The 121896-nt window shown below is 46.1% G+C and overlaps 2 protein-coding genes and 1 long non-coding RNA gene across 16 annotated transcripts; 2 read left to right on the top strand and 1 right to left on the bottom strand.

Annotated features, from left to right (window-relative positions):
• Positions 1-1302: 1302 nt before the first annotated feature.
• LOC123598589 lies at positions 1303-101639 on the bottom strand. 11 transcript variants are annotated; one of them, XR_006712713.1, is made up of 5 exons: positions 100063-101639; positions 19780-19921; positions 8663-8710; positions 4913-5061; positions 1303-1829 (listed from the first exon to the last, which is right to left on the bottom strand). It is a non-coding gene; the product is annotated as an uncharacterized LOC123598589 (long non-coding RNA). The 11 variants fall into 11 exon arrangements; XR_006712719.1 differs by lacking the exon at positions 4913-5061 and having other exon boundaries at positions 100063-100839; positions 101508-101639; XR_006712712.1 differs by lacking the exon at positions 4913-5061.
• GJA5 (gap junction protein alpha 5) lies at positions 23412-40859 on the top strand. Its single transcript, XM_045478901.1, has 2 exons — positions 23412-23570; positions 37722-40859. Exon 2 carries the CDS (start codon positions 37754-37756, stop codon positions 38828-38830), a length of 1077 nt encoding a protein of 358 aa, XP_045334857.1. The 5' UTR covers positions 23412-23570; positions 37722-37753; the 3' UTR covers positions 38831-40859.
• Positions 101631-121026, top strand: ACP6 (acid phosphatase 6, lysophosphatidic). Of its 4 annotated transcripts, none has more exons than XM_045478897.1 (10): positions 101631-102315; positions 110149-110277; positions 110393-110523; positions 110859-110938; positions 113633-113720; positions 114565-114697; positions 115763-115863; positions 118273-118368; positions 120025-120190; positions 120828-121026. In XM_045478897.1, the coding sequence occupies exons 1-10, from the start codon at positions 102100-102102 to the stop codon at positions 120969-120971; spliced, it is 1284 nt and encodes a 427-aa protein (XP_045334853.1). In that variant the 5' UTR covers positions 101631-102099; the 3' UTR covers positions 120972-121026. The 4 variants fall into 4 exon arrangements, with proteins under 4 accessions (XP_045334853.1, XP_045334855.1, XP_045334856.1 ...); XM_045478898.1 differs by having other exon boundaries at positions 101646-102315; positions 120831-121026; XM_045478899.1 differs by lacking the exons at positions 120025-120190; positions 120828-121026 and adding an exon at positions 118805-119339 and having other exon boundaries at positions 101644-102315.
• The last annotated feature ends 870 nt before the right edge of the window (positions 121027-121896 follow it).

Genomic DNA, 121896 nt, shown 5'->3' with positions numbered 1-121896 from the left:
GAGCCTGGACCCAGATATTCCGACTGCATTTCTGCTTTGACACGTCAGTTATGCCCATAAATCACCGGTAGTCACACTTTTCTAAGTGCCGTATGACCATGTCCTCCAACGTATGTGCGTTTAATTACCCATAAATCATAAAATGCCTGACAGTGTTAATATATGAGCATGTTATACAGCCTACGAAAACATATTTTTAAAGGGCAGCAAATGAGGGGCGCCTGGGTGGCTCAGCCAGTTGAGTGTCTTGACTTCGGCTCAGGTCATGGTCTCACGGTTTGTGAGTTCGAGCCCCGCATCAGGCTCTGTGCTGACAGCTCGGAGCCTGGAGCCCGCTTTGGATTCAGTGCTTCCCGATCTCTCTGCCCATCCCCCACTCATATTCTGTCTCTCTGTCTCAAAACAAGTAAAAATTTGGGGCGCCTGGGTGGCGCAGTCGGTTAAGCGTCCGACTTCAGCCAGGTCACGATCTCGCGGTCCGTGAGTTCGAGCCCCGCGTCGGGCTCTGGGCTGATGGCTCAGAGCCTGGAGCCTGTTTCTGATTCTGTGTCTCCCTCTCTCTCTGACCCTCCCCCGTTCATGCTCTCTCTCTGTCCCAAAAATAAATAAACGTTGAAAAAAAAAATTAAAAAAAAAAAAAGTAAAAATTTAAAAAAGGGCAAAAAATGAAATAAATGATGTATTTTTTAAAGCCCAGGACCAACACTTGTGGGTAGGAGCTGGGTAATGGGGATTTATTTTTATTATTTGGACTACTTTTGCATAGGTTTAAGATCTTCTCATGAAATGTTAGAAAAAACAAACACGGAACAATGAACCGAGAAAGGGGGCCAACAAACAGTTACGGAAGCTCTGGGCAGGAGCCACAGATCCAGGCAGGGTAAACTGAGAAGAGGGGTCAGGATTGCCCTGCTCGCTCATCAGGCACGTGGGCGACAAAGGCAAGGGCTGGATGAATTCTGCTTCTGCCATGTCATCAATACCACTGTAGCATGTCTGTACTCCTGCCTCTGTGAGGGGCCACGGGGGGCTAGTGGGCAAGAGGCTGGATTCCAGAGCTGGACTTCTGGGCTCATGATCTTGGCTCTGCCACTTGCTAGTTTTATAATCCTGGGAAGTTTCCTAACTTCTATGTGCCTTGGTTTCCTCCTCTGTAAGGAGGGGATAATAACAGTGGCTCCTTCACTGGGTCTTTGTCTGGATCAGATGATATACACACATCATTTGCATAAATTAATATTTAAAGTAGGAAGGACAGTGTTGGAAACATAGTGCTACATGGACTGGCTGTTGTGATAATTGTAGAGCTGTTACACGTTGTTTTAATGTTATTATTCCCTCTGTCCTTTCTAGACGTAATGGGATCTGATTTCTCAGGGAGCCTGCTTCCCCTGTTTCCACCTCTGACTCAATCTCTGAAAATGTCTGGACCAAAAAGGTGCAAGTACTTCCTGGGCAAGTGTACTCTGGGAGAAGAGGAAAACAGCGGTGCCACATGTAACGGGAAACGAAAGCTGATGGAAAGAAGTGGGATGATGTTTCAGGAAAGGAAGTATAGCTTCAGCCGCGCTAGGTACGCTGTCCACTTCACGGGGTCCCAGCCTCGTCATCCCTAAAGCAAGCGATTTGCTGCAGCTGATACCAGAGATGCCTTTCTGAGTTGACATTTTTTGGCTGTGTTCTGCTTCCCTTTGAGCTACGATCACTCTTAGGATTTGGAATTTCAAACAGTCTCCTGGGTTTAGCGCCTGATCAGAAGATCTCCCGATCTCAGGTTTGGTCCATAAGCCATGGTACACCATGTGCCTTGGGACATAGGCCAGGTTAACCTGTAAAGTAACAAATCACAAATTATGCATTAAACTTTTAGAAGCACAGATGTGTCCTATTCTTTATGATACATGCAGGTTGATGGGTTGACGGTGTAGGAATTCATATTAGGATGCCAAATAAAAATACACACGTCATATAAGCTGATCTCTAGGCAGTTGTATATATAGCTAGCCATAGAAATTTCTACCTACTTATAGACACTGTATGATACATAGGGCTAGTTATATATATATATATATAGGTAGATAAATCTGAGATACGCATCAGATACTACCCTATTTCCTGGATCTTTATGTCAGGAATATATAGAACACTGCACTTAAGCAAAAACAGGTGTTCATAATTTTAAAAAACCCACAACTTTTGTGAAAAGTCACATATTTGTATATGTCTATACAAATATAAATATTGATATATAGATTACACAGATATAATCATTGAATATTAATAGTTATTATTTCCGGGTAGTGCATTTCAGGTGATTTTTTACTTTTTTCCTTATGGTTTACGTATTGTGAATTTTTTTTTTTTTACATTGAGCATGTATTATTTATATAATCAGAAGAAAAAAGCCCTTTTCATGGTGAAAAGAAGAGTGTCTAAAAGATACTAACTCAGATATTGGCATAAAGAGAAAATCATTAAAAGATTAAAAGGAAAAATTAACAAAATATCTGATGCAGTAACTAAACAAAGAAAGAATATCCCGAACTCTGAAGGTCAGAAACCTTTAATGCAATTGCGATGTTTTAGATACTTTTGTTTATAATTACGTTCTAGGGCTTCTTGGACATTTCCTAGGACCGATTACAACTAGAAAATCCTAGAAAATGTTTGGAGTTGGGACAGTTTAGCCTTTGAGGACAACTGAGTGCCTTAACACATTTCTTTGCATAGACTATAGCTTTTCTTTAGTTTGAAAAAACAATTCATTTGATCACATTTGTGTTGGGGGTTTTACTATATTATTACTGGGGTACCCTTACATTGGTCCCTCATCTTAGTCTCACACACACACACACACACACACACACACACACACTCAGTCCTTATTTGAAAGACAGCCCCCTCCAAGCTGCACTCCTGCCCTGCGCTGGCCCTGAGGCCAGCGGTTCCCACAGCTGGACTATCGGGGGAGCCGTGAGCTCTGAACAAGAGTGGAGGAAGCTGGGGCAGGCCCTGAGGCCCTGATGCCTCACAGACAGCATCCATCGGGGGCAGGTGAGAGACTGGGGCACACTTCCTCCACGGTGGGGTTTGTCTCCCTTGCTCTGGGTCAGGTTCTTCTTGGAACAGTCTCCCTGGACAAAAGGTCTCAGTTCCTACTGCGCTGGGAGTGGGGCAGGGGAAGACTAAAGGCGAGCATCTCAAGAGGGGTTCCCTCCAGGACTGTTTATGATCTGCTCATGGGTCCCTGTGGACTCAGGTGAGGCACCACCCCCGCCCCCCGCCCCCAGAAGCCAATCAGGCAATACCCCCGTGGGCTGGAGAAGAATCCCCCTTAACAAGGCTAGACCTATGCATTCCTCTTGCCTGAGCTTGGTCTCATTTTTAAAAGTTCTACTCAAAATACCCATTTAGTGCTTAATACAATACTACTAGTGAATACTTATTAAATAAGCACTTATAAAGCACCAGGGGCCAAACTAAATAAATGCTTTACATGTGTGAGCTAATTTTATCTTCCCAATAGCTCTATGAGGCAGGATCTATTATCACTCCCATTTTATAGATGAGAAAACTGAGTAGTAGGAAGTCACTTTCTGTAAGTCATACAATGAATTAAGTAGCTCAGTCAGATTCAAATCCAGGTCTGTCTTCCCCTTGAACCCATGCTCTTAACCTTTGTTATACAGCTACACACTGTGCTCAAAGCTGTGAATAAGGCCTTCATGGGGCTCACAGTCTAACAGGGAGAGTTAATTACGTGTGTGAAACATGAGTGAGAGAAGAGAATGCAAAGTTTATAGTACTCATACCAAAGAGAGCTACCCTAGGCTGGCCAGGTGGTTCACCTGTATTTGCAAAACCATATTCTAGAATATTTTATGAATATCATTATGAACATTGTATGTTCATCATTATGAACATAATATGTTATGAACACAAGCCTAGCTTATAAACAGAATCCAGCTTACTCAAAACCTTGTCTAAATCTTTGCTGTTAGGGAGCTCTAGGCACTTGGGTGAGTCAAGCTTAACAATTACTTGGGGTTGGTGGATAGGAACAAGGTGAGGCAGAAATGCACACAAATTCAAGGTGGAAATTAGAGACTCCTCTCTGGCAAATCATGTACTTCATCTTGCCTAACAACATTGGAATTTCATCTGGCAAAGAAATTGGGAGATATTTTTCTCCCAAAACATTTCTTTTGGCAAATATTTGAGGATTCGAAATTTGACCACTGATCTACTGGGTTTTAGTTTGAGAGGAAACAAGAAAGAGTCTTCTTGGAATAAGAGTACAAGAACAGCTGTTTGTTAGTTTCATCCCCAAAGCCTCTTTCCCTTCCAAGACTCAGTGGGCAAGTTTGTGGGCCAGACAGTAGAAAGGGCTTATCTTGAGTTTTGGCCTCCTGGAATAGAAATTTAATTTCAAAAAGGTACATTATTATTCATATTTCTGTCTCCATGAAAATCAAACATTATATTTTTATTCCAAGTAGTCTAGTATATGAAAGACCTTCCTCCCCCCGCAATATGTTCCTACAAAGATAGCAGAGGAGAGTGTCAAAATATATTCCAACTGATGAAGTGTCTTCATGGCAGGAAAATGGAATTGGAACTTTATAAAGTGTTTGTTAAGGGGAGGGCAAATGTCGAAGGTTTCAGCTGGAGCTTCTAATTGCCAAGTTAACAATTTTGGGAAGATCTCAACCAAGCTCTGTGGTGCCTGGTAAATATCCTGTGGCCATTTTGATTCAACACTCAATTAATTAATGTAGTGGCAGAAAGGAGCTTTAACTTGGAGTCCAAAAGTCTGGGTTCCAAATCCTTTTGTTAACTGCTTGACCTTGACTCAAATCTGAAAACTCTCTGTTCTTTATGTCTTCATCTGTTGAATAAACATCATACTTACCTGGCAAGGTCATTTAAAGGATCAATACAATGATCGCAAGGGTCCAAATAAATGACATCCCCTTCCTCTGTCCAAGTTAGGAAAAATGGGTGAGAACAGTCCAGTCCAGGCAGAAGGATGTCAACATATTGCCTTTAGTACTGATGAGCCTAAGAGCAAAGGCTTAGCTTAGGTTATATAACAACAGTGGGCCTTTCTTCCCCGTTACTGGACATGGCTATGGCCTTATCAAATGGTGAGCATGGAGGAGGGGCTAAATGATGGCAGGCAGGGAATGAAGAGAGGGGAAGGATCTGAGCCACCCATGCCCACAGAGCTGTACCATGACTTCTGTGGGTCACAGGCCCTTTTGCCTTCAGGGGTCCCTGCTTCCATAAAAGATACTAAAAATTACAAATGCATTGGCATAAAGATGAACATAGTAGCATGACATTACTTTAGCATTACATTTTAAAACATTTTCTTGGACCTAACCTGAAAAAGTTTTTTTTTTCTTCTGAATTTAAAAGAAATTAAAACATTTTTTTGTGGATCCCTACAAGTATTTGGACCCTAGCCACTGTACTGAATGGTCAAGTTGGCCTTGGACGGCTGGCCCTTGTTCTCAAATTTCCTAACTAGAATAGCCCCTCCTCCCTTCTTGGGGAGTACTGAGGAGGCCAAAGTGGACACGCTAGGTGTTGCTACAGACGGAGACATGAACTCAGGGGGCAGGATGCTCCCCAGACCCCATGAAAGTAAAGTGGTAAAAAAAATGTGTGTGTAGCCTAGACTGTGAATAACACCAAAATGGGTAAGACATTTTCTCTGTCTTCAAGAATTGATTATAGCACAAGGCAGAGGGAAATAAGAGCAAAATTGGAGAACAAGTCACATGCTGAGGGAATTTCTAGAAACAATTCCTTGTGGTAGTGATAGTGGAACTTGGCCTTGAAGGATAAAGATTTTTGTTAGACAAGGCAGGATGGGATGGAGTGGAGAGGTCATTCTGGACTGTGAGACCGGAAAAGATATGGATTCACTTGAATGCAAGGATGTTCTGGAAATTAAGTTCAAAAGGCAGCCACTAGTGGCACCTTGATGTCTCAGTCGGTTGGGCGTCTGACTTGGGCTCAGGTCATGATCTCACGGTTCGTGGGTTCGAGTTCTGCATTGGACTCTGTGCTGATAGCTCAGAGCCTAGAGCCCGCTTTGGATTCTGTCTCCCTCTCTCTCTGCCCCTGCTCTGCTCATTCTCTCTCTCTCTCTCTCTCTCAAAAATAAAAAATAAACATTAAAATTTTTTTTTTTTTAATTTTTTTTTTCAACGTTTTATTTATTTTTGGGACAGAGAGAGAGAGACAGAGCATGAACGGGGGAGGGGCAGAGAGAGAGGGAGACACAGAATCGGAAACAGGCTCCAGGCTCTGAGCATCAGCCCAGAGCCTGACGCGGGGCTCGAACTCACGGACCGCGAGATCGTGACCTGGCTGAAGTCGGACGCTTAACCGACTGCGCCACCCAGGCGCCCCTAAAAATTTTTTTTAAAAAGTAGCCACTTTCCTTATTCTTTGGCTCCACTGAACTCCCTGTTTAATGTTTTTGTACCAGTGGGTGTTTTTATACCAGTGGGTGGGAGGGAGGGATGTTATTATTTACTTGGTACCTACCATGCACCAGGAGATTTACATGCATTGCCTCATTTACTCTTCACTATAGTGATTTGAGGTGGATATCATTGCCCCTGTTTTTTCAGACAAGGAACTTGAGACCCTGAAAGCATAAATGGCTTACTCATGGCCCCAGAACCTAGTGGGCATCAACAGATTGGCCCTTGATTGCCAGTCCAGGGCTCTGTTCTCTGGCTCCTGGGAGACTTCAAAGGGGTTTTCTGAGAGTTATACAGAGAGTTCCTACAATTATAGTTTAGGAGGAATGTTGTTCCAGGGCCTCACTTCTGGTGTTCCATTATCCCAACTCTCAGACCAGACTGTGCTCCCTCTCGTGAGCATCTACCTGGTGAGGGCCCCTCCATGCATGCCTTCATCTATTCACCAGCACTGCCTTCCCTGGCCTCCCATGCTGGGTCCAGATCTCTGCTGTTATAGACTTGGTGCTTGTGATTCCCCAAATGGGGCTGGTTCCAGGGGCCCCTGTGTGCCGGTCCCAAGACCGTGGTGGGCTTGCAGGAGCTAACAAATAGTGGCTAAGTAGCTAATATTTAGTAAGCACTTGCTCTGCTCCAGGTACGGTCTTAACACATCCTCACATGTTGTTTTATCCTCGCAACCTTCTCCGACATAGGCATTATTAAACTTCTGCAGATCAGAACACCGGGGCTCAGGGGGATCCTGGAACTTTGCCAAAGGCCCACAAGTGACGGTGCCAGCGGCAGGATTTAACCCCAGCAGCCTGACTCTAAATTTTCCCCCCCAAACCACTATGGAATCTGGCCTCCTGGAATACTTAGAGCTTCACATCACGTTTTTACTACTTGTGAAAAATTGGCCTCTGCTTTTCTCCAGTTGATCTCAGTTTCTCAAAGTTCTTCCATATTTGGCATCTTTTCTTTGTTGTCTTCCATGTTGCCCTCCCTAGGCGTAGCTCTTATTCTTTCAGAATTTTGTCATTTGGCTGGGTCTTGTTCAGAAATTATTAATGCTCTTATATCTGTATTTCATCCAGTCCTTTCATTGTAGATATCTAACAGCTTAGTTGTTGTACATCTGATATTTAGTTATCTTTTCGCTCCTTGCTTGCTTTTGTCTTCCCCTGGCAATGGCCAGAGGGTAAGCATGGAGACTTGAATGTGGAATTCCTGGCAGGAAGTCACCTTTTCCCTCTAACAGGACCCAGCCATGAGGGAACATCTGTGGGTTTTATCTCTTCACATCCATTCTCCTCTTTCATCAACACAAAAATTCTGCTTTGAGGGACTTACTCTTTCCCTGTTGACATTAGAGGACACATAACATGGTGGCACCACATTGCCTCGGCTTAAATCCCAGCTCTACCACTAGACCATCTGTGCTAACTTGGACTGATAACTCAAACTCTCTGTGGCTCAGTTTCTTAATTACAATAGTACCCGCCTCACAGGGTTATTGTGAGAAGAAAACATGTGTAAATATGGTGCTTAGAACAGTGCCTGGTAGAAAATAAGCCACCATAAATACTAGTGATTTTTAAAAAATCATTAATCTTTCCCAAGGCTAGGCCGAGGGAATGTTCTTTCCTGGAATTTGAATCCTGAGCAGAATGGCAAAAAGACAGAAATCCATTAGAGCTGATTCATTTGGGTAGTGCCCTGAAGAAATGGTTAATCAGTTCCTATTCCCTAGATCCTAGCCATCCTTCTTCTGGTCTTCAAGTTCTGGATCTTCAGAAGTGTTTTTTATTCTGCATTTCACTCCCCACATTCTTCCAACAAATGTCCCCTCCTCCTCCTCATTTTCCTCTTCCTCTCCATCTTTCTTCTCTTGCTCCTTCCATTTTCCTACCCCCCACCAAGAACCGTTCTCCCTCCTCCCCAAGCCCAAAGTAGTAAGCATTGGTTTCTGATACTTTATGCCAAAAAATCTTTACTGAGCCAGCATCCCATGAAAATGGCCCCTTAGTCTTGGCTTAAATATTTCCATAAAACAGCTCTCTCTGTCTCTTTTTTTAAATTGGTGAACTCTGAAAGTACTTTGTCATACTAGGCAGAAAGCTTATATAGGATTCTAGAACTACAGTGTTTGGATTTGGAGCCTGGCTCAGTCATTTACTCACTGTGAAGCTTGGGCAAGCTGTTTAGCCTCTATGCCTTGGTTTCCTCACCTGTAAAATAGAAGGCAATAATAGTAACCATTTCATGCTATCGTTGTGAAGATTCAATGTCATAACACTTGTGAAGCATTTAGATTTCCAGGAAGAGTAAGTTCCTGTGAGTCATCCTCCTCTTCCTCCTCATTCCTACCATGGATCCCAGCTCCACCCTTCTGAGCTGCCCAGAATAAGCCAGATCTTCCTCTTAGTGCCAATCTTTCAAATACCAGGATGCTCCATTTGTGTCCCTCCTTCCTCTGGGCTCAGTATGCCTGGCTTCCTTCTGTCCTACCTGCAGACTTCTTCCCAGTCAGGCCAAGCTGCTCTTTGTGGTCTAAACTGCTCAAACTGGAAAGATCCAAACCTGTCTTCAACTTGTCTGCCTCATTATTTTATCAAAAGTGAAACACAAGTTAACATCTTATAAGGTTTTGGGTTGAAATCTACCTGCTTCCCCTCAACACTGGGGAGGGTCTATGACAACAGCTTCTGGACTCCAGAGTCTTTGAGCACCACCCGACCACCTGGGCCTGAGGGTTGAGACTGGGGTCAGGAGGAGAATGGCACATGAAGGCATATGGAAATAATAGCAGTGGGAAAAACTTCCTGCCTCCCCTGCCGGTCCCCACCCAGGCTTATGCAGAAGCTGACCAGACATACTTTCTGCACTTTGCCTGCTCTGCCTTAGAGTCATAGGCAAGTCCCTGGGCTAAGCTGTTCCTGGTTGTTGACATGCCACTGACAAGCCTGAAGAGTTTCTACTCATAGGAAGAGCTTTCCCCACAGTGTGGAGAGCAAGAATCTGATTAATCATATCGGTTGCATGGCACTTCGCAGTTTGGAACACATCAATTCACTACAACATTGGGATGGATTTGTCATAGGAAGAACAGTCTTTTTTTCACAAAAGGAATACCTGTTTACAAGGAGGATGTTCAGGTCTGAAGAGGTTAACGGCCTTGCCCGTTCACACAGCCACAAGGGACAGAGCTTGCATTGGAGTTGCGCTTAGAGTTCTTTGTGACATGCCTTGTTCTGAAGGCTTTGGGGCCGCTGTTGGATGTTCCCATGAGTGTGTCGCTCTGCCCCGGAGGCTACAGGACCTCTAGTAGCCTCTTTCTCAATGGTCAGCAGAGGCACCAAAGAGCAGGTGGCCTGGGACCTATAAGTAGGTCTATCCTAGTCTACTTCGAGGAAGGGGAAACTTTTGGAAATAGAGACACAGTGACTTGAAAGACACATGATGTTTGGTAAGGCCGCAGGGGTACCCTGGAGAGAATGAGAATCCACTGGTGAACTGGAAGTTGTTGGGGGAGTCAAGTTCCAATGTCTATTCATCCCATCACTTATAAAGTCCAAGGGAGCCTTCTGACTAAGGGGCTTAATGTTAGGGCTCTTTCTAGAGAGTCTAAGGAAAATAAGTTATTTGGTGGCATCCATTGTGGATTTTCTTGGATTTGGGGATTGCATGGTGAGAGAGGAGCCCAGGATTCCGTGGTGGAAAGCTACTGGGGTGTCCTGCCCAGCTCTGCCTTTGAGAAGCTATGTGTCCTTCCAGCCCTGGACTGGCAGTAGGACTTAAGTTCCCAGCCCTGAGCTCCACCTGTAATTGCAGGGGGTGGGGAAGCTAAAAGCAGGGAACAGGTGGCCAAAGCAGAAGTGATTTTATATTGGGAGTGATCCAGGATAGGGCAACTGAGAAATCACCCTGTGAACCCCTGAAGATTGGAGGACAGTCCTGATTTATCCCTTTCCTTGGCTCTCCTCAGGACAAACTAATGTGGTTTGCAAAGCCCTTAAAAATCTGGCCCCAAACTCTGGCTTCTTTGCAAGCCAAGCTTCCCCATACATTTTGGTCCAGCTAGGTAGAATTATTTACTGGTCTTTGAAAATGCCATCTCACTTTCTCACCTCATGCCTTTGCTCATGCTGTCTCATGCTGCCTGAGATGTACTTCACCCCATTTCTCTTTCTGGAGAACTTCTACTCCCTCTTCAAGATGTGCCACAATGTCATGTCTTCTGTGGAGCCCCCTGGCACGGTCATGACTTGCCCCATTCTCGGTTCCTACAGCATTCTGACCTCAGCTCTGCTGTGGCACTTATCACATCATCATGTGATTGATTTTGTGTTTGCGTGCACAACGGACACTGAAACCAGACTGCCTGGATTCAAATCCGAGCTGTACCACCAACCTTAGACAAGGTCACCTTGGACACGGTCTCTGTTCTTGCCTTCCTTCTATGTAGAATGGGGGCACTAGCACTCACCCCACAGAGTTTTTATGAGGATGAAATGAGCAGCCATGTATTAAAGACTCAGATCATGGTCTGGCACTGTAAGTGTTAGTGGTGTTGCTGTTGTTACTGTTACCTGTTTGAAGTCACCTGTCATGGTTCCCTCCTATTCATGTCTACCTGAACTTCGACCATCACAAAGAGGTCACTTGAACATCCACAGTCCATAAGCCATACCTGGAATGTGACTTTCTCTCTCTCCACCCTTGTGTGTAGGGTGAATAGATGCCGACAGGCAAGCTTCCTGATTTCCACTCAATGTTCCTCCCAGATCAGAGCTCCATCTTGATCCTTTTTATAGTCTTTGCCACCAACTTCCAGCATGTATTGTCCAATTCCCTCAGTCCAGATACCAGGATATCCTCCTACACATGGTGATCTAAACCAGGCAGACTTTTTCTTCCAACTAGATCTCTATGCCCATGGAATGCCTGGTTGGTAACACCCCTCATTTGGTTCTCAGAGGGGTCTGGGCACCCCTGACACCTTATGACACTCTAGGCTTCGTTTTTTTTTAATATAGAGGCCATGTTTGAGTCACCTGTACATCTATTTCCCAACACAGTACCAAACTCAGTGGGTTTTTAAAACGAATAAATAAATGGAGAAGTAAGAGTAAGTCATCCTTGACTTTCCCACAGTACAGTGTGAGTGTGATTGGATGCACCTGGGCTTTCTGCTATTGACAGATGAAACTGTCCTGATTGAAACATACCTCCAAGTGTTTGCTCATTTCCATTTTCCTTATCTGGAGTACCCTTGAGTTTTCAGTACAGTGCCACCATCTGGAATAAAAAGTGTCTGGGACATATTTTGTGCTCCCCAGAGAGCAGCTTCAAGAGTAGATATAGTTAGCCACCCAAGACAAACTTCAGTTTCTTCCAAGCTTTGGCTTGGTATGGAGAAAACCAATTGCTTAGAATGACAGACACTGAACTGGAAGGAAGAGTCAGTGTAATCTAGCCCAATCTCTTCTTTTTACCAACATGGAAGCTGAGGGCCAAAGAACAAGAGGGACTTCTCAAGGTCACTCAGCTCTATATGTCAGTTAGGATCTGAGCTCACATCTCCTGAGTCCCCAATCAGCACCTTTGTCCCCAGGCTCTCACTATCCCATCAGCCTCTGTGTCTTGCACATGTCCTCGCCTCCATGGGCATAGCTGCTACTCAATTTCAGACCCTTATAAGCTTACTGAAAGCTGGACAGGACTGGAGGCAAGAAGCACAGGAGATAGTTGTTCTGGGGGCAGTAGGCTCCATGGGTGGTGGGGGTGGGGGTAGGGCTGGGGGTTGGAGAGGGTTTTTACAAACTTTGGTTTTGTTGTCCAGGATTTAAACTTCTACCATGTTTACCCATAGAAATCTTCTCTCAAGATTTTTGCAGGGTTTTCTCAGGGTCTGTCAAGGTCATTCTTATCTCCACTTATTCACCACTCACCCAGCACACTTCCTTTTGTGTGTTATGTGTGGTGGGGAAGGGGTTGGTTGGATGGGAGAACCTAGTATTTTTTGTTTTGTTTTAAATTGCTTTGTTCAGAAATTCTGCTTTTTCCCACGATCTGCTTGCAAGACTTTGAAATGAGGACTCAGAATCACACGGAGTAACTCAGAGTAACTCACTTGGGGCAGAGAGGGGGATGTGTCAGCAGCACCAAATTACATTGTCTTAGAAATTTAAAAGGGTGCTACTTACCTTCAACAAGTAATATTTTAGTAACAGATATTGAAATGCCCAATACTAGGGAGTGAAATGAACTTTGGTAAATCCAAAGAGTAGGAAACTATGTAACCCAAGGACTTAGCAAGTGGCGTAGGAGATATATCAGTCTGGGGGGTACCACACAGCACGCAGATGTTAATCCTTGCAAATTCTAGTGCGGTGGTAATATTCTTGCAGAGAAAAGGCACCAGCAGATTGTATGGCCTCTGGGTGTCATTTCCCGTCACTATACTCCTGGTAATCATTAAAAAGGTGAAGAAGATGTATATCTATTGACATAGAAGATGTCCCTGGCATATTGTTAAGTGAATTAGAAAACAATGCTCATAATGCAATTCCAATTTTGTAAAATTTATAATGATAAAAATGTGGTGGGTAAAAAATAGATATCAATATTGTCACAGTGATGATAGGTGATTTTAAGTCCTGTTTATACTTTTTCTGCACTACCAAAAATTTCACCATAATATACTTTTACTTTCGATACTTGGAAAACACCATAAGTGTTGGAAAAAATAAAGCTTTCTATTTGTGGCTGGGCCCAGAGATTAATTTATGAAGGGGATTTTGCTGAAGAGGTCAGTCATTGCATTAAGAAACTTGGGATATCAATAAATGTTATTTCCCTTCGCTATGAAGAGAAGGAGGCAGGAAGAGGCCATCCTCAATGTAGGTGTGGGGCAGAGACTCTTCAATCGGAAACTCCAAGGGGATGTATTCCTGGAGTCCCTAGTCAGAACTTGGCATCATTATTTCCCATCCTGAGACCATCTTAACTAGGTTGTTAGAGTCTCCAGTACTCTCCACGCTGTAGTTAAGCAGCATTATGCCTTAAATAAACTTTTAGGGGCTAGCCTGGGAAGCCAACTACCCTTTACCATGTTATTTCTATGGGGAAAAATACTCCCAATGCCACATCACCAGGTTACATTGGACCTTTGGGACACAGCCATTTTTGTGACCCTTTCCTCCTTATTCCCTAAGTATTTCAAAAATCCCTATTAGTTTGTGAAAGATTGCAAAGTTATGGACAAATTCTTTGGTTTACACTCCATTTGGTAGCCTGGCACCCAGTTTCCAAGACCGAAGAGTTCTTGGAGATTGGCATGACTAACTCATTTTTTAATGAGTATTACTTCTCATTGATCAAGTTGGCTGGAGTTGCCCAGGGTTCCCTAGTAATGCTAGTGATTTATGTCTTCCTCAGCACTCCTTTGCTTACTGTGGTGGTTAATTTTATGTGTCAACTTGATGACTTGTGTTGGGTGCTGGCCTTGGGTAGCTGTGTGAGTTTGCAAGTTATAAAAGAAAGGAACGGACAACCTGATCTCAGAGGGCCTTTCCATATCTGACAGGTGAAGTCTGAACTGAGAAACTCACGTCATGTCTGTGGGACAGATTTCAACCTGTTTGGTAAGAGACTTCTAGGCCAGGGAAGGAGTAGGCCATGCTTGCCTCTGTTAGGTTTGTCAGCCATTTCAATTACTTTGGAGGTTGGTGAAAAATGACCTTTCTTGGCGGTAGAGCAGTAGTCTAGAGTGGTAATCTCTAAGCTTTTCTGGGTCGAGAGTGCTCTGAGAATCAGATCAAGACAATGATCCCTCTTCCCTAAAGCTTTGTGTATGAATGCAAGGGCTTCTAGGCCCCATGAACTTCACCAAAAACCTTCTAGGGGTCCATGAATGTAATAGAAGCTCCTTTGGCTAAAGTCCAAATCAGCAAGTTCATGATTTGGCCAGAGATGTTTAAAAAGAGCTCAAGAGCGAGTTTTGCATCTCCTCTCAAACACCTTCCGGATCTAGAGCCATCCTAAGCTCTTGGAGACAAGTTGTTCCAGGACCTAAAGAGGTCAAGCAATCATGTTTTTCTCTAGTTCTTAGTAAGTTACGCTCCAGGGACTTTCAGCTAAGAGGCCTAACAGAGGTCAGAGGATCTATTATCAGTTAATTGGCCTGTTCAGCCCTAAGGGAAGTCCCCAGGTTTCCTTAATTCTTTGAAAGATCTGGATTCTGCTTCTGACCTGGGACAAGCTGCCTCTCCACTGGGGGCCTCAGTATCCTCATCTGGCACAGTCACTCTTTAAGTTCCTGTCAAGCTCCGGTGGTGGTCTGTCATCTGTGAGTCCTTGATTAGCTGTGTGGTGGAGACAAGCATCTAAGAAGTCATGATTCTGGATCCTAACTTGCGTCTGCTCCTGTCACTGAGGGGATTCTTGTCCAGAGAAACTTCTAGAGCACCCTGCCTGAGAAGCATCTAGCTTCCCAGAGGCCTTCAGGGAAAAGGTGAGGAACAGAGTTGGTTTTTGTTTGTTTTCTGGTCTGGGAAGAAACCTATTAAGAGTCATCTTGAAAGGAAGATGTCCACTGGGCACCAGGAGAGGCAAGCTAGCATCAGGGATTTAGCTGTGCTCTGAAGAAATAGAAATCTCTTCTCCGCTCTCAGAAGTTCTCCCATTTCCATGACTCACCTCCTCTCATTCCAGAAAGTCATGCACAGGAATTAATTTATGGGTCCTGTCCAGAGGTCTTTAAGTAAACAGTGCCACCAGACCTTTCTGCTACCCAGACAAGCTGGATTTCAGGCCCCAGGGAGGAAGCTAATGACTTGTAGTTACTTGGCTATTGTTTTCCGAAAACAATCTGACTTCCTTTCTGATAGCCTCAGAATTCCTTCTTTACAAATTAAGATGCTGGAGCCAGGGAAGGGCTGAGCTCACCAGCTTGGTAGCACAATGCTCCAGGGCAAGATCTCCTTTCTGCAACCAGTTACAGAGGCTCCTTGTGGACTGGTGGACAGGCAGCTCAGGGCATGCAAGCCCCAGCTGGGCCTCTGGGCCACTGCTTCTCTCTTGAGATCTTACCTCCATTCCATAGCATGTAATAATAACGAAGTTGTATTGTGCTCAAAGAATAAACTTGTGAAGATGATATCACCATTTTATAGATGAGGACGTTGAGGCTCAGTGGTTTGCCCAAGATCTCACAACAAGTAAGGGACAGGGTTGAGAGTCCATCTCTAGTCTTCTGACTCCAAGTTTCAGCCTCTTTGAAAGAGGACATGTCAATGCAAAGAGAAGCAGTCTGTCTGGAGCTGATAGATTTTGGTCCATCATCTGAGAACTGAGTCTTCATGTTAGATAAGAACCAACATCTGAAATTCACTGGATGTGGGGCTTAAGTGCTAGATCCCTGTCTCTTCTCCTCTTCCCCTCCACATACTCCAAAGCTAGGGTTGGCTTGGGTCTGGTGTTGGGGAGGGGGGGCAGTTTTGATCCTTCCTCCTGCCTAAGAGGTTTGATGAACACTTAACAGAATGGCCAGTCCCTTTTTGCCGTAAAAGAAGATTCCCCACTGGCTTTCTCTGGCCGTCTGGACCCCGTTACAGAGTCGTGTTAAGTCTTTTTTGTTAGGGTGCTTGTGGGAGCTTTTGTTTTTGAAGGGAAGTAGACTCTTACTTTGTGCTATTGTTGATAACCACTCTGCCCTCTACCCCCCCCCCACCACTTTGAAGGAAAAGCTGATACAGTAGTGCCCCCTTATCCGTGGGGATTTGTACCAAGACCCCCAGGGGTGGATGGCTGAAACCACGGACTGTACTAAATCCTATATGTACTATCTTTTTTTCCCACACATACACGCCTATGGTAAAGTTTAATGTATAAATTAGGCAAGTAGCTAACTAAGACCGAGATAGAATAGTTAAAACAATAGACAGTGACAAAAACTATGTGAATGTGATCTCTCTCCCTCCCTCTCAATAACTTATTGTACTGTGTTCACACTCCTTGTGATGATGTGGGATGATAAAATGCCTGCCTGGTGAGAGGAAATGAGGTGAATGACACAGGCCTTGTGACACAGTGTTGGGCTACTATTGGCCTTCTGATGATATGTCTGAAGGAGGATCATATGCTTCCAGACCCACAGTTGACCATGGGTAACTGAAACTGTGAAAAGTTAAACTGCGAATCAGGGGGACCTGCTGTAATCCCCTTGTACCATTTTGTACCTACGCCCACTTGTGCACTCATTACATTGTAGTCTACTTGCTGGTGCCCAGGGCTCTCTCCCCAGCCATGGAAAGTATGGGGGGAAACTTACGTCTCTGTTACTTCTGTATGCCCTGTCCCTGCACAGAGTGTGTCCTCAGTATACCTTCATTGAATTCATGATTAGCAGATAAATGACTCTACAGGGTAGGTGCTATTCCTCAAACTCTGAAGGAGGATGGTGGGGGGAAGTGCAGTATCACCTGGAAAAGCAATTGAAATGTGCTCTCAGGTACAAAAGGAAGGTTGTATTTGAATGGCACCTTTGGATGTGTGCAGTGTCCCACCTACGTGGCCCCATCTGGTGGCCTTGCTCAAAGGAACCAATGGAAATGGACAAAATAGTTATAGCTGTAATATTGATAACACCATGTTTCCATTGTTAATCTTTTATCTTTCATTTCTTTCAAAGTAGTCTCCCCTCTATAATTTAATTTTAATCTTGAGAAGAGATGCATGATTCATTATATGCTGTATGTATGTATGCGTGTATGTATATATCTATGTCTATTATCTATCTACATGGATGTGTAGGTATATATGTCTGTATTATATATATGAGAGAGGATATTTATTTAGCAGTCACTACATGCCAAACATATATATCTCATTCAATCTTCATAACCAATCTATAACTTTCATAGTTATTATGTTATTCTGATTTTAACTCATGACCCTGAGATAAGACCTGAGCCGAGATCAAGAGTCGGACGCTTAACTGATGACTGAGCCACCCAGTCGTCCCTTATGTTATTCTCATTTTAAATGTTTACTTAATTTTATTGATTCATTTTGAGAGAGAGGGGGAGAGAGAGAGAGAGAGAAAGAAAACAAGTTGGGGAGGGGCAGAAAGAGAGGGAGAGAGAGAATCCTAAGCAGGCTCCACACTCGGTGCAGAGCCCAGCATGGGGCTCAATCTCATGACTGTGGGATCATGACCTGAGCTGAAATCAAGAGTTGGATGCTCAACTCAGGCGCGCCATGTTATTTTCATTTCAAAAGTGAGCCAGATGAGGCTGCCAGGGAGAAAAAAATTTCCTCTACTCTTTATGTTCAGTTATTGGAGGCTTGGAATTAAACTGACAGAAGATAGATAACAGGGGAAAAAGAGGTTTATTCATATGCATAGGGAAACTAACAAAAGTAGCTAGCTCACTAAAAGGTTAAAGGTTGAGGGGTGCCTGGGTGGCTCAGTCAGTTGAGTGTTTGACTTTGGCTCCGGTCGTGCTCTCGCGGTTTGCGGGGTCAAGCCCCGCATCGGGCTCTGTGCTGACAGCTTGGAGCCTGCAGCCTGCTTCGGATTCTGTGTCTTCCTCTCCCTCCTTCTCTCTCCCTCTCCCCCACTCACGCTCAGCCTCTCTCTCTCTCAAAAATAAACATTGAAAAAAAATTTTTTTTAAGGTTAAAGGTTAAACTTAGGTAGTGCAAAAGGGGGAGGGAGAAAAGGCTTCTATGGGAAGAACAAATTGATTTCTTTAGGAAGGACAAATGAATTTTTAGAACAAATGGGAGATAAGAAAGTTTGTGATAATGTTTGTTTATGCAGGTGTGGTGATCTTTCTGTCTTCTTCACGGCCATGCAACTCCCCCCCAAAGAGGGGATTTATGGTGGCCTCATTTCCCAGAAGCTGCTTTTAGTCAGATAAGGAAGCTCCAACAAGGCTTCTTCCTGTGTCTGATGAATCTCAAATGTCTTCAGTTTACAATAATCTCCCTACCAACTCCTGGGTTCCAAACGGGTCTCCACATGCCAAAGACAGTCACATAGCTGCTGAGAGGTGCAGCCAAGATCTGAACCCAAGTACTCTTAACCACAAGGTGATTTGCCCCAGCCTTATCCATTCTACTTTGAGTATTTAGCTGCTGAATGTGAGATGAAACTTTGAAGAAATGGAATAATCTTAATCTCCTAAATATGCCTCTAATCTTCTGTAATAATTTGACCCTATCAGCTATAGTTGAAGCTGGGCACTAATTTAGGAGGAGATGAAAACTTTGTTGTTGAGTTAGGTTTTGAACATTATTGTCTAAATTATCAACACAGGCATGGGATATTGTATCTCTATTTTAAACGCAAGGAAATACCTCTTTTTTGGCATGATTTGTCTGAGGGCACCTGAGTTAATGGCATATCTGGCAAAAAGTTTCCTGACCTTGTATTTTTATTACTTTTGCCACTAGACCCCCTGGTATTGTACCTTGGACTTGACTGAAAACACCTTTCAAAACAAAGGAGGAGTAAGTTCTTTTTGGTCTTTGTGAGGTGGGTAGACCAAGGATGCAGAATCTGTTACAGGAAAAAGAGGTGTGCATTGTTAACCCTAGATGTTGCTTATAATGACATAATAACTAAAATAATGTGAAATTCATAGTCTTCTTGCTTTCAAGGACTTCCTTTTGGACCTAGAGGGCAAATGCCATCCCAAGATCTCCCAGAGAAAGGTCTCATTTGGGTCATAAAATGAAATCCCTGGACCGGGTACTCCAAGGCTCCAATGAGGCTATATCCAGCTGTTGTCTTCATGCCCTGAATTTAGGGGGCGAGAATCAGGCTTGGCTGATACTGGATTCCTCCTCCCCCCCCCCCTTCTCTTCTTCTCATGTCCGTGGAGGCCACTGGCCCAAGCCCACTACAAAAGAGTCCTTAAGTTTGGGATCCCATAAGTTCCCATCTGCCTTAAGCCCGAGAAGAGGTATGGCTGTGACTTTGAGCTTTTCTTTGGGATTAAAACTTGAGATGTATTGAGAGTAGATTCATAGACCAAGCACCAGGGGCAAGGAAGTCTGTGTTTCTTTTGCTTTCTGCTTCTTGGAACAGGGTGTTCTTGCCCGTTTTAGCCACTATCTGGAAAGCAAAAGTCTTAAAGGGGACGGCTTATGCCTGTGGTGTCTGCCTCTCCACCGGCAGGAAAGGGTGAGTTCAGCCCACTAACCATGGCTCCAGTTACCTACTTAGGACCTCCGAGGGGGCATGTGGGACTCGTCACTCTCTTAATTAAATGCCGGCAGAACTTACTTGCATGTGTTATGGTTGTAGGTTCTAAGGGAGGAGGCTCTTCAAACATCTTGACCACAGTGTCTTGGGAAGGAAACTCGGGGAGTCAAAGATTCATGAGGTAGAAGGACATTCAAAGGTCTTCTCATTTGCCCTCTTGCCTCTAAGGAGAAGCAACAGAAAAAAAAAAAAAAAAGAAGAAGAAGGAGCGATTTTCAAAATGCCACCTTTAAAAGACTTGTAGAAAAAGTGTGCCTCTGCCTGGAAATCTCAGCTGGGGCTGCGCCACCTTCCTGGTCATGGCCAAACGCGGTCTCTCTTGCTGGGGTTGGAGCCCATTCCTTCTGTGGCATCTGCAGGCCTGTTTGCCCCCACCTGGAGAGCCCTGTGCCCCTCTCTCTGACCAGGCCATGGGTTCCATGAGAATTCCTCCACGGCCATGGGGAGAAAGTGCCTGACCTTTTGCATCAGGCAGGCCTTTTCTCCACTTCTTAACTGAGTAAGCTTGCACAATTTACTAAACTTCTCTGAGGCTGAATTTTCTTTCCTGCAAAACAGAAATAATAACACAGTGTCTACCTTGTGGTGTTGTGAGGTGAAAACGTCTGGTACATCGAAGGCCTTCAATAAATGTGCCTTGCCCTTTCTCCTTCACTAAAGCACAACAAACAGATCACACTGTATGAATCTGTTTTCCAAAAGATTTGTTTTCCTCATCTAACTTAACACTTTAGGATATCATCATACAATGAGGACAAACACATATCGAGTACTGTCATTGATACTAATTGTTTTGCCTGCATAGCTGACTGTGGACAAAAGATGGCCCTTCTCTTCTACTTAGCAGAGGCTGGGCCCATAGGCGGGGCTCCTTGTCCAGGAGACCGTGATAGATGGTTCAGACAGTCTTTAGAAGGTCATCTGTCTGTCTTCTCATCTCCAAGTAGAATAAGGTGAAGAGTGCCTCACACAAAGCCCTGCACGTAGTAGGTGTGGAAGGATGTCTCTTTTGCTATCCCATGTCTACAGCCCTTCCCTTCCAGGTACTGCCAACCAATTCTTTGGCTCTCTAAGTCCCCCTGAGTTCTTCCTATCTGTAAATGCGTGGCACACAGACCTCGGCACCTCTGTGTAAGACCGTGTCTTAAGCGGAATGTGAGGATGAAGGTGACGACACAGCAGACAGACCCTCGGTTCCCACCCCGGCCCCTGGCCTGACACCTCCTTTTCTGGGGCATTGAGCATCTGCTCGTGGCATCCTTTTTGGATATGTGGTGACAGCTAGATTTAGCTCCATTAGATGATCACCCAGAATCCACAGCCTGAATGATATTTTCCTTAATTTTGGCAGAGTCCTTATGTGAGCCTGGAAGAGACCCAGGTAAGAAATAAACCAGACTTCTAGCTTTGGACCATCAAAATGCACTCTGTCCTAGATAGCACTGTGAGTGCAGTACCTGGCTGGAGAGCTGCCCCACTTCCCTGCGTTGGGATGATCCTAGTTGGGGACCTCAGTCTTCTCCCAACACCGACTTGGACTTCCTAGGTCACCTCTAGTGGTCCATCCAGTTTCTTCACTGCCCTATTTCTCTACCTGCCAAGCACGGTGGGAACATTTACCTTCTTCGCCCTGTGTTCTGCCCCAGATCATGGGTGTGCCTACCTCTTGGTAGTTCTTTCCTTCTGGGCATTCAGAGGAAAATGGCGCTCTCCTTCATCCGTAGCCCTAATCCCAGCTAGACTCTCCTTTGGAAGCCAGTGATCTGGGAATTAGTACTTCATTAAATCTTCCCCACTCTCAGATTATCCTTCAACGGAGACTTATGTGTTCTTTGACTGGCCCATTTCCTGGATAGATATAATAAGGGGTTTCCGGGAGCCCCCAGACTGGCTGGGCTATGAGGACAAAGCCATAGTAGACGGGTAATCTCTGTTGTGGAGAAGAAACTGGTATTGCTAGGGCTCTCTATGGTTTCACATGCTGAATTCTACCCTAGGAGTGTGGCCCAGCCATAGTAAATGTACAGGCAGGAGGAGACTGGTATTGTATTGTATTGATTGTGCAGTCGCATCCACAGCACTTAAGTGCTCTAGATACTGTCCTAAGTGCTTTACGCATACTCATTAGTCCTCACAACAACCTGAGGGGGTAATTATTATTATCTCCAATTTATAAAACCGAGATGCACAGAGGTTAAGTTAACTTGCTCGGTGTTACATAGCTAGTGAGCAGGAGAGCCATGGTTCAAACCCGGATGGGCTGGCCTTGGAATCTGCTACACAGGAAAAAAAGAGAGGAGCTCTGACTAAGGAATCCAGAATCCAGAATTTAGTTCCAATAGGGCTGCTGGCTCCCTAGGAAATTTGGCCCCATGTTCTTCCCCCTCTTGCTGGTCCTAAGCTTATTCACCCATGAAAAACATCACCCACTAAAGAAACAATTTTTGCAAAATGTTGGCATGTGCGTGAGCAGCGCTGGGTGTGACGGCGATAAAAGGGAGCCAAGGAACGGATCTGGGTTCTGGTCCTGCCTCTGCCACCTACTTTCCTGTGTGTGACACTGACACGTGGTCTCTGCTCTTTGAGCCTCAGTTTCCCTGGCTGTTCCAGATAATCTCTGGGTTTTCCTCTCGCTGTCACAACCTGTGGGCTCTTGGTCATTGCTTTGTCTGGGTTCAGTCCACTCACAGCAACCTCTGTCATTGATGTTTATCACACTACGACTGGGCCCATGGCCCCGTGCTTAAATTAAGTTGAGGAATTGAGGAGTTGGGAATGAGGGGAGATGAAGGGGAGAAAAAACTCTCAGTTTCTGAATTTGCTCCCCTGTGACGCATGATCTAACAAGAGATAAGCTGCCTTCCATCCACTGGAGTCCAGCTGGGAGACCTGTATGCTTTTGTGGGAGGAGCACAGAGGTGAATTTGGGCATTGGCTAAAACTTCTGACCCCCACTCTACCACTAACTAACCCACTCGGTCACCACGACTGGGTTTCCTCAAGCGTAGGAATGTCTACCTTGTAGAACTGGAAACTGGAATGATTAGCGAAATAAAAATGGAATATATATATACATATTCTAGCCCAGCATTGGGCACATGGAAGGTGCTCTCGTCTCTTTAGAGAAGAGGGAGTGAGGAGGATGACCCTGGTTAGTGGGGGTGCCCTCTCCCTGCCCTTTGGAGCTTTTCAGTTACCCTTGGTGTCTATTCTGGGTGCTGGTGGCTGTGAGTTGTGAGACCACGTTTCCTATGCTAGCTGATTAGCTCCCTGAGGACAGAATGGAGGTCCCCAAAAGACCTGTTCTGTGAAGCAGCACTCTTTTTCTCTGGTGGTGGGAAAAGGATGGAAAAGAGGGATCTCTTGGGCCATGTGCCAGTCTTCCCCTGATGCCCAGGAGGAGCTCAAGGAGGCTCTGTGGAGGCTAGGGAGGCGGCTTGTCCCCCGCCGGCGGGAGTGGGGAGGGGGGGCGCCAGGACTGTGGCGACAGCGACAGCGGAGGTCAGCGGGGGAGGAGGAGGGGTCAGTCTCCTCCAGAGAGGGTGGTGAGGACAGGCTGCAGGGAGGTAGAGGGAAGAAAACTTTTGAAGTGAGCACAGATTATGAGCCTGGAGGGAGGGACCCGGGGGGAAAGGGGTGGGGACCGAAAGAGTAGGAAGAAGTGGGAGGAGGGAGGGCGACAGACGGGGAGTCAAAAGCGGGGTGGGAGCGCAACTGGCAGGCTGAGAGCCTGAACGGTGGGCGGCGGAGGAGGCGGCCAGGAGCCGGGGCGGGAAGCCCGCGGACATTCCAGAAAGGAGGACGAGGAGAAGGTAAGGACGGACTTGCTTTCCAGAGATGAGACGACCCTTGAGGGGAGAGCCTTGAGTTCCAGGCTGGAGAGCAACAAAGCTCCTTCTCTGTCCCTGGGGGCTTGCCCCCTACTCCTGGCTAGTCCCTGTGCCCCTGAGGTTGTGAAGCAGCAGATAAATGACATTTGATTTATAAGGAGTGCTAGAAGTGGGAGGGGAGGGCCCTTGCCTTGGGTCTGGACTTGTGGCTCCAGGGGCATCTTCCAAGCTGCGCGGCGGTCCATCTCCAAGAACTTTGGTTAAGACGGAATTGGCCCTTTAAAAACCAAAACCATCACTGTTTTACGATGCTTCCTCTAGGCTTGGAATCTTTTTTGAAATGCTTTCCGCAGCAGCATCTAGGGGAGTGTTTTGATTTCCACCCCCCTAAGGCATGTTGGGTGGTTTAAAAATATTCCCTGCTTAGTTTCCTGCAGAGTATCATGTCCCTGCTGGCCTGCCACTCGCTGTCGCTGTCGGAGGAGAGAGGCTGGTGAGCCCCCCAGAGTGGAAGCGGGAGGAGGTGCCCACCGAAGGTCCCCTTTCCTCCTGGGTGCGGGGCCCCTTGGCCTCTCTTCTGAGCATGTGGCAAAAGAACCCCGACTTGGGGGTCGGATGCCCGGGTTCTGGTGCCCTGAGTGGCTGTGTGTCTTTGGGCCAGACACTTCCCCCTTCTGGGCCTCAGTTTCCTCATTTAGAAAATGAAGGGTCTGAAGTAGAATGATCCCTCCGGTCCCATTCAGCAGGAACATTGTACAAGGTTATGATTCCTTTGGCTCAAATGCACCTGGGAATCTTGAAAAAGGAAAGCTTCACATGAGGGTTTTACATCTTTCCTGTGCCCTTGCTCAGTTTTAACTTGACCCCCCCTTCCCAGTGTCACATCATATTGGAGGGATTCCTGGTTTTTACTCCTCTGCGTCTCACAAGGCTCTGGCACATGGGGTCCGACTGGCCGGAGAAAAGGCAGGACAGAGGAGCATTAGACGGGGAGTCAGGAGACCCAGGAGAAATCCAGCAAAACTGGAACGGAGACAGCAGCCGGCGTGTGGAGGTGCAGCCCCTCCGTGTGCCAGCTGGTGTGGGCTCACCACCAGGGACACGAGCTGGTGTTTATAGGCAGCCCAGCCTGACTTTCATTGTCAGCGGGCCCTCATCTTTTCCACCCAATGCTCCCAGAGTCCCAGCCCGGCCCAAGAGCCTGATTCACTGCTCTCTAGGGACAGCTCTGAACTTTCCACCTTCCGGCAGGTTCCCCAGGGCGGCAGCGCTGTTTAGAGCCTACTCCCCTGGCTGTTCCTCCAAGGAGCAGTCCTCTGACACGGCTCGGCTCGCAGAGCACAGAACACCAGGAGGTGTGTCCGCGGCTTCCACACCGGTGCCCTCTGGCCACACTCCCACCCAGAGCCATGAAGTTCATAGAGACATGGCAGGAGCACAATCATACTGTCCTGCTTTGCCTTTGAACCCCATGGACGTTCTCGCCGAGCTCCTGAGACTGGTTCTTGTCTGTTAGCTGCCTCACTCCTGTCCCCTGTCCTGCCATTGGCCAAAAGTCCTAGGCCATGAGGACTGGAAGAGGTCTCTCAGATTTCCTGTCACCTTCTTCGACTGATGGGGAAAACGAAGCCTAGGAAAGGAGGGTGACCTCTGAGGGCTGACGCAGTGAGTCAGGCCAATTTGCTTGGGAGAACATCCGAGCCTGCTCATGCCAACCTCGGCCCCTTAGGACTCTGTCCTCAGCTGTTTTCTGAGCTTCCATTTCTCTCCAGGCCTCCCTGCTTCTTCCATTTAAGCATCTCTACAGTCCTGTTTTCTGGCAGTGACACCCACCTGCCCACCTGCACCTCCTCATCTCTGCGGGCCGCCGGGGGCGGGGCGGTGTGCAGTGCAGGGTTATGGGCTCTGGCCGCCGGCGGGGGCTACCACCGTGCAGCTTGGCCTCTTGGAGCCTGGCTGATCCCACCGCATCAATGGAAGCAGGACAGGGGGGCTGCCTGGATCCGGCAGGAGACCCGTAGTCCTCAGGGCCAGGGAGACCCAAGGCCCGGGCTTAGCTCCCTGTGTCAGGGAAGACCTCCCCCGCCTGGGATTCTAGCAGTTCTCTGTGCCAGCTGGCCCCAACGTGGGCTCAAGGATTAAGCTGACCGAACGAAGAGATGCCCATTTTTCCAGGAAAGCTTCAGGGCTCCTAGAAAAGAAACTGACTCCTTGTCTCCAGTCGGAAGCTGCTGTTCTTGGAGAATGACAGCTTGAGTCCCCTTTGTGATTCACTTGTTTCTGGATATTAGCAAATCAAAAAAAAAAAAAAAAAAAATCAGCTTTCAACAATCCACTCACGTTCATAAGGAAAGGGAGTCAGGAGGTCTCAGAATCAGAGGTATTGAAACAGCGCAGAGAGAAGGTAGAATTTATCTAACTCAGAGTCACATTTGGGCTGGAATTTCAGCTGTGTGACCTAGGGAAAATTATTTAATGTCTCTGAGCCCCGGTTTCTTCATCTGCCTAAGAGGTTAATAAATGCCTTCCTTGTAAGGTTTTATGAAGATTAAATAACATAATGTACAGATTTCCCCCACTACCAGAAAGTTTGCTTTAGGCCACTTCAACTTTTACAAGAGACCTACAATATAGTGTCTGTTTCACTGGTGGAAATCCGAAAGAGGATTTATTGTCTTTAAGTTTATTTATTTATTTTTTTAAGTTTATTTGTTTATTTTTTTAAAGTTTATTTATTTATTTTGAGAGAGAGAGAGAGAGAGAGCAAGTGGGGAAGGGGGGAGAGAGAGAGAGAGAGAGAGAGAGAGAGAGAATCCCAAGCAGGCTCAGCACTGTCAGCAGAGAGCCGGATGCGGAGCTCAAACCCACGAACTGTTCAGATCATGACCCGAGCCAAAATCAAAAGTTGGCTGCTTAACTGACTGAGCCACCCAGGCACTCCCCAAAAGAGGATTTATACTTATGGCAAGGTCATTGCTTCTTCGCTTTACACCATTTTGGCCTACAGATGGTTTCATAGGAGCCCTCTACCTTTTTGGATAGTGGGGGAAACCTGTATTTAAAATGGCTATTATATATTAAGTGTTCAATGAACAAGAGAACAATAGGGTGGAATCCGGATCACCTGGTCCTCAGCCCGTTTCTTTGAACTACCTCTCATTTTATGTAAAAGCCTTTCTACAGGGAAGGCTCATATTGGCAAATAATTCTGAGGAAGAACCGCTTGGTTTTTATGACCACAGACTTTTTTTCTGGGACTACTTTTGCTGACCTCTAAGCTGGGGGTCAGAAACTCTAGCTTTGCCTTCTGGCTCTGCCACTAACTTGCCACACTATCACAGCTTTCTTCTCTACACGAGCGAACTAAGGCTCAGGGAGGGGACACGTCTCATCTAGAGTCACAGAGAAACAGCTGGGATTGAAAAGAGGCCCTCTTTCAAGGCTCTTGTTCAGAGACAACTTCCAGGACCTTAATCCAACCTGGCATCTTCATCGTTCAGAACCTCAGAAGAGGGCAGATGTGGTGAGGGGTCGGGATGGCCCTTCCCTCAGGTCACAGAATAGACTATCACCTATTTATTTCCCTTCCAAGTAGAACTGAGCCAGCTTCCAACCTACCCTGTGGATGTGCCTTTGGCTTGGTTGGTGAGCAGATCCAAAAGTGCTGCAGTTTCTCAGAAGGCAGGAATTACATGAAGCACACGTTTTGTAATGTGACCTCCAATGGAGTCCATCCCTAGACCCAAAGGCTTGACTTAAGAGAAAAGTCTGGAGGCAGGCCGGGCCTATTTCAAGAACGAGAGAGGCCTGATCTGAGTGGGGCCCTGTACCTCCCTTCTTCTCCACGCTTGCCCCCGAGGGTCTGCGCACCCAGTGAAATAATTAACTTACAGTGAAATGAATATCCTTCCCATCGCCCATGTTTTCTGACGGTCACCTTCCCCACCCGGTGCTACAATGAGGGTCCCTGTGAATCACTGTAACCGGCCGGCTGCACTGCCAAAGTCTGTGTCAGGTTGACTAGTTGGGTCATGCCAGAGAGGAGTTCTTACTGGGAAATGTCAGAAACGAAGACAAGGGCCTCACCTTCCCGAGGGCCTACTATGTGCCAGATACTGTTCTAAGGGGCCTCCACACATCCACGTATTGTTTAACCCCCACAGGGAAACAGTCCCGTTTTTCAGATGAGGAGGAAACCGGGAGGCTAAGTGGCTTGCCTAAGGGCTCACAACTGGAACGTGGAGGCAGGGTTCGAATCCCACCATTTCGCAGGAAACGTGAGGCCCACTACCTGTTTTTGTTTCTGCTGTTCTTGTCACGATTGGACATCAATGGAGCACCAAAGCCTGCTGTTTGGCCGGCCGCAAACCCGGCAGTAGACACTGCTGCAGCCAAGAGCACTTAGTGGCTAAAAAAGGAAATAACTTTCTATATGTGAATTCTGGCCAAATGGTGGCAGATGCTGAAGAGTCTGGGAATCCTGAGAACTGGGGGCCGAGGGCTTCGATGGAATCGTTCATTCTAGGAACAGCATATGCAAGGGCTGGCCAGCCAATAAGCCAGAGCCTAACAGCAAAAACCCTGAGCCTCTTCTGGGAAAGTGGGAAGAGCCCTGCTCAGGGAGTTAAGAGACTAGATAGAGTTCTGGTCATAGGTTTGTCACCAGCTGTCAGTGCTGGGGCCTCTTTGCTTTGCTTTCCCTTTGAGAGACACAGAGCGACGGTAGGCTTTGAGTCAGGCAGACCAGCTGCCAAGTCCCTTAGGCAGCATTTGCTACTGGTGTGACTTTGTACAAGTCACTTGACCTCTGAGCCTCAGTTTTCTCAGCTGTAAAATGGGATCATAGCTACTTTCCTACCAGAGTTAACAGAAGGGCTAAAGGTATAGTTGTAAAATGCTTCACACGTGGAAAACTCTCAACTGAGTGGTACCTGTTATCACTATTCTGAACTTTCCTGGAACCTGGTCTTCAGCTGGTATAAAAGTAAGGGATTGGTTTTGATTGATGTCTAGATTCCTTTCGGCTCTACTGTACTATATGAATCTATGACAAGATGGTGGAAATAATAAAGAAATGTAAGCATCCCATAAATTCAATTTTCATTAATACCTGCATAGGTTTTAATCAACCTTTTGGGGGTAATTAATAAGGACCTCCAATATTTCATTGTAATTGAATGTCTCCATTTGCCACTACCTCCCATCCACCTCTTACAAATATTTCTTCTTCTAACAGTTTAAGAAGAAAATTACTTATCCCGGCATAATTCTCCTTCCCCACTTTGCCTGCTCCCTTCCATCCCCGTGGCTTTGAAACAACTGTCTGCCAGTAGAGTGTTTCTGAGCGACCCCCTCTGTCCTTGTTAGAATGAAAATAATGAAATGGAGAGAGCGGTTAATTATCTGCCATTGGCGGGAGTCGAAGGGAAATTAAAGTGACACTTCATCTCCTCCATCTGTCTCCTTCTTCTCTCTCATCTCTGTCTCCCTCCCCCCTCTTTAGTGATCAAGCTTCAGGGGTGTAAGCCCCCTGCCCCAGACTTCTGAGAAGGTTGCCCACACTGCCCAGCTCAATAGCTGTAGCTGTATTACCCACATGGTTATTTCCCCGGAGGCCGAAGAGGCTGCCCCAAACCTAAGTCAGGAAAACAGTGGAAATTCTAAATGTGAGAATTACCCCCAAGCACTTAGAACTCAACTCCCGATTCTAACAGTCACTTTGAAAACATCCCTGCAGCGCTCACCTTATGTAAAAGTGGCCAGCCTCTGACTGGTAAGGATTTTTGGAGAAAGGAACTCTAGGTGATTAGATAGAATCCAGCACAGTTGTGAAGACAGGCAGGGGTATTGCTGTCAGACAAGGCCAGAGCCGGTTTTGGTGTCAACTCCTCTGCTTACTGGCCAGTCTTCCTCGAGTGACCTTGCTCAGCCAACCTCCCCCAGCCCGGATAAAAGGGAGGGGGATAATCCCCACTTGCCCAAGTTGTTGGGACAATCAAATGAGAAAACGCATGTCAAGAAACTTGCAAAATGTCTGGCACATAGAAAGGTCTCAGTCGCTTTATGTTATTATAATCATCATCGCCTAGACTGAAAGTTTGATTGTTGTGTCACTTGAGGTAAACTAGAAAATGGAGCTGAGCATCTCCAAGGGTAATGAAGATTGCTGATCTGGCTGAAGATCAAGACCACTTTCTTATGCAATCCTCCCTGTATTTCTGCATTTTAGTGAGAAACTGTGGAGGGGGAGGAAGGGGAAATCACAAAGACGTGCACTAATGAATAAGGGACAAAAGGGTTTTGAGATGATGGTCATGCTTGGTGCTTTACTTTATAAAGCCACCCTTGATGTCAGCACAGCACAGGAGTCCCATAAACATTTTCTGAACTGAGCTGCACTGATGTGGTATTATGTCCAAGGACCCTTTAAGTGAGGCCCCGCGGGTCCTTTTACAACAGAATTCTCTTCATTGGGAAACAAGTCAGCCCTGCTCTGTGCCACATTCCACTGTCTGGTGACCGGAATTATAGCATGGGCCAGAGTGCTGTTATTATTACCATGAATAACAACCTTTATTGAGAACAAGAGATCTGTCAGATAATGCCCCGAAAATGTGTCGTTGTCCAGAATTAGACTCAGGCTCTGCAGAGTGGTCTTATAATCTAATTTTGACAAACTTGGGTGAGCTTCCCCAGTGATCTGTGGGGAGGAAGTGGAGAAGAAACAGTCCATGGTGAGCAGGTACATCCAGTCCTGCTCTCAGCTAAGCAGAGGGCTCTGTCACCGACAGACAGAAGGAAGGCTCATGGGCTGCTGTCTCCCTGGTGTTCTGGTCACCACAGTCATTGTGCAGGTGCCCCAAGGTCACCCTCCCAGGGAGTCCCTCTACTGGCATCAGGTGTTTCAAGTGAGCTGAATGCTGTAATTCATTCACTGTGGTTGATTTTTAAAAGTACACGAATTAACCTATCAGGTGCAAGGCACAATGTCAACCACTAAGAGGAAAGAGTGGGTAGGGGGATTTTAGCGGGAGGATACAATGATGAACAGATACGGGCCTTTTCTTCAAGGACCTCAGGGTTGCGTTGGAGAATAACACACAGCCAATAGAGCACATAATTCTCATTATGTGTTTGAAACCCCAGTGACTTTACAGTTCAGTCTGAGGCCCAGCTTCTGACTTGGGGTTGGGGTGGGGGCACAGAAATGAGAAGGCAACTGTTATGTGTGGCTCCACACGACAGGATTAGAATCAATGGAAGGAAGAGAATTTTCAAGGGATCCCCATGGTAGCTTCTTGCTCTCTTGCAATATGCTTTCTTGAGCAGGAGAGACAGGGTGCTGTTTCAGCAGGGTGCTGGGTGGCACCTGAAACCTGCAGCCTACCTAGTTTATGCTACAGCCACTACTAAAGGACAGCAGGGTGATTATTGACTATGCCATGCCTTTTGTCCCCACCTCATCTGAGGGCTGTGTCCCATGAGGGTCTACCCACAGGAGCAAGTCATGTATGAAAAACATGGTCTATCATAGGGGTTGAGAACTACTCTAAACTCCTAGGCATGGCCTCCAAAGCCCTCCATAACCTGCCCCCACCTATTCTTTAGGCTCTACCTCCCCTGCTCTGCTCATTGCCCTCTAAAACCATGCTGCTTTTCACTTGGTAGATTTGTTCCTGTGGTTGCCTTTGTCTGGGATGCCCCCCACCTCCTCACCTCCACAAATGTCACCTCCACTTAACTCCTACTCAAGGGTTGCCTCTTCTGGGAAGCCTGGTGTATTTGCACGTTTGGTTGTGTCTGTATCCGTCACCAGACAGTGAGTTCCTTCAACATTGAGTCTTACTGATCTTTGGGGCCCTAATTGTGAGGGTGAACTGAATTATACTTTCCCATAATCCCCTCAGCACCCCACCCAGTGCTGGTCACATCAAGGGAGCATCATAAATATTTTATTGTTTGCCTAAAAGCTGGCCCCCAGGCCTTATTACTAAATGGTAGTCGAGTCTCAAATAACTCACTGCCCCAGGGTAAGAAGAAGCTTTTGAAGTATTGAAGAAGGAGACATAAGAATCGATGGGCTCTACCCTTGGAAGGAAGATGGAGGGAAGCGTTCTGGTGTGCACCAGACTTGACCAGAAACTCAGTGGTCTAGGTTCTATCTCCATTTGTCTTCATCTCTTCAAGCAGGTCTTTTAGCTTCTGTAGATGTCTCCTTCTCTGCACAACAGAGGCGACAGTCATCACCCCACAAAGTGGCTCTGAGGATTCCTCTGTTCAGCAATAAAAATTGAGGGTCTATATGTTCTGAAGGTATTCAATTGTGAACAAAAAACAAACGTGGTCCCGCACTCTTGGAGTCAACAAGAGAAGGTAGAAGAAGCATGTTTTGAACTGTGTAGGGTTTTATTTTTTCTTGCTGGACTTAAGGAAGATTTGAGCCTCCTTTTGATCACTCTGTAATCTTACTGCTAGATGAAGCATTTTTTTTTTTCAATCATTAAGAAAGTATTTATTATGGGGGCACCTGAGTGGCTCCGTTGATTACGTGTCTGATTTCAGCTCAGGTCATGGTCTCATGGTTTGTGGGTTCAAGACCCATATTGGGCTCTCTGCTGTCAGTGCGGAGCCAGATTTGGATCCTCTGTCTCCCTCTCTCTGCTCCTCCCCTTCTCAGAAAACAACAAAATAAAACAAAACAAAACACCAAAAATAAACAAACAAGAAAGCATTTATTATTTACCTAACATGAGAACCTAATGCAATAAGAATACAAAGTAGAAGACAGGGCTTTTGACTTGGAGAAATCTGTTACTCATTTGAAGGGAAAAGCTGTCAAATCCTTGAGGGCAGGACTCTTGCTTGATGTTATTGGATCAACAGACATCACTGAGGGCCCAGTAAGTGCCAGGTCTGGTGTCTCTTAGATATAATTTTCAGTACCCAGAACAGTGGTAGGCACGTAGAGGGGACTCAAAAAAGTACTTGTGGGGTGGCTGATAGAAAATTTTGGAAAATCAGTGTAAGGCAGCATATAAGTAAGAATGTACCCCATAGGCTGAACAGTAATTTAGAGTCTTTAGAGTTCAGGAGACGTCAAAGAGGGCTGGGATCAATTTGAGGAAAGACTTCTCCATTTCTACCTAGATCTGTGGGGTCATAGGAAAAGGTCCTGGCTATGAGCTTATGTTAACCCAGGTTGCTCTAATTTGGTTTTCTTTGAAAACACTGGCTGTGTAGGAAGGCAACAATGCTAACACTGGACTGGGAATGTAGGTACCTGAATTTTGTGTGTAGCCACGTAATACACAAAGTAGGGGAATAAAATGATTCCTGCTCACTATACACAAAAGCCTTCCTTTGGCCCTTTCCCTCTTATCTAAGCACCATGTCACTGTTACCAAGCAAGTTCCCTGGGGACTCTTCCAAATGTTTGCTTTGTCCCAGGATATGACACGCATAGAGAGGATGTTGAAGGTTTTGGAGTGAAGAAACTACAGAGTTGGGATGTTCTCATCTGGCTTTCGGGGACCATCTCTTTTGCCTTGGGGATTTCAGTTGTATCAGTTGCAGAAGGCTGTAGAGTTCAATTATCCAGGGTTCCTCAGAGGGTCTTGACCTAACAAGGCCCTCCCCAACTCCCTAAGCCAGAGCCAACTCCCCCGAGGTGTTCCCAGAGCACACTAAACTTTCTTAATGTTAACACACATCATGCTTTATTGCAATTATGTGTTTGGTCTCTCCCCTTCATTAAGGGATATGAAGGCAGTTAAGTTCAGTAAAAGCAGGGACTCCTTATTTGTCTTTTTAACTGCTGTGTCTTAAGGGTCTTGTATGATACCTGGTAACCACTCCTATTAAATGGATGAATGAGGGGCGCCTGGGTGGCTCAGTCGGTGAAGCCTCCGACTTCAGCTCAGGTCACTATCTCGTGGTCCGTGAGTTCAAGCCCCGTGTCGGGCTCTGGGCTGCCGGCTCGGAGCCTGGAGCCTGCTTCCGATTCTGTGTCTCCCTCTCTCTCTGCCCCTCCCCCGTTCATGCTCTGTCTCTCTCTGTCTCAAAAATAAATAAACATTAAAAAAAAATTTAAATGGATGAATGAAAGGGAAGGACTTTGTAGGTAGAGAGGAAAGGAGCTAAGACAAAGAGAGGTGAGAAGGTGTGGGCCATTTATACTCCCCATTTGTGAGTGGGGAGTTGTGTAGCCTAAGTATTGGGTATGTGAGCGGAACGGGAGAAAAGGATGTAGCTGTGCTGTGGAGGATCTCAAGTTGAAGTTAAAGGGTCTGAACTTCATAAGCAGTAGGAAGTCAGTGAGGATCACAGCTAAAGCAGTGAGGTGTATTATTGCCATTGTATTTGATAGAATTTATTCATGGCATGGGCAGCTTCCTTTGCCCCTTCTGACACACTTCCTGCCAAGAAACGGATAATAGTCTACAAAACATTTTGTATGCTGTACACCCAGTAAACTCAATGAATATCTAATCCACATATTTCTTTCGCTAAGTCCCCCCCCAAAGGGACCCAGTGTAGCTGGGAAACTGACTCTCATATTATAAACTGAGCAACTGGTACATGGCAGCAGCTTTAAGTTTCTCTGACCTCGCCTAAGTCATCCAAGAAGTCGCAGATGCGCAGTCCCGCAGTCCCGTCACCTGTTTGCGGCCTCCAGGGCACATGGAGTCTGTGTCACCCCTCCACCTCGTCAGCTAGTTTCTCTTGTTCCCTCCCCATGAGGGAGCCTACCTGATGTAACCGTCTTTCTCCTATTCCACCGCGCTTTCTTTCTTCCAGGTGGGATCCCTTGCACCGCAAGTGAGGGGGGCAGTAGTCAAGCCTCTTGGCAGACCAGACCAAAGCGTCACATTCTTTGCCCGGGACTATTTTTAGATCTCCTGGGGGACATGCAAGGAATGAGCGACACAAAAGATCAAGGGGAAAGTCTTCAGGGACTGAGGGCAGTTCGGAAAACTTGCCCCAAATTTTGGAAGGCTATGACATTTGTTTCTAGTTTTCCTTTTGTGTCTTTCTTATTTCCATTTCTGTTTCCCTTTCACTTTCTCCCCTTCTGCTCTTCCATCTGTTCTTTGTAATGCAAATCTCTTCTTTCTTCTCCTTCCCCCTCCTTCTCCATTCTTGTTCTTTCTTACCGTTTCCCTTGCTAGTAAAGTCTGCCTTTTATTCTTTAGTTTTTATATGGGAAGGACTGTGCTAAGTGCTTTTTATACATCGCCTCATAACACTCTATGAGATAAATAACAGTATCCTCATTTTGCAGATGGGAAATTGAGATACAGATCCAGTAGCTTCTCCAAGCTCAGTGGTATTTAGGGATTTGAACTCCACTTAACTAACCCCCAAACTGCCTTCTCTTAACCACTACGCGGTCTTTCCTTTTCCATTCCCAACTCCCTCTGGTCCTTTCCCTCTTTTTGCTCCTCCTCTCCCCTTCTCTCCTTTCCCATGTCTCCCCCACCTGCCCCACTTTCTCTCCCTCCCCTCTCTCAGACACTCAGCACATCCTGGTCCCTGCACGTGTGTGGATGACCCTGAAGGTGCTGAACACTAGGCACGTGCCTAGAAGAGATGACAGATCATTCAAACTCTTATCTAATCAACCATTTTCCTTTTGAGCAAACGCTCCACAATTTTCCACATTTGGAGGCTAAGGGAGGGGGGGACCCTTCACCACCTAAGGGAAAGGGCAGATGTCTGATCGCAAGCCAGAGGAAAGGCCTCAAGACCTGGATGGGTCTTTGATATGGAGGGGAACAGAGATAAAGCCCTTTACACTCATGTGCGGACTCTCAGGGGTGGGCAGCAGAGGCCTGGCAGAAGACAGGGCCAGGAGGCTGGTCTCTGTCAAGGAGATCCCAACTCAGGAGTCCAGGGAGCCTGCATCATGAAATATGGCACCCCACCCTGTCCTCCCTCGTATGCATAAAGAATGTTCAGATAAGAACCAGGGGCACATCGGCAGTAGAGATGTGAAGGTCAAGGTTTGAATTTGACAATCTCTAAGATGCCAGTAGATTCTGAGGTTCTGTCCTTCCAAGAAGGGAATATTTATGTTCGGTTCCCTCCTTTTTTTTTTTTCATTATAATATTTTATCACTCTGTTGATTAGGATTGTTTAGAGGCTTCAGCCATAAGGACATTTATTACTCATCAAGTAAGAATTCTGGAGGTAGGAGATTCAAGGGTTGATTCAGAGGCCTCAGGATATTGGTTGGCATTTCTGAGAATCTTTGGACAGTTTCAGACATCTTGACTCACACAGGCCTGTCCACACAGGAGGTAGTGGGGGTGGGCAAGACCTCCAGCGAGGTTCCCTCCATTTACTGGGGAATGGAAAAACATTTTCTAGAGCACTCCCTCTACATTAGACTGTCCCCATACCTGGCTGGCCAGATCTCACTGCAGTGGAGACTGAGAAGTGAAATCTGGCCTTTTTACCCTGCTACAGGGATGCGGCCAAGGAATAGGGAATTGGTTTGCTCCTGGGTAGGGAACACCAGAGCTTGCCACCCCTCCTTCATTCACTCAACTAAGACTTACTAAGCACCCACTCCGGGCTAGGCTCTGGGACAGGTGATGATGATACAGAGGAAAAGGCAATCTCTGTTCTCAAGGAGCCCCTACTGGAAGAACGCAGACAGGCAAGGACCACAAAACAAGATGGCAAGTGCTAGGAGGGAACTGAGTGTCCTCAGGGCCACCACAGGAGCTGAAGAGACTCAGCTTGAAGGATCAGGCAGGTTGGAGGGAGCCCTGACTGGGTTAAAGTTCTAAAGGGTTAATAGGATTCAGCTAGGGGTGAGGGGGCATGTGGCTGGGAAGAGGGCATCTGGGAATCTTCTAGGATATGGAACCAAAGGCACTCATGGGGACAGACAGGAAATGAGGCCGAGGAAGCAGGCAAGGGCCTGAGGAGAGAAGGTTTTGTTTGGGGCATTTATTCTGGATTTGAGGAGGAGCAGGTCTGGGCATGGGTGCCTTCTGAACGCGGGAGGATAGGCCGAGCTGTATGGTTGCAGTGGCCGCACCACACTGAGGCATAGCAGGTGGGCATGAACCCGAGCGCTCATCTGCAATGCTTTTCGCTGGTGTGACCCAACACGTTTTTGTTCGCCACCTCCCAAGACAGCTGGGCCATGTCCAAAGATGAGAGAATGCGTCCTAAGAGGCCAGACTTGCCGCCCCCTCACCTACTCCTTCCCCTTCGCCCAGTTCTGCCTTCTGGAGCCAGAATAATTCTTTTTCACCCCAGAGCTGTTCAAACCTATGGAACATTTGAGTTATGATTCCCAACATGTCATATACCTCAACTCATTTAACCCTCAGGACACTGACATAGCTATAGTCTATCCCCATTTTACAGACAGTCAGTGAGGCAGATGGCCAGCCTCGTGGTGGCAGAGACCATTCCTGTGTGTTTTCCGCTTCACCAGCATTTCTCCAGGCGTGGCCCTTGGAACAGCCAGCCTCAGGACAACCTGGGCTGCTTGGGGCAAATCCTGATCCCGGGGGCCACCCCAGACCTCTTGAAGTAGACTCTCTCGAGGTAATAGCACAAAATCCACACCGTAACACACTCCTCAGTCGATTTCCAGATCCATTCAAGTACGGGAATCACACTTGAATCTTGCTAACACAAACATTTTTAATCTTCTCTTTCCTTTTATCTTTTGCTGGCCTGGAAAAAAAAAAAAGAGAGAGAGAGAGAGAGAGAGAGAGAGCTTTTTAGGTGAATTTGACTCCTGAGTTGTCCTTTTTTTTTTTTTATAACTTTTTTTTTTTTTTTCAACGTTTATTCATTTTTGGGACAGGGAGAGACAGAGCATGAACGGGGGAGGGGCAGAGAGAGAGGGAGACACAGAATCGGAAACAGGCTCCAGGCTCTGAGCCATCAGCCCAGAACCTGACGCGGGGCTCGAACTCACGGACCGCGAGATCGTGACCTGGCTGAAGTCAGACACCCAACCGACTGTGCCACCCAGGTGCCCCTGAGTTGTCCTTTTTTAAAGAACACATTGGCATGGACCGGTGGCATCCCAGAGCATGACTGGACCCTCGAGACTCTGCAAGCCTCCCTCTCTTTTTCTCTCTCTTTCTCTGCCCCATTTGCAGAAGTCCTGGTGGCTGTCCCCCACTGAGCCGGAATGGGTGACTGGAGCTTCCTGGGAGAGTTCCTGGAGGAGGTACACAAGCACTCCACAGTGATCGGCAAGGTCTGGCTCACCGTCCTCTTCATATTCCGCATGCTGGTGCTGGGCACGGCGGCCGAGTCATCCTGGGGGGACGAGCAGGCAGACTTCCAGTGTGACACCCAGCAGCCCGGCTGCGAGAACGTCTGCTACGACCAAGCCTTCCCCATCTCGCACATCCGCTACTGGGTGCTTCAGACCATCTTCGTGTCCACGCCGTCACTCGTGTACATGGGCCACGCCATGCACACCGTGCGCATGCAGGAGAAGCGGAAGCTGCGGGAGGCCGAGAGGGCCAAAGAGGTCCGGGGTGCTGGCTCTTACGAGTATCCCGTGGCCGAGAAGGCAGAGCTGTCCTGCTGGGAAGAAGCGAATGGAAGGATTGTCCTCCAGGGCACTCTGCTCAACACCTATGTCTGCAGCATCCTGATCCGCACTACCATGGAGGTGGCCTTCATTGTGGGCCAGTACCTCCTCTACGGGATCTTCCTGGACACCCTGCACGTCTGCCGCAGGAGTCCCTGCCCCCACCCTGTCAACTGTTATGTCTCCCGGCCCACGGAGAAGAATGTCTTCATCGTCTTTATGCTGGCGGTGGCCGCACTGTCCCTCTTCCTCAGCCTGGCTGAGCTCTACCACCTGGGCTGGAAGAAGATCAGGCAGCGCTTTGCCAAATCTCGGCAGGGCACGGCTGAGTGTCAGCTTCCTGGTCCGATTGCCGGCATAGTCCAGAACTGCACACCACCCCCTGACTTCAATCAGTGCCTGGAGAATGGCCCTGGGGGGAAATTCTTCAATCCCTTCAGTAACAAGATGGCTTCCCAGCAGAACACAGACAACCTGGCCACTGAGCAAGTGCAAGGCCAGGAGCAGATTCCCGGGGAGGGTTTCATTCACATCCGTTATGCCCAGAAGCCTGAGGTACCCAATGGAGCCTCTCCAGGCCACCGCATCCCCCATGGTTACCAGAGCGACAAGCGCCGTCTCAGCAAGGCCAGCAGCAAGGCCAGGTCAGATGACCTATCAGTGTGACCTTCCAGTGTGGGGGAACCAGGACCAGGTGGGAACAAAAGAGGCTCAGAGAGGGAAGATGTGTCCCTACCGACCCCATCTCTCATTCTCATATCTGTTCTGCTCCTTTTGGGCTCTGGGTCTCAAGGCCATTGCTCATTCATTCCAGAAGGTAGGACCAGGGCTCTGCAAGTGCAGGCAGAGACATGACTTCCTACCCAGGCTACTGTCCCTTCCCCATCCTCTAACCGGTGTACCTAGAAGACTTTCAGATTCTTTAGTCAAGGGGGTAGAGGAAGAAAAGAGAACTGTGGCAAATCTGGCCTGGGAAGGATAGCCAGAAGGATAAGATGGCTCCCTACATACCAGCCACATACCAGATGGGTTCTCCAAGTTCCTATGGCTTCCTTGACCCGATCACCCTTCTTCCTGCAAGAAAGAGCCCAACGTTCCTAGCCAATAAAGAGCATGAATCAAGGACCTTACATTAGATGCGCTCTTGAATCTGTTGTCTCTGTGGGTCAAACCTTGGAGTGACAATGAGGTGGCCTTGGGCTGCCCTTGGCTGCCCTCACTCTATCCAGTCTTACTTAAAAAGAGGCCCTTGGCACTTGACCAGCAACCTCAACTTTACAAGTGCTTTGGTATGTACCTCTGGCAAATGTCCCACTTGGTGATGCTGCAAACTTTACTTCTGCCAGGGTGACAACTAACTAGCCCATGGGGGTGCACACTCCCCTAGGGAGCGACTGCGTACACAGGCCCCACTGGAATCCCTGCCACCACCTGTCATCCTGCGGCTCTTTTACAGCTCAACCTGATGATAGAAACCATCCCATCCCTCCCTTCCTTGGTTGTTCACTCAGTGCTCCCCTAAAGACCTTATCGACCAGAATGCCCAAGAAGCCGTCGTCCTCTCTCAGATCCTGACCAGATCACCAGCCACAAAGGCCAGTGGAATTTCCCTAGGTCTTATTAAAACAAAGATGGCATTGTGCTTCTCAGATTCCCGTTGGGAAAAAATAATTCTGCTGTGAAGATAAAAGTGAAAAAAAAAAAAAAAGAGAGAGAAAATACTGGAAAACTATTTTTCCCTCCTATTTATTTCCCTTGCTGACTGCCAACTTAGAGTGCCAAGAGGAGGTGTGATGACAGCTATGGAGCCCCCAGATCTCTCTCTCCCTGGAGGGCTTAGCAGGGGCATGGAAGCAGTAAGGGAATCTCCAGCTCTCTTGGCAGGGGCCTCATTTAAGAGCACACAAATTCCTATGTCTCCCTGGTGCTCCTAATGAGACTGCCAGAAAGCAGTGGGGACTGTAGACTGTGAAAAAGCCCTGCCTTCCCAGGGACTGGCCTGGTTTCTCTGTTCAGTCCATCCATAATGGGTGGTTGCCATTTTGGATGAAGGTAAAGGATGCTCAGAATTGGATACTGAGACTTACAGGGAGATGATTACTTCTTAAAATGCATATGTGTGTGTGTGTGTGTGTGTGTGTGCGCACACGCGTGCCAATAGGGTGGGGAGGGGGAGGGGGAGGAGAGTCTGAAATAAGGAAAGGAAACCTTAAAGGAAATTGTATCTTCCTGCCCTCACCTCCAGATGCCTGGCAGAGGGACTGAACCTCACTGTTTATAGTGGCATTGGCCTATGTAGGGGAGAGTTCGAGGCAGAGGAGGGTGAAGGTTCAGAGGTAGGCTCAGCCTCTGCCCCACTCACCTGTCTCCAGGCCCCTTTGCTTATTGGCTATTGGTGGCTAGAGAGAAGTATGAGGGTAGAGAGTTGGAGGGGACTGACCAGGATGCCATTTAGGGAAGAATGACTGCTCATTCCAGGTCCCTAGACACCTTTTTATCTATTGTCTGGCATTGGCATGAAGACTGTCCAAAACAAAACCAAGAAGACTCTCCTTCCGTCTCTAAAATGGGTTTATTTTGTGAAATGGGTGTTATTGGATTAGAAATCCTATGAGATTATCCTTGATGATGGGACTTTCAGTAATGAAACAGGAAATGATATGTGTAGTGTGTCTTAATAAAATTTGGCCCTGCATGTCGCTTTGGTGTCTCTTTCATGCCGCGACCACAAAGAAGGATGGCGGACTTGGTGGGGGAGGGAATCACTCGGACCCCACCCATCAGCCAGTAATGCAAACAGCTTTGGAGTCCAGCCTGCAAGGGTGAAAATCCCAGCTTCTGATTGACAGCTGGGCTCCAGCAAGCTACTTAATCTTTGAACCTTGGTTTCCTCGTCTGTAAATTGAGCTTTGTAGTATCTACCTTATTGGGTTGTTAAATGAGAGACCGTAAAGAGTTCAACAGAATGCCTGGGAAATAATATCTGTCACTAAATTATAATCATTGATATTGTTGTCATTATTGTCTTTATTATTTTCGTTATTGTGTTGAATTCATAGCATCTGAAAACCTGGGATGTCAAGAGATGATTCCAGAACTTTCCCCACGGAGCTCACAATCTACCAGTTAACTGAGGTGGTCCAATTAACTGAGGTCAAATTAACTCAAATTAACACAGAGGAAACAATTGGAATAGAATTAAATGGGAATTCATTTATTATCAATTCTAAGAACCACAGGCTCCGGGAAGTGAAACACAGGACGAAACGACATGGAACAAGATACTTGGCCTGGGCCTCAAGAGGCTGAGGTTTTAGACAAGTGAAGGCCTCAAGGATGACTCTGAAATGGGTCTGGGTGTTCCTATAGAGATACTGAGGCCCAGGAAATTTCTGTGACAGTGGAGGCTTCTCACTGGCCTCCCTGATTGGGATCACATCGTTTTGGATGAAGAGAAATGGTTCTTGCTCCAAACAAAGGGTCAAGGGACCACCTAGCACTTGACCAACCCTCTCCCCCCCGCTCCCGCCAGAGGTCCTATTTCCTAGAGGAAGAAACAAAGGCTGAGAAACACAAACAGAAGAATTCTCTTAATTCCTGGTCAGTGCTGTTCATCAGGGTAGGAAAGCTCATTGGAAGAGGCTTGCAAGATCATAGAACACATCTTATGACGGCAGAGTTGCGACTCAGGGGGCATCTGTCCAAGAGCAAGGTGCTCAGCCCACAGGGGCCTGCGGAGTCCAACTGGAAAAAGCCTCTGAGATCCATTTTTTCTCCTTGAAAAGAAGCAGTGCCTCTCATGGTTTTATAAACATAGCTATTAACATTTAACAGTTTATGTTACACCCAGACTGCAAAAGCCAAGGGACTTATTTTACAGCAAGTAAGATTTCAACCTCATGTATCTGCTCTCATTTTCTCTTCCTCTCCCCTTTAAAGGTTCATCACTGAGGAAGGTAGTACAGTGAACACACTGTGGATTGTAGGCCCCTGCAGACTCCTTTCCAAATTCCCTCCCTCCAGTGCCAGATAAGGTCAGAATTTCTACTACCAGTGTTTCATTACTGTGGTTAAAGTATCTTAGTGCTTAAGTGCTAATAACACTTTTATGAAGAATCATAGTAGGAATGAATTTCAGATTTCTTCCTAGTAGCAAATTTTCCCAGCAGAGAGAAAAACAGGGGAACAAGGGCAGTGGGCACCCCGCTGGTGTCTTGAAGGATTGCTTTCATGATGTGCGGATGAAGAAAACAGTGAGGTTCGAGGGGCTGCCAAAAACAGGATTCCCACTCCCCAATCCTCCGTTGACCCTAGAAGGCCCTGTAGTCGATCCATGGATTGAACAGTAAGCAGAATGTATAAATGATAGATACGTAAATAGAACAGGATCAATAGTTTCTCTTCTCATTGGTTACTTGATGGCAGCAATGAGTATGATCTATAGTTTTTTTTTTTTTTTTTTTATCTTCTTTCATTTGGAAAAGAGAAAAATTTTATTCAACAATATCTGTTGAGCACCTAGCTTGGGCTGAGCACTATGTCAGGTTTTAGGAATGCAATTCTACAAAACGTGTGAGTCCCATCTTTTGGGGCTTCCATTCTGGTAGGGAAGACACCCTAACACAAGGAAACAAACAAAATAATTATGAATTGTGATAAGCGCCAAGGAGGAAACAGATAAGATGCTAACAAAGGTGGAGGAGGGATGTTCCTCAGGATGGGCAGAAAATCCTCTCTGAGGAGGTAATAATGAGGCTGAGATCTGACAGGTGAGACAAAGCCAGCCACTGATGAGCAGAAGAACCCGAATTTCTTCCGGGAAACCCCACAATACAACCGTCCCTGACTTCAGTCTGGGCCAACATTCTTGAAAGACACAGAATTCAAGCAGCATCTAAATAGCACCTAAAACACCACCACTTGGCAATGACTATTATGAAACATACATCCTTTTTCAGTAAAAGCCCCAAAGGACAGAAAAGTCTCTTTACTCAAAAGAAGGGAAGTCTTAATTAAAACAACTAAATAGCATATGTCAACGTTCTGAAAAGCCCTATTTGATGTTGCAACTGTTATTTCCAGGACTGATTCTTATAACATGCCTGGGGCCTTGTAAATTGGGCCCATTCCCTCGAGTCCAGGCTGGTGGGCAGAAGACTGTGTGCAGAGAGCCAGCAGCATGTGGTCCAGAGGAGCCTTGGCATCAGAGGAGTCAGAACAACGCAACATCGAGCACATGGAGAGGGGGGCAGTGAGGAAGGAGGGAGAGTGCATCAGTACGGAAGTGAGGCCACAGGAGTGGTGCAAGATGCCAGGCAGGCACCACGGGGGACATCTGTCAGCTGGCAGCAGGGTAACAGCTGCATCCCAGGGGCTGGGGTACTAGGTGGGCAATGCATCAGGCCAGGGTCTTGAACAGAGTACAAGGTGGGTGCCCATTATCAGAATTACAGTGAGGTGCTAAGGACAGTTATTGATGGTGACACACAAGACTTACTAGATGCCTTCAAAGTCAGAAATCTGAGGAATAACCAATAGTGGGACTCCCAGGCCCCCCATCAAGCATGGTGGTGGGTGGGGAGATGATTTTTGGCATGGTACCTCGTTGGCACCTCTTCAACTACACGGAAGGCTGATGCAGCCCCGGAAAGTCATGGCCAGGAAACAAGGCTTAAGTCCCCTCTGTCCCTTTAACCTAGCTGATTTTCCAAGACTCTGACTCAAGGCCCTATGGATGGGCCACAAGTAATTACTTGCTAACAAGGGTTTCCTCTGAGAGAAACTGAGAGCCTTGCATGAACCCATTCAGGAGAGCTCTTGCCCTGGGCTCCGCAGCCTGGCCAAGCTCAATCCCCCAAGGAAGCAGCTGTGGGTCAAACAGCAGCCCAAATCAGGAAGGGAATCAGGTGGGGTGGAAAGTCCGTGTAGGCCTCCCTGGGGCTTTTCTCAAGTGGACCGAAATACAACCTGGAGGGGTGTAAGCTTACAAAGGTTTGAGGCAAAGTTATACATTTGACAACCAATGTAAAAACCTGTGTAGGGCGTCATTAGCTGGGGAAAAGTCTGTTTAAAGAAAAATCCCCAGGGACGCCTGGGTGGCTCAGCTGGTTGAGCATCTGACTCTTTGATTTCAGCTTAAGTCTTTTTTTTTTTTTATTTTTTTTTTCAACGTTTATTTATTTTTGGGACAGAGAGAGACAGAGCATGAACGGGGGAGGGGCAGAGAGAGAGGGAGACACAGAATCGGAAGCAGGCTCCAGGCTCTGAGCCATCAGCCCAGAGCCTGACGCGGGGCTCGAACTCACGGACCGCGAGATCGTGACCTGGCTGAAGTCGGACGCTTAACCGACTGCGCCACCCAGGCGCCCCTGATTTCAGCTTAAGTCTTGATCTCATGGTTTGTGCATTCCAGCCCTGCACGGGGCTCCACGCTGACAGTGCAGAGAGCCTGCTTGGGATTCTCTCTCCCCCTCTCTCTGCCCCTCCCCTGCTTGCTCTCTCTCTCACACACACAAAATAAATAAACTTTAAGAAAAATAAAATTAAATTAAAAATAAAAAAAATCCCCAAGTTTGTTTGTAAAGCAAACCTAGAATTGTTAAGTGCTGTTTTCCAGGCTCTGTGCTAAGAGAGTTTCTGAATTATCATCTCATCCTTGTAATAGTAATAATCCTGAGGTTGTTTGCCCACCCCCACCCCCCCATCACAGATAAGGAAACAGAAAGATTCAGTAACCTACACAGCTGGCAGGTGTAGAAGTGAGATTCAACCACTCATCTCTTTGTCTACAGCTGCTTCTCCTAAGTGCTTCTCCTATAGTCTTCTGTAAAAAGGCAAGATACAAAACTGTACCCACACCACGATTATGTGTAAAGTAGGTACTTGAAAGGACAAAGGAACTTAAAAGGACAAAGATCTGAAAGAAACAAACAAAAATGAAGGCAGTTGTGCCGGTAGGGTGGATCTGTGGGAGGGCTTTAGTTCTCCTTATTTCTAAACTATTTTAATGTTATCGTGTTATTTTTGCAATTAAAAAATTTAAAATATATTTATATTCAACCTTTGGGCTAAATTTGGTGTTCCCTTGGGGTGACTGCCAGGAGCCGCCTCTCTTCATTTCCGCAGTACTCATGCCTGGGAAAATCTGTCTTTATTTGGGCTCTGAGCGCCACCCTTAAATGGAATAAGGTTAGCAGGAGGCACCCACCCCAAGGTCAGGGCTGCCGACTGCGTGACAGCGGATGGTCTGGTAGCCGCGCCTGGTTATGGCTGAGCATTGGAGTGAGTGTGGGGGCTCCACCCACACCCACGAGCTCTTGCGCCCCCTGTGGGGGCTTGACCGGCACCCAGGAGCGTTTGCGCCCCCTCAGTGCAGTGGGTGTGGTCAGGGCCATGGGCAGGCGCTGTTTGGGCGGCTTGGGAGCGTATCACTAGGAGGGCCCGCAGGTGCTCAGACCTAGTAGGAGAGGAGAATGCTGCCATATTCCAAGGGAGAAGCTGGGTGTGCTAAGCGAGAGGAAAATGGCAGTGAAGGCCTTCAGGGCAAGGCAAGGACCCCCGGAGTGGGAAAGAGCAGGAAAAGCTTCTCAGAGTACCACTTGAAACGGCTGTGAAAGATGATTAAGACTGTATGTTCCAGGAACTACAAGGATCCAGAAGGGGAAGATGAGGCCAGGAGGTGGGAAGGGCACTTGTGGAGATTGGTTGAGAGCGTACCTTTCACTGTCTACGCAATGAGGAGCTACCGAGTTTCTTGGGGCATCTGGAGAGTGGGGTGATCAGCGCTGTACTTGAGGTTGACTAGACGAAGCAGCTTGTCAACGGACTGCAGAGGGGAGCCCCTGGAGGCTGGGAGGCTCCCTTTTGAACCAGGGAGGAAGTGAGACAACATAGAGCCTCAGGCTATGGTTGGTGGCTGGTTAGGTACAGGGTGGGGATAGTGGTAGGAGAAGGAAGTCCGGGATAATGAAGGGGTTTCAGGTCGGTGTGATCATTTATTCATTTATTTCAACAAAATTCACTCTGTTCACTTAGTTAACACAGATATAATGTGGGCCTGCTCTGTGCCTCACATAGTGCCAGGACCTGGGCACCCAGAGAGGAAAATCTGTGGTAAGACAGTGATTATCATGCAGCAGAGGGGTAATGGGTATTTTAGACCCCTTTTTTCGTATCACTTCCGATCTTCTCAGCCTCACCTGCCTCTTGTTCCCAGCTGTGGGTGTGGCCCACAGGCGCCTCTGACCCCTCCCCAGGTTTCCTTTACTGACACAGTGGCAGAACTCTGCTCAGCACCCAGCCCAACAAATGAACCACCAAGAACCGTTGAGTAGTCCGTGCAATAAAGGGCAAACCTCTGACCAGGAGGGGACAGAAGCCCTCCCTCCACCCCTACCCCCACCCTGCTAGTGGTTCCGAGACCTGGCTCTTCTTTTTTAATGTTTCATTTTTATTTTTGAGAGGGGGGGTGAGGGGCAGAGAGAGGGGGATAGAGGATCCGAAGTGGACTCTGCATTGACAGCCGTGAGCTGATGCAGGGCTCGAACTCATGAACCACGAGATTATGACCTCAGCCACAGTTGGAAGCTCAACCAACTGAGCCACCCAGGCACCTCCCAAGACCTGGTTCTTAGGGCTTTTCCAGGATATAGTACTTTAGATTGAACAACCGGTCCCACTTAAGAGTGCCCAGCTTGATAATACATCTATCTACCTATTGGCCCTACCTCCTTCCATGCTTTTCTCCCCCTTGTTTCCCGCTCTTGCTACTAGAACTGTATGCCTTAACAAAGTGTTAGCACATCAGTCTCTGCCTCAGACTTTGCTCCCTGAGGAATCCAGATTGAACCAATGATTCTTACTCGAACTCTAGCTGTCCTCACTCTACCCAAACTTATATAGCATTCGACCAAGTCTGGAACATCAAGGTTAGTAGCAATTCTTCACTTCTAGAACAAGTACAGTATAGGAGTGTAGGTCAAGAATTCTGTCTTTTCTGTTCAGCATTTATAGGGATTCCCATAGTTTCTTTTGTGTTAGTCTTTTTAAAAAAAATGTTTTAACATTTATTTATTTATTATTGAGAGACAGAGTATGAGCAGGAAAGGGGCAGAGAGAGAGGGAGACACAGAATCCAAAGCAGGCTCCAGGCTCTAGGCTCTGAGTTGTCAGCACAGAGTCTGACACAGGGCTCAAACCCACAAACCATGAGATGATGACCTGAGCCGAAGTCGGATGCTTAACCGACTGAGCCACCCTGGTGGCCCTCTTGTGTGCTAGTCTTATCTGCCTGGATAGATCTTACCTCCAAGACCCTGTGCCTCACAGCGTTTAGACAATGTTGGTCAGGCAGAAGATGCCAGAAAACATTTCCAAATTGAATTGAAGTTGTTCTCTTTAATTTTCCTGGATTCCACATTTTTGTCCACTGCCTCACTTTATCTGTAAACTAGTTTCCAAAAGGGCATTTCCTTCCTCTCCTTGTACTGCTTGTGCATGGTAAGATACCACTGATGGAAACTTCCATTTAGTGTGAAAGTGACCATGCTCCAACAGATACAGTGGTTTATCCAAAGAGTTCCCCTTTCCCAAGCAGTGGCTTTAAAGGCTCTGCCTACAAATATCCAAGCTGGTTGCTGCTATTATGCTGGTATGTCCCTCTTTACAGGGCAACCCCACTCTCCCATCCACCCCTACCAACAAATCATGACAACCTCCTAGCTTTGTTCAACTTTTTGGTAGGAAAGGAAGTTAAAGTGTAGGAAGTGTAAGTCTCCTCCCCAGTTAATTGACGACATCACTGTCATTAACTTGTCCTTCTTCCTCCCCATGCCTAAAATATTCTGAAGATTTGGGGAAAATAAAAAAAATTGTGCATGCGCGCGCACACACACACACGTCAGGGTTCCTATCTTAATATTTATAGCAGCCCTTAACCCAAAGGGCTTTCTGGGAGTGGGAGGCAGCCAAAGCGATGGTGGTCTTTCTCTCAGCCTCCTGTGTCAGGTTCAGGCAGGAGACCAGGAGAGGAGGTGTTGAGTTCGGGACAGCCAGGACACTTTAGCTGGTTAGAGAGAGTGAAACACACCCTCTGACAGCTGAGGCTAGGAGCTGTCAAGGCATGGATAGAGCTGCTTGTGTGGCAGCTAAGCTTTCAAAGGGAAACACGTCTGGCTTTCCAAACACTCACCCTTTCTGTTTCCTTTTCTTGGCACCCACTTAGACCGTACCATTCCAAGCCCCCTGCTCATTCCTTCCAACACTTTCTGTCCCCCCTGCTGACCTTCCCTGCCCACCAGCAGAGCAGTGGGCCATGGGCAGTTGGGTTCATACTCATGGCTCGTCTTCCCAACTAAATCCTGAGACGTCAGAGAGTATATATGATATTTCTTTTCTGTCACCATCTATCCCTAGCACATGCATCACAGGATTTTAAAACAGAAAGGAGCCTCTAGCAATCAAATTCAAGTCTTACTTTCCAGGAAACAGAGCCCTAGAGAATGAAGAGTTCTAGAACTTCAGTGCTGAGCAGTCACTCAGCCCAACCTAATTGCTGCTGTGCTCTCTCCCCTGCTGGCCAGTGGTCATCCGGTTTCTTCTGAGCACTTCCACTGGCAAAACAGAAGAGTGGATGGGAGTAGTCAGCCTGGTTTCACAGATCTGGGGTCCGAGCCTAGTTTTCTACTTCCATATAACTTTTTGAGCTCTTGTTCCTCATCTCTGAAATGGGGTGATAGTATCTAACTCATAGGATTGCTGTGAAAAGTAAGCAAATGATTACTTAATAAATGTTAGCTGTTATAATGCCATTTCCCCAGACAATCCAGCCTATCTTCAGATAGCTCTGTTAGCAACTTCTAAGTTTTCTCTTAGTTGAAATCGGTACCCATGGAGTTTCCATCTTGTATGAGCTGCCCTAAGTCATCAAGTGAGTTAGAGTTTAGTGGCAGAGTTGGCACTAGATCAGGCCAGACTGTCTCTGAAATACATGCTGCATGAATGAAAAAAAAAAAAAAAAAAAAAAGCAATTTGTCATGACAAACTGCTGTTATAAGTATTCCCGTAGAAGCTAAGACAACAAAGTGATTTCCACTAGCCCCAGTGCTAGGTAGTGATAGAACCAGTTAAAATCACCTGTGTCCTCTCTAGTCTGGTGCTCTACTCCACCACAGGTATGACTTTGAAGACGTTCTCTTTGCCCCTTCCATCTTCACAGATCAGGGAGGGAGGTATTTGCAGATGCAGACAGATAGCAGTCCACCATGAGATCCCACCCATCTCCCCTGCACACACTTGCTCATGCTAACAAGTTGGTTAAAGGACAGGAAGTTGGCCTGCAAGTATATTGGAAAGACAAGATTAGTCTGTCAGTTCCATAGGGGGTCTTGCATTAAAACTGCAAAAACATTCCACATCCAAAGAGTCTATTCTATAGAGGTAATGGCCCAAAGCATGGGGTACGCCACTGGGAACATCCTGGGGAGTTGAGGGCAGGATGAACACCCTGAGAATCTGAGAAGACTGCCAGAAGGTTGTCTGGAAAAGCCTTTACCAATTCTATGGCAATGCGGTGGATTGAGCACAGACTGAACCTCACACTTTCATTCCACATCACATATAATAGATAGAACATTTAAAAATCAATACATACATAAATCACTAGAAAGAGAAGTCTTCATGGACCAGAAATAAAGTTGTTGCACTAAAAAGGGAGAAGAAAATATATGGAAAGAACCTACAGTCACAGGCAAAGGCTAGAGTGGAGCCTCATGATCCCGGGGAGGAGGAAATACATAAACATCATCAAAACCACAGCTTTAATGCCCAAGCAAGGATAAAGGCCAGTGTTCTTGTTGGTAGCTCCATTATTGGCAGTGGGTCTGAATCAGAATTCCTGAGTAAGATGATATGTAAAAGAGGAAGTTAGAATAACTCTCCCCTCCCTCCTGGAACTGCATGCCAAAATGAGGTACTACCAGTGGCTAAGGAAGAAAAGTCACCTGCATAATACCCAGGCATAAACCTTTATGATGAGTTCAGAGCTTAGTATGACTCCATTTTCTCAGAGCCCAAGTCTTGAGCCAAGCCTCAAACAAAATATATGCTTTGGTGCTTTGCACTGAAATTGTAAAACTGCTCCACAGGGAGGTCATCATAGTACAGGAGTACATATGGGACAAAATGTCATGGAACGGGTAATGAAAAATTGATTGTGGTGATGGACATACAGCCATGTGAATATTCTAAAAGCGACTGAATTATACACTTCAATAGGTGAATTGTATGGTAGATAGGTTATACTGCAAAAAAGCTGTTAAAAATTTCATCGAAGACAAGCTCACAATTCTTAATAAAGCATTTGAGGAAAGGCAGGATAATGATATAGTCATTATATCCAATAAATTGAAAGAAACACATCTGAGAAAAGAGAAATAACAGAGTACTCTGAAAAAGACCTAAAACATGCATGTTTAAAATCCTCAAAGGAATAAAGGATAGAGCAGCATCCACAGAAGAAATACAAGATTCACAAAACAAGAATGTGTAAATATGAAAAAAAAGTATATATCTTAAAAATGAAAAATAGAGCACTGAAATTTAAAAAAAAAGGTCCAAGTTATAGATTGGACAGAGCTGAAGAGGGAATTAGTGAATTGGGACATAGAAGTGATAAAATTTCTTAGAATTTCAGCACAATGTATTAAAAAATAGAAAATCTAAAAAGGAAATTAAAACACATGGAGGCAGTCCAATATAGTCTAATAAAACAGTTTCAGGAGAGACTAAAGAATGACAAAGACACAAAAATTGAAGACAGAATGGTAGATATTTCTAGAACTGAAGGAAGAAATAAGTATTCGGCTTTATAAAACTCATTAAGTGTTAAATATGATAAATCTCCAAACTCCACATTATAGTAAACTATAAAACATAAAAATAATGAAAAATCCCAGAATTTATGGTAGAGATAGATTAACTACAAAAGAACACCAGTGGACTTCTCATCAGCAACAACAGAAATTCTCTGGTGTAATGTAAAGGGAGGAATCCAAAAATTTAGGGAAATAGGAATGTCAGCATGTATTTATCATATAGACCCCACTCATTCACTCCTTACCTTTGTCTCTGAAAAGGGTTCCAAGACATTTCTCTTTGCCACCATATTGAGAAATGCATGCCTTTTAGAGTAAAAACATGACATGACTCTGGATAACTGATGTAATTCTGTAGCAAGATAGAGAAAACTCTCTTTTCCACATGAAAGTTACTTGATGGTGGTGTTTCCTTGTAGAAATAAAATCATTTTTCAGATGAACAGCTGCATACTAAGTGCCAGGGTATGTATTGATCTACAATGTCGAAAAGTCTGTCTGGAACTAAATGTAGCCTCTACCTGACTTGGTTTATGAGAGTCCGCTACTATGCTCCATGATCTGTCTTCTACGTAAGACAAACAAGTAATGTAAATGGGAGTATAGTGAAGATTATCCTCTTTGCCTCTTTCGAGGCTTTATTAGTTCTAATCTCTGTGATTCCACAATAAACAGGGTGCTTTGATCCACCATTTCAGTAGGGTAGCTCCACAGATTCCACTTTCTTCCTACCATGATAGTCCTCACTCTATAGGTCAGGAGGAAACATACAGATTTTTTAGTTATTGAGTATATTTATTCCCAATATATACTCAGGAACATGGGGGGGAAATGGGGTATATTTGTGATCTACTGGGACTACTGTGATATGGACAAAGCCCCAAATTCCATTTATTTCCTTTTTACCATCTTGGTCAAGCCACCTACCTTGATACCCTCAATTAAAAAAATGTCTCTATGGCATGACACCCTCCCCCAAGGCCTCCACTCTGGCTTATGTGTTAGAGTGGTGGTGTGGGTCCTCAGGGTTTAGCTCAGATCCAGTGTTCAATAATCTCTTAAAACATTTGGGTATTTGCTTCCCCCACAGTGTACAGTTAGTTACGTGGGCAATGGCTACAGGAAGGCTGCTTAGGGAAGGCTAGAAAGATTTGTAGTACATACCTGTGATAATACCTCAGGGCACTTTCTCAAGGGTTTTCAGTCTTCCTTTCATTCAGTGAGCTCTGGGTCTTTGAGTTGATGCTGATCTAGATTCTCTACTGCAGTGACTCAAGTCAGGCTTATATTTTCCAGACCTAGAGTTCCTTTGGTTATACAGGTCAAGAAGGAATGTATTGAGCTGCTCCTCTATGTTGTTCCTAGGGATCCATCATCAGCTTAACACAATGATTCCTGTGCGTCAGGAATTATAGGATTATACTCTGGGCTTGATACCCCTTATGGTAGTAACCATGCCCACTCTGCCTTTGATGGTTAAGTGCTGCTATGTTGCCTCTTCTACTTCAGAATCCCATCATCTTCTATGAACTCAGGAGCACGTTTCAATCGCAGCATCTCCCATCTTTAGTCCTAGCTTAAAATAAGCTGGTTTTATGGGGGGTGGGAGGGAGGGGAGGGTGATGGGTATTGAGGAGGGCACTTTTTGGGATGAGCACTGGGTGTTGTATGGAAACCAATTTGACAATAAATTTCATATATTGAAAAGAAAATAAGCTGGTTTATAGATGGATCTGTACAATGTGCTGGCACCAGCAGTAAGGGGACTCCTGTCATGTTACAGCTCTATTTACAGGCTGGAAGGGGTGGCCCTAAGGACTACAGAGGAGAGAAATCCTTCCATTGTACAGAGCTTTAAGTGGTATTTGGTCTGAAAGGAGAGATGACCTGAGATCTGGATCTAAGCCAATTCATGGACAATGACTAATGGTTTGGAAAAATAGTCAAAGACTTGGAAGGGATATGTGACAAAGCATTTTTGGGAAAGAGGCACATGAATGGACAAATCATAATGGGTCCAGGATGTGAAAATGTTTGTTCCATAAGAATGTTCTCCCAAAGATGTCCACAGTGCAGGTATCTTGCTCTATGAATGTCAGCCAGCCTCTTTCCCAGTCACCTCAGTCTTTAATCAGTGAGGTTATGAACATCATCACAATGGCAGGGTTATAATTGTAGATAGGCTACAATATGCATTTTCCTTCGCAGAGGCTGACCTGGCCACCATTGCTGCTGAGTATCTAACTTCCCAGAAGCAGTGACTAACCTTGAACCCCCAGTATGGTATCATGACCTAGAGGTACAAAACTGTCACCTGCCTGGAAGGGTGACTACATTAAATCCTTTTATTGTGGAGTGAACGGTAACTTGGTTCTCACTGAAATAGATGTTTTTATCTGGATATGCATTTTTGTCTTTGCGTACCATGATGTGGGAACACCATTTAAGGGCTTAACGAATGCCTGATTCAGCGTCATGAACTCTTATATGAAGTTGTTTCTAGCATTATGGTAACGCTAGTTTGTGCAACCCCGCCCCCTCAATGGTGGTTTAACACAATCTGTATTTCTTGATCATGTAATTGTCCAACGTACATGTTTCATATGGTTGGGTTTCAAGCATTCCTTAATGTGGTGTTTAGGGGCCATCTTGTGGCTCCACTATTCCCTAGAAACTCAGAGTTTTCAACATTCATATGGCAGACAGGAGAAGAAAATGTGGATATTCCCCATTAGCTTCTTAAAAGTCCCAGCTTGGAAGTGACACACATCATTTCTACTCACATTCCATTGGTGGTAGCGAGTTATATGGATGTAAGGGATGCTAGGAAATGTAGTCTACCCCAATATCAATTGTATATTATATGAATATTGGATAGACAGCTAGTCATCTAGGTCTAATGTTATCAGCCTGCTAAGGAGGTAGACTGGTCATTAAATATTACTGCACACCTGTCTTCTCATACTTACACTCTTAGTACACACACACACCTCCAAAATCCCACTCAGTCACTATATCCAGCTCAAAGACCAGGATCTCTGGGTGATGTACAGTTAGCTCTAGCAAGTCTAGATGTAGCCCCCTGTGGTCCAGACCTATGAACACAAAGACAAGTATCATCTCTCCACTAACCACCAGTCAAAACACGATATGGAGGTAGGAACAGGAAAGCCATAATAAAATTCCATTCAGAAAAAGGAATAATGGGACTACAAGGCAGTCACTTATCCGCAGCAACGATACAATCTTTCTGGATAGACACAGTGAAGACTGTTCCAGTGTGAGGGTGAAATTCTCCGACTAGACCTTAATCCTGATCTCTGAAGGAATTTCCTTGTCCACTGTTCTCTCTGGTGCCAGACTATACCGTTGGAATATGGGTCCATGCCCAATTTCCCCCATGGCCTTCTCTGAAGTGAGCTTTGCTGACTTGGCCATCCTTGGGACTATATAATTTACAGCCTGCTTCCAGCCAATGCAAATTTAAAGGCCTGAGAACTGTTTTATATTACAAGGTGTTTTTGGTGGTGGGGGGGGGGCAGCAGGGTTGTTTTGTTTTTGTTTCTGCTTTTCGAATCAGGATCATGATTTCTCTGACAACAGAGCTCTCTCAAAACCAGTGGGCTTCTAGGGGCACCTGGGTGGCTCAGTTGGTTAAGCGTCTGACTCTTGATTTCAACTCAGGTTGTGATCTCACAGTGTGTCAATTCCAGCCCTCTGTCAGGCTCTGTGCTGACAGTGTGGAGCCTGCTTGGGATTCTGTCTCTCCCTCTCTCTGCTCCTCCACCACTCACTTTCTGTCTCTCTCTCAAAACAAATAATTAAAAAAAACACAAAACAAAACAAAAAAACAACAACCCAGTAGGCTTCTAATCTGTTTGCTTCCAGTCAATTTCATAACCCTAACCCTAACCCTAACCCTAACCCTGTAGGCCTGTAGCCATACCCAGAAATCTTTCCTAGACATAAGTCTCAATATTGCCTCATTTCTTTGCTTTCTCAGCCTCATGTCTCTATCAACTCATTGGAGGCCACTCTGAGGCTGTCTGAAGCACAAGCTTGAATATGGAGGTTGAAGCTGGTCTTTTTCATAGACTGAGTCCCTCTATGTAACTGTGAAATCTTAATGGACCTTTGTTGCATACACCAATTTTATGTCTTACCTCCCATTGTTTGGGACTCAGATGATTTGACTTTTTCCTATCCCACAAGGTCTCATGTCTCTACAATCCCTATCACCTTTCATTTCTACTTCATTAATAGATCACTAAACCCAAATCATTTCAGTGTCTGCTTGTGAGGAACTTGACCTAAGATCCTTGTATATGTCTGTCTCCCTTTTAGGATATAAATTCTACCATGGTGAAGACTGTTATCCTCATTATTGTATCTCAGTGCTTAGACCAGTGTCTGGCACAAAACTTAAGGTGCTAAATAAATATCTATTGATTGGGGGAATGGAATAGGTGCAACTAAACATTTATTTAGTAAATGAATGAAATAAATTTAGTGCTCTCCTTGAAAGGTGTTTTGGTAAACGTATCTTCTTTCATTTCATTATACTCAGTGATGTTTTACAGCCCGGTAATACAACCCTTATGGATTGGCACTTTGGAAGTCTGCCTGATTGGCCGGTGCCCAGCTCTCACCGAATGAATGGACGTGGTGTGTGCCTACAGCTAGGAGGAGAGCACAGGACACACAATGGGGGGAAGTGAGGTAAAGCAGGGCTTGCCTACTAGGTGCAGTTGAGTTGGGGCAGCCCTACCACTGGCGATCAGCAGGGACAAGGAGCTCTGCCATCTGCCACCACCCCTCTATACAAGTAGCCACACTTCCTTTTGGCCAACCAAGGAAACCTTTCCTTGTAGAGATGTGTGAGAGGAAGGATTACGGCAGTTTTAGGTGTTTCCCCCTGATAAGACAAACTCCGGGGCCTGATGCCTGGTCCTATTGTTAAACCATCGCTTCTTTAGAACTTTGCAGAGGGTGAAACACGGTTGGGTGCAGTCAAAACTGGCTAAAAATAAGCCCTGAAACAGACAGTGTCTGTCAGAAGCAGGTGCGCTGGGAAAGATGAGTCTGACTTCTGAAAAGGAGCACCTCATAGGGCCTTTGCGAGGGGACAGTGAGCACCTGGTGGCAGTGGTGAAGTCTGTTTTCCTGTCCCAGGCCCCCTGAAGGAAGGCTATCCAAGCCTTCCATTCCACCCCCCCACGTCTAATACCACCACATACCACACCCCCATCATGGCTGTCCCCATTGCTTTACCACCTCCTGCCCAATATAGATTCACCAAGTCACCACCTTCTGACTCAAGGATTATAGAGTCTCAAAATAAATCGTACTGAACAACTGCTGTAACCAGAAACAGATTGAGTGTAAATTCCGAGGCCCTGGGACCGGGTTCCTCTTCCCTCATGCTTAAGCCCCTGCCATGCGCCACTGTCGGCACCTGACCAGGAAGCAAATAGAGAAAGCAAGTCTTTCTGACCTTGTGCTCCATTTTTACATCAAGAAGAAGTTGGCCAAGTCTAGGCCAATGCATTTAAAGCACTCTGTGGTATGAAACTCTTCAAATACAATGTCCTGTCAGCTCACATATAGAACTGGTCAAACCGAGCAATCCTGACTGAATTGTGGAGCAGGGAGAGAGGTGTGGCTGAGCCTCGTCCACTTTGCCCTTCCTCTGTCTCTCCCTCCTGTGGGTCTGCACAAGCTAGAAGAATCCCTTGTGTCATATTCAGGGAAGAATAGTGTAAGGCACAGAGAGCTCCAGCAGGAAGGGACACATCGAACAGAGCCAGAACCTGGAACTCAATCCTACCTCGTGTCAGTATTGTACTAAGGAGGCTGGGTGAAACTGAGTTAAACCTGTATATGTATGTCGGGGTGCAGATGAGGGGCGTCAGGTGGCCTCAGCTGAGAGGAGAGAGGCCTTGAGGCACGATTCAGGCCGGGCCAGAGACTATGAGCAGATTGTCTTGGCCCAAGCAGAACTACACTGCTTACAATGTTAACATCTGCAGATGACAGTGGAGAGGAAATCACGAAGGATCCAGTTAGTGGGCAGCTTTGAAGGTCAGAATGGGAAGAAGCCTGGATTTGATCCAACAGGCAACAGGGAACCACTGTAACTTTCTGAGCAGAGGAATATCTCATAAAAGAGACCCCAGAAGAATAGTGGACACGCTCTCATAAGATCAGCCCTAAAGAGGCACGTGTCTGGACTATAAAAACTTTCAGTAAGCATTTCATGATGTCTCTTGCACCCTCCCCTTCCCTTCCGTCATCTCTGCCTCACCTAAGTTTAGATGCCCAGTCATTTCCCCCTAGGCCCTCGCTCAGCCTCCTGCTGGTGCCCACTGTCCGACCCCCCATGAGTCCGTCCTCCGTTCTGACATTGTGGTGGTCTCCCTGAAACACACACCGGCACAGCCCCTGCCTCCTTCAGCTCCTGCAAGGGATCCTCGCTGAATAAAGCCTCCTAAACCTGGCTTTCAGAGTCCTCCACGATGACGCTACAGCCTCCATCTCCAGCGCCTGCACCCACGGTTCCCCCCTGCTCAGCCCCCCCGCCCTGCTCCCTGGCTGGTGCCCACCACACCCCCCACCTATTCTCCTTCCCGTCTCCAGCACCCCTTACCTTCTCCCAGAAGCATCTGTCAAAGACCTCTTACTCTTTAAGGCCCGGTTCTAATCTTGTGCCCCTCCCAAACCCTTTTAAGATCCTCTGAAATAGTCTCTCAAGGCACTGTGTTTGTATATCTAGTGTATCTGGTCTAGCACTTATCTGTCTGCTTAGTGTCAGGGTTATTTATAAATGTCTGTTTCTTCTATTATGCTGTACGTTCTAAGAAAGCAAAACAGAGTTAACAAAATATATAGTTGAATTTCTTGTATTGGCTAGCAGAGCTTATAAACTTTGGTGCGGGGTGGCGTGGGGGTGGGCAGTGGTGGATAGTTCTACAGAAATCTTTAAAACTAAGAACCATCCTGAGCCCAGGACACTCTGAACTTTCAAGACCCACACACTTTCTAGCCCTGTTCTATGGTAAGTGAGGTCAGCACTAGATAAGAAATGCCGAGTTGGCCAAGAATCTCCCACACCCCTCCCAGCCCAGTGTTATGTCTAACAGTGGAGCCAGGCTGGCGATTTGGGGACAGGCATGGCGTCAATATCATAACACTGGGACATTACCTACCACGTGCCTTAAGTCCTTTTCCTCTCACTCTGGATCTATCATCTCATGCTGACATGTTGCTTAGTCTATGGAGACTCTGGGAGAACACAGGCACTTAGCAATGAGCAGAATGGTTATTTAAGAGAAATAATAGCCACCTGAGATAATTGATTGATCGTGTCTCCATGCAGGGTTCTGGACCAGAGACTGTAGGAGCCACAACCCTGATAGGTTGGGAATGATGGTTAAGTACAAGTCAGTCTGCAGCCACAGATCGTGTTCTTGAGCCACATGTGTTGAAACTTAACAGGCTTGTTTTAGAGAAACTTATGAACGGGAGAGAGAGGCTTCCAGGCTATTCCATAGGGGCCTATTAAACTCACAGTGTAACTAACCATAGCACCTTACCATTACAGATCTCCAGCAGCCTTTAAAACCTGATTCCAGCAGAAAAAGTCACTCTGCATTCTAAAATAGAATGCGGTCTCTGCCGAGGGGACCCCCAACATGGGCTCGGCAATCCTGTCTTGTGCATAGGGCCACCGCGGCAGCAGAAGTTCTGAGTTCCCAGTGTCTTCTGCCAGCATAAATGGCAGAAAGGGAGAGTCCCTGAAGCTGCTAGCGTCTGTAAGTGGGTGCCTAAGTGTCCCCAGCAGCAAGGAGAAGAGAGGACTTCATATGCTTCTTTTGGAGTGGGAATCCTTGGCTGGAACGAACACTTGTATAGAATAAATGTTCACGGAGAATGATTCGTGAGCTGAGAAGAGCCTATATATACTAAATTAGATGGTTTGGAGAATATCAGAGGTGAAAAGACCACGTAAGGTCTGCATATCCACCCCCCACATTCTATAGAGGAGGAAGCTGACCCTGGAGAAGCCACATGACTTGCCTGTGGCAAAACAGAGCTGTGAATCCAGACCTTCCGTGGAGCAAGTCATTTCACTTGAGCTCAGTGTCTTCTGCTAAGTCGGAATGACGCTCCCTCCCCCGCTCCGAGGGTTGTTAGGAGGGTCACATGAGGACCTGCTTAGGAAATCTTTACAAACTGCAAAATGCCATGCAAGGAGGAGCTACTTTTACTTCCTCTACTCCCAGCTGCCTCTTATTCTCCTTAAGCTCAGTACTACCATGAAGTGACATGGGAGCCAGGATGCACGGTGGCAGGATGCCCCACGCACAGCCCCCAAATCCTGCTGGCCTGCCAGCCTAAGATGCTGGGCAGCCTGTTAATACTGATCCCCAGTTTTTCCTTCCTTCTGCCCCCATCGCCGATGCCTCTCTTTGGCTAGGCAGCAGAAATGTGCCCAAGCCAGGGGGGGCCAATCCCCTGGAGAAGGTTTCCAAGCTTCAGAGAAGATGTGCTTGCGAGGAACAGCACTAGAAGCACTGGAGGTGTCTGTCAGAGTGGCTCTGGGAGCCTCCTGGGGTCTCCCAGGAGAAGGCCCTAGAAAGCAGGGAGTGAGTCCTCAGTAGAAGGCCTTCCTGAAGAAAGCTGCTGTCCTCCATGGGCCCCCTTTGCCCTTTTGAATGGATGGTTTAGGTTGTCTGCTCATGTTTCATCCTTTCCCACTTGCAATAAGTGAAACGGTATTTTGTAATTGCTTGCCATTGATGGGTCACTTGTGTTTTTGCAGTCACTCTACGCCACTTTTAGAAGCGTGCCATCCACTACTGCTATTCAGTTATGGGGTTTCAGGGGCTGGTGGGAGCCCACGCATCTGGGTGCCAGTGGCTTGTAAGAAAGGCCTCGCTGAGTTCTGGTTGGTTGTGGCCCCATTGATCCCAACATCTCTCTGCACAGCGCGTTCACAAGATGGCAGGTAACAGTAGCCTCTCTGAGGGTGAAGGCACATGGCGAGTGTGTACCTCTTGTAAGGCAGGGGACAGCTGTAAGCAAAAATCATAATGGGAGCTACCATTTATTGAGCAGCGCACACGTGAGGCCCTGTGATGGGGGTGTTACTTGAAAGAGCTTATTTGACCCCTCCAACAACCCTCTAAGGTGGACTATTTTTATTTACATTTTACAAATGAGGAAGCTGAGACTTAAATAACTTGCCCAGGGTCCCACAGCCTGCAGGGGAAGTGGGATCTGGTCCTGTTCATTTAGGTCAGTGGATTTGGCGTGTGAAATTCCCCAAAACTGACTTAAAAATAAAGGCACATTTAGGCTACATCATTTATGAAATGTGCTCACGCGTGCATAAAATGGGAAGACCATCACCCTTAACTCTTCTGAGCTTTTGTTCGAGGCCAGGAAGGAGTTCACTGTGGTCTCACGTGAGCCTGCGGCCCAGACACGAGCTTGCAGGTAGCAGGCTGTAGATGGCCACCAAGCTCTGATGATAGTGGTCCCCTCTGTGGGCCGGTCTAAGGTACCCCCAGAGCGCCGAGCTGGACCCCTCCCAAGGTCACATGACTCTGAACAACAACAAGAAATTCTGAGAGAGTTCCAAGAAGTGCCTGCCTGCCCAAGTCACCCTGTGCTCATCCTCCAGGGACCTATTGGGTCTGAGTGCGGGCCATGTGCTCGTGTGGGTGCGGTGCCTGAGCCAGCACTAGAGGTTACAGCACACGCGACAAGGCCGATGCCCACCCTCCACAGCCCCTCCCTTAGCCTCTCCTCCTGTGGCCTCTGTCACCTCCCTCACCTCCTTCAGGAGGCTACCAGGCGGGATGAGTGAATAGGGAGCAGTCAGGATAGGAGGGGGCTGGCATGGCAGTCTCCTTGTCACCACAAGCACAGCTGAGGCTGGGCCCCATCCAGTCACACTCTAACACTGGCTCCCACAATAGCCACACCCCGGCTCCGTTTCCAAGAGTCAGGGTGGCTGTGCCCAGTGACTCCTGGGGTGCTGACAGAGCTGAAAACTCAGACTGAAAAGTGACTCAACACAAAGCCAGAGCTTGAAAATGATGCTTTCCCACCCCTGTCCCCTGTCCCAGTCTGTTTCCATGTCTTATCCAGGAGGTATTCAAGCTGCCTGTTACATGCAGAGGAAGGGTACCATACACATAGCACACATAGAAGTGTAAGCCTTGTGACGGTCATGTAGAACTTCTCTAGAAAGGATTGCAGCGAACATGTGTTGCAGACACATGGGAAACCCAGGAGGCCAGAGGCTCGTGTCACACAGATCACGGGTGATCACATGACTTCTGCCAAGCTTTGAAGCTTGTTAAATAGGAATCTATAAAAACTCATTTCCTCTCCTTCAAAAGGGGTTGGCACAATACAAATATGGGAAGACATATGAAACAAGGATATTGCCAATGACCAAACAGAAACCTTTTCACTTCAAGGTGAAACCCCTCCCGTCCCCTGCCCTGACCAACCCCACCCCACCTCCCTTACAGGTGGTGATAGAATCTGCAGATGGGGCCGAGAGGGTCTAAAGCAATGTTATCTCTAAGCTGCTTGATAGTGGTTCAGGCCAGAAAGGGACTAAAGGCAGTGAGCCCACAGTTCTAACCTCCTGTGATCTGGAGAATTCCTTATTCTGGGGATGCTGAGACCACCGAACTTCACAGATGAATCTCCATGATGAGAACAAGGCAGGCATTGGGAGCCACTGAGAACCTGCATTCTCTTCCTCTGGTGGATGCCTTCTACATTGCTGCTTTGCTTATATCCTGATTTGCCAGGAAAACAAGGTCCAAGTAACTTCAGCTCAGTGTGTGTCACCCTTCCGGCCAGTCCTCCAACCGAGACCTACTCTATGTAGTAAATGTATGGACAGTGAATTGAAAGGACATACACTGAAAACACAGGAGTGGGGACCTGTGGAACAGGGAGAGGGGTAAAAGGGATAAAACAACAAACAGTTTAAAAGGTCTCTGAATAAGGAGAAGCCAGGAACTTGGGTGGCCCATCTATAAAGAATTGATACAACTTAACTCCTAAAAAACAAATAATCCAATTAAAAATGGGCAGACAACATGAACAGACATTTTTTTCCAAAGGAGACATCCAGATGGCCAGTAGACACATGAAAACTTGCTTAAAATCACTCATCATCAAGGAAATACAAATAAAAATCACAATGAGATACCATCTCACACCTGTCAGAATGGCTAAAATCAATAACACAAGAAGCAACAAGTGTTGGTTAGGACGTGGAGAAAAAGGAACCCTCGTACACTGTTGGTGAGAATGCAAACTGGGGCAGCCTCTGTGGAAAACAGTACAGAGTTGTTAAAAATAGAACCACCCTACAATCCAGTAATCACACTACTGGGTATTTACCCAAAGAATACGAAAACACTAATTCAAAGGGAGACCTGCCCCCCCCCCCATGTTTTTAGCAGCGTTATTTACAAATAGCCAAATTATGGAAGCAACCCAAGTGTCTATTGATAGATGAATGCATAAAAAAGAGGTGGTATATATATGCAATGGAATAATGTTCTGCCATAAAAAAGAATGAAATCTTGCCATTTGCCATGACATGGACAGAGCTGGAGAGTATAAACCTAAGAAAAATAAGTCAGTCAGAGAAAGATAAATACCATATGATGTCACTCATATGTGGAATTTAAGAAATAAAACAGATGAGCAAAGGGAAAGAGAAAAAGAGAGAGAGAGAGAGAGAGAGAGAGAGAGAGAAACCAAGACACAGACTCTTAACTCTTAACTTTGTTCTCTATAGAGAACAAACTGATGGTTACCAGGGGAGGTGGGGGGATGAAGGAAATAGGTGATGGGGACTAAGAGGTGCACTTGTCATGACGAGCACTGAGTAATATTTGGAACTGCTGAATCATTATTGTACATCTGAAACTAATAGAACACTATGTTGACTCTACTGGAATTAAAATTTTAAAAATAAAATGACAAAACTAGCATTAAAAAAACCCACCCCAAACCCAAATAAATAAGTAAGTAAGTAAATAAATAAACAAAATAGTTTTCGTGATTGCTGCATGTCCATCTACTCATAGCCTTGGATAGTCAACTGAGAATCACACCCCACTGAGTCTTGAAGGAAATACCCTTAAATATCTTAAGTGAAGTGATGCCTTACAACAATATTAGATTTGTCTCCATCTGGGAACACTGATCTGGACTAATCGAATCCCATCTTCCATTTTTTTACCCTCATTGGCCCTCCCTTCAAGTCCAGCCACCTCTGTCTATGAACGTTTGTGGCTTTGTCCATGTGGCTCTCTGTGCCTAGAACGCCCTTGGTAATCAGGCTGAAACTTACCTCAAGGCTGGCCTCGAAGTCACTTCCTCTGTAAAGTAACCTCAGTAACCATGATAGAAAAAAAATCGTTCTCTTCTCTGTGCTGCTTGGTACTCCTGTGGCACTTTTCATCCACAGATGTCTATTTTCCTATACGGCTTCTCCTTTGGCATCAGGATTCTTGAAGACAAGGACCGGGACTTACTTGGCATTTTATCACCACATGGTGCTTGGCATATTGTAGATAGGCAATAAGTAGTTGCTGAATAGACTTATCGAAGCATTTCTGGTCTGCATTCAGCATTTTTTTTTTTTTACACCTCTACTAACTAATGATGTCAAAGCCAACCCCAGTCTCAAGAATCAGAAGCCAGATGTCCTAACTCCTTCGTGGGGTCTGCTTCTTTGGCAGCAGCCTCTAGCTGCCCCGGTCTTCTCTTTCATTTTCTCTTTTCTGCTCATCTCTCTTCTATGTTTCCCCAGAAATGAGAACGGAACAGAGCCTCTGTAATGCACACTATTTGAAAAGGTTTTCCTGCTAAAAAAATGTTTTTGTAGAAATGCAATTAAGCTACATCTTGTATACGTCTGTAGCCCTCCCAGTACCTAGCACGGTTCTTGCCTAGAAAGCTATTTGCTCAATTAATAATATGGTTTTATGCAATGCTATACTTCCAGCGAACTTAAGATGTTTCAGACAGTCAAAATGATTGATTATGAGGATATCATTTTTGTGGGGTGCATGCGTGGGGTTGGGGAAATTAAGTGCCTGAAGACTCTGTGCCTGCCCTGTGATTACCCTGACAGGCTACTGGGAGACTCGGCATATGCTATTGTGGTTAGCAAACCTGTTTCATAAGCTTAGCAAAGATAGACTTCGATTCAACCCATGTGAAAATAACATCAATTTTGAATCATCGTATCAAAATGGATGAAGATTGACTGTACTGCACACAGAAGCACAGCTGGCCCCCACATGCCTCTTTTGGTTGGATCTCTAGCCTCCAGCTCATTTCAGCTCACCAGCAGCATAAACATGTCATAAATTTAAAGCATTTTTGGAGTAGAAGGGACTTTAGAGATCACCTAGCCAAGCTGTTCAAGCTCAGAGACCATGTATATGCTCAGGAATATACTAAAGTGACAACGGGAGAGCCAAAGCTATTTCCAATATTTCAAAAAGTCTGCTGGAAATCATGCACTTACCAGGAATAATATGACAGAACGTCTAAAGAAGTCTGGTCTATTTATATTTGCTTTTCGTTGGGCTTTTGTGAATTCAGGGTTATTAAACTCTCCCTTGCTTATTAAAGTTTCTAATTACAGATGGTAAAATAAATTCTTGAAAATGCAGAGGATTTTTGGAGGAAGATCAATCTTTCAAAACATGAAGTCCACGCAGAGAGAAACAATAAAAGGGATGGTGTGAAAAGTTGGCAAACTACTGACTTCACCCAACACGCCCGCTTTACAATCCAGAGAAGGAAGCCGACTGAGGTAGACAGACTTGCCTGGGTCACGTGACTCGCTGGCGCAGAGTCAGGGAGAACTTGACCTCTATTTTCTGGATCAGTGCTTTTAAAAAGCTCCCACACTAGAACATTCACAGCTGCCTTCCCTTCACCTGTCTTTGCTTCCTGGTATTCCTAACATCATTGGATGCACAGAATGGCAGGAGCCCACCACGTCCAGAGCGAAGGAGAATGAAGCAGATCCCCAGAGCAGGAGAAGTTGGAGACCAGCGACACCCACTGCTCAGACTGTGATGAGAAGCACAGGTGTCCCAGGCAAATGACCCCAGGACAGGAACTCAGGGGGATGTTGGGGATGACCGACAGTTGTGGCTGATGGAAGTACGCTGCACAAGAATAAAGATGGTTTCTGTTTCCTGGAGGCAAGGGCTTCCTCATGAAAGAGGCATTGAGAATGGGAGACTGTTACTCTGCTGGCTCACGATGGCAAGTTACTGGCACTGTGGGGTGGGGTGAGCAGGCATGTGGTTTGGTAGAGACTCGGGAAAGCCCAAGAGAAATAAACACAAAGGTGCAGAACGACCACCAATTGTATAGGGGACACCCCGCCTCTTGACACTTCCCTGCCTCTTTTCCAATAGTACTTAATGCCCACCTCCACGACTGCTCAAGTAATAACACTTTTATATAGTGTTTATTCCAGGCAACTCACTCTACCCTTGCCACAACACTATAAGTAGGTACTGTTATTATTTCTATCTCATTGATGGGAAAATAGAAACCGAGAGTGGTTAAGAAATTTGCTCAAGGTCTCACAACTAGTAAGTGGCAGAGCTGGAATTCAGATCTAAGCAATCTGACTTAGATGAAAAGAGTCTATACTTTTTTTAAATTATGCTATAAATTCTTTTTATTTTTTATTTTTTGCTGTAAATTCTATAAATTAAATAAATTTTAAAAAGACATTCAAGTATGGGGTGCCTGGGTGGCTCAGTCAGTTAAGGTCTGACTTCGGCTCAGGTCACTATCTCGCGGTTCCTGAGTCCGAGCCCCGCATCAGGCTCTGAGCAGCTCGGAACCTGGAGCCTGTTTCAGAGATTCTGTGTCTCAAAAGAGTCTACACTTTTAACCACCTGCAGTATAATTACCAAACTCTATTGAAATGCTCCTTTTCCCCTTTTAGTTTCTGACTGAATTCCTGAAGCTCAGGCATTTGGTTTTTACTCATTGTTGCATCCACTCTGCTTAGCCAAGGCCTGGCATGTTGTACATTCTCAACAAATGCTTGTTAAACAGAACCAAACTCCATCCTTGTTCTCAAACCCTTTAGATTTCTAAGATTCCAGGATATCTCCTAGCTGGTGTAGATTTTATCCTATCATCTCCACCCCAAACCCGATTTACCCAATAGGCTTTTTCTCACCATCAGTGTCCCCTGCTCGGAGTGTTCCTTTCTCTTTCTCTGCCCTTAACCTCCCCCCTGCGTACCCCCACCAAAATCCTACAGGGCCTCCAGTTTGACAAAATCCTACACTTAGCCATCAGAAATATCAATATCTTATAACACGTTGCCTTTCTTGGTGGGATTTCCTAACCCAAATGGAAAAATACAAATTCATTAACTCAGACAATTCAATTCTTTACAGTCTGATTGATGGAAGATTAAAGCAAGACAGGACTTAAAAGCCCATCGGAGTTCAATCTCCTCATTCTACAAAGAAGGAATCTGGGTCTTGGAGAGGAAGTGCCTGGCTTTCAATCATACAGCCAGTTAAAAGTAGAGCCAGCTCTCAATAAAATTAAAAAAAAAAAAAAAGTAGAGCCAGCTCTCTTAAACTTTTACTGTTGGTTAGGAAATGGTCCTTCCCTTCAAGAAGGAGGGAATGTAATGGAGGAACTGCTGTAGGTACTAGAAGGGGTGGGATTGGGATAGAAAGACCTTCCCAAATCATTCCATGTAGGTGGCTATCTCCTGGGTTGTCCCCTGCCTTGGGTACCTAATGGTGGTTCCTAGAAATCTGGGCCAGAGGCAGGGAGCCTACAACAGGTAAGTAAGGTCTAATTATAGCCAGAGCCAAATATCACAAAGTCCTCACCCCATGTGTGCTTATAGTTTCAGTGCAAGTAGCACCAACTGTCTGCAAACTCATTTTTCAGATCTCTGAATTGACAGAACAGATCAAGAAGAAGGTGTTCATTTGCCTCAAGTCTTAGATTTGGGGGAATATTCCATTTCAGTACGGTTTGCCTTCAGCTACTCTTCTCCGTCGGCTGCCTGTAAAATGCTGTCTTTTTCATGGCTCCATCCCCGCTTTTTTAATTTATACACTTCTGATTAATCTCATCCATTCTCATAGCTCCGAACGTGACCCTCAAATCCTTATCTCCCGGAAGTTCCCCTGAGCCCCAGATCACTACGTGGAATGGACATCTTCCCTTGGATGATGCACAATCTGTTAAGACTCCATAACTTTCAGGGAGCCTTCATCAATCTTTTCCTCCAAGGCCCTGCCCTATACCTACCACCCCAACGGATCAATATCCTGTGATCTACTCTCATATCCCTCTGTGCCCACAATTTATTATCACTGATAATAGTTGTGATGGGTAATTTTATCTTTCAACTTGACTGGGCCACTGGGTACCCAGATAATTGGTCGAACATGATTCTGGGTGTTTTTGTGAGAGTGTTTTTGGATGAGATTAACATTTACAGGGGTAGACTGAGTAAAGCAGATTGCTCTCTGTCACGTAAGTGAACTTCATCCAATCAGTTGATGTTTTGAATAGAAAAAAAGGCTGACCCTTTCCTGAGTAGGGAGAATTCCCCTGCCTAATGGCCTTTAAAGTGGGACATTGGCTCTTCCTGGTTCTACAACGGTCTGCTGGCTTTGGGACTTGAACTGAGACATCGGCTCTGTTGGTTTTGGACTTGCCAGCCTCCATGGCCATGTGGACCAATTCCTTATAATGAGTCTCATATTTCCTATTGGTTCTGTTCCTCGGAAGAACCCTGACTAATTCAATAGTAATATTTATTTCACTGTTTTACTATGTGCTAAGCACAAACACATCCCAACTGCACTTACTCCTCTCTACAACCCTACATGGTAGGTATTAGCTCTATTTTACAGATAAGGAATCAGGCTCAGAGAGGGATGGTAGTGTGTTCCAGGCACTCTCATTCCAAAGTCCAGCACACGCTGTACTGATAGGACTCACCAGTTTTCTGGTCACCCGTGTGACCCTTACCAAACAGGAGATTTCCTTTCATTAGATCCAAAACCAAATATTTTACCTTTTCTTCCAAGTTGCTTTTGGCAGACATTCCGGTCATCTAAGGAAGGAAGCTAGGGAAACTGGAGAGCACTAGCCAGATTTTGGATATGCTACTCTAGATGTGTTACTCTAGAATCTTTTAAAAGAGTGATGGAAAGTTCCTACCACCAACCTGCTCAGTACAATGCCTCATGCCCACGCACCATGCTGGTTCTTCCTCACCAAGATCTTCAAGTCTATCCATTAATTAACTTCTAAATTTTAACACAGAGAAGACAAAGCTCCAGTTTTGTGATGAAAGTCAGTGGGAAACAGAATGCACTTCATTCATGCATGTATCCATCCATTCATCACTTTGAGTGGCTACCATTTGTCAAGTATTGGGCTAGGTATGAGGTGGACAGATATTTCTAGATCATAGATATAAGTAGACCTTTTTTAATGAGAATAATATGTTCCTATATGTTACCAGACATACTGTTTTTGCAGAAGTAGAAATGATATGAGATGCACTACACAGATGCAAGACTTGTTTTTAAGGACATTTGAAGTGATTGGAGGTTTCTGAGTAGTCTGAGTTTTTTTGAAGTCTGGCAGCATTCTGCAGAATGAATCAGAGAAATAGAGAGAGAGAGAGAGAGAGAGAGAGAGAGAGAGAGAGAAGACAGAAGGCAGAGACATACATTAAGAAGCAACTGCAGTAAGTTGGAGAATTTTATAATTAGGCATAAGTTAATAAAGTTCTGGCCTCAGGTACTGAAAACAGGAATGAAAGGGGGGGGGGGGTGAAACAGCATTGCAAAGAATTGACAAGATGTGTGATAAGCAGATGTTAAGGAAAGGAAGAAACAGTGACTCTTGGGTTTTGAGTGGGGTAGCTAGAAGAATGGAATTTGGAAGGAGGCAATAGTTTGGAGGAAAAAGCCCTGTTGGAGATATACTGAGGGTGTGGGAATGTGGTCTCTGGAGAGGCTACCTGGTGGGCAATGGATGAGGCAGTATATAGGACCGCATAAACCATGCCTTCTTGTTCCACTCAAATACTCCTTCAGTTGATTCACAGGAATACTGCACAACCATTTAAAGTGATATATTGGAATTGTTGAATCATTATATTGTACTCCTGCAACTAATATAACACTGTATGTTAACTCACTGGAAGTAAAATAAAAACTTAAAAAAAACCCCACTTATATCTTCATGAAAAAAATAAAGTGATGTATTTGGAAGTATATTTATTAATATGAAATTAAGTTTCCATATTAAGTGGAAAAAGTCAGTGAAGAGAAAAGCCTGGATCCCGCACATGTTAACAGTGGTTATCTCTGGGTGGTATTATGGGTGACTTCTTGCTTCTTCATGAATGACATTTTTAAACTTGAAATTTTTTTTAATGTTTATTTTTGAGAGAGCGAGGGAGAGAGACAGAGCATGAGTGGGGAGGGGCAGTGAGAGAGGGAGACACAGAATCCGAAGCAGGCCCCAGGCTCTGAGCTGTCAGTACAGAGCCCGACGCAGGGCTTGAATTCACGAACCGCGAGATCATGACCTGAGCCGAAGTCAGACGCTCAACTGACTGAGCCACCCAGGCACACCCAAACTGTAGCATAAATACGCTACTTTTGTCCTCATCTGAGATTGTCCCCAGGTCAGGGACCGAAGGGGATCTGCTAATCCCTTTAGTCCATGTGGTTCATGCCTCCTGGGCTTGTGTCCAGAAGCTTCCCACAGCTCTCTTCCTGGAGAACACTCCCTCCTCATCGTAGGGCAGTCAACAAAACTGCAGTGGCCACAGCACAGCCATCCCCAGCAGCCTCAGTCCCCTCCCCTGATAGCAAAGCCCCCCGACTGCAATGTGTGGCAGAGAGGGGAGCAGGGGTGTCCAGGCACTGTCAGGAGATAAGGTCTGCCCTCCGCCGCACCCTAGAGGGCGTCCTCCTCTTTGAAGAAGTCAGAACGGGAAGCCATGTGGGGAGAACTGGTGAGGAGGTTTGGCCCTGTCAGAACACAGGGAGCTCAGAGCCTGCTTCTCCTGAACGAGCACGGAGACCTCTGAGCTGCCTTGGGTTGCCCTGCTCCACCTCTCTTTTCTCTCCCCCAAGAGGTCCCCAAGAGATCTCTGAACATGGAAACCTTTGAGTAGGCATTCCTGATGCAGCTGAACGAGCATGGGACTGGCACCCAAGGATGAGAATATGCATTCTGGCTCCACCACCTACTAATCAAGTGTGTGCCAGGCATTGACACTCTACCTGTATTAACTCATTTAATCGCCTACCAACCCGAAGAGGCTGCTGATTATTATGTGAAGATTTCTCCCTGCTAGAATACTCCTCACTCCAACTGCATCTGCAAAGACCTCCAGTGATCTTCATGCTGCCAACTCAAATATGGTTTCTTCATTTTACATCATCTCGGTGCCTTTAAGTTGGCCAGTATCTCTTATTCAGCTTCCAAGATTCTCTCTGTTTCCCTCGACTGCCCAGCCCTAGATCCACCTGTTGTCTTTCAAAATCTAGTTCAGGCTCCACATTTCTGGGAAACCATCTCTGACTCCTGCTTCTCTCCTCTCTAATGACTCTCCTGTGTCACCTCCTTATATAACATTATAATTTGTTTCCTATCTGTGTCCTGTTAGGCAGAGAGCGCCTTGAGCATCGAAACCATACTCCATTGCTCTATTCACAGTATATTATATATAGTAAGTCCTCAATAAATTGCTTATATGAATAAATGAATAACTGGATAAATTGATGAGGAAGGCCAGGAATGTGAAGAGCTCATTTAATAAGTTTGCTAAGGAAAGACAAATGGTGGTTGGAAACGGGACCAAGTGGTTTTGTGTGTGTGTGTTCATTGTACCTGGGAGATAGGTAAGCCCTGAGAAAAAGTGGTCCCAGGAGAGAGGAGAGATTTTTAGGAAAGGGGAGACCTGATCACATTTTCAGATTGAGGGGGTCAGTCTGTGGTAGAGAAAGAAGCAAGGGACGTATGTGGAGAAATGGAGGAAGCAAGAACTCGTGAGGGAAAGTCAGGATGAGCCCCAAGAGCACAGATGGAGCCATGAGCTGTGGACGGAGGAGAAGCCAGGGCTCTCTCCTCACCAGCTTGCCCTGCTGCCTGCTCCTTCACCACTGCCCTCAGCTGGGATTCCTCCTCCTCAGGTACCAGCATGCCCCCTACCACCTCAGTTGCTGGCATTGCCAAGACCCAGCAGGGAGGAGACAGATGCTTCTCCTCTCAGTAATTCCTGAATACTGGTGGTGGCAGGATCGCCCCCCGCATGCTAATAATTCCTTTCTTAGACCACAGAACGGAGCCACCATATGCCCTTGGTTCTCTTGTGCAACGTTCACTCCAGAGCTCTGTCCTTTGACCTGCTCCTTCTACGTACCATCATTCCCTTAGCTACTTAGTCCCAAGTCAGAAGATATTGTGAGACTTCATTACTTTTATGTACATAAGTAGGCATGAAATGGTCAAAGAAAAACTCTTACTGTGCAAGTGTGTATAGCGATGGTGTTGTTGCGGGGGGCGGGGTGCTCCAGTGGAGAAGATTTTGTTTTTAGCTCAGATCTCAATCAGGAAGTTATTCACTCTGGCAAAGGCACTAAATGGATTGGGTCAGAAAACAAAGATGGGTCACTGAATGCTCAGGGAAGTGTAAAGAGTCTGCTGGAGCTGCAGCTTTTTGCAATTTAAGACAGAGAAGCTTCTCCAGAATAACAATCAGGTAGGCAGACAGAGTTTTACAGGGTTTTATATTCAATTGCTCATTTGACAAATATCTGAGTGCTTCCTCTATGCCAGACACAGTGTAGACACCAGAGATCTAACACTCAGTGAAACAGATCAAAACCACCACCCGCAGGGACCTTACATCCTAGTGTGGGGAGACCAAAAGTAAACATCTGAAATAGGTAAACAATATGGTGTCCCAGAGGGTGGTGAGCACTATGGAAAGAAATAGAGTGAAGGTGTGGTGGTCAGCCTTCAAGATGGTGCCCGTGATCCCACCTCTCTGTATAGATCTGGCCTATGTGACCAACAGGAGACTGTGGGAGGGATAGTGTGTGACTTCCAAGGCTAGGTTAAATTGATGTTGTGGTCTCTGTGGGCTGTCTCTTGGATTGCTTGTTCTGGGGGAACCCAGCTGCCATGGCGTAAGGCATACTCAAATACCCTGGGAGACGTCCATGTGAGGAAAAACTGAGGTCTCCTGCCCACAGCCAGGTAAATAAACCATCTTCTAACTGAATCCTCCAGGGGCGCCTGGGTGGCTCAGTTGGTTAAGCGTCCAACTTTAGCTCAGGTCATGACCTCACAGTTTGTGGGTTCGAGTCCCGTATCGGGCTCTGTGCTGACAGCTCGGAGCCTGGAGCCTGCTTCGGATTCTGTGTCTCTCTCTCTACCCTTCCCATGCTCATGCTCATGCTCTGTCTCTGTCTCTCTGTCAAAAATAAATAAACATGAGAGAAAGAAAGAAAGAAAGAAAGAAACAAAGAAAGAAAGAAAGAAATGAATCCTCCAGCCCCAGTCAAACCTTCAGATGACTGCTGCAGTGACATATGACCTCAATCTCACGGGAGAGTCCAAACCAGAATCTACCCAGCACTCCCAAATTCCTGGCCCACAGAAACTATGAGAGATAAGAAATATCTGTTGTTGTTTTAAGCTGCTATGTTTGGGGACAATTTGTTATGCGGCAATAGTTAACTAATATAAAGGAGAACCGGGAGGGGCAGCAAGCTGGGGTGGGGACTGCAAGGTTAAGGAGGATGGTCGGGGTGGGCCTCACTGAAAAGGTGACACTTGAGCAGAGCTTTAAGAGAAATCTGGGAGATAGGCATGCAGATCGCTGGAGGAAGAGCATCCCAGGCTGACAAAACAGCCAGTACCAAGGCCTGAGGAGAGAGTGTGCTGGAAGATTTGTGGAACAGTAAGGACTGTGGAGAGTGGGGACGGAGGGAGCCAAGTCAGTGGTGGGGTTGGAGAGGTGATGGGGGGAGGGGCAGTGGCCGATCACGAGAAAGGACTACTGGCTTTAGCTCCGTAGAAGTCATTGTTGACCCTGTGGACGGTAGCCTCCGCGACCTAATGGAGACAGACGCCTGCTTGAAGTGGGTTTATGAGATAATGGGAGAAAGGAATTGGAGGCAGCACCTCTTTCAAGGAGTTTTGCTATAAAGGGGAACGGGGAAATGGGATGCAGCTGTGGAAGGAAGTGGGGTCAAGAAAAGATTTATTGTCTAGATGGGAGAATAACAGCACGTGTGCATGCTGACCATAGAGGGCAGGGAGGCGAGGGCGGGGAGAGCTGCGCTGGAGTCGGTGAGAGGAGCTGGGATCAGAGGTCCAAGTGGGGGAGCTGGGACTTTTAGACAAGACAGAGGGCTCATCTACACCGAAGTCAGAAAGGCAGCATAGCCCCAACAGATTCGGGTGGGCGGGCTGCTGTGCTGGGGGCAGCTCTAGTCTGATTGTTTCTCTTTACTCGTAGGAGGAAGTCAGCAATTTTCTTGGCAATATGCCGATAAAAGCCATGCACAAAGTGAACCAGCGTATAATAAAGATAGGGAAGAAAGGCCCCAGGAGCAGAAATACACGTCTCGGGGTGGCCTGTCATTTAGAAAAACTAGCATGGTGCATAGAAGAGAATCTACAGAACCAGAATAAGAGAGTCATGAGTTGGACACGAACACAGGTCATTCTCTCAGTCAGACCTGAGGATTTTTACCAGTGTCCTAGCACGTCTACTTTATATGCTTTGCAGCTTGTGTATGCATTTATGTGTGTGCGTTAGTCATATGGTAAAATGCAAGAAATTCTAATTCCAGAATGTGAGCTTAGTCATTCTTAATTCTTCCAACTTCATGAAGTCCCAAAGCAAAAAGACTTTTGTAGTTCTTAATATAGAGAGATATCTGGGATTGGATGGACATTACCTGACTTTTGAAAGTTAGTATGCGATTGTCCAAAATGCTCAGAACCAGGCAGAGACAGAGACCCACCTAAAGTTTTATTATCAGGGATATCACACCCCACAGTGTCATGCAGTTATGCTCAAAACCATCCCTCCCCATCACCCCATACAGCCTCCTTGAACTGACTCAGTACACTCGGTCTGTCCTTTTTCTCCAGATAAAACGTTCCAGTTGGTGACGTTAAAAGGTATCCCTTTTACTGGCTGCAATTATTAAAAGGAGGAACCATTAGCTCCAGCTGGCCCTGGTCCTCTCCCTTGAGGCTCATTAAGCCCACACTCGAACAGAATCCACGGCCAGCCGCCCCCAACGTTCTGACATGCTCTGATATGCTTGAGCTCCCTAAATGGGCAGGCCCACTCAACTCCTCCACCCTGGACCCACCTACACCTGCTTTGTGCTATATACTGAGGGGAGGATACTTCTATATTAAGACCCATCTAGGATAAGTTAAATAGCCTGCCGATTTCCCCTGAAATACCGTGAGTTATTTTCAAGTCTCCCTACATGGCACTGGGGGAGGCTGGTGAAGAAAAAGGGGTGGGGAGAGTGTTTGACTCATGTTTGAGAATTGTTCTACAATTGAGATTAAAAAAATATATATATTCCTTCTGTATGTGACTTTCATTCAACCACAAAGCTTTTCTTAAGAAAAAAAATAATCCTTAATGTGCTAACAACTGTGCATTACCAAAGTCCTCAATTAAATTGCAAGAGAATTGAGAAAATAGGACTATTAAAATATTTGGGTTATTTAGTGACATTGAATGGGGAGAAAAAAAGACTGTTGTAGCTCCCTCCTGCCTTCTACCCCCTACCCACATTTCTCTCAGTCTCTGTCTCTGTCTCTCTCACTGTCTTACTGTCTCTTAATCACACTGACAGGACAAATAGCTTTGGGAAATGATAGGAGGGTACCTTGGGAACAAGGTACTGCCACGGCTTTAACTGACCACCATATGGACCCTCAGATGGATTTGTCCCCTTTCCTGCTCTACTCCTCCCTTTCAAAGCATTCCAGTTGGAATTATTCAATCCATATGCATTGAGTTCCTACTATGCTCAGAGCACTATGATCTGTAATTTGGGCGGAAGTGGGGCTTAAATAATTGAAAGGCATACTCTCCTTAGAAGAAAACAATTACACATGAAATAAGTAACATGCTAGATTTAACAAGCTATAAATTCTTTAAATGCGGTCTCATATTAAAGGAGAGGAGAACCAAGATTTTTCTTTTGCCTTATATTTGCCAGGCACTGTGCTAGAGGATTTATCTATTTCATTGACTCTTCACATCAAAACCATGTCATAGATACAGCCCATTTTAGTTAGGGAAAGTAAGTCTTGGGAAGGATGAGGAACCCACCCAAGGCTGCACAGATGGTGTGGAAGGAGGGGTTGCCTTCGATAGGACTAGATGAATATGCTGGAATTTTAAAGATTAACAGGAAAGAGAGGGGAGAGCGACCCAGGTTGAGCCTAGAAGCCAGGTCATAAGCAGTGGAAGGCTGTACTGGCAGGGCTCAGGGAACAAAGTCAAAAGTCATCCTATCCACAGCACGATGGACCACCATTATGGGACAAAGTCCTGAGCTTACTGGGAAACACAGGAGAGAAGATCCATTACTCCTGAGGGAAAGAGTCTCATACTCACCACCATCCAACAACTATGAAAATCTAGACCAGCAGATCTTATTGAACTGACCGCCTGGAAAACCACTTTTATTGAACGGAGCTTTGGTGTGGTCACCCCTAATGAGTTCCACCCCAGTGCCTACCTTAAGAATTGCTGTTGTGGGTGAGGGCCTTTGTGATTGCATAATACACGATCTTGTTTAGGACATTCTTTCGGAAATTTTTTCTTTCTGGTTTTAGTATCAGGAGTATGTTGGTATGGCGTGTTTATACGTCATGATCCCTGGGACTGGGGCAGTGAATTCGCTCTCCTCTTTCTGAATCATCTCCAGCAAGCACGGACCGAAGGAGGACCCGCTAGTAACCAAGAGTTGGGACTCTAAGGGATATACATTTGCATCCCCCTTATTACTTGCTCTCGTTTTTCTTTTGTTCACTTTTAATTTAAAATTAATTTAATATTTTAAATTTACTTAATATATTATCTTGGCCAACTACATCTCTATGGGCACCTTAAATCCTTTTCTAGAGCAGGGAAGAGAAGGAGGAAAGGAGGACGTAAGGAGGACAATCAGAGACCACGAAGTCTGAGGACACCATGAAAGGCTAAGGCAGAGCGGACTGCTAATTCTTAAAAATCACAGGGTGATGAATAATGCAGAGCAAAATAAAAGTCAAGAATAGAAACTGAATCAGAGCATCAGAGCTGGTCAATTGCGGGAGCCATGAAGCAAGAAGGGCATTTAGGAGAGGCTCCAGAGAGCACAAGGTCCTGTATGAACCACGAGCAAGGACTGTTTGACCCCGCCCAGATTTCCACGTGTGGCAAGAGAAGAGGGGGGGAAATAAATGTCAGTCTTGTATTGCTTATCATTAATGGTTTGGCAATGCCAGATCGCTAATATTGTCCTTGGATTATGCTTCTGCTTGTGATAGTGTCAGTGATTTTGTTAGCCCTACGGTATTTATATGACCCGGAGGTGCTCAAATTCTTTGACCTTTCATCCCCAAATAACATTAGCTTGAGCCCCTGTCCTCTATGACTGCAGGAAGTCCGGTCTCTATCCGTCTCACCTTCCCAAGCACCTCTAGTGGTCACTAAGAAAAGCTTACTTGTTCATAAATCCTGTTTGTCACATGTCATCTCAGGCGCAGTCCTTGCTCTAGAACATCAAGGCACTAAGACCCTGCTTTCACCTCGCCTCTTTGTAAGTGGAATAGCAGCCCATGCCACACACTGTGCCTCCCGTGTGAGCATAATCATACTCTTCAACTCCCCAAACATGGCTAACACTGGTCTGAATGTGTAATAAATGCCCTTGGGCCAAGGAACATACAACAGAGACTAGCTAACCGATGTCATTACATTGCCACGTCCAGAAACTGGGCTCCACTTCCCACAGACCCAAAGTTCTCCCCTTCTTCAGTGCAAAGCCCACCTCATTTCTTTGCCTCTGTGTCTTCGTCCTCATACGAGGTGCATCATGCCCCCTGTCTGTGACACAAATGGCCCGCCTGGTGCTAAGTAAAACCAAAGGGTACGCCGCCCACCTCGTCCTCTCGTTTGTTCTCTGGTGTGCAACAAAGGAGCAACCAGGCCTGTGTGTCACACGTGCCTGCAATCTGGGCTCTAGGCCTTAGAGGGTAGGTGATGGAGCAAAGCCCACCCGTGCCTTCCACACACACGCAACTTGCAGAGTGCACAGGCTCGAATGCAAGTGTAGAAGGAAGTGTCCTCATGCTGCAGGTAACAGATCACACTCCGGGAAACAGATCTAAATAGCATACTTAACACGTGTGAGGCAGGGTTCCCCACTTATGTCTCCTCGACCACACTGATCACTAAGAAGACCCTCTCAGAACAAGAGGAAGGTGTTCGCAAGCACACTCCGGCCTCCCCACCCAGGAGTGCAGAAACTGCCCCGAGCCCCCAGGTGGCAGTGTCGGGCTCTAACAGCCTTAGGATCCATCCTTCATCTGGCAGTCTATCACCCCTTTATGACTCCTTCATCGTGTCTATTCCTGATTCTGCTTCTAACACTGTTCGAGGCAGCAAAGCATTTTACACACAAGACATGAATATATGGAAATGTCCAAATCTACCTGTAAACTAAGTAATTATCATCATAAGCAGTGCAGTGGTGCTCGTGATGTGTCGTCATTTACGCTTTTTCAGTGCAAACTCGGGCATTTTAGCTTAAGCCTGTGTCTCCGTATATAGTCAGTTGGACATGATAATAAGTAACTGCTTTCTAACCTTCATGACGGTTAGTGACTGAGTAATGGATCAATCCCCGAAAGAGCGAGTCGCTGTCGTTATCCTAAAGACTAAAATAACAATGTGAGTTGAGTTGCCATGAGTCGGGCTTCCAAAGCCTGGACACTGTGAAGGTCCTGATGAAATGGGCCCCATGAAGCTGAGGACTGCAGCCCACATTCGTGATAAGCTCTCACAGCGCAGGAGCGACAGGAGGACCTTTCTGAGCCATCATTTGGCCTCTCTCTTTGACATCTCTTCAACAACAGTAGCACTCAGGTGCCAGTTAAGGACATTTATAAAATTTTTTTTTAATCTTTATTTATTTTTGAGAGAGAGAGAGAGAGACAGACAGAGTGTGACTGGGGGAGGAACAGAGAGAGAGGGAGGCGCAGAATCCGAAGCAGGCTCCCGGCTCTGAGCTGTTGGCACAGAGCATGACGTGGGGCTTGAACCCACGAACCGTGAGATCATGACCTGAGCTGAAGTTGGACGCTCAACCACCTGAGCCACCCAGGCACCCCTGGTCAAGGACGTTTTTCACCAAATAACAACAAGGATCTTTTCATCAAATGTGGTTTGACTGAATAATACTCTCAGTGGCAGAACACGCTAAGATTTATTTTCAGCTCTTGACCACTCGCTCCCCTTGTGGCTCGCCCTCATTTATTGAGTCGTTGCTAAGTGTCAATCTCTGTGATAAACTATTTATGTAACTCTTATCTTTAAGAAAATCCAGGGGCGCCTGGGTGGCTCAGTCGGTTAAGCGTCCGACTTCGGCTCAGGTCATGATCTCACAGTCTGTGAGTTCGAGCCCCGCGTCGGGCCCTGTGCTGACAGCTCAGAGCCTGGAGCCTGTTTCAGATTCTGTGTCTCCCTCTCTCTGACCCTCCCCCGTCATGCTCTGTCTCTCTCTGTCTCAAAAATCAATAAACGTTAAAAAAAATTTTCTTTAAAAAAAAAGGAAATCCTGTGTGTGGGGGGAGGGCATCATTTTCCCGTTTTACAGATGATAACACGAAAGTTTGTAAAGTTTAAATGCCTTGTCTAAGGTCACGTTGAAGTAAGTGGCAAAACTAGAATCCGGATGCACATTTGTCTAGCTCCGAGGCTTTCTCTTTTTTGTATTTCTTTTCTTTCTTTCATTTTTAGAATGTTTATTTATTTTTGAGAGAGAGAGACAGAGAGACAGAGAGACAGAGTGTGAGCAGGGGAGGGTCAGAGAGAGAGGGAGACAGAATCCGAAGCAGGCTCTAGGCTCTGAGCTGTTAGCACAGAGCTCAATGCGGGGCTCAAACTCATGAACTGTGAGATCATGACCTGAGCCCAAGTCAGATGTTCAACCGAATGAGCCACTCAGACACCCCTCATATTTCTTTTCTGAGTATTTCCTACTTGCCTATCAGAGAACAGATGTTAGTAGCCACGTGTATAAATCAGAATGCAATACAGAGAGATATCACACAGTAATTTCAAGAGGGGAAATTTCATATGAAGAAATACTAACTATAACAGGGGACTGGAATAATGCGTTATTGTCTAAGTAAAGAAGCCCTCTTACAACTCAATGATAAGAAAAAACTCATTTTTTAATGGGCGAAGGATTTGAATAGTATTTCACCAAAGAGGATATATGAATGGCTAATAAGTACGTGAAAAGATGCTCAGCATCATTACCATTAGGAAAAAGTAAATTAAAACCACAATGAGATACCACTTCATATCACTTGAATGTTTATAATAAAAAATACCAGACAATATCAAGTGTTGGCAAGGATGTGGAGAAACTGGAACCCTCATACATTGCTGGTGGGACTGTAAAATGGTTCAGCTGCCTTGAAAAACAATGTGGCAGTTTCTTAAAAAGGGGGAAAAAATCCTTACTGTAACACCCAGTGAGTCCACTCCTAGGTATTTACACAAGAGAAAAGGAAACCTATGTGCATACAGACATGGACATGAATGCTCACAGCAGCATGATTCAGAACAGCCAAAATCTTGAAACAACTCAAATGAACTGTGAATAAATAAATAAATGAGATATATACACACAGTAGGCCATTATTTGGCCATCAAAAGGAATAAAGTACTGAAACATGCTTGACATGGATGAACTCTTGAAAACATTATGCTAAGTAAAAGAAGACCACAGGTTGTATGATTCCATTTCTATGAAATTTCCAAAACAGACGAATTCAAAGAGACTCAAAGTAGATTAGTGATTGCCTGGGGCTAAAGGACAGAATGGGGATTGGCTGAAAATGGGCATGAGGGATTGTTAAGGGGTGATGGAAATGTTGATAAAGTTGCATTGTGATTCTGGCTGTACAGCTCTATAAATGCACTAAGAATTATTAAGTTGTATACTTAAAATGGGCAATATAATTTTTTAAAGAAGTAAAAAAAAACCTCTAAAGAATATAGGAAGAGCGGATATGAGGAATTTCTTATATCTACTTCTGGGGCTCAGATAGAGCCCCCAAAGGAGAGCATTCTCCACACCACAGATTCCACACCCCAGTCCTCTCCTCCAGCCACCTGCCTCACTTCCAACTTGAAAGACATCTGAAACAATCAAACATGAGTTCCAACTTCCTACTTCTTTACCCACAACCTCCTTCTCCTTTTTTTTTTCTCTAGACCCAGCAGGTGAACGGTCCCTTTCCCTGATCTTGACGCTGGCCCTGTGCTTTGCACCCCACCTGCACTGTGCTGGGCTCTTCTCCACGCATACTCCACACCCCGTTAAAGTCAGCCCCTCTTTCCCCACTGCAGTCTGCAACATGTCAAAATGCCCATACCTCTTCCACCTGAAGAAAAAGCAAGCACCCGTTCCAATTCTGCAATTTCTCTGAACTACTTTTTATCTCCTTCCTTCCTTCCTTCCTTCCTTCTTCCCTTCATTATCAACTTCTTCTTCTTCTTCTTCTTCTTCTTCTTCTTCTTCTTCTTCTTCTTCTTCTTCTTCTTCTCAAAAGAATAGTTGGCAACCACATTTCCACTCTTCTCCCATTGATGTGTCAACTCACAGCAATAAGGCTCCTGTCTCCATCCCTACAACTATTGTTCCCTGAAAACAAAACAATGACTTCTTTCCAAACTCCCAAATAGATTCTTCCCTTCACACCCCATTTTATATGGCCTCTCTAACCACTCCCTTCTAGAAGTTCTCTTCTCTCTGGGCTTCTGAGACTCCAGCTTCTGACAGTCACCATGCCACTGTGAGGAGAAGTCTCTTCCCAGTCTCCTGCTGACTCTTCCCCTGCCTGGTGCTTCCTAATACTTTAACTTTGGCCTTATTCTCTTCTCAGACTGCATCCCCTCCCTGGGCCATCTCTTCACTCTCATGGCTTCATCATCCACCTCAGAGCTGGTGGCTCTGCAAACCCTATCTTCAGTCCAGGCATCACCACTGAGCCTGGGAGTCAGAGATCCAATTGTTTTCTGCATCTATCTGGTGCTCCCCAAACCTGCCCCTCCTCCAGGCCTCCACTTCTCAGTAAATGTCACCACTATCTTCCTAGTTATTCAGCCAGAAATTTTGGAGACATCCTTGTCTTCTTTCTCTCCCTCACTTCCCATAATCAAATTACTAAACTGTATTGCTTTTACAAGACAGTTCAATAATCTCTTTTTATAACTGACCCCTCCTTTCTATCCTTAGTGACACTGCCTGGCTAAGAAACAGTATCACTTGTGTGTGTGTGTGTGTGTGTGTGTGTGTGTGTGTGTGTGCATGTGCATACGCGTGTGCATGCGTGTGTATGTGTGTGTGCACGTGTGCGTGCGCATGTGTGTTTTCTTTGAAAGCCAGACTTGGAATTATCATCACTGGGCATGAGGACCATGAAGCTGGAACCCCTTTGGTAATGCTGCTCTGGGACCCTCTGTTCTGGGTCAAGGTCTGCCATAGAACAAGAATCATAAGCTCGGTCTAGGGGACCCAGACAGGTCACCCTTAGCAGTAAAGCTGGGGAGATATGTAGGCAGGGGAGGTGTAGGGACAGAAGTGAACTGGAAACACAAGCCCTGTCTGAAGGCAGTGACACTACTCTGCTCAATCCACTGTAATGTGGAAGTGCAGAACTAGTGTTGACAAATACTTTAATTTTCCCCCCATAAGCTAGAAATTCAGATTTTTTTTAATGTTTATTTATTTTTGAGACAGAGAGAGACACAGCATGAGCAGGGAAGGGGCAGAGAGAGAGGGAGACACAGAATGTGAAGCAGGCTCCAGGCTCTGAGCTGTCAGCACAGAGCCCGACGCGGGGCTCGAATTCACGAACTGTGAGATCATGACCTGAGCCGAAGTCAGACGCTTAACTGACTGAGCCACCCAGGCGCCCCTAGAAATTCAGATTTTTATCTAAAATCGTCCCAGTTCAACATTGGAAACAAATTCAAAATATTTTTTATTTTTTTTATTTTTTTTTATTTTAAAAAAAATTTTTTTTTTTTTTAATTTTTTTTTCAACGTTTATTCATTTTTGGGACAGAGAGAGACAGAGCATGAATGGGGGAGGGGCAGAGAGAGAGGGAGACACAGAATCGGAAACAGGCTCCAGGCTCTGAGCCATCAGCCCAGAGCCTGATGCGGGGCTCGAACTCACGGACCGCGAGATCGTGACCTGGCTGAAGTCGGACGCCTAACCGACTGCGCCACCCAGGCGCCCCTCAAAATATTTTTTAAAACATCACACAAACAGAGCATCTCTGCAGGACTGATACGACTTGCTTGTGAGTTCCACCCCAAAAGGGTTTCTGTCTGGGGAGGGCACGGTAGAAACGGGGTCTGGGGAACAGGTTTCCGGCAGTGATTGTGCCCAGTCCCAACCCCAACGGAGAGGGCGAAGCGGGGCTAGCTGCAAGCCCAGGGCGGAGAGGCACGAGCCCACACTAGGGGGATGGGAGCCAAGAGAGCATGCGGTGAGCATCCCCCACATCATAAATCAACCGAACGAGACACAGCCAGAGATCAGGTCTCGGTGGCACCACTGTGCAAAGGGATCCAGTTCAGTCTGAGTGTCTGCCTCCATCGCAAAGTCCACTCACCTACGGACATTTGCCTGCACTCCTCAGTCCCAACCCATCCTCTTGAGGTGCCTGTGGGACCTCGGCATGGTCCATATGGCACCAATGAGGAAGTCTGCCCGCTAGTCCCCTAGCTGCCATAGTCTCACTCCATTACCTTATGCAAATGACAGGCACACAGAGGCTGTTTCTCCATCTGGGTGCCCAAAGGAAAGCCTTCTGGACACCCTGACCTTCCTCTCGGACACGGTGAAAGGAGCAATAAGGAAACATTTGCAAAGCCCCCAGACCCACCTGTTGGCAGACGAAGGAGAGTTGCTATATAAATTATTAAAGAGACCGACCTGAGCCAAAGGGAGTCAGGGAAACTTCATTATTATGCGCGGTGCATGGCTGTCTTTTGAATATTCTGCTTCCTTGGTTTCCAATTTCCTTTTCTTAGTGAATCTTTCTCCCTCATAAATCTTTGCATCGCAATGTTCTGTTCTTTCTTCTTTTGTGTTCTGAACTGGGAGTTCTCGCAACCCCTCCATGGTTAATCCACTCCTCCAAACGTTGCAGGCTCCGAGCGGCACTGTGCATGGTTATTGCTCTTGAAGGCAGGTGACACCCTTCTGCCTCCACTCTCCGTAGCGCCTGCTGCCCTGAAGGACAGGTTCTGGAGGGAAGGCAGGGGAGGGGGCGTTAAGGAGAGCCAGGCAGGCAGGGAATGCTCCCACCACTCTCTCCTCCTCTCCAAGCTGGCCAAGGAAACACTCCCCAACCATTCTCTAGAACAAACAAAGCGAGCACCAGGGCCTTTTTGTGAATCTGACAGCCGGTGATCATAGAAGGAAGACTTCCAATGCCCCCAGGGATGGCACCTGGCCCAGAATTAGCATCAAGTGCCCTCTAGTGGGAATCAGAGGCACCCTTTCTAAGAGGCAAATGCTCGTGTCCTGTCCAAATCGGACATCAGCATTAGTGGTAGCATACGATGGGGAGGAAATCGCAATTGGTATCTTCATCACTAAAAACCAGAGAGAAAGGCTTCCTTTGGTATCAAGAGGAATCTGACATATGAGCAAATGTGTGCCACTCTAATTAGGCCCCATTTCTCTGGCAGAGACCGTACATACACAAGTGAGGGACCAGCAGTGATCTCGGGGTGGCACGTGAGCGTGTGGTAGGCACACAGGCATGAACATGTTTCCCCTTTGCCCTCGTGTTTGAAACGTGTTGAGGCAGACACAGCTGTTTAAACCGGCATCCCTGTTAATCTCTGTGTTCCCAGTGCCTAATGGTTACGTGACTGAACTGAATTTAAATTGCTGTAAGCTTGTTAATTGCAAAGGAACAGAAAAATTTCAGGGGGATGGTGGTTGGGAGCTGCATTTCTACCACTCTGCCTGCCGATACACACCCCCCACTCTGCATAGCTCCTGCCAGATAGTCAAAAGAACAGGGTTGGTGTTGGGCTTAACTGTTTATGCCTGGAGGGTCACATGGTATAATGAAAAATCTTGGGTTCTGGACTCAGATGTGACTTCAGTTCAATGGGAGTTACTCCACTTACTAATTGTGGGAACTGCACAAGTTTGTAAAGCTTTCTGCCCATCAGTGCCTTCATCTTTAAAATGAAAATACTGGGGCGCCTGGGTGGCTCAGTCAGTTGGGCGTCCGACTTCGGCTCAGGTCATGATCTCGCGGTCCGTGAGTTCGAGCCCCGCGTCGGGCTCTGTGCTGACAGCTCAGAGCCTGGAGCCTGTTTCAGATTCTGTGTCTCCCTCTCTCTGACCCTCCCCCGTTCATGCTCTGTCTCTCTCTGTCTCAAAAATAAATAAACGTTAAAAAAAAAATTAAAAAAATAAAAATAAAACGAAAATACTAAGACCTGTTTCAGAATCTATATATTTTATTTAGCCTAATGCAAACTATTCAAACCATGTATAGACACGTATTTAATGACATGGAAACTTTATGATATATTAAGTAAAAAAAGAGAAGGTTATGGAACAGGTGTAGAACACCTACAGGTATAGAATATTCTACAGGTGTAGAATATCACCGTTTGTAAAGTGAAATAACACTACTGTCTGGGTGTCCCCAGGTTTTCTTGTGTTTTGGGCCCACTGCTACCACACACGCACAGCACCGTGACAGAAACGAGGGGACCTACTGGGTCCAGGGTGCCTGTCCACTGGTGTAGTCTCTGCCTGGACAGTTCTTTTCAAGGCCACAGCTTCTGTGATTTGTCTCTAATTACTCCCCAGGGTGGAATCTCTGCACATTTACCATCACACCTATTCCTTTTTCCCCACAAAAGCATCCTGAGAGTTAGCATTCCACGTCTAAGAATAAAGTACACTGGTAAGCTGATGAGAAGAGCTGCTTTGCACTTTTGGGTTTTATACACATTTGGGCAAAAGAGAACTAATCTAATCGAAGATTCAGGAGACTCTTCACTGTCACAAATGACTAACCAGTAATTATCTCATCTATGAAATGATAGGGAAAAGGCACTGAAAGGGGCACCCCAATGCCCTGTTGTACTCTGTTGATAATAGTAAAAGCTGGTTCAAATCTTTGGAAAACTATCCGATAAGAGCCTTTAAAATGGCACACCTTTAACCCAGTAATTCTGGGACTGGAGCCTAAGAAAATAATTTAGAACACATAAAAACTCATGCACGAGAACATGCATGGTAGCATTATTTATGCTGGTAAAAAACTTAAAAAAAAAAAAAAGAATAAACAACAATAATCATTCAAGGCATAAGTAAATAATGACCCACCCAAATGTTAGAATAGTTACCCAACGCTGTGAGAAATGGTTTCCAAAGATGGCGGACAACATTACGAGTGATTTTTTTTTTTCTTTCTGTTGAAATATTTACTTCATTCTACAAGAAGTGAGGACTAGGACACTTTTTTACACACTTCACAAAAATAAACTCAAAATGGATAAAGGACCTGAATGTGAGACAGGAAACCATCAAAACCCTAGAGGAGGAAGCAGGAAAAAACCTCTCTGACCCCAGCCACAGCAATTTCTTACTTGACACATCTCCAAAGGCAAGGGAATTAAAAGCAAAAATGAACTATTGGGACCTCATGATGATAAAAAGCTTCTGCATTGCAAAGGAAACAACCAACAAAACTAAAAGACAACCAATGGAATGGGAAAAGATATTTGCAAATGACAGATCAGACAAAGTGCTAGTATCCAAAATCTATAAAGAACTCACCAAACTCCACACCCCAAAAACAAATAATCCAGTGAAGAAATGGGCAGAAAGCATGAATAGACACTTCTCTAAAGAAAACATCCAGATGGCCAACAGGCACATGAAAAGATGCTCAACGTCACTCCTCATCAGGGAAATACAAATCAAAACCACACTGAGATATCACCTCATGCCAGTCAGAGTGGCCAAAATGAACAAATCAGGAGACTATAGATGCTGGAGAGGATGTGGAGAAACGGGAATCCGCTTGCACTGTTGGTAGGAATGCAAACTGGTGCCGCCACTCTGGAAAACACTGTGGAGGTTCCTCAAAAAATTAAAAATAGACCTACCCTATGACCCAGCAATAGCACTGCTAGGAATTTACCCAAGGGATACAGGAGTGCTGATGCATAGGGGCACTTGTACCCCAATGTTTATAGCAGCACTTTCAACAATAGCCAAATTATGGAAAGAGCTTAAATGTCCATCAACTGGTGAATGGATAAAGAAATTGTGGTTTATAGACACAATGGAATACTATTTGGCAATGAGAAAGAATGAAATATGGCCTTTTGTAGCAACGTGAATGGAAATGGAGAGAGTTATGCTAAGTGAAGTAAGCCATACAGAGAAAGACGGATACCATATGTTTTCACTCTTATGTGGATCCTGAGAAACTTAACAGAAGACCACAGGGGAGGGGAAGGCAAAAAAAAAAAAAAGAAATAAAAGTTAGAGAGGGAGGGAGGCAAACCATAAGAGACTCTTAAAAACTGAGAATAAACTGAGGGTTGATGGGGGGGTGTGAGGGAGGGGAAAGCGGGTGATGGGCATTGAGCAGGGCACCTGTTGGGATGAGCACTGGGTGTTGTATGGAAACCAATTTGACAATAAATTTCATATTAAAAAAATTTTTTTAATCTGAAAATTTCAAAAAAAAAAAAAAGAAGTGAGGATAATTTTGAATTTGGAAAAAATAACTTTCATTATTTAAAAAAAAAAAAAAAAAGAGTCCAGATTAGATCATCATTAGGGTCACTGGTCACAGGTTGGGTTCTTCAGAAGCAGATGCCGAGCTGGATTTCAGGTAGAAGATGTTGGTCAAGGATCGATACTTGGGCAAGGAAGGGAGTGGAAGGAGAATGAATCAGAGGAGGCAGTAAAGACCTGAAGAGGCTTTACCACCCCACTAGAGCACTTTAGAGCAAGCACTGCCCACATGAGTGTCCCACATTGGGTCAAAATGGCCTGACCTTTCTCAGTCACCAAATGCAGGCTGCACGCAGAAGGGCACGACCTCAGGTGAAGAGTGGCCTCTGTAGCTGAGGCAGAATCAGACGGATTTAACAGCTAGAGGCTCCTCTTGATTACACCCCTTGCAGTTGGGCAGTAAGTCTTTCCTGGAAGGGAGATCTAGGTGCCTTCCACAACCATGCCTTCCCTCCTCGATCCCGGTTCTTAGGCTCCTGCATCACATGCTTAGTTACTACACAAACAATAACAAAACAATCTTACATAGCACGTTTACCATGTTCTCACATATGGCACGCTTCCCTAATTCATAGGATGGAACCAAGAGGACTGTGAGGGATGTCTTTTAAAAGCACTACACAGGGGCGCCTGGGTGGCGCAGTCGGTTAAGCGTCCGACTTCAGCCAGGTCACGATCTCGCGGTCCGTGAGTTCGAGCCCCGCATCGGGCTCTGGGCTGATGGCTCAGAGCCTGGAGCCTGTTTCCGATTCTGTGTCTCCCTCTCTCTCTGCCCCTCCCCCGTTCATGCTCTGTCTGTCTCTGTCCCAAAAATAAATAAACGTTGAAAAAAAAAATTTAAAAGCACTACACAGCTTTTTCATGACATTTGCTTTCCCCACTTCAGTAAGGCCATTTCATCTAAGATTGGTTCAAATTGTGAAACAGGGAACTTAAGCGCTTCCTCTTCTCAATGCAATTCTCTCCCCTGTTAGCAACTCTTTTCCTTGTTCCTGTCAGACAGCTGTTGCTCTAATATTGGCAAAAATCCCTGCGCTCATGGTAACATCTTACCCCAGCCTCTCCTTCAGGTAACTCCGTCTCTCTTTTCTACAACTGGCTAAGCCTGGAAAATGACCGACACACTTAATGCAAACAGGTTCTAATGACTAAGTACAATGCACTGTTCTGCCAAACACAGTTGTGTTTCAAAAGTGGTGCCCACATGTAACAACAGAAGCACAGGCAACAAAAGAAAAAAAATAAATTGGATTTCACCCAAATTCAAGACTTTTGTGTATCAAAGGACATTATCAATGGAGCGAAAAGATAACCCACAGAATAGGAGAAAATATTTGCAAATCATATATCTAATAAGGTACTGACATATATATAAGGAACTCCCCAAAACAAACAAAAAAAAAGCCAAACAAAACTCAAAAATGAACTTTTTGGGGCACCTGGGTGGCTCAGTCAGTTGAGCGTCCGACTTTGGCTTGGGTTGTGATCTCACGGTTCGTGAGTTCGAGCCCCTCACCAGGCTCTCTGCTGTCAGCCTGTCAGCGCAGAGCCCACTTGGGATTCTCTGTCCCCCTCTCTCTGCCCTCTCCCCTGCTTGCGCTCTCTCAAAAATAAATAAACATTTTTAAAAATGAACTTTTTGATTAGAGATTTCTCCCCAGAGTATACACAAATGGCTAATAAGCAACTGAAAAGATGCTCAGCATCACTAGTCATTGGGGGAAATGCAAACCAAAACCACAATGAAATACCACTTCATGCTCATTAGGATGGTTATTATAAATAAACAAAAACAAAATGAAAAACAGAAAATAAGCATTCGCAACAACGTGAAGGAATTGGATCACTTACGCATTGCTGGTGGGAATGTAAAATGATGTAGCTGCTGTGGAAAATATGGCAGTTCCTCAAAAAAGTTAAACATAGAGTTATCATAAGAGTCAGCAGTTCCACGTCTGGGGACCTACCCAAAAGAACTGAAAGGGACTTGAATGGACATTGGTGCACCCATATTTGTAGCAGCATCATTAACAATAGCCAAAAAATGGAAATAACCCAAATGTTGGATGAAGTGGTACGTACATACCATGGAATATTATTCGGCCTTAAAAAGGAAGGGAATTCTGATATGTGCTACAATGTGGATTAACCTTGAGGACATCACGCTAGGTGAAAAAGCCAGACACAAAAGGCTACATATTATATGATCCCATTGATACGAAATGTCTATAATTGGTTAATCCACAGAGGAAGTAGATTAGTGGTTGCCAGGGGCTGGGGGAACGGAGGAATGGAGAGTGACTGATAATGAGTCTGAAGTTCCCTTTGGGGGTAATGAATAGGTTCAGGAATTAGACTGTAGGGATGGTTGTACAGCTTTGCGAACATACTAAAAACCCCTGAATTTTATATTTTAAAAGGGTGAATTTTATGATATGTAAATTATAGCTCAATTTTAAAATTTGTTCAGATAGTTCCAACTTCATGAAGACCTCCCTGAGCCTTCTGGTTAGGGTTAACCACTCCCTCTCGTGCACAGGCTTTAGATCACATCTTTATTGAGTCATGTCATTTTTTGTAATATCCCAGTCCCTGAGCTCCACCTAGACAGGACTGCATCTTGTCTATGCCTGTATTTTCTACCGGGCACACTGCTTGAAACTCAGCACACAGTCAATAAACACGGGTTGAACTGAAGATATTACCTACTTTCCAAGACTTTATAATACACAGCAATATTGAGCAATCCATTTGTTGGATACGATAAATATTATCCACACATTATGTGTAAGACTTCAGTGATATAAAAATGAAAGATGCATGGTCTCTACCTTTGAGGAACTACAAATTTTTGGTGGAAATAAGCATACTTAAATACAGGCATACCTCAATTTATTGCGCTTCACAGATACTGTTTTGTTTTGTTTTGTTTTTTTTTCTTTTACAAATTAAAGGTTTGTGGCAATCCTGCATCAAACAAGTCTGTCGGTGTCATTTTCCCAACAGCATTTGCTTTGTTTCTCTGCATTACGTTTTGGTAATCTTTGCAGTATTTTACACTTTTTCATTATTGTTATATTTGTCGGTCGGCGATTTTTGATGTTACTACTGTAATTGTTTTGGGGCACCATTGGCAAACTTAATCTATAAATGTTGTGTGTGTTCTGAATGCTCCAGCCACCGAGCATTCTCATGTCTTTGTCCCTCTTCTCAGGCCTCATTATTCCCTGAGGCACAATACTATTAGGCCAATTAATAACCGTACAATGGTCTGTAAGTATTCAAGGGAAAGGAAGAATCACGTCTCTCACTTTAAATCAAAAGCTAGAATGATGAAGCTTCATGAAGAAGGCGTGTTGAAAGCCAGAGCCTGAGCCAGAGCAAGGCCCTCATTCTCTTCAATTCTATGAAGGCCAAGCAAGGTGAGAAAGTTGAAGAAGAAGAGTTTGAAGCTAGGAGAGGTTGGTTCGTAAGGTTTAAGGACAGGAGCCGTCTCTGTAACCTAAAAGTGCAGGAGGAAGCAGCAGGTGCTGATGCAGAAGCTGCAGGAAGGTATCCAGAAGATCCAGCTAAGACAATTAACAAAGGTGGCTACACTAAACAACAGGTTTTCAATGTAGACAAACAGCCTTATATTACAAGAAGATGCCATTTAGGACTTTGATGATTACAGCAGGAGAAGGCACTGCCTGACTTCAAAGCCTCAAAGGACAGGCTGACTCTTGTTAGAGGTTAATACAGCTGGTGACTCAAAATTGAAGCCTATGCTCAGTTACCATTATGAAAATCTTAGGGCCCTTAAGAACTATGGTAAATCTACTCTGCTTATGCTCTAAACGGAAATGGAAAAACAAAGCCTGGATGACCGCACATCTGTTTACAACATGATTTACTGAATATTTTAAGCCCACTGTTGAGACCTGCTGCTCAGAAAAAAAAGATTCCTCTGAAAATATTATTGCTCATTGACAATGCACCTGGGTGCCCAAGAGCTTCAATGGAGATGTACAACAAGATTCATGTTGCTTTCATGTCTGCTAACACAACATCCATTCCACAGCTCATGGGTCAAGGGGTCATTTCAACTTTTGAGTCTATTTAAGAAATACATTTCATAAGGCTGTAGCTGCCATAGACAGTGATTCCTCTGATGGAGCTGGCCAAAGTAAATGGAAAACCTGGAAAGGATTTGCCATCCTAATACCATTAAGAACATACATGACTCATGGTAAGAGGTCAAAATGTCAACATTAACAGGAGTTTGGAAGAAGTTGAATCCACCTCTCATGGACGACTTTGAGTGGTTCCAGACTTCAGTGGAGACAGTAACCACAGATGTGGTAGAAATAGCAAGAGAATTAGAAGTGGAGCCTGAAGGTGGGACTGAATGGCTGCCATCTCATGATCAAACTTGAATAGAGGAGGAGCGGCTCCTGATGGATGAACAAAGACAGCGGTTTCCTGAGATGGAATCTACTCCTGGTGAAGATGCTGTGAAGCTTGTTGAAATGACAACAAAGGATTCAGGACATTACCTAATATTACATACACTCAGTAAAGCAGCAGCAGGGTTTGAGAGGATTGGTTCCATTCTGAGAGAAGTCCTACTATGGGTAAAATGCTATTAAACTTTATTTTTAATGTTTAGGTATTTATTTTGAGAGAGAGAGAGAGAGTGCGTGCACGGTGGGGCGTGGGGGGAGAGGGAGAGAGAAAATCCCAAGCAGGCTCCACACTGTCAGCGCAGAGCCTGAGGTGGGGCTCGATCTCACAAACCATGAGATCATGACCTGAGCTGAGGTCAAGAGTCGGACACTTAATCAACTGAGCCACCCAGCCTCCCCTAAAATGCTCTTAAACAGCACATGCTACAGGGAAATTGTTTGTGAAAGGAAGAGCCAATTGACATAGAAACTTCACTGCTGTCTTAGCGTAAGAAATTGTGCAACGACCCAACCTTTGGCAACCACCATCCTGCACCCCTGATTGGTCAGCAGCCAACTGACCACATTGAGGCAGGACCCTCTACCAGCAAAAAAGGATTATGACTTGCCGAAAGCACAGTTGGTGGTTAGCATTTTTTAGTGATAAAGTGTTTTTTAATTAAGGTATATGCATTTTTAAGATATAACACTACCGCACGCTTAATATACCACAGCACAGTGGCAACGTCACTTTTGTACGCACTAGGAAACCAAAAAATTCATTTGGCTCACTATTTTGCAGGGAGGTCTGGAACTGAGCTCACAATGTCTCTGAAGTATACCTCGACACAAGGTAGAAAATAAGCGCCACGTGAATGGCATGACAATCCATAGCTAGCAGTTCAGTGAAGTAAAAAATGACTACCTTGGGGGTGATGAAGAAGATTTTGTTGACGTAGAGGCATGAAAGTGAACTTTAGGGTTGTAACAAGATGAGAAAATGAAAGCTTCCGCTGAGGCACATTCCAGAGCTGTGTGTTGGACCAAACTGCAAACACTTTCAAAGTAGGTGGTAAAAAGTGGGGGAAGAGAGGCAGGTAACTCTTAAATTGTCACCTACATTGATGGCATAAAGGGACGTTGAACTGGAGAGAGGAAGCATTTTGAACAATTCTTTGGAGAGAGAACTACTGAGTGTGAAGAATTCTACCCTCCTCCCCAAGGGTGAAGGAGGAGAGAGAGGGAGATATGCTACTTACCTCAAATCACAGCGCAGGACTTTGAGGGAACCACCTGCAGAGCTTAATGTGTGTCTCTGGCAGTTTGAGGCACCCAGGACTGCCACCTGGCATGCACTTGAGACATGCAAATCTAGAGGGCTGAGGTGTGGGGAGGCAGCCACACTCCCAGAGGCCACCTGGGCAAACAGTGCTTCCTTCCAAGGGACCAGAGGAGGTCCCCGAGGGAAAGGGAGTCAGTCTGCTCAAAATGACCTCCCGCAGGGGTGGGGGCCTTAGCAGAAGCAAGCTGGATGGGGGACTGCTGTGCCATACCTCAGGGTGAAGTGTGGGGAAAGGGAAGGTCTCTGGGGAACCCACGAAAAAGTCCCTAAAAGAGCAATCAACTTTAACCAGCTGCAAGGTCCAGACAGCACCGGTTCGATCATTTCCACAGTACTTATCAACAAGGGTTGTGCTAATTTCCCTTCCTAATTCCTCTTTACTAATGTCCCTCCCCAAACTCCAGACCCTGAAGGGGTCAGAAATAGGTTGATACAGTGGAAGAAGAGAAGAAGGAACATTCGAGGAGGAAAGAGAAGCCAAGAATGCTTCTCTTCCTCACCTTCAAATGTCAAACTTCTAGCCTACGGTCAGCCCAAGCGTGAGGGGGGGAGAAACTTCAAGGTTCAAGTTCTAATTCTTCTCTTGGACTGCCATTTTAATTCCTGATCGCCACTTTATTTTGTGACTTAAAAAGTGACTGAGTGCTTTTATTACTTCTGCCTGTGTCTCCTCTAAGGGCAAGGAAGAGACAGCCCCTTGGTGAGATGTAAAGAGACAGTTGGGGGTCAAAAATGAATTTGCCTTAAGATTCCATTCTACCAGTTGTGCTTGTTCAATGGAAGTATTACAGGCAGAGAAACAGGAAAAGGAGCCTCCAGCAAGATTATGGAGGTAGCCAGATCCAAGTTTTATTTGGCAAAGGAGACATAGATAAATACATCTATCCCAGGAGAAGGGACAGCGTGAGGGAGGCTGTAAATATGGACAGGGAGCTGACTGGAAGGGCCTCCAGTGCCAAGCTAAAGAGTCATTTAAATACTAAAGTAAAATGTCAGTGTATTTGGTATTTATTTCACATAATGTATTTTAAGTACTTGAGATCAGTAAAACAAAGTATTTAATACATTACAAATACAAAAATTGATAATCGTAAGTAAAATGTAAATATAATGAATATATATTAAATATACTCTAATATAAAGATAAAATGTTGCTTAAGCACTACATAAAGTTTAATTGAGATTTAAAAATGAATTGAAATTGACAACAACAAAATGAAATAAAATTATGATCTTTTTTAAAAAGTGATCTTGGGGGCGCCTGGGTGGCGCAGTCGGTTAAGCGTCCGACTTCAGCCAGGTCACGATCTCACGGTCCATGAGTTCGAGCCCCACGTCAGGCTCTGGGCTGATGGCTCAGAGCCTGGAGCCTGTTTCCGATTCTGTGTCTCCCTCTCTCTCTGCCCCTCCCCCGTTCATGCTCTGTCTCTCTCTGTCCCAAAAATAAATAAACGTTGAAAAAAAAAAAATTTAAAAAGTGATCTTGGTCTTTCAATGATGTCATCATTGAGTTATGAAAAACTTTCCAGTTGCTGAAAGTTTCTTTCTGAATCTACACTGGTTAAGGGAATAATGAGATAATTGTAAGCTGTTCTCAAATATTTTTCTCTAGCCTATGATCTTCAAACAATCCTATCTCTTGGGAGATAACTTTGAGGAAATTTGGAGGGGGGCAATGTTTTGTTTCTCTGCAGAAACAACAATTTTTTATTAAAAAAATTTTAATGTTTATTTATTTTTGAGAGAGAGAGAGAGAGAGAGAGAGAGAGAGAGAGAGAGAGACAGAGAGACAGAGCATGAGCATGGGAGGGGCAGAGAGAGGGAGACACAGAATCTGAAGCAGGCTCCAGGCTCTGTCAGCACAGAGCCTGATGTGGGGCTTGAACCCTCGAACCCTGAGATCATGATCTGAGCCAAAGTCGGACACTCAACCAACTGAGCCATCCAGGCACCCCTAACAATTTTTTTATTGGTTACAAGCTACAAGCCATATATATATGTACATATATATATATATGTACATATATGTATATGTATATATGCATGTGTGTGTGTGTATCTTCCAAAAAAGTATTTCTCATTTGTTTTCATCTTCCTATTTTATCTTACCTAAGTAGAGATGTTAATGCAGATACCATATTAATGCCAATAGTGTCTGTTCATATTCCATTTGCTGGAAAGTCTTTGTAATAGATTAGAATCATTTCTGCATTAGAAGCTTTCCTTTGGTGGTTGCTATTTTCTTCTTTTGCTTGAAGTTTATGGAAGTATAGAAGACAGCTTTCTCAACAAGCTCACCTATAGTCAAAGTCTTTCAAAAATTTTTTTTACATTTATTTGTTTTTGAGAAACAGAGTGAGACAAAGCGTGAGCAGGGGAGGGGCAGAGAGAGATGGAGACACAGAATCTGAAGCAGGCTCCAGGCTCTGAGCAAGCGGTCAGCACCGAGCCTGATGCGGGGCTCAAACCCACAAACTGTGAGATGACGACCTGAGCCAAAGTCGGACGCTCAACCGACTGAGCCACCCAGGTGCCCCACCTATATAGTCCAAGTCTTAATGAAGCATGTCTGTGGTATGTCAAGACATAAATAATTGAGGTTTTTTTTTTAAACTCCTAAATTAACAGTATGACACCAACAGAAATACCAGTATTCCAGGTATAAAGCAGCACGGAATACCAGACTGGTGGGCCACTGAACGCTGATACCAAGAATCATCCTGTGGGCAAAGGGGAGCCAATACAAGTGTTTACACAAGGAAATGACAGAGGTACAGAGGCAGAGGTAGACATACCTAATTGGAGTTCTAAGAGCTGCAGGAGAGGATTAAGCCCACGTCCCTCTGCTGAAAGGTGAGCAACTTCGCCGTGAGCCCCTGACAAGGCGCACAGGGGGTTGATTAACAGGACGAAAGACGGGAGAAAGGTGTGGAAGACATCTGCTGTGTCCCCTCATCATCCATTGTCCCTTTGCTGCTGAGAACAGTTCTCTGAGTCTCCTTTGAAGAGCTGCTTTCACCCCTCTGCTCGTTTGCTTTGGGTGGGTTTCACTTACTTCCCCATCAAGTCCAGGGATGGTCAGAAATGATTTGTTCAGAAATTAAGCATGTGTCCCGAATCTGGCAAGTGATTCTGAGGCCCAGGATCTCTGTTTGCATGAAGGGAAAAAAAGCTCATTGTTTCCAGCTAAGCTGAATGGGGAAGAGCGACGGCCACGGTGCAAACCAGGGGCAGCCTAGCAGTCACCAGACAGTTTGAAGTTACACAGTTTGAGGCTCAAAGCAACAGAGAGAGAGAAATGAAGCTGGAGGCCGCAAAAGAAGCCAGAAACCATCTGTATGTCCTCTTTGGAAAAACATCCATTCAGGGCTTCTGCCCATTTCTTTTCATTAGAAACCAATGTTATCAGTGCTTCTAGCCAGCTAAGCCTGAGGCAGTTCTGAAGTTTTCCATAATGTGGGCTAATCAATTCCTCTCTTTTCTTTCCTCCTGTTAACCCAGCTTGAATCAAGTTTTCTGCCACTTGTGACCCAACAAGTGCTAAATGATATTCAAGAAAATAATCGAGGAAGCCATCAATCACTGAGGTGATAACAGGAAGAGAGAGACTTACTGGTGAGAAGTTCTGAAGGAAAACCAACGTTTTAATCTCACATGTTGGAGGGATACCACACATGCGATATAGCACACAAATTACTAACCCCTTCCCCAGCATAAGTTTAGCAGTATCTATCTGGGGCTCATATTATAGGTCCAGATGTTACACGGGCAGGGGCTCTAATTCAAACTACCCAGCAATCCAATTATAATTATGTACTTATGTTATATCTTTATAATTAATATGATAATACATAAGTAACATTATTATTTTTATTATTATTACTATTGATGGGTTTTCTCTTTCCCAAACTTATTGGGGAAAAGAGAAAACCCATCACTGGGGGAAATAATTTGTTGGAGGTGAAACTATCAATCTTACCTGCCTCAATGTGTGTCTTTACCTCCTTCTTCCCTATCTTGCTGGAAGAGGTGACCCTTAATGAAAGACATAACCTTTCTGTGGATGGCTGATCTTAATTGGAGAGGTGGGACTTCTCCTGTCCAAGGTGGATCCTTCCTCCTTTCTTTATCATACCTTCTCCCACCTCCTTATGGGCTTTGTCCTATCAATGATTCCTTTTTGTCTTGCTTCCTCTCTACTGGCAATTTTCTCCCATTTTTATAAAAAATCCCCCTGTACTAAAATAATGCCGTCCTAGACTATCAGTAGTTCTGAAAGTGTGATCTGAAGAGCTCCTATATCAGAATCACCTGGGGGTACTTGTCTAAAACTAAAATTACTAAAATTGCAGAGTCCTGGACCCCACCCTGATCTGTAAGACTCACTGGTGCCCTGGAACCTGCACTGTGACAAACCCTCCAGGTGATTCCAATGCACCAGGCAATGGTGCACTACCCTCTCTTGTGTGTACTGTGAATATTTCACTTTCCCATGATCCTCAAATCTTCAAAAGCATCAAGCCTGGCTCCCCTCCCATACACATACTGATTTTGCAGAAAAAAGAAACCATTAAAGGAAAAAAAAACAAAACCCTCTAATTCCCATATTATAAATGTTAACTCCATTCATGGGGTGCCTGAGTGGTTCAGTCAGTTAAGCGTCTTACTTTGGCTCAGGTCATGATCTCACGGTTCATGAGTTCGAGCCCCGTGTTGGGCTCTGTGCTGACAGCGCGGAGCCTGGAGCTACGAGCTCTGTGTCTCTCTCTGTTTGCCCCTCCCCTGCTCAGGCTCTGTCTCTCTTTCTCTCTCAAAAATAAACATTAAAAAAAGAAAAAAAAGAAACATAACTCCACTCACACACACCTACCCTTTCTACTTTTCCTCCTGTCAACATGGAAAATATGTACTTTCTCCTTCTGAGGCTAATTATGACATCTGAGTTCATTTGTCCCCTTTTCCTACCCTCCTAAGCGCTCCACTCGATCTACTATCCTGTCTCTTATATTTTTAACCTCTCCGAATCCACAGCCTTCTTTTTATCAACATTTAAACATATATACAATTGACCCTCAGACAACACGGGGTTAGAAGTGCTGACCTCTCCCTCCCGGCGCCCGAAGTCAAAAGTCCACCTATAACTTTTGACTCCCCAAACACTTAACTACTAACAGCCTACTGTCGACCAGGAGTGTTACTGGTAACACAAGCAGTTAACACGCAGTTTGTACGTTACGTGTATTAGGTACCGTAGGCTTACAATCAAGCAAACTAGTAAAAAGAAAATGTTATTAAGAAAAACATACAGGAGAGGGGCACCTGGGTGGCTCAGTTGGTTAAGCAGGCGACTTCAGCTCAGGTCATGATCTCACAGTTCGTGAGTTGGAGCCCCATATGGGGCTCTCTGCTGTAAGCTCTGAGCCCACTTGGGATCCTTTGTCTCCCTCTCTCTCTGCCCCTCCCCCACATGCATGCACTTTTGTCTCTCTCCAAATAAATAAATAAACATTAAAAAAATCATAAGGGAGAGAAAACACACCTACAGTATGTACTGTAATTACTGAAAAAACATCCATGTGTAAGCGTACACGCCCTGCTCACACCTGTGTTGTTCAAGGGTCAACTGTGCAAACATCTCCCATCATCAAGACGATTCTCCCTTAACTCCATGAACCAAACACCTCCAGCTACTGTACTCATTCACCTCCTCTTGTCGGCTAAACTTCTTCAAGATGTCTACACTTACTGCCCACTTGCTGCCCACTTCTGTTTAATTCCCACCCCGCTATTTTCCTGAAACTTCTCTCACTAAAATGACCCCAAATTACTTTGTCGTTAAATCCAGCAGACACTCAGTCTGCACGTTATCGGACCTTTCAGTTCCATTTGACACTGTCGTCCATTCCCCTCTTGGAACCTTGGCTTCCTTGATATCTCACTCTCTTCTTCCTATCTCTGTGCTGCTCCTTCCCACTTTCCTTCTCAGGCTTCTCTCCCTCTGCCCTTCCCTTAAATGGCGGGCTCCTAGAGTCCTGTCCTAGCCCCCTTTTTTTTGCTTGCCCCACTCTATCCACTCGCCCCATGAATCTTACCCAGGCCTATTGTTTCAGCTAATAACTAGGTGCAGAAGAACCTCATGTATACATTCCCATCTGAGCTCCAGACCCACACAACCAATTATCTAGAAGGCATTTCTACTTAGATGCCTCACGGGTACCTCACATCAGATATATTCAAAATTACCTTGGCAACTTCCGCTCGACCCCCTTCCAGGTAAAAAGGCATTCTCGTGGAGCTGCCCAAGTCAGGAATTTACCAGTGATCCTTGACTCCTTCCTCCCTCTCCCTCCCATTAACTCCCTCCTAAATGTTTCACACTCGGAACAGCCTTTCCCCAATCTTGCTCCCTTCCCATCCAGGGTGATACCCTGGAAGAAAAGGCCACAGTTATACTGACCAAATATTTGCTGTAGTTAATTTAAAAGTAGGCTCCAAGCTTCCTGTCAACCCAGTAAAAATGAAGGAAAAGTAATCTTCATAGTTTGTAATCCTCGTTCTAAGGCTAACACGTTACTCTAAAAGAAATTTCTCAGGAGGAGATTTATATAGGGAGCAAAATGCGATGAAATGGACAATGTTCTCAACAGCATCCCTGTGATAGATCCTATAATTTCACTCGGCAAGTATTTTTGGAGTACTTACTATGAACCAGGCTCTGTGCTCACCATTGCACATAAAACAAGTGAATGTGGTTATTTCTTATCTAATCTCATGATTAAAACCAATTTGGGCATCATGTTAAATGCCACTGTCTGCACACAATTTGGTGGGTTTCCCAAGCCATCCCTGCCTGATGGTAAAACTGGGGTCACAACAACAGCAGTTCAGTTCGTCCACCTCCTCCCCTCTCCCCCCCGGGGCCATCCCCAGACCCTAGGGTGTGACTTCACGATGTCTAGCCTTTCCTTTAAACAGCAGCTCACTTAAAAAAAAAAAAAAATTATAAACAAACAAACAAATGGCACTTACCAGCAGTATCAGCACCACCATGCATCACGTACTCAATATTTCTAGGACTCCCCAAGAGTTGTCGTATATGTGCTGACAAACAGTGCTCTCAGCCACCACACAGAATCTGTCATTTTCCAACCTAACCTGCTCTGGCTTCCTGCGGAGATCCACTGCTAAGATATCCCCAGCGCAGTCACCCCAACCACACATGTGTGTCCCGGCCAATGTGTGTGTCCCGCTGCTCTTGCTTAAATAGGTCGAAGGTGCTGCTCCTGATGCTTGACAAACTTGTGCTGAGGCTGCCAGAGTGGAGGGTGTGGGCTAGGGTGGCCTGTCCATTGTCCAGGCTAGGGTGGCCTGTCTGGTTCCCAGATGCCAACGTTACATCATCTTAAAGATTACCCTGATGTACTGAAGCTGCCGAAGCTGTTCAAATTATCAGGGTCCTTCCGCACAAAAGTTGTACCATGTTTTGCCACGCTGTGGAGAACAGATATCTCTAACTACGGGGATTATAGTTTCCAAAGCAGTGTTGTCTGGCACTCCCGGGGCCTATAGAAAAACAGCTTTCAGTTTGTACTCACATCAGGATGCACAATAAGACTTTGAAGAGAGTCCAACCAGGCAGGGGTGAGGCCAGGGGGAAAACTGTGACAATGAGCCCGTTCCAAAATCACCCTTCCCCCATAGTAGGGTATTCATAACCTTGCAGCTTGCTGAACAAGCTTAGATCCAGGTCAGAAGTCATACTCCATAAGTATGTTGTCTTCAGATTTGGCCCAGTTTGATCCAGGACTAAAAATCAGAAGGATTTAGGAACTGGTTAGATGGCCTATATTCAGAGTCTTCTCACACAGGTCTCTCCTCTCAACTTGACCTTTGCCTTCAGACACAGCTGGTTCCATTATGTTCTGTTGTGTCAAGATTTAGAACCCAGGCTTGAGGCAGTCCCATATGCAAGAGAAACCAGACCAACAGGTGCTTACAGGTCACACTGTCCTTTGTAAATTAAGGTGTTTAGTCACTGGGACACTCACAGGCAGGCCCTGGATTTTTCCACAAGAAATATTATGGATATAAGTGAGCTTAAAGTTCTACGTGTATGCGACAACTTGGGCCTCTTTGAATTCAGAAGGGGCCGTTTTATCTTTAATCTTGGTAAGTGAAGACTAAATATAAAACGCCTAGTGCATTCCTTCGCAAGGGGTGATCACTCAGTAAATTGGTGTCTGGGCTCTTAGCCTCATAGACCCCAGCTTCCAGGACGGAAGTGTCCTACACGCCTTAGACTCAAAATTACTCCCCTCTATCACCCAGTTCTACCCCAGTCTTCTCTTTTCCTACCTTATCGGCCAGGCAAAGTCGCGGATTCATTCCTACCAACTACATTGACCACCCAGTCCCGGAGACTTGGACCCTCAGCTGCTGGCGAGCGAGATGCAAAGTCTGGGGCAAGAAATTACCTCCCACCTCTGAGCCCGCCGCGCGCAGCCTTGTGGGAGTTGTAGTTCTCACAACCCAGAGCCTCCAAAGAGGCGTCACCGCGGGACTCGTTTTCCCGTGCTCCTCGGCGCGGATCCACTTGGGACTCGTCCCTGGGTGGTTGCAGTGGTAGCGTGCGAGCTTGCTGACCGAAAAGTGGAATCCGGTCCCCTGTGTTCGTGGAGTCTCAGCCGCCGAGGATCTCAGGGCTGGTTCCCGTCCCTTCGGAGCCCCGGAGGCCAAACTGGGATTACAAGTTTAAGGTTTCCTAGAGGGCGAAAGATAAGGAGCCGACCTCCCCCCCACTGCGGTGTCTGCTGCGGGAGCGGCCAACCCCTACCCGAGTTAAAACTCCCGGGGAGTCTTCGCTGCTCCCACCTCCGCTTCTCCCGCCACGCTCCCACTTGGGGTTCCCCCCACCAGGGCCGCGGTCGCCGCGGTCGCCGCAGCTTGGCTGGGGCTGGATGTGCGCCCCTGCGGGTTCCCGGGAATCTGGGAGCGGCCGCTGAGCCGCGGCGCGGGCTGAAAGTTTGTATTCGCCCCGTGCAGCCTCACCCCGCAGGGGCGTCCACCATGATCACCCGTGTCTTCAGCGTGCGCGTGTGGGCCCCGGTGGGCGTCTTGACTTCGCTGGCGTATTGCGTCCACCAGCGGCGGGTGGCCCGGGCCGAGACCCCGGGGGCGCCTGGCCAGCGTCCCGTCGACCGGAGTCTGCTGGAGTTGAAAATGGTGCAGGTCGTGTTCCGACACGGGGCGCGGAGTCCTCTCAAGCCGCTCCCGCGGGAGCAGGTGAGAGGTCGGTCGGGGCCGGGACTGGTGGGGCAAGGACCGGGGGGGTCGACCGCAGGCGGACCGGGCGCCTGGCCCCGAAACACACACCTTGGGAGTTTTACCCTCATCGAGCGGGATTCCGGCTGGATCCAGACCAGAGGAAAACTGCAGTACCTTGAGCAGAGGGGCTGTCCTGGCACTGCTAGCCGCCCATCCTCCTCGTACTCTCCGGATGTTGGGCACCCCGGGGACTTCTAGTTGTAACCCTTTGATTGATGGCAGTGGTGTAGCACAGTTGGTAGCACTGCGCTGCTTGGAGGGCTTAGAAATCGCCTAGGGATCTTGTTCAAATGAAGATTCGAATCCAGCAGGTGTGTGGGGTAGAGCCTGAGATGCTGCATTTCTAACAGATACTTGGGTGAACTTGGGAATGAAAGTGTAGTGCATTTCTGTGTGACTGTTTGAAGGTTGTCAAGAGTTGCAGGAACCCCCATAACTGGGATTACAGCGGGTAGCAGAGGTCAACATCTTTGGAAACAGGTATCACAGCGGCTTTCAGTTTGCTGGAGATCATTTGAGATCCTTGAAGGCTTTTTTTTTTTTTTTTTAAATAAGTGCTGTATCTTGGGTCTTATTTTCTATTTTGGGTTTCTAAAACTATTGTGGAAGGGATTTGAGGTAGGAAAACATTTTTAATTGGCTAGTCCTGTGTTTATAATGTCTTAAAATCTACCAGGTTTGGCCAGGGTAATTATGACTAAAGCACAAATAGTTTCTATTTATTTATTTATTTATTTATTTATTTATTTATTTATTTAAATGTTTGTTTATTTATTTTGAGAGAGAGAGAGAGAGTAAGCAGGAGAGGGAGAAAGGGAGAGAGCATCCCAAGCAGGCTCCGCACACTCAGCCGCAGAGCCCCACAGGAGGCTGCAACTCACAAATTGGGAGACCATGACCTGAGCCAATATCAAGAGCCTGAGCTCAATTGGCTGACCCACCCAGGAGCCCCTAGGTGTTTTTTGTTTTTGTTTTTGTTTTGTTTCTTAATGATTAGCCTTCCTGGATTTGATTTTTGGAGAGAGGCAGTTGAGGTCTCTGGCCTTTGGTGCAAGCAGGCCTGTAATTGAAGAACTGGCTTCCCAGCGAAGATAAAGAGGCAGCCTGAAATCCTCAGGCCCCCAGCTGTCACACTTACCTGTGGAGTGCTTTTGCATTAATTGGTCCTCCAGGCTGATGTTGGAGCAAGTTCAATAGATGTCTAAACCTCATATTTGGCATTCTCTTCATGATCATCGTTGCTTTCCAGAAACCCTTAGGGTTGTGTCCTCACAGTGTCCAACTGAAAATCTGGTTTTTAAAGCTGGCCACACATGAACTCAAACCTTTAAAGCACCTCCCACATGAATAAACAAATTTTGGCAGGCACTTAATTCTGCTACCAGATTTCTAGTTAGCCTTTCTGAATGGCTGTACCACTTTCCATCTGGTATTGGAATTTTTTTTTTCTCATCTTCCCTCCTCCCCCGCCCCCCCTACCCCCACCGTTCCTTCCTTTCTTTTTGATGCTTTTTCAATCCCTTACTCTCCCTTTTTTTATTTTTACTAAATCTTCCTTGTGACTTTTGCACATCGCCCATCTCATGTGCACTCCCCCCTTCTTCGTTTATTCTTGTTACAGAAAGGCTGGAAAGTAACATAGGGATAGAAGACTCATCACGTTAAAGACAAAGCTATCGGTGGTAGCAGAGAATTAAAGTCTGAGTGTCTAGGCTTGGGCCTAATATATACAGGATATATACTCCCTTAAGGCCTGAGAAAGATTTAGATTCTTTTAGGACTTCTTCCTGAGCTAGCAGGGGTGTGATGGCCACTTTCTGCCATTCTGTTGGAAGGCGCAGTTTGTAGCTCAGGTAGAATGCCAGCTTCATTCTCTTCTGTCTGTGTAGCCACAAAGTAAGAAGCATCTGAGTCCATGGCCTCCCTTTGCAGTTAAGGAAGGCACGTCACCTCATGCCTGCTCACATTCTCCAGACATCAGGCCAATGCATTAAACATCTTCGATTAGCACAAATGCCAGGGGTGGGACCAAACCTCTTTCCATTTAGTCTGTGAGCCTGTGTCTTTGGCTCCCTGTAACTTGTTTCTGGATGATTTCTCTCAGGTTTTCTTTTCAAGGTCCAGTTTGATAACGGTTGTTATTGGGATTTTCTAATCTTCCTGGTTCTATTACTAACTATAGTCAGAAGGGACCACCTGGTAGCAATTCTAAAACGAAAATTGCCTTTGGTAGATGTTTCCAGGCTTGTGACTGGTTAATGGATGAATACAAGTGACAAGTCACTTCATTCAGTTATCTCAGAAATCTTCAGAGAGCAGCATTGTTTAAAACGAGGTGTGTTATTGAGTTGTTTTCGTTTGGCTTGAATGGCTGTTGACTTAATTTGTCTTCCTTTAGCTGTGCTTGGGAATATAAGCTCTGGAACTTGGTTGGCTATTTTTTTCTGATCATGAGATTCGACTCAAGTACATATTCACAAGATAAGTGTGGCCCTGCTTTCAGATTTCCCTTAGTTCACCTCTAGGCAAGATGGCCTCCAACTCAGGCAGGTTCCTCCAGTTTTTATAAAGTCAAGTCTAGCTTATCTCAGTTCCACTATTGATTAAGGCATTTGGGTTCCTATTTATTTGGTAATGTAGGCCAGCTGGAAGGCGTACTGTTAGTCTAATTGTTACTCAATACTTACCCAGAGCTCGGCTAAGAGAAGCACTCACTATTCAGGAAGCGTGGCATGAAGGATGTGCCAATAGCCCCATTCATTCCTCTGGAGCAGTGTTCATGACTGCTTGTTCTTGGAAAGACTTTGGACTCCGAAGGGGAGCTTTCAAAAATATTGATGCCTGGGTGTCCCTTCTGGAGATTCTGATTTAACTGGCCCAGAGCATCCAGACATGGCAACGTTTTCTCTGGTGGAGCTTTAGAATTATCTGGACTGGATAGCATTAACAAAGTTGAGGCCCCATCCCAGGAGATCCAGATGTGATGAGCTCAGGATGGGGCTGTTTTGTTTTGTTTTGTTTTGTTTTTTTGTGATGCCAGTGTGCAGCCAAGGTTTCAAACCACCGCTTTATTCTAAAATCCACACCTGGAAGGGTTTTGTTTACTTTTATGTAGATTTTGTCTTTTACCTCTGGAATGTAACATATCAATCCCGGTATAGTACTGTCTTCACAGAAATGTGCTTTGGTGAGATGCCATCATTCTGTGTTGAGAAAACTATGAGAAACAATCCCACAGAACTCGTTGCTGTGACTAGTGAAAAGATGTTCATTATATTACTCTATCCTCTTTATGAGGACCCTTGGGAGGAATTTGTCTGTTCGCATTAGAAGTGGTGTGCTTCTCCTGAACAGTTGGCTTGCTTTTATCTTTAAGCTTGTCTAGCTGATCGAGTTTCTCCCTTCATAAAAGCCAGAAAGCTTAGCGCTGAATCTTTGGCCCACCTACAGTGAAATCTGTGGGTCTTTAGAGTGTACCTTTTTGAGAAACTTTATTTCTGTATCCAGTTTTTGTCCCCATACTTGTTTGCTTTTGTCTTTCTTGCCTACTTTGAATGGGTTGTCTTACTCTGTTTTAGCTCTTGTTATCCTCTCCTTTAAGTTAGTTCTTAAAAATGGGGCATAAATAAGTAAGATTTTAAAGTTAGTCTTTGCCATGAACTTGGAAGCTGAAGAGCAGGAACAAGAATGAGAGTGTGTGTGTGTTGGGGGGGGGGGGGGGCGCGGTTAGACACCATGTACGGAACTAGTGTATCGTGTAGTCTTAAAAATTTGAAAACGTGCATTGTAGATTTGGCATGAACTGGACTGCCAGGAGTCATCTCTTGGGAAACACCAAAGATCCTCTGTTGGTGAATGTCGCTAATAAGAGGAGATTTCTTAAGTGAGGCTGAATAGACCCTGTGGACTTGGTATCGGAGCCTGTGCTAGACAATGGCCTTACCAGGATGGATAATTCAGTCTCGGCTATAAAAGAATTTTAAGATGTGCTAAAGGAGAAAGAAAAGAGATTCCTATGCTGGGAGCCCTGGGAATGCAAAGAAGGTACCTCAAACTTAAAATGTCTAAAACCGAACGCAGTTTGTCTGTTCTTCTGCGTCGGCCTTAGTTTTAGTCGAGGAGGACCTCTATTACCCTTGTCGCCTTAGGCACCCAGGCTCAAAACCAACGTAATTTCTTTCTTCAACCTTCCTTATTTACCTACCAACATAGCCCCCACATAAAGCTTTTATCCACTCACTTGCCAGGTTTGACTCGAATCTCTTGCGTCCACCCTTTCTTAAATTTTTTTTTTTCAACGTTTATTTATTTTTGGGACAGAGAGAGACAGAGCATGAACGGGGGAGGGGCAGAGAGAGAGGGAGACACAGAATCAGAAACAGGCTCCAGGCTCTGAGCCATCAGCCCAGAGCCCGACGCGGGGCTCAAACTCACGGACCGCGAGATCGTGACGCGTCCACCCTTTCTATTCCTACTGCCTTAGGTGGGGCCTTAGGCCCTCCTCTGCAGACATCAGAGAGTTGGCTTCTGCATCTAGACTTCCCATTCTAGTTATGATCTATGCAGCTGGTTGTCAAGCTATTCCCTGGAGCCTGTGGCCTCAGAGGGTCTGAGGGGCTAGGGCTCTGTGTTCCCACTCCTGCTTCAACTAGAGGAACTCCAGTTTTTGCCTTCGTATGTGGAAATCTAAAGTTAAACTCTACTTGGTATTTGCTAATTAAAAATTTTGTTGGGGGGCGCCTGGGTGGCGCAGTCGGTTAAGCGTCTGACTTCAGCCAGGTCACGATCTCGCGGTCCGTGAGTTCGAGCCCCGCGTCGGGCTCTGGGCTGATGGCTCAGAGCCTGGAGCCTGTTTCTGATTCTGTGTCTCCCTCTCTCTCTGCCCCTCCCCCGTTCATGCTCTGTCTCTCTCTGTCCCAAAAATAAATAAACGTTGAAAAAAAAAAATTAAAAAAAAAAAAAATTTTGTGGGGCGCATGGGTGGCCCAGTGAGCTGACCATCTGACTCTTGATTTCGACTCAGGTCATGATCTCGCATTTCGGGAGTTTGAGTTCTGCATCGGCCCTGCACAGACAATGTGGAGCCTCCTTGGGATTCTCTGTCCATCTCTCTCTCTCTCTCTCTCTCTCTCTCTCTCTCTCTCTCTGCCCTTCCCTCTCTCTCTCTCTTTCTGTCTCAAAATAAATAAATAAACTTAACAACAACAAACTGGGCTGTTATTCAAAAAAAAAAAAGTTTCAAAACTGGTCCCAGGTTGAAGCAAATCAAACCACTTCTTTCCTACATGGCATTCTTGGCCATCTCTGCTTCACTCAAGCTTCTTCCTATTCTTGGAATTCTGAATACCAGTCTCTCCTTACCCACCTTTTACTCTCAAGTCCAGGTCTTTGCTTTTCTAAATCGTCTTCACTTCAAAGGCCATCCCTTCATGAAACTTTTCCTGAATCCCCAGCCAGAAGAGGTCTGTCTCTCCTTTGAACTACTGTGACCCTCATCTGGTTTCTTGTGGCACACAGTTTCTGTTTTTGGTGCTGCCGTCATTTCCATTCTAGCTTGCTATCTCTGCTAACCCGAAAACCTAGAAAAGGCAGGATCATGCTATCTCAGTCTTGGTTTCTTCCACAAGGTATGGCAGATCATCTGTGTACGGGCCCTTTGCTGGGCTTCCAAAATGCAAGGGTAAATCGATGACCCAATCTCTCTTCTCCGAGCAGGACTGCTGAGCAGGACAGACTAGTAAGGGAGCTCTTCTAATACGGTTTGGTAAAGGCCACCAAAAAGAGCCACCGAGGCTACTTTGAGACCATGGGGCCATTGTCACAGCTCCTGGGAACGTTTAAGCTGTCTTGTGGAATAAGCAGAAATCTTTTCAGATGAAAGGGAAAAGAAAATTCCAGGTAGAAGGAACATGAGGTTGAAAAGCTAGGAAGTTCGAGGACGGTGCTGTAGAAAACAACGTTGTGTGGCTAGAGAGTAAGTGTGGAGGGCAGGGAAGAAATGGTGAAGAGAGAGAAGGAGAGGCGGGGGCCATCATGCAGCGGTGAGCCCCGGAAGGGTTTTATGCAGGCAAGTTACAGGATCAAAACTTTGGAAGAAGGAGCCATAGTTACAGGACGGTAAGAAGAAGGTCTGTGCTCTGAACACCCAGTCTTCTGATGTCAGTTGCTGCAGCTCCAGTGGGGGAAGAGGCCCAGGTCTGGAGGACTGGCTGCAGGTGGGACTGAGACAATGTCCTTTGAAAGATGGAGGGTTTCCTTTGTGTGAATGGAACCTGGGGTCCCCCCCCAGTGGTGCTCCCTGGGCTATTTCTGGGAGGGGCCAAGATAGATACAGTGCTACAAGACATAGTAAGTTTTCAAATGTTAGTTTTAAAAGGAATAGGAAATTGCATAGTGGGAAATTGAGTTAAATGATCTTGTGATTTTAAGTGCTACAGGTCTCCCGCTCTCTCTTCACCATTTCTTCCCAGCCCTCCACACTTACGCTCTAGCCACACAACGTTGTTTTCTACAACACCGTCCTCGTACTTTTAAGAAGACAAGCACTAAAAGCTAGAGTAGTCACTGAAGGGAAGTAAGACTTGAGCTATCATTGGACCTTGAAGAGAAGCCGGATGGGCAGGAGTCCCTCCGAACACAGGAAGCAAGTTGAAAGAAGATGCAGAGGAAGCAGTGGGCATGGTCTGATCTGGGGACGGGAGGAGAGAGGCACAGTGACACTATAGCAGGGGACAGGGGCTCGGCCGAGGTGTAGGAGTCCTGGAATGCCAGGTGCCTATCTCTTGAAACATTAGGAACCAACTATTGACATGATGAAAGTGGCTTAGCAAGATTAATGGGGGGCAGGGAATTGTATCTATGTATGGATTGTGGGGGTGGAGGGAAGGGAGTCAGTCACACGCTTTTGCCTGAGGTAGTAAGGTTTTACACTCTTACCAGATAAAAGGAGGACCTTTGGGAATGACTGTTTTCCTAGCCAGTGATCCATAGAGTTTAGTGCGGCTGGTGGAGTAGTGGGGGAGAGTCAGAGGTTTGAGTTTTGGGGCCTAGGAGTCCTGTGGCATCATTGCGAGCGACGTAATGTGTTCGGGAGAGGAGCTGGCATATGGGAAGAAGAAAAGATTTTCGTTTTTAAAATTGGAGTCATCACATCTGACTCAGCGAGTGTAAGAGTTTCATGGGCAGTTGGAGCTCTGAGACCTGTGGCTACTGGGGATGTTTTGAAACCGTGACAGTAGAGCGGAGCAGGAGCCAGACTGCAAGGAGAAAAGGAAGATGGTGAAGAGGTGAAGAAGGGGCAGCCCCTTGTTTGAGAAACTCGATGAAAGGAAGGCAAAGGGACATTAGGTAAAGCCCTTAAGGGCAGGGGAGGCATAGAGACCTGGAGGTTGATTCCTGGAAAAATCTTACAAGCGTCTGCTCACTGAGGTCATATTATTTTCATTCATTCATTTGTTCATTCATTCATTCACCAAGTATTTGCATGCCAGGCCTTCTGGTGACTTCTCCCCTTTACTGCAGTCTGGGCTTAGTGCCAGAGCAGCGTCTTAATAGCCAGTGCTAGTGGAGCAGTAACAGGGCTTGGGCTGAGGGTACCCGGAGTAATAAATTACTGTCTTTTCTTCCTTTAATTGGAGCTACAGTTAAAGCTTCTTTCTTTCCTTCCCATGGGAAGGTTGTGAGTCTAGTGTCTGTGACCCCAGCTATGTCTTTCAGGTGCTGCTGGATATTAATGCTGTAAGTTTCAAGAACCTTCTAAACAATGTGTTGTTTTTTTTGTTGTCATAACAGGCAGAGTGGAATCTCCAGCTATTAGAGGTCCCACCCCAAACTCAGTTTGATTACACTGTCACCAATCTAGCTGGTGGCCTGAAACCACATTCTCCTTTCGACTCTCAGTACCGAAAGACCGTACTCAAGGTGAGCATTGCCTCCCTGCCCTGGGAAGCCCCCTGTAAAGTTTCCATGGTTTTCTCTGGGCTGAGTTTAGCAGACGGGGAGGTATTTTCATGCTTCTCTTTCTGCCCCGCACCAGGGAGGCATGTTTGCTGGACAGCTGACTAATGTGGGCATGCAGCAGATGTTTGCCCTAGGACAGAGGCTGAGGAAGAGCTATGTGGAGGACATCCCCTTTCTTTCACCAACCTTCAATCCACTGGAGGTCTTGTGAGTCACTCGTAAAAGGGACGTGGCTTCCATTTTAAGATCTTACACATGAGGAAACCTGTACTGACCCCCCAGGATGGTGCCCATTCTCACCCAAGGTAGTTTGGGGCAGTTCCCCTTGTATAACAGCATCCTGTGAACATGTGGTCAGTGGAGATCACGTTCATTGGCTTTTGGGTCCCTTGGGGCACCCATCCCGCAGAGAAAGGATTCCTCCCAGTCCCATAGCCCCCCTCATGTGATCTTAAAGCCTCCCAGTTGCTCTGTAGGATGAGACAGTGTATAGAATCAAATCTTCCTTTTTTGAGTGTCTCTACCTTTTTGTTTTTTTCCAGTGTTCGTTCCACTAATATATATCGGAATCTGGAGTCTACCCGATGTTTGCTGGCTGGGCTTTTCCAAAGTCAGAAAGAAGGTTTGAGTTTGGAGTCTAGAAGTCTGCCCTGTCCCTGAGGAGCTTTTTCTTCTTCCTTCCAAAGCCCTCCCGCCTCTCTTTCTTAGTGCCTGTTCCTTCAGTTTCTCTTCTCCTGCACACGTGGCTTCCATGGCGTGCCTACTCTGGTGGGCCCTCGCTTGTCTGGCCTCCTGCTGGCCTTGCCGGCCTGACCTCCACCTCCACGGTGATGTGTCAGCCACTCTGATGTGCCTCTGGCCCCTGACTTCTCCTCTTAAGCTTCTACACAGGCTGCTTAAGGCATCCCCAGCCAGGTCTTGTGAATAATACTGGGGCTTTTTGCTTAGGTAAGACACCGCTGAAAAGGAGGGAGGGCAGGAGGAACACTTAGCCGAGACCCAAGCCTGCTGCCATTGGCTTGGTCTTGGTGTTAACCCACAGCATGACTCAGATGGTATTAACAGTATTCTGTTCAGCCTTTCCTCACTGAGAAAGTCTATTGAGTTTGGGTTTTAACATGTTCAACCGGTGAGTGATTGCAGCTAGTGGTGCCCAGCCTTTTCACCACCAAGGACCACATGTGTTATTTTCCCTCATGGATCGTATGTATTGAGGGCCTTTGACTGTCAGAGGGACCTTCATTTTGCCATTTATACTTGACTGAAATTTACATGTAATTGCCAGTCTGAGTTTCATATCCTCACGACCTCACCAATATTAAAATACTAAAATGGTGCTATAAAGCAAAGGTTCTTGCTTAGCTTCTTTTGTAGTATCTCAAATAGATATAAAATTGCCATCAGGCTTATTAAAAAACAAACAAACAAACAACAACTATGTAAAAGAATAGAAACCTCCAAGCCAGAGGAGGCCAGCCTTACCCTAGTCGGGGTTGGATACAGCTGCTAATTCCGGCTGAAATTGGCTGCTGAGCGCAAGCAGGGTGTGTCTGAGTAACATAGAGCAAACAGAGGGGCTGCCCCTTAGGAGCCCCTGAGCTTTGGAAGAGTCCACAGTGCCTGGCCTTTTGAGAGCTCTTCACTTGCCCAGCTTCTAAGAGGCAAATAAATACCCTTTCCTCTGAAACACCAAAAGTAGGAAAGCTGTTTCTTGAAGGCGGGCTGACCTACAGGCAGGTCTCGGACTGAGACTGCCCCATATTCCCAACAGGGAGGGAAGTGGTGTCACCACGAGCCACTGGACCCGCACGCCCTGGGACTCCAATTTGACCATGTCCCAAAGCTTTTTTAGTAGCTTTGTATCTACTAACTTGTTTAGTTCTTGTAATAATCCGGGGCTGTAGGCAATAGTATCCCCAATTTACAGATAAGAGAATTTGGGCACAGAGAGGCTAAATGACTTTCCCAGGAACACACAGCTGGTAAATGGTGGAACAGGGATTCAAAGTATGGCAGTCTGGCTTCAGAATCCAATACTCTTCATTTTTACACTCTGCCGCTCAGAGGACACATCTGTCTGGAGAGGGCCTCTGATCATTTGCCTGACAAAGTGTGTCTGAATTTTGATATTCTAGTAAAGTTACCGTATGCTACTAGAATTTTGACTGTCAAGTTTTTGTTTGGGAATAATAGCTCTTTGGGGCTTAGATTCACCTAATCACCCTGTATTGATCGGAGTGAATTCCGGAGAGCTGCTGACAGCAGCTGTCTCTTTGCCATTTAGAGAAGGTCGGTCTTGAGTTGTGTAGCAAAGGAAGCTGCCACAGGCCCTTGCCATCTCTGGCACAGAGCAAAGCCTTGGAAGGTGTTAGAGCACCTTCTCTGGGTATTGATGGGAGGGGATAAAGGTACTTGTGAGCTCTGAGTAGTAGCGGGCTCCTGCGAGGTATACAGTTGACCTTTGAACATGGGTTTGAACTGCATGGGTCCACTTACGCATGGGTCCACTTACACATAAATTTTTTTTTTTTTGGTAAGTACAGTACAGAACTATAAAAGTATATTTTCTCTTATTCTTAATAACATTTTCTTTTCTCTAGCTTACTTGGTTGTAAGAATACAGTATGTAATACATATAACATACAAAAGATGGGTTCGTCAACTATTTATGTTATTGGTAAGGCTTCCAGTCAACAGTAGGCTATCAGTAGTTAAGTTTTGGGAGGATCAAAAATTATACATGGATCTTTGACTGCATGGGGGGATTGGTGACCTTAACCTCCGGGTTGTTCAAGGGTCAACTGTATAATAAGAAACATTATTTGTGGGCTAACGTGTGGTTCTTGGCAGTTCATCTGGAAACCTGGCTTTCCTTTTAGGCAAGGCTGTGGGGTCTGACAGGATTTGTGGCCTTGTGGTGGCTTTCCTTAGATTGTCATGCGCTGAGTCACTATATTGGTCTATAGGATTGGACTTTAAGAGGCAAGAAAGTCACCTGGTTCTGATGGAGTCCGGGACAGCTCATTCTTTGTTAGAATTGCCCAAGTCTGATCCAGGTCTGTACCTGCTCTAGTCATATGTGGCCCAATAGGAGCGGTTGTGCCAGACAGAACAAGGCTGCTCCTTGCTTTCTCCATTTCTCAGCCCATAGAAGAGCTGCTGTTGGCAAGGCCAGGGCATGTTCAAGGCAGTTACTGTCCTGAAACAGTGACCTTGATGATCTGTCTCCTAAAGCAGACAAGAGAAGGAGGGGGTGGGGATGCTGGGAGGGACAAGCCGAAGCCTCTTCCTGCCTGTGCTCTCACCTTCCTTCCAGGACCCATCGTCATCCACACTGATGAAGCAAGCTCTGAAGTCTTGTACCCCAACTACCAGAACTGCTGGAGCCTGCAGGAGAGAACAAGGTAACCGCCCTGGCTTCTTGCTCATGGGGGGGGTGGGGGGGAGGGAGAGGTGGGGGGGTGGGTGGACAGCCAGCCTCATGGCACTTCTGCTCGCAGGACTCTGGGTGAGTGGGTGAGTGGGTGGGTGAGTGGTGGGAAGGATTGCTTTGCACTCAGGCCTGCCATCGCTGTCCGGGAAATGAAGGTCTTGCTCACAGCGGCAGGCCTCTAGGGAAGGTATAGCAAGCCTGAGGGAGGCCACCTGCTGGGCCAGAGAGCTGGTACCAACAGCCCGAGCTGGGTTTGCCTTTACAAACTATTGTCCTCTCGGCCATCGTGGACTCTCCGAGGGGGCCGACGAAACTGTCAGGTTAGGTAGAAGGCGATGAAACAGGTCATAAAACTGCAAATCCACATGGGCAAGCAGAAGACCCAGATTTCCCTACTCTTACCAGCTTGCTGCCCTATAGAATGGCTCAGTTTGGGCTCAGGGCGCTTTTCAGCATTCAGATATTTCTGGGCTGCACAAAGACTATGGAGTATGTGTTCCACAGAAGACAGAGAATATTGTTTTCAAGCAGACTGCAGGGCCATGGTTGTATCATTTTGGGTATAATAGAAGAAAATGCTAGAGTGGAATTTGGAAATCCAGGCTATTATTCTAACTCTGGTACCTGTTAACTTATTTTATAAGTCATTTGAATTCATAGAACCTTAGTTGACTCGTGTAAGATGGGACTAAAACCAGCTAACCCCAACGTCTTATTATTGAAGATTAAATGAGATCCCAAATGATAAATGAGATACACTTTGTAAACTGTTAATTACTATACAATATAAGGGTTTCCTTTTTATTTTTTGGCAGAGGCCGGAGGCAGGCTGCCTGTTTGCAGCCAGGAATCTCTGAGGATTTGCAAAAGGTGAAGGAAGGGATGGGCATTGCCAGTAATGACGGAGTAGACTTCCTCAACCTCCTTGACAATGTGGCTGCTGAGCAGGTTGGGTGACTGTCCTCTGGCCCTGGGGGTTGGGGGGCTGGGGATAGGCAGCTGGATCTACTGGCTCCTGAGTTAGAACTGGGCAGAGGGGTGTGGGGTGGAGGTGAAGGTGGAGGCAGAGGTCTCCCTTTATGGAGGCAGCTGTGGGAGGACGTGCAGGTGGGGTGGATGTGGGAGCGGAGGTATAGGGCCCATGTAGGGAGGACTCCTCACTTGGTTAGGCACATGGTCATTTAATTCTAGATCAGAGTTTCTCGAGGCACATTCCCCAGAATACCTATGATGTGAATGTGTACATCCCGGGCCAGCAGGGGCAGGGTGGGTGATGGGTAGGGAGAGACTGCTGTCTGACTGTTTTGGAATCTCTGTTATATCACCTTGTGGAGAGTCTCTACACACAGCAGCATATTAAAGAATCTGAGAAGTAAAGAAAGCTGATCAGTCTTTAAATCTATTTTTCCCAAATGTATCGAGCCATAGATTCTTTCTTTATGTAATGGATACTGAAGACCACCCAATGGGAAAGACTTCTCTAGATTCAAAAGGCAGACACCCAACGGTGCAGTGTAGCCTGGGTCCCCCTTCCTTCTCTTGTCCGGACGACAGTGTGCCCTGAAGGCAGAAATGCCCTGTGCTTATGGGTAATATAGATGTCAGGTTATAAGGTGAGAGTTTATATAAAAGTGTTTACATGGCATACTTTTTAGAAATCCATTTTGGGAAAATAAAAGCCATGTGGAAATTTATTAATTCCTTGCTCTGTGTTTTATTTATGTATTTTTATAGTTAAAAAAAAAAATACAAATGTTTTTCATTTTGGAGTAGACGGGAAACCATCAGAAAGGGAGGAAAAACAGCTTCCCCCCCGCCCCCCCCCCCCCCCCCGCCGGGCCTCCAGATCTCTAGGAATTGCTTTAGAAGGGCCTTGGGGGTGTAGCTTTGGGGGCTGCTGAGGCCCTCCCGGGGAGAAGACAGGCCCCTGAAGGCTTTGTGGAAGCTGGTCAGTTGCCGAGCTCAGCGAACGAGAAGCATTTCTTTGTGAAACTGTCCCTGTGGCCCTTCCAGGTGCACAGCCTCCCGAGCTGCCCCACACTGAGGAGATTTGCACAGATGATTGAGCAGAGAGCTGTGGACACGGCCTTGTACATTATGCAGAGGGAAGACAGGTGAGAAGCCTTCAGCCACCGTCACTAAGTCACGCTCGGTCAGGCCTCCCTGTATGTGGGGAAAAGGGTTCACCAGGCCTGTTCACACCTGCCAGCGCATGTCTCTACATGTGCTGAGGTGGGAATCACCCTGTTCTGCTGGCCTGTTGAGTGGGTTCGGCCCTGTGTCCTTATACTTCTGGAGCTGGGACTGGTGAGCTGGTGCTTCTGTTCACTGTTAGGCAGAAGCAGGAGTCACCTCTTGACTGAGTTTCTCTTAATCACTGACTTTTTCCCCATTTACTCTAAGTTTCAAAGGGTTTGGGTGGGGAGAGCTGACAGAAGAATAATGATTGCTGACTTTGTTCATCAGTTTACAACTTACAAGCCATTTTCCTGTTCTCGCTATGAGGTAGGTGTCATTTCCCTGTCAGGGTCCAAGTCCTGGCTTAATAGATGAAGTAGGTGCGAGCCTCACCTAGGCTCGGCTAGCTGCCAGGACTTAGGCCGGCTCTTCTGATTATCAGTCCTGTGTTTTCTGTGTTGCTTATACTTAGGGCTCTGTTTTTAGAAGGACTGTTTCTTGCCTACCAGAATGGAGAGTTTCTCTCTTTTTTTTTTTTTTTTTTTCAACGTTTATTTATTTTTGGGACAGAGAGAGACAGAGCATGAACGGGGGAGAGGCAGAGAGAGAGAGGGAGACACAGAATCGGAAACAGGCTCCAGGCTCTGAGCCATCAGCCCAGAGCCCGACGCGGGGCTCGAACCCACGGACCGCGAGATCGTGACCTGGCTGAAGTCGGACGCCCAACCGACTGCGCCACCCAGGCGCCCCGAGAGTTTCTCTCTTAACCAAATTAAAAAACAAAACAAAACAAAACAAAACAAAACACCTTTTTCTGGTTGGTTAAGAATATCCAGCTTGCACTCAGAATAGGTAACTTGGTAGAGAAGGAGATGGGAAAGAGAGGATCAGTCCTGGGGAAGATAAGTGTGAGCAAAATCAGCTAATGTTTCAGGAATTTGCAGGGTCTGTTGCGTAAGGGTAAGGACCCCTGGCTGCTTTTCTCCCGCTCAGATTCAGTGTGTCCGCTTGTGTACTTGCTCGGGGCCTCCAGAAGACTCCAGCTGTGCCAGCCATCTTGCCTCCACTCACTGTGACTTGCCGCCTTCCCTCATCTGTTCCTGAAGTGGCCCCACCAGACCTAACTTATCACTCACTGTCCCCCCATGCTTCCCCCCCACACACACTTAGTAAATATTTTAGACTTTATGGCCCATGCGTTATCTGTTGCAGCCACTCATTTCTGCCCATGTAGCATGAACACAGCCATAGATGATACGCAAACAAGTGGGTATGGCTATATTCCAAGTTAAACTTTATTTATAGAACAGGCAGGTGGAGCGGATTTGGCCAATGGCCGTAGTTTGTTTTCTCCCAGTGTAAAGCATTTTAAATAAGCCTTGATTCTTCTTTGCATTTCAGTTAGCCCTGGTTTCATAAAACTGATGTTTCTTCAAGGACAAATTGGATGGCCTCACAGTGCCAGCCAACTTGGCTTGGCCTGTGTACCTTCTTCTGGAAAGTAGATGTTGCATACGGTATTGGTTGCCTACTCCCCATCCATTACTTCAACATTCCCGTTTATTTACACATTATACACATCGTAAGGGTGGTCATGTATTTACCCAGTCACCATGAAAGGATTGCTCCAAGCCAATCATGATGACCTCGTTCCCTTTTGTCCCGATTGGGCTCTGGAAATTTCTGGAAGAGGTTTTGTCCTCTTCGATAAAAAGTGAGAGGCACCACGACCAAGCCTTTGTGCCGCTTCCTGCACAGCTTCCTGCTCAGCTTCCTGCTTCGTTTACCACTGGGAGATAGGCTTTGAGCCGCAGCAGCCACCCTGTGATCATAAGGCACAAGCCCGAGGGGGAAAGTGGCGTGGCCACCGTGCCAACCCTGCAGGCACCACCGCTGAACTTTGTGTTGTATCAGATACATCTGACACGTCCTTGTGGTCTACACTCCAAAGGAGGAGGACTGGCATCTGGGAAGCCTAGCTTGGGATGCTGTTCCTTCCTATCCCTTTTCTAAGGGCCTTCTGGAATTCCTGGAAATCACTATGCCCTGCTCTTCCCAGCTTGTTCTTTTCTCCCTGAGGGCCTGGTTCTTCCTGACTTACCCTGGTTACCACTCCTGTTCCAGTTGTGTTCTTACCAGATCTACATTCTGGCGCTTTTGTTGTTGGAAGTCTCTGTGCACAGAGAACCCTCACGCCAGAGGTGGCTCCACGCGCCCCCCTCCCACCCCCACCATCCCACAGGTTACTATCTCCTCCGCCGTCTGATTGGGCTCATGAGGTCCTGGTGGCAGACCCGCCCGCAGCCCTATGTGCCGGCAGCTTCAGTGTTGTTTACTTGCCGCAGGGAGAGCCTTCAGGTGGCGGTTGGCCCATTCCTCCACATCCTGGAGAGCAACCTGCGGAAAGTCGTGGACCCTGCCACTGCACCAGGCAAGACCAGGTACCTGCCACAGCAACTGGCTTTTGTGCGGCCGAGGGCAGGAGAGGCCTCTGGCTGCAAGGGCTGGGGGCTGGGGGGCTGGGGGGCAGGTTCTAGGGGGGCAAGAACCAGGCTGTCAGTGATAGTAGGCAGTTGTGTAAGAGGCCAGGAGTCCCAGAGACGTTCACAACATTGTTACCATTCTTCCTGCTGCAGCAGTCCTGCCATGGTTTGAAAATTTTATGTTAGTGAGAAAGAACCCTAAATTTATTTTTCCTTTTTTTTTTACTAATGGAACATGTGTGAAAGAGTAGCTAATTATGATATCATGCTGATACAATTGCTGAATAGACTGTTTAGTTCGAACACCTTCACCGAGTGTATAGAAGGGTATGATATCCGCGAGGCGTTTCTAAATGTCGGAAGTAGCGCCTAAACCTCTGTCGCCACTTTGTAGTGCCTGGAACCTGGCTGGGGGCACAGATTTGGAATGTGATGTGTCCTGGGCATTTGCTGAGCAGAGTGTGATCTACAGGTGAACAGCTTCACCGCTACTGGGGGAGCTTCTAGATTTGGACTGACCTATTGAATCAGGATCTGCATTTTAACAAGATCCCCAGGGGTTTATGCACACACTGCTGTTGAAGCGCTGTTGTAGGCGGCCTTCTTTAGAGAGATTGTACATAGCTAGAAACTCACGAACGTGGGAACAGTAGGGGACAGTGAGGTGACATAGGAACATTCAGGAACTTTGGGCCAGATTTATAATAGCAGATCATACCAGTGCCCTTCCCTGTCCTTCACAGCATCTGCAGTGACAGTACATTTCTCACTGGCCCTGGCCACCTTGCCCCCCTTGACTTTGTATCTGTAGAATACTACAGGGTCCAGTGTCAGTCTTCTAGTTTAAGAGTCAACACATAGGGGCACCTGGGTGGCTCAGTCTGTTGAGCATCTGACTCTTGGTTTTGGCTCAGGTCATGATCTCACAGTTCCTGAGTTTGAGCCCCACGATGGGGTCCATGCTGACCGAGCAGAGCCTGTTTAGGATTCTCTCTCCTTCTCTGCCCCTCCCCTGCTCACACATGTGTGCGCGCTCTCTCTCAAAATAAACTAAAAGAAAAAAAAAGTCAACACATGAAATCCTTGATCTTTTTAAAGAGATAGATACAGGGGATGGGCAGATAAAGGTAAAAATGGCACCTTTCTTACTGATTAAAGCCCTTTGGAGAATATATTGAAGGCCAAACAGGCTTATTAATATTCCTTTGAAATGAACTTAATGCCCCCGAACTGCAAGCCTCCCCAACAAGGAGGAGCATGCTGTACTACACTCGTCACACAGCTGAGAGCAGGAGGGACATTTGCCATAGGCAGGCAGGTCCCAAGGAGAGAAGAGAGGTAGGACCAAGCGACCCATGCTCGGTTTCTACTTCCAAACTCATCAGGGGAGGAGTGAGTGGGTGGGTGGGCAAGCAGGTGGGCAGGAAGGGAAAGGCCAGCTATCCCAGTGGGGATCCCTCATGAAAATATGAGAGTGGCATCAGGGTTCCCGCAGCATCTACTTCAAAGCAGTTTTCCATCAGGCTCACTGATAAGTGTGAAAGGAGGCAGACATCATCCTGGTCTTCTGAGTCCTGAGGGAAAGGCCTATAGAGAACTGTTTCCTCCTTGCAGAAAGCTGTACCTCTATGCGGCTCACGATGTGACCCTCATGCCTCTCTTAATCATCCTGGGGATTTTTGACCACAAATGGCCCCCGTTTGCTGTTGATCTAACCATGGAACTCTACCAGCACCGGGAATCTAAGGAGTGGTTTGTGCAGCTCTATTACCGTGGGGAGGTAAGGTGGCGAGGCACCCTTCCTCCAACCCCGCTCACCTGGTTTACCGCCAAGGCTCCCTCCTTGGGCCCAGTGGAGTCTCCTTGGTACAATCAGCTCTCTGGACCCAATAGAGTAACTCACAGCCATGGCCCAGAGACAGGGAAGAACTGGAAATATGGTGGCAGGCTGGGATTTGGGCCTTATCATGAGCCTGCTACAGACTCCTTCTAGGAACAGGACCCCCTCCTCCTGAGTGTCTCTGCCAGGATGTGGCATCCTGACTGGGAGGCTGTGTTGAAAATTAATGCTGGTGTCCTTGGGAGGCAGTGTGCTGTCCGCACTGCGGTGCCTCAGCTGCTGTCCGGGTCAGGCGCTGGAGCACCCCACCCCCGCCCAGGGCAGACTTTCGCCTCCCAGCTCAGGGGTATGATGTGACCGTGTCTCCCCGGTCAATTCAAGAAGCAGTTCTTGAGTGACTGTCTCAAGCAGGGCATGGTGCGCCTATTCCAGAAGCTGACCGGCTAGTGGGGCCTTCCTGGCTGTTACGTGTGTGCATGCACACACCATTGGGTCAAGTTCCTCGGACCTCTGGGCACAGCTGAAAACAGCAGGCCAGGGTCCTCAGTGGCCCCGCTGAGTTTTGTCTCTTCCCCAGGAGCAGGTGCCAAAAGGATGCCCTGATCAGCTCTGTCCACTGGACAAGTTCTTAAACACCCTGTCAGCTTACGCCTTGAGCCCAGAAAAATACCACACACTCTGCTCTCAAGCACATGTGATTGAACTTGGAGATGGAGAGTGACCGATGTATACAAACAGGACGCGTTGGTTTTTCAATAAAATGCCTTAACACACTGCCTCTGGTTGTCGTGTTTGGGGAAGGCAGGAAACAAGGGTTAATGTATTTTAACCTAAGGGTATTTCCTTCCTGCAGATATGATATACTGAGGTCACTTCTTGAAAGGAAGAGAGGTGTAATGTTGAGACCAAAGGGGTATTTCCTATTTTGTGGCTTGATTTCCGTGGCCAGAAGCATCTGCCGTGACACAGGCTAGGGTCATCGTGACCCTGCAGAATTGTGTTGGTTTGGGACTCGAGTTCTTTTTACCTGTCTTCATTTCACAAACATACATTGTGCCACCTACTAAGTAGTGGGCATTATAAAGGTGGAAAGGTTCTGCCCTCACGTTGTTTTCACTCCTGGGAGAGGCAGTAAGTCACTGATGATAATGCAGTGTGTTACGTTCTGTGATGAGGTGTATCGACTTCTTTGGGTACAGAGAAGAAATTCCTAGCCCCAGCTGGCAGGGGCCCGAGGAGCAGTTAAGAAAGGCTTCTAGGGAGGTTCTGTGCTGATCTGAGTAGGAAAGGTGAGTAGGAGTTAACCAGGTAAAGCAAGGAGGGAAGGGTGTTGTGTGTAGGTAAAAGGTAAGCTTGGAGGTCAGGGGACATTGCTGGTCAGTGAGATGAGCCCTGCTGTGGAGACCCGGCTGGAAGGCGCGGGATGGACACTCGGCTTCTGGTGGCCGTAGCCCCAGTAGCAAGGATGCAGGTTCCACAGTGGCAGGCTGGAGCCACTCTAAGAACTCCACCTCTAACTGGGCCCCCCGAGGTACCTGATGGTCCCCCCATTTCCTTATCAATTTTCTCATTCTTCCCTAGAATCTCTTTCAAACTTGCTCTCATCTCAAACCAATCAATCTCTTTACCTCTTAGGGAAAACAGCA

Source organism: Leopardus geoffroyi, chromosome C1 (assembly GCF_018350155.1).
Source record: "Leopardus geoffroyi isolate Oge1 chromosome C1, O.geoffroyi_Oge1_pat1.0, whole genome shotgun sequence".
Taxonomy (NCBI): Eukaryota; Metazoa; Chordata; class Mammalia; order Carnivora; family Felidae; genus Leopardus; species Leopardus geoffroyi.
Note: the sequence above shows the minus strand (reverse complement) of the source record. Positions and strands in the feature narration are given on the sequence as shown.

Excerpts from the sequence above, each read along its gene's own strand:
- ACP6 (XM_045478897.1), top strand. The coding sequence starts at position 102,100 with ATGATCACCCGTGTCTTCAGCGTGCGCGTGTGGGCCCCGGTGGGCGTC. Across the intron at positions 102,316-110,148 it reads AGCCGCTCCCGCGGGAGCAG|GCAGAGTGGAATCTCCAGCT; the intron begins GTGAGAGGTCGG and ends TTGTCATAACAG. Across the intron at positions 113,721-114,564 it reads AGCCTGCAGGAGAGAACAAG|AGGCCGGAGGCAGGCTGCCT; the intron begins GTAACCGCCCTG and ends ATTTTTTGGCAG.
- GJA5 (XM_045478901.1), top strand. The coding sequence starts at position 37,754 with ATGGGTGACTGGAGCTTCCTGGGAGAGTTCCTGGAGGAGGTACACAAG.